General features: G+C 44.1%; 2 protein-coding genes and 1 non-coding gene across 5 annotated transcripts; 2 read left to right on the top strand and 1 right to left on the bottom strand.

The window, feature by feature from the left end:
• Positions 1-32,982: 32,982 nt before the first annotated feature.
• trnat-ugu (transfer RNA threonine (anticodon UGU)) lies at positions 32,983-33,056 on the bottom strand. Its single transcript has one exon. It is a non-coding gene; the product is annotated as a tRNA-Thr (tRNA).
• A 29,229-nt stretch (positions 33,057-62,285) lies between these two features.
• On the top strand, positions 62,286-98,808 carry LOC130378412 (NLR family CARD domain-containing protein 3-like). 3 transcript variants are annotated; one of them, XM_056585183.1, is made up of 11 exons: positions 62,286-62,388; positions 69,533-69,629; positions 70,038-70,102; positions 75,499-75,774; positions 81,226-83,026; positions 85,366-85,539; positions 94,415-94,588; positions 95,984-96,157; positions 96,319-96,492; positions 96,669-96,715; positions 98,193-98,808. In XM_056585183.1, exons 2-11 carry the CDS (start codon positions 69,547-69,549, stop codon positions 98,777-98,779), a joined length of 3,555 nt encoding a protein of 1,184 aa, XP_056441158.1. In that variant the 5' UTR covers positions 62,286-62,388; positions 69,533-69,546; the 3' UTR covers positions 98,780-98,808. The 3 variants fall into 3 exon arrangements, with proteins under 3 accessions (XP_056441158.1, XP_056441160.1, XP_056441159.1); XM_056585185.1 differs by having other exon boundaries at positions 62,292-62,393; positions 69,533-70,102; positions 98,193-98,807; XM_056585184.1 differs by having other exon boundaries at positions 62,318-62,393; positions 69,533-75,774; positions 98,193-98,807.
• A 12,246-nt stretch (positions 98,809-111,054) lies between these two features.
• Positions 111,055-142,958, top strand: LOC130378413 (uncharacterized). Its single transcript, XM_056585186.1, is given in 25 exon segments — positions 111,055-112,507; positions 112,702-112,803; positions 112,878-112,994; positions 114,004-114,120; positions 114,197-114,310; positions 114,588-114,688; positions 115,579-117,409; positions 117,821-117,994; positions 118,748-118,921; positions 119,684-119,857; positions 120,618-120,786; positions 121,544-121,683; positions 121,760-121,873; positions 122,146-122,246; positions 123,138-124,968; positions 125,380-125,553; positions 126,307-126,480; positions 127,243-127,416; positions 128,177-128,350; positions 129,668-129,841; positions 134,762-134,935; positions 137,661-137,834; positions 138,011-138,057; positions 140,197-140,556; positions 140,559-142,958. Coding segments are annotated over 25 exon segments (7,164 nt in total). The 5' UTR covers positions 111,055-112,424; the 3' UTR covers positions 140,756-142,958.
• The last annotated feature ends 1,221 nt before the right edge of the window (positions 142,959-144,179 follow it).

The following is a 144,179-nucleotide window of genomic DNA, read 5'->3' as shown; positions in this document are numbered from 1 at the left end:
CCAAAACAAGCCACCAGGTGGCCAAAATTTTGCACAAAGGTCGGCCTCATAAAATCCTACCACCCAACCCCAACCATGATCCCATGATCCACCCCCTTCCCCCGTGAGGTCGATTTTAAAAGTCGTCCAATGTTAAAACTTGGGGCTCCAAATTGCTCCAAATTTCTAGGGGATGTAGAAGGGACCAAGGGCTACCACTGGCACTATTCAGAATTCCCATGATCCAATAAAAAAAAAAAACGCTTCACTTTTAAACTTTAAAATCGAAATTGCAGTACCCAAAAAAAACGCCAGGGGCGCCACATTTTTTAAGCAAGTCCGCTGGGCCTAGACCTATCCTTGGGTGGTAAAAGAATTCCCATGATCCACTCGGTTCTCGAACTAGCTCAAAAATGCCGTTTTTCAAAAGTGGTAGATGGCTCTTAACCTAACCCTAACCCTAACCCTAACCCTAACCCTAACCCTAACCCTAACCCTAAAACCCCCTATCCTGGGCGCCTTGGCTACAGCCAGCACCATATGTGATGCCCGACTCGATATCTCGGCGGGTGAAGGTCGCACGGACTCGGGCTTGGCACCGTTGGAAAGCTGATCCTCCCTTTGGGGGGGGTGCGTCTGCCTCCCGTTTCTCTAGGACCTTGCTCTCAAAAGATATCCACCGAAAACGGCCTAACCATAACCATAACCCTAACCATAACCCAATCACCTAACCATAACCATAACCCTAACCCTCCCTAACCATAACCCCAAACTTACACTGCATATCTACAGACCTACACACCCCCGCCTGTAACTACACATATACAGTTGAATGATATATAATAAATAATAATAAACTAACACGTGATGACGGTTAGGGGCCGCTTCTGCCATCTGGTGGCTGCTGAGGGGACCTCTACGGAGCACACTTAGGATTTCGCTGTGCAAACATGCTACAGCCAGCACCATATGTGATGCCCGACTCGATATCTCGGCGGGTGAAGGTCGCACGGACTCGGGCTTGGCACCGTTGGAAAGCTGCTCCTCCCTTTGGGGGGGGTGCGTCTGCCTCCCGTTTCTCTAGCACCTTGCTGTCAAAAGATATCCACCGAAAACTGTCTGCACCCGGGTGCAGTGTGGTTAAAACCCCCTATCCTAACCCTAACCCTAACCCTAACCCTAACCCTAACCCTAACCCTAACCTCAACGGAGCACACTTAGGATTTCGCTGTGCAAACATGCTACAGCCAGCACCATATGTGATGCCCGACTCGATATCTCGGCGGGTGAAGGTCGCACGGACTCGGGCTTGGCACCGTTGGAAAGCTGATCCTCCCTTTGGGGGGGGTGCGTCTGCCTCCCGTTTCTCTAGCACCTTGCTGTCAAAAGATATCCACCGAAAACGGTCTGCACCCGGGTGCAGTGTGGTTAAAACCCCCTATCCTAACCCTAACCCTAACCCTAACCCTAACCCTAACCTAACCCTAACCCTAACCCTAACCCTAACCCTAACCCAAAAAAAACGCCAGGGGCGCCACATTTTTTAAGCAAGTCCGCTGGGCCTAGACCTATCCGTGGGTGGTAAAAGAATTCCCATGATCCACTCGGTTCTCGAACTAGCTCAAAAATGCCGTTTTTCAAAAGTGGTAGATGGCTCTTAACCTAACCCTAACCCTAACCCTAACCCTAACCCTAACCCTAACCCTTAATCTTAATCTTAATCTTAATCTTAATCTTAATCCTAACCTTAACCATTAGCCTTATTCCCTAACCCTAACCCTTGGAAAAAAAAAAAAAATAAAAAAAAATTGGTTTTAAGTTATTTTCTCGGCTTAGGAAGGGGCTAGAAACATAATTCCTGCAGATCCAGGATCGGACCGAGCCCAGCTAAAAAAGGGTTAAAAAAAAAAAAAAAAAAGATTAACTCTCTCGGCACTCTCCCATGTGCCGCTGCGCGGCACATGGTTGAGTGCCTTCTACTCAACCTAACCCTTAAAAAAAAAAAAATTTGGTTTTAAGTTATTTTCTCGGCCTAGGAAGGGGCTAGAAACATAATTCCTGCAGATTCAGGATCGGACCGAGCCCAGCTAAAAAAGGGTTAGAAAAAAAAAAAAAAAAAAAAAAACCATAACCCAAACAATTTGACCCAGTGAATGGGTCATGACATGACTTGAGCCAACACAGACTACCCGATCGACTACCAGACAACTTCACCAAACCAAGTAAGTGCAATAACAACTTCACCAAACCAAGTAAGTGCAATAACCGCCTCTCCATGCATTGTCAATGGGGGAAATCTGTTTTGGGGGAAATGCAGCCATGGGCGGCGCCATCTTGAAAAAAAAAAAAAAGAAAAAAAAAAAAAAATTGAATGAATTTTCAAAATTCGAATTAGAAAAACAAAAACAAACAAAATTTGAATTGAATTTTCAAATTAAAAAAAAATAAATAAAAATAAAAATTCTAATTAAAAAAAAAAAAAAAAAAAAAAAAATTGAATGAATTTTCACATTAAAAAAAAAAAAAAAAAAAGACTCGAAATGGCCTAAAACGTGCTCCTAGACACTTTCTGTGGGAACTTATTTTTTTACTAACAAATTTTCTTGACTCCACACTTAGAAAAAAAAAAAAAAAAAATGAAAATCCCATTTTCTATACCAAAACAAGCCACCAGGTGGCCAAAATTTTGCACAAAGGTCGGCCTCATAAAATCCTACCACCCAACCCCAACCATGATCCCATGATCCACCCCCTTCCCCCGTGAGGTCGATTTTAAAAGTCGTCCAATGTTAAAACTTGGGGCTCCAAATTGCTCCAAATTTCTAGGGGATGTAGAGGGGACCAAGGGCTACCACTGGCACTATTCAGAATTCCCATGATCCAATAAAAAAAAAAAACGCTTCACTTTTAAACTTTAAAATCGAAATTGCAGTACCCAAAAAAAACGCCAGGGGCGCCACATTTTTTAAGCAAGTCCGCTGGGCCTAGACCTATCCGTGGGTGGTAAAAGAATTCCCATGATCCACTCGGTTCTCGAACTAGCTCAAAAATGCCGTTTTTCAAAAGTGGTAGATGGCTCTTAACCTAACCCTAACCCTAACCCTAACCCTAACCCTAACCCTAACCCTAACCCTAACCCTATAACTATCCCTACCACTTATCTAAATCCTAACCTTAACCTTTAGCCTTATTCCCTAACCTTAACCCAAGTGATTATCCCCACCACTTATCTAAATCCTAACCTTAACCTTTAGCCTTATTCCCTAACCTTAACCCGAGTAACTATCCCTACCACTTATCTAAATCCTAACCTTAACCTTTAGCCTTATTCCCTAACCTTAACCCGAGTGATTATTCCCACCACTTATCTAAATCCTAACCTTAACCTTCAGCTTTATTCCCTTACCTTAAACCGAATGACTATCCTCACCACTTATCTAAATCCTAAACCTTGACCTTTAAACATATTCCCTAAACCATAAACCGAGTGTCTATCCTGACCCCTAAAACCTTTAATCTTATGAAGCACCGAACGTGTAACACTAACGATCTTGAAACAAACAAAAAAAACCTATCTTTTCTTAAAACCAACCGAGTAACACTAAAAGGAAAAATCGTTCCTGTTTTAACACCAACCGAACCAACAAGGACAAATCTATCCTATCTTAAAAACAAACCGTGCAACATTAACGGAAAATCTATCCGATCTTAAAACCAACCGAACAAACCTTATCATTTAAAGAAAAAGTTCTTGACGGATTATGGGACATTCTCGAGAGTTGATCGACCTCGAGGGGGCCACCCTCAGGTGAGAGTGTCTTGTGATAACGGCCGAAACACTCGATGATCCTGGGGACCACAACTGATGACATGTCCTGCAGTTCTTGAAGAGATTTTTCAAAAACAACATAAACCAAAACTTTAAAACAAAAAATAAAATCTATCCTTTCTTAAAACCAACCAAATAACACTAAAAAGGAAAAATCGTTCCTGTTTTAACACCAACCGAACAAACAAAGGGAAATCTATCCTACCTTCAAACCAACCGAGTAACACTAACGTAAAGTCTATCCCATCTTAACACCAACCGAACAAAATAAAAGGAAAAATCTATCCTCTCTCAAAAACCAAAACAAACGCATCGATCTGAAAAAATCCAAGACCGGAAAGACGAAAGCTCATTCTAAAGAACGGGTCAAAGCATATGAGGACATTAAGACCATGAATAACAAGCGCCGGCCAGTGCCTTGCCTTGGATCTCTATCCTAACTGCGAAGTCGTCGGACGACGTGGGGAGATCCATGAGTTGTTTCAATTTACCTAACCCTAACCCTAACCCTAACCCTAACCCTAACCCTAACCTAACCCCCTAACCCTAACCCTAACCCTAACCCTAACCCTAACCCTAACCCTTATTCCCTAACCCTAACCCTTAAAAAAAAAAAAAAATTGGTTTTAAGTTATTTTCTCGGCCTAGGAAGGGGCTAGAAACCTAATTCCTGCAGATTCAGGATCGGACCGAGCCCAGCTAAAATGGGTTAAAAAAAAAAAAAAAAAAAAAAGATTAACTCTCTCGGCACTCTCCCATGTGCCGCTGCGCGGCACATGGTTGAGTGCCCTCTACTCAACCTAACCCTTAAAAAAAAAAAAAAAAAAAAAATATTGGTTTTAAGTTATTTTCTCGGCCTAGGAAGGGGTTAGAAACATAATTCCTGCAGATTCAGGATCGGACCGAGCCCAGCTAAAAAAGGGTTAGAAAAAAAAAAAAAAAAAAAAAAAACCATAACCCAAACAATTTGACCCAGTGAATGGGTCATGACATGACTTGAGCCAACACAGACTACCCGATCGACTACCAGACAACTTCACCAAACCAAGTAAGTGCAATAACAACTTCACCAAACCAAGTAAGTGCAATAACCGCCTCTCCATGCATTGTCAATGGGGGAAATCTGTTTTGGGGGAAATGCAGCCATGGGCGGCGCCATCTTGAAAAAAAAAAAAAAAAAAATTGAATGAATTTTCAAAATTCGAATTAGAAAAACAACAACAAACAAAATTTGAATTTTCAAATTTAAAAAAAAAAAAAAAAAATTCTTATTAAAAAAAAAAAAAAAAAATTTTTTTTATGAATTTTCACATTAAAAAAAAAAAGACTCGAAATGGCCTAAAACGTGCTCCTAGACACTTTCTGTGGGAACTTATTTTTTTACTAACAAATTTTCTTGACTCCACACTTAGAAAAAAAAAAAAAAAAAATGAAAATCCCATTTTCTATACCAAAACAAGCCACCAGGTGGCCAAAATTTTGCACAAAGGTCGGCCTCATAAAATCCTACCACCCAACCCCAACCATGATCCCATGATCCACCCCCTTCCCCCGTGAGGTCGATTTTAAAAGTCGTCCAATGTTAAAACTTGGGGCTCCAAATTGCTCCAAATTTCTAGGGGATGTAGAAGGGACCAAGGGCTACCACTGGCACTATTCAGAATTCCCATGATCCAATAAAAAAAAAAAACGCTTCACTTTTAAACTTTAAAATCGAAATTGCAGTACCCAAAAAAAACGCCAGGGGCGCCACATTTTTTAAGCAAGTCCGCTGGGCCTAGACCTATCCTTGGGTGGTAAAAGAATTCCCATGATCCACTCGGTTCTCGAACTAGCTCAAAAATGCCGTTTTTCAAAAGTGGTAGATGGCTCTTAACCTAACCCTAACCCTAACCCTAACCCTAACCCTAACCCTAACCCTAACCCTAAAACCCCCTATCCTGGGCGCCTTGGCTACAGCCAGCACCATATGTGATGCCCGACTCGATATCTCGGCGGGTGAAGGTCGCACGGACTCGGGCTTGGCACCGTTGGAAAGCTGATCCTCCCTTTGGGGGGGGTGCGTCTGCCTCCCGTTTCTCTAGGACCTTGCTCTCAAAAGATATCCACCGAAAACGGCCTAACCATAACCATAACCCTAACCATAACCCAATCACCTAACCATAACCATAACCCTAACCCTCCCTAACCATAACCCCAAACTTACACTGCATATCTACAGACCTACACACCCCCGCCTGTAACTACACATATACAGTTGAATGATATATAATAAATAATAATAAACTAACACGTGATGACGGTTAGGGGCCGCTTCTGCCATCTGGTGGCTGCTGAGGGGACCTCTACGGAGCACACTTAGGATTTCGCTGTGCAAACATGCTACAGCCAGCACCATATGTGATGCCCGACTCGATATCTCGGCGGGTGAAGGTCGCACGGACTCGGGCTTGGCACCGTTGGAAAGCTGCTCCTCCCTTTGGGGGGGGTGCGTCTGCCTCCCGTTTCTCTAGCACCTTGCTGTCAAAAGATATCCACCGAAAACTGTCTGCACCCGGGTGCAGTGTGGTTAAAACCCCCTATCCTAACCCTAACCCTAACCCTAACCCTAACCCTAACCCTAACCCTAACCCTAACCTCAACGGAGCACACTTAGGATTTCGCTGTGCAAACATGCTACAGCCAGCACCATATGTGATGCCCGACTCGATATCTCGGCGGGTGAAGGTCGCACGGACTCGGGCTTGGCACCGTTGGAAAGCTGATCCTCCCTTTGGGGGGGGTGCGTCTGCCTCCCGTTTCTCTAGCACCTTGCTGTCAAAAGATATCCACCGAAAACGGTCTGCACCCGGGTGCAGTGTGGTTAAAACCCCCTATCCTAACCCTAACCCTAACCCTAACCCTAACCCTAACCTAACCCTAACCCTAACCCTAACCCTAACCCTAACCCAAAAAAAAACGCCAGGGGCGCCACATTTTTTAAGCAAGTCCGCTGGGCCTAGACCTATCCGTGGGTGGTAAAAGAATTCCCATGATCCACTCGGTTCTCGAACTAGCTCAAAAATGCCGTTTTTCAAAAGTGGTAGATGGCTCTTAACCTAACCCTAACCCTAACCCTAACCCTAACCCTAACCCTAACCCTTAATCTTAATCTTAATCTTAATCTTAATCTTAATCCTAACCTTAACCATTAGCCTTATTCCCTAACCCTAACCCTTGGAAAAAAAAAAAAAATAAAAAAAAATTGGTTTTAAGTTATTTTCTCGGCTTAGGAAGGGGCTAGAAACATAATTCCTGCAGATCCAGGATCGGACCGAGCCCAGCTAAAAAAGGGTTAAAAAAAAAAAAAAAAAAGATTAACTCTCTCGGCACTCTCCCATGTGCCGCTGCGCGGCACATGGTTGAGTGCCTTCTACTCAACCTAACCCTTAAAAAAAAAAAAATTTGGTTTTAAGTTATTTTCTCGGCCTAGGAAGGGGCTAGAAACATAATTCCTGCAGATTCAGGATCGGACCGAGCCCAGCTAAAAAAGGGTTAGAAAAAAAAAAAAAAAAAAAAAAACCATAACCCAAACAATTTGACCCAGTGAATGGGTCATGACATGACTTGAGCCAACACAGACTACCCGATCGACTACCAGACAACTTCACCAAACCAAGTAAGTGCAATAACAACTTCACCAAACCAAGTAAGTGCAATAACCGCCTCTCCATGCATTGTCAATGGGGGAAATCTGTTTTGGGGGAAATGCAGCCATGGGCGGCGCCATCTTGAAAAAAAAAAAAAAGAAAAAAAAAAAAAAATTGAATGAATTTTCAAAATTCGAATTAGAAAAACAAAAACAAACAAAATTTGAATTGAATTTTCAAATTAAAAAAAATAAATAAAAATAAAAATTCTAATTAAAAAAAAAAAAAAAAAAAAAAAAATTGAATGAATTTTCACATTAAAAAAAAAAAAAAAAAAAGACTCGAAATGGCCTAAAACGTGCTCCTAGACACTTTCTGTGGGAACTTATTTTTTTACTAACAAATTTTCTTGACTCCACACTTAGAAAAAAAAAAAAAAAAATGAAAATCCCATTTTCTATACCAAAACAAGCCACCAGGTGGCCAAAATTTTGCACAAAGGTCGGCCTCATAAAATCCTACCACCCAACCCCAACCATGATCCCATGATCCACCCCCTTCCCCCGTGAGGTCGATTTTAAAAGTCGTCCAATGTTAAAACTTGGGGCTCCAAATTGCTCCAAATTTCTAGGGGATGTAGAGGGGACCAAGGGCTACCACTGGCACTATTCAGAATTCCCATGATCCAATAAAAAAAAAAAAACGCTTCACTTTTAAACTTTAAAATCGAAATTGCAGTACCCAAAAAAAACGCCAGGGGCGCCACATTTTTTAAGCAAGTCCGCTGGGCCTAGACCTATCCGTGGGTGGTAAAAGAATTCCCATGATCCACTCGGTTCTCGAACTAGCTCAAAAATGCCGTTTTTCAAAAGTGGTAGATGGCTCTTAACCTAACCCTAACCCTAACCCTAACCCTAACCCTAACCCTAACCCATTTATTTTATTCCTTTTATGTATTTTATTTCATTGATTTTATGATTTTATGGTGATAAAAGTTTAATAACGTATTTTAATTGCTTGTGCCCGTGCCCTCCTCTCCTCTAGCCTCATGTAGTTTTGCATGGCGCTTGAGGGAGCGCCCTAACCCAAACCTAACCCTAACCCTAACCTTAACCCTAATCTTAATCCTAACCTTAACCATTAGCCTTGTTCCCTAACCCTAACCCTTAAAAAAAAAAAAAAAAAAAAAAAATTGGTTTTAAGTTATTTTCTCGGCCTAGGAAGGGGCTAGAAACACAATTCCTGCAGATTCAGGATCGGACCTAACTCGGGCTTGGCACCGTTGGAAAGCTGATCCTCCCTTTGGGGGGGGTGCATCTGCCTCCCGTTTCTCTAGCACCTTCCTGTCAAAAGATATTCACCGAAAACTGCTGTCCTGCTGTGCAAAGCTGCTACAGACAGCAGCATATGTGATGCCCGACTCGATATCTCGGCAGGTGAAGGTCGCACGGACTCGGGCTTGGCACCGTTGGAAAGCTGCTCCTCCCTTTGGGGGGGGTGCGTCTGCCTCCCGTTTCTCTAGCACCTTGCTGTCAAAAGATATCCACCGAAAACGGTCTGCACCCGGGTGCACTTTGGTTAAAACCCCCTATCCTAACCCTAACCCTAACCCAAATTAAATGTATTATTATTATTATTATTGGGTGTGGACCCCTGTCACTGCATACAAAAAAAGTCTGGAACTTTTAAAGCTGAGCCATTTTTGTGTGCATGTTTCAAGAGACTTTACTAAGTAGTCTGTTTAACAGCCCTCTACACTCTGACAGACGTGTGAACGACTGCAGGTCGTTCACACAATAGAGGAGTGTTTGAAGCGACGTGTGTGGATTGGTCGTTGAAAATCAAGCTCTGGCCAGCAGAGGCGCTATAGAGTATGGGCTAAACACTCACACACTTTCAGGTCCCCTCTTGGCAAAAGTTGTGAAAATGCGTAAAAATATTTTAGGAATGTTTTTAGGTTGATTTAAGGCATGACCAAAAGGGGACCTGAAAAATGTCCCCTCTTGGCTCGGAGGTCCCCTGTTGGTGAAGGTGTTACGACGCCGAAGTCCACTGTTGGATAGTTAGGCGAGTACAGACACACACACATACACACACACACACACACACACACACACACACACACACACACACACACACACACACACACACACACACACACACACTTACACAGGACCAGGATCGGGACCCGGACCGGGACCAGGACATGGTCTAGGACTAACATCAGATTAATATATATATGTATGCTGTACATACAGTATATGTGTTTATGTATCCACACAGTACCACTGCTGGGACTCACACCGCTACATACTACCAACACTCTGTTGACAGTCCGGGTTAAACCTTCACAGAGCGAGAAGCAGCGTCATGTGAGGACGTAATTCTTCACGCTCTGCAAGTGGAGAACTTTATTCACAAATGAATTGATGATGTAAACCCCCACCCCCTCCCCCTGATACTAATATTCCTTCACTAGTTATATTGAAGTCCTTAATAACGGTTAGACAGGGTTTAATGATATATGTGGTAATGGAACAGGTAGGGGTTAGACAGTGTTTAAGGATATATGTGGTAATGGATCAGGGAGGGGTTAGACAGTGTTTAAGGATATATGTGGTGATGGAACAGGGAGGGGTTAGACAGTGTTTAAGGATATATGTGGTAATGGAACAGGGAGGGGTTAGACAGTGTTTAAGGATATATGTGGTAATGGAACAGGGAGGGGGTAGACAGTGTTTAAGGATATATGTGGTAATGGAGCAGGGAGGGGTTAGAAAGTGTTTAAGGATATATGTGGTAATGGAACAGGTAGGGGTTAGACAGAGTTTAAGGATACATGTGGTAATGGAACAGGTAGGGGTTAGACAGTGTTTAAGGATACATGTGGTAAGGGAACAGGGAGGGGTTGGACAGTGTTTAAGGATATATGTGGTAATGGAACAGGTAGGGGTTAGACAGTGTTTAAGGATATATGTGGTAATGGAACAGGGAGGGGTTAGACAGTGTTTAAGGATATATGTGGTAATGGAACAGGGAGGGGTTAGACAGTGTTTAAGGATATATGTGGTAATGGAACAGGGAGGGGTTAGACAGTGTTTAAGGATATATGTGGTAATGGAGCAGGTAGGGGTTAGACAGTGTTTAAGGATATATGTGGTAAGGGAACAGGGAGGGGTTAGACAGTGTTTACGAATATATGTGGTAATGGAACAGGGAGGGGTTAGACAGTGTTTAAGGATATATGTGGTGATGGAGCAGGGAGGGGTTACACAGTGTTTAAGGATATATGTGGTAATGTAACAGGTAGGGGTTAGACAGAGTTTAAGGATATATGTGGTAATGGATCAGGTAGGGGTTAGACAGTGTTTAAGGATATATGTGGTAAAGGAACAGGTAGGGGTTAGACAGTGTTTAAGGATATATGTGGTAATGGAACAGGTAGGGGTTAGACAGTGTTTGGTTTTCGGGACTGAAGCCCAGAATCTCACCTCAAAAGCCCTGTATCTTTTTTTTTTGGTGAAAAATTACTTTGAAGTTGTTAAAGTACATTAGCTAACAATTGTCACCATTCTTGAGTTTTTTACCATCTAATGGAAAGGACATTCAACAGCATGGATAGTACTTTGATACAAAATCATGGGCCTATTTTTGGCCAAGCACACCAGCATAAAATGCAAAAAGGCCAACAAACAAACAAACAAAGAAATTCTTCTCCGCAATCCTACTTTGAATTTACTGAAAGTTGCTCTCAAATTTATAAGTCTCAATTGTAGTTTGCATAAAAATCTCTAGAGTTCACGAGTTAAGTGGTTATTGTTTCTTTCCATTGAACATAATTGTCTTGAGCGGGCCCTGCAACTGAAAATGTAGGCTAAGAACTAGAAGGGATTTAGGATTTGCCAATGTCCAGCAGGTCACCCTAAAATGGAGTGACCTAGAATATGAAATAGAATGCAGGAAAGAAATCTTAGAAATTTTAAAGTTTCTGGGGGAGGAGCCCCAGACCCCCCCCCCCCCCATACATCCAGGGCTAAGCCCCGGATGTACACAAAGCCTGGCTCCCCCCCTGATCATGACTCTCCTTGCGCCTTTATTTCTAAAAGGCGACTAACGACACACTTGGCGACTTATTCAGACCACCAGGGAGAAGGTGAAACCCATATCAACGTATAATCGCGGTCCACGGCTCTCGTGCCAACAGCGTCGGGGTCTCTCCCTCTCCTCGCGCCGTCCAGGCAGTCAGTGGGCGTGGCTTATGGGGAGGAGGACTCCGCACGAGCGGGAGCGTCACAGTCACCATAGTGATTCACTACAGCGGAACTCCCCCAGTGGGGGTTCAGCTGTACTACATCTATTTTAGATTCACACATCTAAATGGGGTGACCTTTGACATGTGGACCCACGTAGTGTTTCATGTACGACAATAATGAACACAATCCTAGATGGGCTAGAGAGGAGAGCAGATATAAGAGAGAGGAGGAGGAGAAGAAGGGAGGGGAGGAGAAGAGCGAGGAGAGGAGAGGAAAGGAGGGGAGAGGATGGAGAGGAGAGGAGAGGAGAGGATGGAGAGGAGAGAAGAGCTGACCAGACAAAGTCACAGTACTCACACACATGGGGGGAATCTTTAAATGTAGCCACTGTGAGCTTTGTTGAAGCAACACAGTCTCATTCCGTCAAATACCCACTGTTGGCAAGGGCACTTTGGTGTCGGTCGCTGACGGGAAAAGGACCCTTTGGCGTTGTCTGCAGACGGAGAGGGGGTTCCATTCTCTACAATGTAACGCCATCCCCGGTGATGTTTGACGTTCAGAGCGGGTGCTCCAGCAGCCCATTCACTCCTGTATTAACCCGACTACGGCTCCATCGCTGTTCCACCGGCGGGTACGCTCCGGACCCAGCACGCCTCAGCCCAGTGGTGAGGGCGCCGTATAGCCCAGCTCAGTTACGGCTCGTGTTTCCACCGCCAACAGTACCCTTATAGTAGGGCGGGGTTTAAGCCGGATGGCGATAGCCGTGGCAGCTACGTGAGCATCGTGAATTTATGGCATTATTATGGCGAATTGATCAACAGTGGCACATGGAACAAAATGTTACCCAAAACTGGTTGGAATCTGTTTGTAATACTGGAATCAGATTTATGAGAAGGAAAAATAAGAAGAAACGATTTGATAATCGACATGTGACCCCATTTATTTTGTATGTGTGGGAGAGAGAGGGAGAGAGACTACAGATGTTACTTCAATCAACGAAATGAAAACACTCTTGTGCAAATAAAATGTCAGTTGGTTTGGTGGCAAACCTAAAAATGTACATATCCGGTCGTTTAAACCTTATTTGACAAATCAAATAAATCCATAACCATTATATGGAATATTCTTTATTATTATGAACTAATAGCTGCATGACTATGATGTTCAGCTCTGTCTCATCAAAAGAGGGGCCCTTATTTTAACACCGGCTGTGATAAACCGCTCATCCATCACAGGCCATTTCATCACCAACACTTTTGCGACATCAGACGTCGATACGTGCCCCCCGTTTTTGTCGGTGCCTCAGGATGTAGTTCACACAGATGTAGGGTTGTGTGTATGTGTAAAACGTATGATTTCTAAGAGCTAGTCTGATGTTAATCTAAATGTAGTTTTAATGACACATGAAAGTTCAAAGAATGACTTGTATGCTTCCTTACTGCCCCCTAGGGTCACGTGTCGTCCACTACAGCTCGTAAAAACGAATATAAGGATTATTCCTTGATGACGAAGTTCCAAACACAATTAAACAAAAGACAGACAAATTGTTCGCCTTAAAGAAGAAAACAGAAAGAAAGGTTACCATCGGGAAAATTCAAGCAATATATTGTCAGGGATCTTAATTGAGCTGCAGTATGACCACCGACCAGCAGGGGGAGTAGATGGACTCGGAGTCCTCCATGGCGGTGGAGGGGGGATAACAGGACAGACCTGTGAAGGAGGAAGGAAGACGTCTGTTGACCGCCATGAAGGGGGGTCATCAATTCTGGATCTAATACATCATGGCTCTCACACACACACACACACACAGAAATACGGGTGTGTGTGTGTGTGTGTGTGTGTGTGTGCACGTGTTCGTGTGTGCTTTAATCTACAAGTTCAAGTAAAAAAACAACACCACTCAGTGTCATCCACCGCCGTCATTCCCTCGCTACGCAAATGACTCAACTGTCGTTCAGCTTCTCACCTGAACCCGCGGAACGGGGCGTGTCGCTTTAACAGAGCCTCGGGTAAAATGACACCGGGTGACACCCTGAAACAAAGCATAGCAACTTTACACCGTCCTGGCGCACTTCACTGGGACCGCGCACCGGGTCTGTCCCATAAAACACACACAGGCGGACGACAATAAGTAACCGATACCGGAGAAGTGATGCCCTCACAACAGGGGGAGACGACCAGCCGTCGTTGACCGACACCGGAAGGATCCGGGATGGGGGACGAGGGTTAATTCAAGTCCGTTCTCCCCCCTCAGGTCCTGGACGACAGCAGGCTGGCCCTGCCGGCCGAGCACAGCCTCCTGAGCCCGGCCAGGTTCCACTCCGTCGACCGGAGCGTCCGGGTCCAGCAGCAGGTCCAGCTCACCCTGGCCCGCAAGGGGAAGAAGTCCGCCTCCAACGGTAGGCCATTTAGTCAGCACTCTTCATAACACCTGCAGATCAAGGTATGGTTCAGGTTGGGAGACCTGCAATGGGGACCTCATAGAGAATGGAATAATACATTTATGTATTGAACTGTGCTGTAGACGAGCTGCCATGGCGTTTAACGTTGTTATGCCATTATCGGTTACATGCTGCCATTCCGACATGCCGCCATTCCGACATGCTGCCATTCCGAAACCTCTTACTACCACCATCCCGACAGTCTATCAATCAGTGGCGCCAACTTCAGTTCAACATGTTCAACCAAAAAGTAGCCAGTATCATGTCATTTATTTGATTAATTCCAATTTCTGGTTGTGAGGATGTATGAAATAGCCCATTCCATCAGTTGACGTTGTGTTACGAGTGGCCGGGCGTTGTTGAAGATTAACCGAGATATAAAACACTTAGACTAATTCAAGAGAGAGAGTAAAATGAAAACGAGGGGTCCGGAGCAAGAATTGACAAAAGACTTTATCGTGCAGCAAAACAACAACGACAACAGCCTGAGTGGGTTTGCAAAGTCACTGGCCCCACATCGGGCTGCAGCCTCACTTATACACGTATAGGAATTTCTTTGTTTACAATGGAGTCACAATGGGGTTTCCGCCCGTCAATCTTCGTCACAGCATGTTATCAACTGCCCAGTTCAGTGGTCTGCATGGATCAACCTCATTAGCCAAGATGACCCAAGGCTAAAAAGGCTGAGGTCAACTTTAGCTTGACCCAAGGCTGAAAGGCCTTAGACCAACTTAGCTTCCCCCCAGTTCCCTATACATTCCTGTGCACCATCTGTTCTGAATCCAGATTCTGCAAACACAATGCTTTCCACTATTTAAAATATAAAACCTATTAATAATCATGGTTTATCATAGAATATACTCACTAATTTCTACCACACATCCCCCCTTTGTGACTACTAAAGTCACAACAAAAACATAACAGTCGTTTGGGTCATATTTTGCACTACATTTGATCATCGTTAAAAAACCTTTAAACATGTTCAGGAGTCTCAACCTGATTTAAGGCAAAAAAGATCTATCAAATGTCTAACATGTCTAACTAGAATTCACACATAACACAGTATTTTCAGCATGCATTGAAAATTAGCATTTCAGAATATATGACATAAAAATATGAAACTCAAAAAATGACATTTCAAAAAATAAGTAAATAATAGAAATTAGAAACTAAAATTGTTAACAAGCTTGCATGGATTTGGATAGCTCTGATTTATCATCATGTACTGGTATACTATATAACGTGGGGGTTTAGGGCACCGTAGTTGCTTCTGTTCTCAGCCACCATGCCCTGGAACCCATTAGTCCAAATGTCCATTTGTTCACACTGTCTGAAATGGTTGTGACTCCCATAGAGAGGTCATCAGTTAAGAAAATAGGACCTCTTTTTGATGTCCGATTTTCACATTCCGATCTCCTTTCTAGTGTCACTCCAATCTATCTCTCCATAGAGCATCCTCTCCCACTCCCCCGACTCCTCTATGCCAGTCACCATGAGGGCCATCTCTTTAGAAAGCCTGGATGCTATTACGGATCTGACTATGGGAATGCAGCAGCAGAAGATCAGACCCATCACTGTTAGTACTATTAGGAGCACTACACCTATCTTTGCGAACATCATTCCCCACATACCAAACTTTGTTTCAAGCCATCCAAACATTCCCTGATCATGGCCTGCGTTTTCCTTTAATTATTTTCTTAAACGTTTTAAATTGTTCATCGCAAGTGTAAATGATTCATCTGGGGCAGTATTATTTGGAATGAAGGTACAACACATTTCACCTATAAGATCACAAACTCCCCCCCTTTCTGCTAAAAGCCAATCTAAAGCCTGTCTGTTCTGCCAAGCCACAGTTTTAAGAAGTATATATTCTCTCATATTTAATTTATACTTTCTGTTATAGCCACATGCATTCCTGACGTTACTGTTAAACACCATTTCATTGGATTAAATTGGATATGTAATTTACACCGATCTTTCCTATGTGCATGTTCATAATTTAATGCATGAGGGTTAATGCACATAGGTGTTGGTCATCCGACATAACAGTAAACACAAAGTCATTGACTTGGTCTTGCGGTGGTATGTGAGCAGACAAGACTGTTTTCCCTTTGTTGTCAATTAGTCCTGAATGATTTTGGGCCGGATTATCCTGTGTTCCTCTCTGGCTTTCTTCAGTAGGCCTATCACCCCCTAATTCCTGGCCCTTCCAGGTTTGTGTTGTCCCCGTGGTTTCATCCTTCCTCGGGGTCTGTGCTTGTGCCAGCGAAATCTGGCACAACCCGTAAAGGATCAGAAACAGGCTCCCCGTTTTCAGCATCATCATGCTGCTGTATCTCTTGGCTCGACTGGATCTGGTCCTGGGGCAGCTGGTCAGCCCCACGTGTGTCTGCGTCTGGCTCCTCCTCCTCACGGTCGTCTCTGGCTTTGGGTTGAGCAGCTTTTGTGCAGTGGTTGAGATGATACCACGTGGCACTTCCTTCCACTTGGTTGGCTGTTGGTGTTGCGTTGGTGACTTTGTATGGTCCTTCTCTCACATGGTCACCTGGCTCCACCCCCCTTGGTGGCTCCTTCTCCAACTCTGGAACTCTGCCTTTCTCTTGTTGAAAAATAAGCCTCTGTATGCCAGTTAGTTGTCCCATATAACGTCTTAATTCAGTTTCCAATTGTTCTAATGGAGGTCCTTTATGAGGCCCTCGAATGACAGGTGAAGGCATGGGTCGACCCGTAAACATTTCATGCGGGGTTAGATGCGTCGTTCTGTTAGTTTTCATGCGATAACTCATTAGTGTCAGTCGTAGTGCATTAGTCTTTTAATTTAGTACTCTAATTTAATTTTGTTAATCTTTGTCTTAAGTGTCCGATTCCTCTCTGCACCATACCTTGTGGTTTGAGGAATGTAGACACAGCCTAATCTTTGTTTGACATGCAGATGTTAAATCACTTGTTTGATCGTTTTCTGAATAAACGCAGCTCTATTGCCTGAGCTAATTTGTGACGGAATTCCAAACCTTGGCATGACTTCTCTAGTCAGAACCTTAATTACCGTAGCCGCACTTTGGTCTTCTGATGGGACTGCTTCTACCCATCTGTTGAACACTGTTTTTTCAAATATTTCACACTCATTTAGCTGGATGTTAATCATTATTTGCAAGTATGGTGAAGAAAAACCTTGTTTTCAATTTTTTTCCTAATTCTCCTCAATACCTCCCCCCTTGCGCAATGGTCAAAACCATACGCATTAAATGATAAACAAATCTAATAACGCCGTTGGTGCACCCAACGTCGAAAGTCTAACCTTAAGCATCAGTAAACTGAAACCAATCTTTTGGGAAGGGAAATCAAAACCAGTATGTCCAAATCCTAAGCCCAATATGGGTGGGTTTACCATCAGCCGCCCGAAACCACGCTGTTCCGAAGTCATGCACTAAACCGAAAAAACATACATGCATTAGTGGCCTTCTATGCCACAAAGGTAAAATAAAATGAAATAAAACGCGACATGCCCCGTTTCAAGACGACCTCTGCTGCCAGAGCTGACATATCTGACTCCTGTTCCCCCTCCACCTTTCATCAGCCGGCTTTTCCTATGATGGTTGCAGTCCGTCACTCCATGATCAGGTGAGCCAGTGCTCACAGTGACTCTGCCAAGTAATCGTGACTGTGCCTGAATTAGGTTGTCCCGGGCTTCAAGGTGGGATCTTACCCGTCGTTGGCTAACCAGCCTTCCATACTGGCTTATTGCAGGATGCCGTACCTGGGATACGATCAATCCCCACCTATATGGTGGTATAGATCGCAAAGTGGAGGGATGGAGACAGAGTCTTCAGCCGCATCTGCCTTATGCAGCCATATGTGTGCGTCATGAATGCACATCAGGGCGACTATAAAACAAAATATAATTTATCAGTTAAAATTATTAAAGTGTTGCAGCAGTATTAGTGGCATTTGAAGGTAAACCCACTACTTCCGAATCCAATTTGACAACATAGCATGTATGTCTCCTTCCCAGCAGATGTAGCGTCAATCCACCTATTGTCCTTAACTAGGGAGATGTGAAAGAAAACAAAAATCACAAGATTAAAACTTGCATCTTCAATATTGGGCGACTCACTTTTGTTTTAACCGTTACTCAAAATCACAATTCTCTTCATAATCCTACCCGATTGCCCTTCACTATCTATTCAAATTGGACGACCTAATTAAACCTTTTATTCTACCTATTGCTTGCATTTAGTGTTTTCCATATTTTGATTCACTACTATACCAAACCCAAATCCTCTATGTTGATCTTAACTAGTTTATTCAACACTGAATTGATACATTGTTTCTATTTAGTAATTAACCATATTGTTTTATCTAAAGTATGCTTGTGTATCCCCTTGTGTATTCCGTCACTTGGAGTAGGAGAGGATTCTCCCCTACCTCGGCAGCCCTGACACACACATGAGAACAGGCTCACACACACCCTGTCTCATTTTATTTTACTTATTTATTTTAAATTACATTTGTCATTGTGGATAACCTAAATTTAGAAATTTGGATAACGTTTTATCATACTTATTTGGTCTAAATTTTAAGTATTGCCGATTGTTTTTTCTAAATTATAAGATCACTTTTAATAAATTGTCTATTACTTATCATAATCTTGAAGGAAATATTTTATTTGTGTTGTTATCTTAGCACCTAGACCTCGTCAGGTCCAAGCACCAAAATAACATCCACCTATCCACGCAGAGTCCATGGGTTGGGTCCGCTCCTCGTTTGATGAGTCACTTTACCCTGGCGCCATTGAACCCATTGACTCCTGTGGAGTGTGGTGTGCAGACAATTTTTAACGCTAATTGCTCATGTTTGAGTCTAAATAATTATTCCTAATGTAACTTACTCAGGGACACATCAACACTCAGCTAGGAGGAGATGGGGATCGAACTAGCAACCATTCGGTTACAAGACACCCTCTACTTCCTGAGCTAAACCGTCCCCCAGCCTCCTCTCCGCTGATTTATTACCTCTGCGTTGGTCCGCATCCGCCCTTTTTGCTTTCTTTACATTCCTCTCCCTTCTCCAAACACCTTCTCCCTCTGATCCAACCTGTTGTCTCACCAGTGCTCTGTGTACCAAGATGTAATGATCTATACCACATGGTGTTCCGACGCGATGCAGAGTCTCCAAGAGCCACAGAATCACCAATCCCAGTGGTGGTTCTATGTTTTCTCTAAAACAGTGGACATAGGTTACATTCAGGGACCAAATACAGAGTACATCCAAACGCACAAATAATCTATTCAGTACAATGCAAATTCAGTCTCTTTCTCTCTGTTGTCTCTCTGTCCAGCCCCACCTGCGGGTTTTCCTTACTTACGTTCCTTCTCTCTAACTCTCTTTACCTCTCTTTATCTACTTCCTTTGCTTTCACAAATCTCCATAACCATTTTCATTTTCAGTAATCCTTTCCTTTCCTTTCTGGTTTGTTCGTTTTTTGGACACACTCCAAAACTAGATTATTAATCTTAAAAGGCCATCGAAAGATATGAATGTCCCCAAAGAAAATTCTAACCGGAAAGCCTTCCCCATTACCGCCACTTCTCGTTACCAATCTACACACTCTTCCTCTTCTCTGTCTCACTCTTCACAAATCACTTCATCTGTCCCCTCTAACTCAACTCAATGCTAACTCTTTCTCACTCACTCACTCACTCACTCACTCACTCACTCACTCACTCACTTATACAACTTAGAATAAGAATGGAGCTATACCTATGACTTGGAGCTGTCATAGGTATTAACTGCGTGTGTTCCGAGAATCCTAAAGTTTTGGTGAATTTTCCTGCCATGGGGAGGTGAGAGGCATATTTTGAACTTACGCAAGTGTAAGTGGCTCCAGTGTCAGCCATCATTGGCATGCCTCTATAATTTATCAGAACCTGCAGTATTGGTTCCTCATCAGCTTGTTTTGTGATCGCTACAAGCTGACCCTCCCCCTGTGGATTCTCTGAGCACCCCTAGTATCCCTGTCCCATAAAGGGACCCTGCTGTCCCCGGTTGTAGTTCCCTTGATCCTGCCTCCCCTGATTACCGTTGCCCTGTCCTTGCTGGGATGGAAAAGGGTTAGTAAAACAATTTCTCTTAGTATGTCCTTCCTGGTTGCACCCATAACATATTAAAGGACCTCTGCGTTGTCCTTGGTATCCCTGCTGTTGATTATTTCTATACTGTCCTTGGGACCCCTGTTGCTGATTCTGTCTATTTTTATTTGTGGGGTTCCCATAATTATGGATGTGCACATGTGTAACAGGTGGAGTAGGTGACAGTTGGCTCTGAGGCTGTTGTACTGGGAGAGAAAATGCCAATCGTGGATGTTGGTTTTGAAGTGCGCCCTGCTGGGCGGCTTGCGAATTTACTGCAGCTGGTTCTAAAACACCTGCCTGTCTCTTCTTATCTCTTTCCTTCCTTGTGAGATCTTCCAGCTGAAGCTGATATAGCTTCCTCTGGACCTCTTTGCTTTGTTCCTGTGTTCTTTGTTTATTCTGACGATATTCATCCACTGCATGAACTAAATGGTCATTAAAATTTCTATGAGATCCTGATGTAGACAGTCCAACCACATCCTCTAGCTTGGCTTTGATTGAGCTAGGTAGAATCTCTATCACAGAGTTTCTGAACATGACCGAAAACACAGGATGGATCTCAGGATTCTCATTCGTCTCCAAGCGCCATCTGTCCACTTGGGCCTGGAGGTAGGATGCAGGATTCTCTGTGTCGTTGATAGGGAGACCTCTCATGTTTTTATGATCGATATGGGTCGGAAACTCCCTTCTGAGTGTGGCCCACATCGCCACTCTGTAATGATCAAGTGTAGTCTTATCATATTTTCCATCCAGTATATTCAACCCTCCATTCCTCAGTACAAACTCCATTTTAGATAACCCCAATACTCTTGCTAACAGAGCTTTCAGGTCCCCCACTGCCATTAGCTTTCCCACTGTGAGTTCCTCAAATGTTCTAATCCATTTAGACGCCCCGTTATGTATGTTAGGGAGTTTAGCAATGACTCCCTCCAATTCCTGTGAACCCCACGGTTGATAATGGACCTGTTGTCCTTCGACTAGAATAGGATAGTTCCCTGGAGAAGTTTCGGGTGCCCTTTTCCCCCTTTGTGATTTTCTTAGTTTCTCATCTAACTCGAGTGGTGTGGGGCTTAGTACTGCTGTACTGCAGCCAGGCTCCTCTGCCCCTTGTGTCCCAGACCACTCCTCCTTTCTTTTGTTCCGCTTCTTTAATTTCCTTTTAGCATTCTTAGTAATGTGTTTTACACATGGTTGTGATGACCCTTCACCAACATGCTCAATGTCATCCTCCTCCTCTCCTTCATTCTCGTTTTCACCCTCACTACAACAAATGTCAGCATTGTTACACTCTTCCTTTGTGATTATTTTTCTGGCCACTCGTTGTAATGAGCGCCACCTCTCTCCCTCCTCTTCGAACAAAGCTAGCACTAAGCTTTCCCTGTCCTTCTTCGCTAAGGCTGTTTTTCCACTTCTGTTATCTATGTAACTCCTTATTACTACCTCCATGTCCCGATACATTGTTGGATCAAAAGTCCCTCCCATGGGCCATATAGTACCTGCTACTTCTGTCCTTTCTTCCCAATTCTCAGAGATCTTTTTCATCTCACCTTTGAGCAATAGACGGTCTCTACTCAAAATCTCTACCGCTGTTGGTGCCATTTTTAATTATTACTTTATTACTTTATTTATCTATTCTGAAGTACACTATTTATTAATACAATTTATTTGAGTTTATTCTGCTAGTTATTTTCTATACTTTACTATCTCTTAAGCTATAAACGTGAACTCCTCCCCGGCGCTCGTCTCCCTCCCTGCTTTGCAGGCTCCTGCTCGTCCCCTGTGTGATTGCTCGTGCACGTGCAGTTAGTCAGCGCGGTGATGTCAAAGAAGATTTACACGTTTATTCAATACTTCAACAAATTAACTATTCTCTATTCGTCTAATTTATTTATGATTATCAACTACTTTAAACAAATTAACTATTCTCTGTCCGCCTAATTTATTTATGACAGAATCAACAACAACAAAAATGAACCGGGTCGTAAAAACCTCCGAGGTAACTTAATCCTAACACGACTTAAATACAGACAATAAGGCGGTTCATACAATTTCTTTATCTTATATTGAAAAATGTCCGAATTGTTTGTAATTAATTACAAATAAAAAGTTGACCGAGCATAGAAACTGGCCTTTTGGTTAATCACATGTACGGTCGGATGTATAATGAATCAATCAGAACTTCAAACAAGAATGATTGCCACAAAGCACCAAGATCAGACAAACGATGCTTCGCACAACTAGTCTATTCCTTCAAAATAATGGCTAATCACATACACACTCGACCAGATCACGAACAAACAAGAGACTCCTCAAAATACCAACTCAAACGGTACTCCAACCAAGAACCTTATCTATTCAAAAGTGCGAGAATCTGCTTTCTCAAAAATGCCAACTTCGGAAATTCACCAGTCGACATCCCAAGCAAACCTCTAAAATAAAAATGAATTCATCAACGGCAATGAATTCCAACAGACAAGAAACTTATCTATTCAAAAGTGCGAGAATCTGCTTTCTCAAAAATGCCAATATCGGAACTAGAAATTCACCAGTCAACATCCCAAGCAGACCTCTAAAATAACAAAAGTGCGAGAATCTGCTTTCTCAAAAATGCCAACAATGGAAATTCACCAGTCAACATCCCAAGCAGACCTCTAAAATAAAAATGAATTCATCAACGGCAATGAATTCCAACTCAACTCTCTGTGATTCTCTCAAACATCCAACAGGCACTTCAATCGACCTGCGGACCTGTTACTGTCCTATTGGAACTTTCCCACTAATTCGATCCTCTAGAATACAGCTACAGGACTTTATAATAGGTCTACTTGACCAAAACCTCAAAACTTAAAATAACAACAACTCGTATCAAAAATAGGGAACCACACAGCGTCTTGGTCATTTAGAACCACAGCGCCTGGGGCTTATGTGCGCGCGCACGTCAATCTCTCCCGGAGCCCCCGTATCTCTCACTCGCTCATTAATCTATAATTTCGGTTCGTTTGATCGAAGAGACACTTTACCTGCTGCTCGGCGTTCAGACGGGGCAAGAACAGATCAAACGACTCTATCCTATATATGGCAAGACAACTTACCCTTGAGCTCTGGTCGTATGATCCGTTCGCGTCCCGTCCTCTGGCCCGGCAGCTGGCGAGTCCCTATTTCCTCCTGTTCGCGACGCCAAATATGTTGAAGATTAACCGAGATATAAAACACTTAGACTAATTCAAGAGAGAGAGTAAAATGAAAACGAGGGGTCCGGAGCAAGAATTGACAAAAGACTTTATCGTGCAGCAAAACAACAACGACAACAGCCTGAGTGGGTTTGCAAAGTCACTGGCCCCACATCGGGCTGCAGCCTCACTTATACACGTATAGGAATTTCTTTGTTTACAATGGAGTCACAATGGGGTTTCCGCCCGTCAATCTTCGTCACAGCATGTTATCAACTGCCCAGTTCAGTGGTCTGCATGGATCAACCTCATTAGCCAAGATGACCCAAGGCTAAAAAGGCTGAGGTCAACTTTAGCTTGACCCAAGGCTGAAAGGCCTTAGACCAACTTAGCTTCCCCCCAGTTCCCTATACATTCCTGTGCACCATCTGTTCTGAATCCAGATTCTGCAAACACAATGCTTTCCACTATTTAAAATATAAAACCTATTAATAATCATGGTTTATCATAGAATATACTCACTAATTTCTACCACAGCGTGCACTTATCTAACATGCCCTGGGAATGTATTAATATTCTATGAAACTTAAAACTGGACCATTTATTCGTTAGAGTTGGATTCAAACTCAATGCAGGACCACTATTGGAGTGGATTGGACGAATGTGGGAACGAAATTAATTGTTTGGAGTGCCGCGGCAAAACGAATGAGCGCAGTTAACTTCATATCGGCCCAAAGGCAATACAATGCGCTTTACAAAGGAGAAAGGTGAGAACATAGCCCGCCCTAGACCCACCGTTCCACACTAATTCCAAAGTCCAATCAGACCCAGACCAGGTGTGCAGCAGTGGCGAAGCTAGACATCGAGCTAGAAGCTCGAGGATGTATGAAATAGCCTCGAGCGCTAGACCTCGAGCTTCTAGCTCGCGTGGATGATGATGCTGATGCTGCGTGTTCCCTCCCTCCCTCCCTCCCTCCCTCCCTCCCTCCCTCCCGGTTAGCGTAATGCTCATCCCTAACCATGCTAGCCTGGCTCTGTGTCTCCACGAGGCTCAGTAGGAAGCTCGTCATCCTAGCGCTGATGCTGCGTGTGAACCTTTATGTTTACTGTTGTACAGAGTGTTGAAGTTACAATTAAAGCAGCACATTCTTTATTCTCCCCTCCCTCCCTCCCACACCTCCCTCCCATTAGGAGCCTTTCCCCAATACTTTTATGGCCTCTGAAGTGATACTTCCCAGGCAGGTTCTGCCTGACGCCTCCAAACACACACACACACACACACACACACACACACACACACACACACACACACACACACACACACACACACACACACACACACACACACACACACACACACACACCTGTCTCTGGACGTGGAGGAGCTGACGGGCGAGGTCACGACAGAGCCTCCGTCCGGAGGGACCGTGAAGAAGCATGACTTCTTCAGGTCCACCTTTTCTGAGAGGGACAGCCTGTGTGGGGGGTTGGGCGCACACGCACACACACACACACACACACACACACACACACACACACACACACACACACACACACACACACACACACACACAGTGTTCCTGTTGAGAAGTGCTAGCACTGCGTTGTACTTCCATTGAACCATTGCACAATATACAAACCACCAAGAGGCTTTTTGTTGGGGTGGTCTGCATTATGAGTATTAGCTGAGCTCATAGACACATTAATATTGTACACATTCAGCATTGATTATGTCATAACGATGTTTTCCTTTCAAAGTCCAGTCAGAGTAACTGCAGTGTAAATAATCCAACAAATGTGTGTGCTTCTTTGTGTGTGCGTGCATGCATGTACATTAGAGCATGTGTTTATGATTGTGTGTGTGCAAGACATTTAAAGAGTGTGCCTTTTAGTTTCCGGCTCCGTTCAGAGGCCACTTTAACATCCCATAAGGGGGGGGGGGGAATGTTTGAAATCAGCTTCTACACACACACACACACAGCATGTGTGTGCGTGTGTGGGTGTGTGTGTGTGCTCCCTTACCTTTAGTCGTTTCACGGCCGTTGAAGAAACAGGCCATACGAATACTGCCCCCGAGATCCGAGGCCGCCCCGATCACGGCCCGGCCCCCAGCGGGCTGCCTTCTGCCCCTGACGGGGGACACTCACCGTAGGGGAGGGCTGCTTCTTACTGGAGACTTCATCTCTGCTGCATGTAACAGTGGTCGAGTAGCGCCCAGGCTGCCTCCATCCCCGGGTCACGCATGAGCAGGATCCCTTTAGGGGGGTACGCTTTAGTGTGTGTGTGTGTGTCAAGAGTAGGCTTTAGAGTGTGTGTGTGTGTGTGTGTGTGTGTGTCAAGAGTAGGCTTTATTGTGTGTGTGTGTGTGTGTGTGTGTGTGTGTGTGTGTGTGTGTGTGTGTGTGTGTGTGTGTGTGTGTGTGTGTGTGTGTCAAGTAGGCTTTATAGTGGGTGTTTGTGTGGGTGTCCAGAGTAGGCTTTAGTGTGTGTCAAGACTAGGCTTTATTGTGTGTGTGTGTGTGTGTGTGTGTGTGTGTGTGTGTCAAGTAGGCTTTATAGTGGGTGTTTGTGTGGGTGTCCAGAGTAGGCTTTAGTGTGTGTCAAGACTAGGCTTTAGAGTGAGTGAGTGTGTGAGTGAGTGTGTGTATTTGTGTGTGTATCTGTGTCTGTTCAAGCATTTTTGTGTGTGTGCGCTAACATGTTGTAATGTGTGTGTGTGTGTGTGTGTGTGTGTGTGTGTGTGTGTGTGTGTGTGTGTGTGTGTGTGTGTGTGTGTGTGTGTGTGTGTGTGTGTGTGTGTGTGTGTGTGTGTGTGCATTCGTGTGCGTGCATGCAAACATGTTGTAATGCGTGTGTAGTGGCAGCTTTCCAGCGGCCACTTCTGGGAGCGGATGCAACCGTACAACGCGCGTCGTAAATTATAGGTCTATTTATTTGTTCCTTCTTAGTCAATAATAAACATATGTCCCTATCGCATTCACACGGTTGAAAAATTGTTTGCCACTTCCGCCCCACATGGTCATAGGTAATCCATCAATACATCAAGCCACTTCCGCCCCACATGGTCGTAGGTAACACATCAATACATCAAGTCACTTCCGCCCCACATGGTCATAGGTAACCCATCAATACATCAAGTCACTTCCGCCCCACATGGTCATAGGTAACCCATCAATACATCAAGTCACTTCCGCCCCACATGGTCACAGGTAACCCATCAATACATCAAGTCACTTCCGCCCCACATGGTCACAGGTAACCCATCAATACATCAAGTCACTTCCGCCCCCATGGTCATAGGTAACCCATCAATACATCAAGCCACTTCCGCCCCACATGGTCACAGGTAACCCATCAATACATCAAGTCACTTCCGCCCCACATGGTCACAGGTAACCCATCAATACATCACGCCACTTCCGCCCCACATGGTCATAGGTAACCCATCAATACATCAAACCACTTCCGCCCCACATGGTCGTAGGTAACCCATCAATACATCAAGTCACTTCCGCCCCACATGGTCACAGGTAACCCATCAATACATCAAGCCACTTCCGCCCCACATGGTCGTAGGTAACCCATCAATACATCAAGCCACTTCCGCCCCACATGGTCGTAGGTAACCCATCAATACATCAAGCCACTTCCGCCCCACATGGTCATAGGTAACCCATCTATACATCAAGCCACTTCCGCCCCACATGGTCACAGGTAACCCATCAATACATCAAGCCACTTCTGCCCCACATGGTCATAGGTAACCCATCAATACATCAAGTCACAACGTCAGACGTCCCACTCCATTGGGTTAGGGTTAGGGTTAGGAACCTAACTAACCCTAACCCACATGGTCATAGGTAACCCATCAATACATCAAGTCACAACGTCCAACGTCCCACTCCATTGGCCAGACAGATTGCAGCAGTCAATCCGTTTTCACACATAGAATTACCTTATTTCTACACCATAATTCACCATACTATTAAACCATATTTCATACACTTAAATATTATAATTATTTCAACAGTGTTATCAATCTTAATCACTTAATTTGCAACATAAATATCAAATGGCTCCAACACTCCGGCCCCTAATTGGCCATAATAAGGCAATTCATAACAAGATATTCATGGGAGCCACGCAGTTCAAAAGGCCATTGCAATATTATTCATGTTTCACATTTCTTTTTTTTCCACATATTTGATTCAAAAGTTCATGAAAAGTCCAGCCAGAAAAGGCTTTCTTCTTTCAAAAATATTAACCCTTATAAAAATCAAGTGGAATTCAGAGTCCTTTCTCAAATAATATTCCAATAGTCCTTTCGATAGTCCATTCAATAGTCCCTTCAATAGTCCATTCAATAGTCCTTTCGATAGTCCATTCAATAGTCCTTTCGATAGTCCATTCAATAGTCCTTTCGATAGTCCATTCAATAGTCCATTTCAAAATCATATAATTTCACATTAATACATTTCATTTAATCTTTCTTTTTTCCATAAACATCAACAGGTAAGTATCCAACAAATTCATATGTATTCTCTTGCTCATTCAAAAGTGAAATATACTAGAAAAGGATTTCAGTATTTTATCAAAATAAATGTTATGTTTGTTAGCAGTGTAGTGTGGTGTGTGTCAGTGTGTAAGTCAGTCAGTCGGGTCAGTAAGATGGTCAGTCAGGACATGTCTTTGAGAAGACACAGCTTGGTAATAGGTCTTTCCAAGATGTTTGCTTGCGTGTGCAAACATGTTGCAGTGTGTGTGTGTGCACTGACCTGAGCTGCCCCCCGGGACCCTCTCCAGGTGGTGGGGGTTCCGGGGGATGCCGTCCAGGTGGTGGTGGGAACGGACATGTGTATGTTAATGTGTGTGTATGTTAATGTGTGTGTGTGTGTGTGTGTGTGTGTGTGTGTGTGTTTATCGGTGTAACCAGAGCTGTAAAGAAAGAGCGTCTGAGAGAGAGAGAGAGAGAGAGAGAGAGAGAGAGAGAGAGAGAGAGAGAGAGAGAGAGAGAGAGACTTACACATGTCCTCTCTCGCTCTCCCTCTTGCTTCCTCAAGTACTTCCCCTTCCAACAGTTCGGTGTGTGTATGTGTGTGTGTGTGTGTGTGTGTCTTGTGCATGCACGCACAAGAATGCACACACACAGACACACACGGACACGAATGCATGCACACGAATGCATGCACACACACACACACACACACACACACACACACACACACACACACACACTAAAGCCTACTCTTGACACACACACACACACACACACACTCTAAAGCCTACTTGACAGACACACACACACACACACACACACACACACACACACACACACACACACACACACACACACACACACACACACACACACACACACACACTAAAGCGTACCCCCCTAAAGGGATCCTGCTCATGCGTGACCCAGGGAGGGAGGCAGCCTGGGCGCTACTCGACCACTGTTACATGCAGCAGAGATGAAGTCTCCAGTAAGAAGCAGCCCTCCCCTGCGGTGAGTGTCCCCCATCAGGGGCAGAAGGCAGAAGCTGATTTCATACATCCCCCCCCCCCCCTTATGGGATGTTAAAGTGGCCTTTTAACAGAGCCGGAAACTAAAAGGCAATCTCTTTAAATGTCTTGCACACACACAGTCATAAACACATGCTCTAACGTACATGCATGCATGCATGCACACACAAAGAAGCACACACATTTGTTGGATTATTTACACTGCAGTTTCTCTGACTGGACTTTTAAAGGATAACATGGTTATGACATAATCAATACTGAATGTGTACAATGTCAATGTGTCTAGTTAATACTCATAATGCAGATCCTAATCCCCTTTTTAAAGTGTACGAATATTAAGGTGGCACCAAACCAAAACATCTACCCACCCGACCTTTGACCCAAAATATCCACCATCATGCACCTTAATCAAGTAAAATAAGAATCTTTATAAATATATATATATATATATATATATATATATATATATATATATATATATATATATATATATACCGTATTTTCCGGACTATAAGCCGCGTTTTTTTTGTAGTTTGGCTTGCCCTGCGACTTATATTTCGAAGCGACTTATATGCCAAAATTGTGCGTACATAATCTTCGGCCGCAAGATGGCACCGTCATTCATTAGGCCTACAACTGAACGCTGCAAGCCTACTGCACCACCGAATAAATTATATTCTCGTCGTCATCGTCCTCAATGTCCTCCGGTTCAACCAAAGCTACCCCAGCCTTAGCTGCAATGTTGTGCAACATAGCTGTCACACATATCACAGCGCATGACTTGGCCGGCGAAAACTGGAGCCCTCCGCTGGACTACGCGTCCGGTGGAATCCCGGTGTCACTGAATTCGGTATACTCTCAGAACTACGAGTGGGACCGACACACCTATATTGCTATTGCAATTTTATTCAGTCTCTCCAGACTAAACGTTCTTGTTTAAATGTTTAAAAATAAATGCGACTTATACACCGATGCGACGTATATATGTTTTTTTCCTCGTCATGGAGCATTTTTTGACTGATGCGACTAATACTCGGGAGCGACGTATAGTCCGGAAAATACGGTATATATATATATATATATATATACCCACTAAAAGATGTCCACTTCTTACTTTTATTTTATTTTTATTGTATTTTATTTATTTATTTATTTATTTATTTATTTATTTATTTATTTATTTATTTATTTATAATCTTATCTTATCTTCTATGATTGTAGGGTTCGCTTGTAGGGTATTTATATTTATATTTCTATTGTATGGAGCACATATGCCCGTAGAGTTCAGGGCCTCCTCTCGGCGGACTGGACTCCGGGGTCGTGACCTCTGCCCCCCTGCCCCCCGCCCCGTCCAGGACTGGTGTCCAGTGACACCCAGCCCCCGCCCGTCTCGGGCCGCTTGGAGGAGGGCCTGAGCCTGGGGCCCGTGTGCCGCTGCGCCGGAGACCTGCTGCCCGTGCTCCAGGTCAGGGCCCGGCGCCCAGAGGTGAGATCCGCCCGGCGACGGCCTCCCATTGGACGGCTCCGCCTCTCACCCGCGGCCTCTGAGGCAGAACTCTGGTTGTCATGACGGACAGCGCCGTGGTTCTGAATGGTGCCGGAGGTCGTAGCGCGGCTTAATGGCGGCGGCGGTGGGAGCGCTTTGATTGGAAGCATGACCGGCTCATTCGGGTTACGACACACCACAACAAAAAGCCTCGGGGGGGGTTTGTATATTGTGCAAAGTTTAAATGGAAGTACACCGCAGTGCCAGCAACACTGTGTGTGTGTGTGTGTGTGTGTGTGTGTGTGTGTGTGTGTGTGTGTGTGTGTGTGTGTGTGTGTGTGTGTGTGTGGAGGAGGGGGGGGGGGGGGGGGGAGGGAGGCTCCAGTAATGAGTTGATCAATCAGCAGTGGAGAGATGGTCTCTGGGTAGGTCTGCGCTCTCTCGCTTGTCGCTCTGTCCCTGTCCCTGTCCCTCTCCCTCTCTGTCTCTTTCTCTCTCTCTCTCTCTCTCTCTCTCTCTCTCTCTCTGTCTCTCTCTCTCTTTCTCTCTCTCTCTCTCTCTCTCTCTCTCTCTCTCTCCGTCTCTCTCTCTGTCTCTGTCTCTGTGTTTACGTGTGTGTGTGTGTGTGTGTGAATCAAGAAGAGTTCTAGGAAAGCAGAACCACTGCGCTAGCTTGTGGGGGAGAACAGGAAGTCTCGTTCAGGAAGCAAAAGTTAAGCGTTAAACCCAAACCACAGTCACTTGGAGGCACTTCTCTCTTTATGGAGACAAAGAACAACACTTTATGAACCAGTCTGATAAAAACCATTATAAAGGGAGTCCAAAGAATATAAAAAAGAAAGTGATTACTTGAAAAGACGAAGGTTTTCTCACAATGGCCTCTGATATCACTTCCTGGTTCTGAAGTATGTTTGGGTGGTATCCCCTAGTGACTATATGTTTGGGTGGTGTCCCCTAGTGACTGTATGTTTGGGTGGTGTCTCCTAGTGACTGTATGTTTGGGTGGTGTCTCCTAGTGACTGTATGTTTGGGTGGTGTCTCCTTGTGACTGTATGTTTGGGTGGTGTCCCCTAGTGAGTGTATGTTTGGGTGGTGTCTCCTGGTGACTGTATGTTTGGGTGGTGTCTCCTAGTGACTTCATGTTTGGGTGGTGTCCCCTAGTGACTGTATGTTTGGGTGGTGTCTCCTGGTGACTGTATGTTTGGGTGGTGTCCCCTAGTGACTGTATGTTTGGGTGGTGTCCCCTAGTGACTGTATGTTTGGGTGGTGTCTCCTAGTAACTGTATGTTTGGGTGGTGTCTCCTGGTGACTGTCTGTTTGGGTGGTGTCTCCTGGTGACTGTATGTTTGGGTGGTGTCCCCTAGTGACTGTATGTTTGGGTGGTGTCCCCTAGTGACGGTATGTTTGGGTGGTGTCTCCTAGTAACTGTATGTTTGGGTGGTGTCTCCTGGTGACTGTCGGTTTGGGTGGTGTCTCCTGGTGACTGTATGTTTGGGTGGTGTCCCCTAGTGACTGTATGCTTGGGTGGTGTCTCCTGGTGACTGTATGTTTGGGTGGTGTCTCCTAGTAACTGTATGTTTGGGTGGTGTCCCCTAGTGACTGTATGTTTGGGTGGTGTCTCCTGTGGCCGGTTGCACCAACTGGGCGTAAGCCTGGTCGTAACTACGCCTGGTCGTAACTTGGCGTTCTAAGTCCAACCTAACCGTTACGCCGGTTGCACCAACTGGGCTTAGCGTTCTTTTCACTAAGACCAGGCGTAAATCCTACGCCTGGTCAGGGGCAGGCGTAGAGTTGAAATTCCAGGCTGTTTCTATAGCAATTACATCCAATCCAATGAAGCGCTACCACCATCCTTTCAACTGCTCAGTACGCTTCGCTAAACTGCATTTCAAAGCACAGCCGGCGATATGATCAGTGTTCACAGATCGACTGCCTGTCGGGAAGATATCGCTGGCCGATTAGTCCGTTCTCAACTTATAATCAGTTGTGAATGTTGTTTTAACTATGTTTATATGTTTTATATAGGCCGACACATTAAACAAATCTCTCCTACAGTCTCAAAACAACTCAATTTAGCTCCTTGTCATTTGATGATGTTCAATGCATTGCTTCTGTCAAAAAGAACCATTCCCGTCTAAATGCCTGCTCGTCGTAAACCAGACATTACAAATACATATTTTAATGATATTTGTTTGCAGTGTTTTATTGTTAGGCATTAACACAATTGATGAATGACAATGAGTGAACGAATGAATTATTTATTTTGGTGTCCAACAGCATGTCAAGTAAAATAGTAAACAGCTGTTGTCACGAGGTATCCTAGCAACGCGGTGATATGCGCATTCCATGGAGCATTCACATGGCCGCGCATGGCTAAGACCGGGCGTAGTTAAGACCAGGCGTACGTCCCGTTGGTGCAACCGGCGTTAGTTCCATTCTAACGCCAGGTCGTAACTAAGACCTACTTAGCAGTTACGACCAGGCTTAGTTACGCCCAGTTGGTGTAACCGGCCCCTGATGATGCTGTTGCAAAAAGTGTAGGTACTGCTGGGAGTTGAACCCAGGGTCTCCTGTTTACAAGACAGGCGCTTTCACCAGCTAAGCCACAGTACCCCTATTGTATTGTTTTCTTGAGACACCAATGAAAAAGGTCTCATGTAGCGTGACCCGATCATGTGTTAAGCTATCAGAACTGGCGGCTAAAGGAATTCCAATTGAGTAGGTTACTTACATTATACAACTTACTGATGTGATTAGAACACTGCCTCTTCTGTGAACTAGACGGTCACTATGACAGTCCCAGCCACAGCACCCCTCTCAGTTCAGGAGAAATGCTTCAGCAAAAACACGGAATGTCCAGACATAGGTAAGTTATTACTTCTGACTTTATCCAGGAGCTCTCGGGTTCATGTTTACAGCATACCGGATGAAGACTCACGTGAAAGGCCCTCCCACGGCCGTAACACCCACTAGAGTAAACATCAACAGCTACGTTACGACAGCCGTAAAGCAGAGTACCGTAAACACTCTAATACTCTGACATCTCCCCTTTTTAGTTCTACTTTCCTCAATAAAGTAAACAGATAAACATTCTGTAAAGAACAATGCTATTCTGTAGCAATAAGCAGGACCACATTAAACATCCTGTGAAATGTAAACAATGTCATTCTTCATTAAATATCAATAAACGACATTCAACCCTTGGTCTGTCTTCTGTAGTACTTATATTCAATAAACCTTTAGATTATCAAACGATTATCAAATTACTTTTCACTATAAGATAACAGTTTGCATTCCTGAACTCTTTTGATATTAAAACACATCAGTTTATAACATTCTATGGAACTCTTTTTCTTTTTATTTGGCTTTACCACCTGGAACTCTTTTATGTGGTTTAAAGGTTACCACACCTGGAACTCTTTTCCCTTCTTCCCCCCCAAAGGCCATGAGTGCGAGGACATGTTAACTCACAAGTCCAGTCTGATGACTGGCTTAGAGATCCGTCCAGACCTGGTCTGTGACAGATTTTCAGCACCAGCATGCATGCTGACACTGGAGTCCCCCTGCTGTCGATTGATGTCCGGATTGTCCGTGCAAACAGGTAAGACAGGTGCTTTGCCTCCAGGCGGCTGTGGAGCAGGCATCTCCTGCAGGTGGCGCCGGTTGCGCCTGAGTCTTGCCCCCTGCTGCGTCTGGATGATGTAAGAGCGTGGCGTGACACTCTCAGCGGTCACAACTGCAGGAGCTGTCCAGGATTTCTGGTGGTCCAGCTTGGTGAGGACGTTACCACCAGGCTGAAGTGGGGGTAGGGGTCTGGCCCCATGGCGTCTGTTGTAGTAGAAGGCTTGCTTCTTCTTCTCTGCCTCGTCCTTCTGCCTGATGCGCTGCCCGTCGGGCCATGAGGGCTGCAGGTTTCTCTCGAGGGTAGGCAGTGTCGTTCGAATCTTCCGGCCCATTAGTAGTTCAGCTGGGCTGGCTCCAGTTGTGCTGCATGGTGTTGACCTGTAGCACATGAGTGCGATGAGAGGGTCGTTCTGTTTCAATATTCGCTTTGCGGTCTGCACCGCCCTCTCTGCGTGACCGTTGCCTTGTGCGTTGTGTGGGCTTGAGGTGACGTGTTCAAAGTCAAGCTCACGGGCGAGGTCTTGAAACTCTGTGCTTGTGAACTGCGGCCCGTTGTCGCTGACGACCACATCTGGAATGCCGTAACGGGCGCATATAGCTTTCAGCTTCAGAGAGACATGAGCACTTGTTGTTGTTTTCATGTGCAATATCTCGATGTATCAAGAGTAGTAGTCTGAGATGATTAAGTAGTTCTGTTTATTATGTTCGCATAGGTCCAGAGCTATGCACTGCCATGGTCTGTCGGGGAGCGGGGTAGAGATCAACGGCTCCTTCTGCTGTGCTCTTCTCAATTCACAGCAGGACTGACATGACAACACCTTGTGTTTCAGTTGTGAGGAGATGCCGGGCCACCAGACAGCGGCGTTTGCCCTGTCCCGACACTTTGAGAGCCCTTGATGTCCGTCGTGGATTCTCTCAAGGATGTCTGCCCTCAGCGTCCCTGGTATCACGATGCGGCTTCCTCTCACGACCATCCCGCCATACTCTGAAAGTTCATCTCTCATAGAGAAGTACTCACGTATGTTGCTTGGTACTTGGCATGCGTGTTCCGGCCAGCCGGACCCAATGTACCTGATCACTGTCTGCAGCTTCTCATCAGCTGCAGTAGCTGCTCTGATGTTGTTCATCTTCTGTGGGGTAGCTGGCACGCTGTCCATGACTGCTGCAATGAGGCACTCAACCTCAGAGTGTGTGTCTCTCCCGTCCTCCGCGTTGCTCAGAGGGCTCCGTGACAGTGTGTCTGCCACAACAAGGGTCTTCCCCGGCGCATACGCAGCCACTGGCTTAAAGCGCATGAGCCGCATAAGAAGTCTCTGGCACCTTAATGGAACGTTGTCTAAGTCCTTACTGTTCATTGGTGGGACCAGGGGCTTGTGGTCTGTCACAAGTTCAAAACTCTCCAGGCCGTAGAGGTATTTTTCAAACCGTTCACAGGCCCAGACACTCGCCAGGCACTCTTTCTCAATCTGAGCGTATCTGGTCTCTGCGTCTGTCAGCCTCCTTGAGCAGTATGCGACTGGTTTCCAGTTTTGTCCATGGAGCTGCAACAGCACGCCACCGAGCCCATAGCTGCTTGCATCAGCTGAGACAGCGGTGGGTCTGTTGACGTCATAAAACACTGACACTGGCGATGTCATCAGTAGCTCTTTTAGCTTCTCAAAAGCTGTGTGTTGTGCGGGAACCCAGGTTCAAGCTGTCTTGGACCGGAGCAGCTCGTACAGTGGCTGGCCCACTGTGGACAGGTTCGGCACATATTTACCGAGATAGTTCACCATGCCCAGGATACGTTTGAGCTCGTGGACGTTCTCTGGTGCAGCGAGCTCCCGGATTGCTCGCACCTTTGCTGGATCCGGCCGCACGCCTGTGGCATCGACCACCTGGCCCAGGAAGTTGAGCTGCTCTTGTCTGAGCTTACACTTTTCCTTATTGAGCTTGAGCCCAGCAGACTTGACTCTCTCCAGGACCTTCTGGAGATGGAGGTCGTGCTCTTCCATGTCCTTTCCATACACAACAATGTCATCCATGTAAACTGAGACGCCCTGTAGGCCTTGAAGTGTCTCCAACATTTTCCTTTGGAAAATTTCTGGGGCGCTCGTTATCCCGAATGGTAAGCGCCGGAAACAGTACCTGCCAAATGGCGTAATGAATGTGGTGAGTAGGCTACTCTCACTGTGCAGAGGAATCTGGAAGAACCCAGAGGCTGCATCAAGGCTGGAGAACACCGTTGCTCCACACAGCTCCGCTGTAATCTCCTCTGGTGTAGGTAAGATGAATCTCTCTCTCTTTACCTGTTCATTTAGTTTCTTAAGATCCACACATATACGAACCTTTCCGTTCTTTTTGAGCACGGGCACCATGGGGGCGCACCAATCGGTTGGCTGGGTTACCTCCTCTATGATGCCGTACTCCTCCATGCGGCGCAGCTCCTCCCTGACCTTGGACGTCAGCGGTATTGGGACCCTGCGCGCAGTCTGCACCGCGTACGGGGTGGCGTGGTCCTTGAGCTGTATCCTCACAGGCTCCGTCTTGAGCGTGCCATGCTCTCCAAAGGCACCATGGACCTCCTCGATCCATTTCACGAGGCCCATCTCAGCTGCAGTGGATCTACTGAGTAAGTTGTTGACAGACTTTCCCCTAATAATATACACTGGGAATGAGAATGAGTTCTTCTTGTATGTGGTGTTAACTTGAAATTGTCCTTTACAGTCTAATTGACCCCCTGGGCTGGTCAAAAATACACTAGTCTGCTTCAGTTCTCTCTCTGGAATGAGCATATTGAAAGTCTCTTCACACATTACACTAGCATCAGCCCCAGTATCGATCTTAAACTTAACAGGAGTTGCACCCAGCAGAAGTTGCACTGTCCACTCATCACTCGCGTTTGCATTCACTGATCCCAGGAAGTATTCACTCTGCTCATCTGCCTCTGTTACTTCCCTCACCGCTTTGGTTTTGCACTGGCTCTGCCAATGTCCGTTCCTGCCGCATTTGTTGCAAGCTGAATTGCGAGCGGGGCATCTCTCTGGATCCTTGTGCTCTGTTTTCCCACACCGGCTGCAATTCCTCCCGTGCTCCGTCTTTCCCGCTCTCTCGGCGTTGCGCTGCCATTTTATATTCGTCTTCCGCGCATCCCGCACCTCTTGTACGGATGCCGTGGCTGCCATGGCCTCTGCTGCCTGCGCACTGATCTGCATGTTCACTGTCTCTGACTGGCGAACAGACTGTATAGTCTGCGCCAGTGTAAGATCCGCCATGAGCTGCAATTTACGAGACTGCTCTTTATCTTGAATCCCCACCACGATTCGGTCCCGAATGTTTTCATCTCTACCCTCCCCGAACTCGCAGTGTTCTGATAAATCATAGAGAGCCCTGATGAAAGTCTCTGCCGGCTCGCCAGGCCACTGCACGCGCTGGTGGAAAACAGCACGCTCATGGATTACATTCCGCCGCGGGAAAAAGTACTCGTCGAACTTCTCCATCACTATATTGTAATTATTCTGGTGTCCTGGGTCAGTAAAAGTAAACGACTTGAAAATATTTTCCGCTTCACTCCCCATTACGTACACCAGGGAACACACTTGTACTTCACCCGACTTCTTGTTGAGCTCCGTAGCCGTCCGATATCTCTCGAACCGCCTTTTCCAGTCGGTCCACTCCGTCGGTCAAAAGCTAAAACTCTCCGGTGGGTTGAACTTCGCCATGATTTACACTCTTTGCAAAACCACTGGCCACTTCTGACACCATGTAATAAAACACGGCATGTCCAGACATAGGTAAATTGTTACTTCTGACTTTATCCACAAGCTCTCGGGTTCATGTTCACAGCATACCGGATGAAGACTCACGTGAAAGCCCCTCCCACTGCCGTAACACCAGTGGCGGCTGCTGGTCTTTTAAAGAGGGGAAGCTCATTTTTGGCCTACATCAAAATAGTTGTCAAACTGCCATCGTGTGCACCTTACTAGCTGGCTAGTTCACTCCGACCTAGCCAACAGTATAAATGAACGAACTAACGAAACGATATTAATCTCGGAACAAGGAAATGCGGAAAGTATGTTAAACTGAAACAAGGAAATACAATAAATGTGTTAAATTAATAATGGAAGCAATTTCGCCAAGCAAATACCAATAAATGTGTTGCAGTTTGTCATGAGACTTCACTTGCAAAATCCGCGATGGGACTGAACTCAGATAGTGAAGTGACTGTGTATATCTCAAAATAGCTGTCAATCAAAAAGTGATTCAGACTTTCGACTGATCCTCCAATCATAACGCGGAAGCCCAGCGTCCAGGCTAGCCCAGGCCAGCCCACTGCTCCATCCACCCCCAGAGACGCTGAGCGTCCGGGGGCGGGACAAATCTGGGCATTTATCCAATGACCGTCGAGTTTCGAGGCAATGAAAAAAACTGTTCCATGCAGTCTCATTGAAGTGAATGGACGCTCGGCTTCTACGGTCTAATGCATTGACATTACGGGAATGTATGAGAAGTTAACAAAATCGAGTCAGTCTTGGATAAGATTCTCATCGAACTCGTCTTCGACATGAACATATTTTAACGAATTTGTAGTCAATGAAATGTTAACACAACAATACATATTTGACAATTTAATGTTCGAAATTTTAGGGGAAGCTGAGCTTCCCTTGCAGTCTTAGAGAAATCGCCACTGCGTAACACCCACTAGAGTAAACATCAACAGCTACGTTACGACAGCCGTAAAGCAGAGTATCGTAAACACTCTAATACTCTGACAGACACTAACGCTGCCAATCAACGATGACGTTTAATTGAAGCTACACCATTAGTGTAGATAGTACAACAGTTATCACTGCGACGTCGTTAATTTGTCAAAACGCCGGAAATATAACACCCATGAATTTGCTGTGTGGCTTTACGGTTCGTAGGGGGGTGTATGCAGGGCTGGTGGTAAAAAGTACTGAGCATAGAGGAGGAGAAAAGGGAAGGAGAAGTCGGGGTTTGGCGACTCGGATCTTTCCCCACTGGGACAAGGGCAACAACAGCAGGAGTGGTCAGAGGGGGCGTGAGAGGGCCAGGGTGAATCTTTGATAAAAGGGGTTCTCAAATGTTGAGCCTCAGTCACCTATTGCATCATTTCCTTTAGGGCTTCGGCCTACTAATTGATCATTATAGTATAATTGAATGCCCTCTTATATATGATACCTCCACCACTGGGACGTGGCAACAGTTCTCCAAATCCATATGGGGAGGGGGGGGGGATGCTTGTGGACAGTAGGGGTACTCGACATAAATAGGAAGCAAACTCAGGAGAAGTAATGACATCTCACAAATATTTATTTAATCAATTGTTTCAAATGACCCTGCCTCGTTAAATCAATGAGCTTGGTGTTTTGCTTTCCAAAATAGGTTATAGTAGAAGTCTAAACTGCAGAAAATAAAAACATCCAAGCTGCCTTTTAAGGATACCTTGGAATATCTGCCTATTTTCTAACCATCGGACCCTAGTTTACGACAAAAACAACACAATGGACTGCAGCTCCTTTGCCGCGTGGTTTTTAGAGCCATGTAAGGATTAGAGGGGGCGGTCGATAGCAACCACCATAGGAACCATAACGGTCAAGTGACTGGATGCAGCCCCGTTGAAAGAAATTGAATACCACCCTACACACTCAGGATATTAATGATATTTAAATTATTATGACCATGAAGTCTTTATTTGCATTGGTTTACATTTCGTTCTTTGGAGCACGGTTATTTTTATACATTTATTTATTTTCAGTTTTTGAGGAGGTGCTTCAAAGATGCAAATGTTTCAGAAATAATCCAAAATCCAATGGCAAAACCCTTTGGCTTTTTGTTGAGGGAATCCAGGGCGACGCTCACTTCCGGGTTGGCCAACATACGTCATCCCTCCACCACTCTACTGTAAAAACACATGTTCAAGTTGAATGAGAATAATAATAATAATAATAATAATAATTCTGCCATAGTATTTATTTAAGGGGGGGGGGATACAAGTCTTTTGGCCATTCGTAGTGTTGATCAGCAGGGAAATAATTTGTCCGCAAAGACGGTGATGTCGCTTAGCAACGGAAGACGCTGGAATAGACAAGTCACCGGACTACTACCCATGAACGGAGCGTTCCACGGCATTGAGAAGACCCGTGTAATAAAGGCCTATAATATTTCTGTTTATGGCATAGATTTCTCCTCAGATTAGGCCAATAAACCAATGGTAAAATAAAAATAAAAACGCTCGATCAAAGGCCCGGCCCGAGTATAGTGGTGGGAAATATCGGCCCGACCCGGCCCGCGTCGGGCTCGGGCTCGGGCATAGAATCTAAACACTGACTGGAACTACTTAGCAGGTGTCTGTAGGGCTATATCAGGAGTTAATGCACGCACTGCAGCCAATCAGAATCAGAGTATTCCCCCAGACCGTGGTCTAAACAATATTATTCACGAGTTATAAACAACCCCTACACATCAATATTAATGATAACCCTGTGGAAATTGCCATAAGTGAGAGATACAATTTCGCACGTTGAGCACACAGTTGTGTGACTCGTTTATTTAGTAAGAGAGAAACAGGAAATCAAAACGTGCTGAAGGTAAACAAATCCCGCATGGGCTCTGACGTCATGAGACGCTCGTAATCCTTAAAAGGGACAGCGATCCCTGAACCACCAAGATAGTAAACGACATGCCTAACACAATTGAAAGAACAACACATAACAAAATACTGTAGGTGAATTATGTTACACTCACTACAACCCATTAAATACGGTATGATTTCTAGATTTCATGGCAACGTCCGCTCGCGACACTGGACTTGCGATCGAGGCATCGACACGGACGTTCATTCACATAGCCAAAAACAAGAGAATAGATGGCTAGATAAAATAAACATCAAGACATACAATTCTAAAAAGAACAGATGAAGCAGCTACCCTTTTTTCCTTCGCGGTTTGCCTACAGAGCAGCGCACCTGCATTTAATATATCTGTGTATTGTCACAATTTCTCAGTATCAAAGGTGAAAGTAGAAACGGGTGGCCAAAAGCTGTCGTATGGTTAGTTATCACAGACAATTTTAAGTAGTAACGGGTGGCCAAAAGCTGTCATTTGTTAGTTATCACAGACAATTTTCAACAATGAATGATCTGTACGGAGCTCCATAAGGGACATTAGGGAGAAACTTAGTTTGGAAGTCATGCTTAGTGACACGACAAATAGCCTACTTCCAATTGAAATACAACATTTACAAAATAGGCCTACGTGTCCCTGATCACGTTTCAATAGATTAAATAACGTGACAGTGTCACGTATTTTCATGAGACCATACCCGTACTTCCATGAGTATACTTAAAGGAAGTATACTATCAGCACTGTCTACTACGTTAATTTTTCAGATGTGAGTGCTGTTCCAAATCGAGTACTCCGTGGTGCACTAACCGGAAATTACGATCACGTTTGCCGCCTTGGCTCCTCCCCCGCAATAAACATCCCGCTTTGAACGGTGAATTCTTTGCGCCTAGCAGCTATAAAAAGCTATAAAAACTATAAAAACTACAAAATCTACAAAATGACTATTAATGCAGACTATGTGGGAAATGCGCCGTCTTTGGCTCAGCCTGGCTCCGCCTCTTTCGCTACGTAGCTAAGATGTCTGCCGTTGAGTACGGGGAGTGTCCTTCGATCCAGCCCGTTTTGAGTACGGCATCCGGGTCCTTGAAGTATACTTCTTTTCGCCGGATCTGAATTGGAACGTACTGCGTACTCAAATTTTGGCTAGTAAGTACGGACAGTACGGGTATTGGAACACGGCACTGTACTTACGTGACACAAACCAGCGCCGCAAACGTTCTCTCCCGCTTGAGATTACGTCTTTCTTTATAGGTTCATGGGTCTGATTCGCCGATTTCCCATGCTGATATCCCCGGAGATTCTCGGGCATCTTCGACAATCTGGCTATAGATTGTCTCATTACACGCTAAATAATATAATTATAGCCTAATTATATGTATAGGCAATATATATAATTAGGCAATATATATATATATACATATAGCATTTGTGGTTTTGGCATAAACATAACTAGGGTGCACTGTACTATCTGCGCACACCCTTTCTGAAGCCTCTCTCGCTCTCTCTCTCTCTCTGTCCCTCCCTCTCTCTCTTTCTCTCTCTCTCGTACCGTTTTGTGGAGCACGTTCATTTTCTGACAACACTCCCATTCAGAAAGCATTGGTTTACATTTCGTTCTGTGTAGCACGCAAAAAGTCGGACTATCGTACTCTGGAACACGCTTCAATAGATTAACGTTCGTGCGCATGAGCACGCAATCGCGTGATACCGGGTTGATGTATTAGTTTAGTTTAGTTTAGATAGTTTATTTCGAACATGTGCGGGTAACACAACAAAGTGAACTGAAAAAACAAAAACAAAAAAAAACAAATCCAATGAGAATAGTGAAAACAACAATAACAAAAGTCAGTATAAAAAGTAATAATGTGAACCCAACATGTCCGAAAAGGAGTAGGATATGCTTATTTAAACCTACCCCTTCTCGACTACTCAAGTAATAATCTAACTCCCCAAATATACATATCTAATAATACATATTTACAAACATAGAAAATAGAAAAAAAAAATAGAAAATAAATAGATTAAATAAACAAATACATAAGTCATTTATAATTCATGAAAACACCCGTTGTTAAAGCCCTTCTTCCTCCCTGTACCTTGTGAAAACTATATGTTTGAACCGCTTTTTAAACTGGATCATGCTTGGACATTGCTTGAGTCCCACACCCAGTCTGTTCCACAACCTCACTCCACAAACTGAAAGACAAAAACTTTTTAATGTTGTTCGTGCCCGCTGATGTTTTAAATTGAACTCCCCCCTCAGATTATAACCCCCAACTCTGTAAAAAAACAATTTTTGAATGTTGCTGGGAAGTAGATTGTTTTTTGCTTTGTACATGATTTGTGCTGTTTGGAAATGAACCAGATCAGTGAATTTTAATGTTTTTGATTTTAAGAATAGTGAATTTGTGTGGTCTCTATACCCAGTATTATGAATTATTCGTATGGCTCTTTTCTGTAGTATGGATAGAGATTGTATTGTACATTTATAAGTATTGCCCCAAACCTCTGCACAGTATTGTAGATATGGTGAAATCAGTGAACAGTAGAGAATGTGGAGTGATTTGTGGTCCAGAATTTGTTTAGCTTTGCTCAGAACTGAAATGCTTCTTGACAGTTTGCTTTGTACATGTTTTATATGAGACTTCCAGTTTATTTTATCATCAATTGTTACCCCAAGAAACTTGATTTCATAAACCCTTTCAACGTCCACCCCATCTATTTGTGTATTCTTATTGTAATTGCCAAATAACATGAATTTTGTTTTACTTAAGTTTAACGATAATTTGTTTCTGTCAAACCACATTTTCAGTTTGCACATTTCAGTGTTGATCCTCCCCAGTAGTTCATGTAAATCCCCCCAGAACAAAAAATACTAGTGTCATCTGCAAATAATACTAATTTTAATGTTTCTGAAACTTTGCATATGTCATTTATGTAAAGTATAAATAGTTTTGGACCTAATACTGACCCCTGTGGGACACCACAAGCAATGTCCAAGCATGAAGATGAATGTTCCCCCAACTTCACAAATTGCTTTCTGTTACTTAAATAACTTCTCACCCAGTGCAATACTAACCCCCTGATCCCGTACCGTTCAAGTTTATTGATTAATATGTTATGATTAATTGTATCAAAAGCTTTTTTGAGATCTATGAATATTCCAACTGAATGCAGTTTGTGATCTATAGCGTTTGTGATCTCCTCAATTGATTCTGTTAATGCCAGTGATGTAGAGCTGTTTGCTCTAAATCCGTATTGACTGTCAGAAAGTAATTTATGTTTGTTTATGAATTTGTCTAATCTGTTATTGAATAGTTTTTCTAGAATTTTGGAGAATTGTGGAAGTAAAGAAACTGGCCTGTAATTTGTGAAGTGGTGTCTATCCCCAGTTTTATACAGCGGCACAACTTTAGCTATTTTCATGTTGTTAGGAAATTTTCCGGTTTGGAATGATAAGTTACAGATGTATGTAAGTGGTTCAGAAATCCCCTCAATGACCTTTTTTACAACTTTCATATCAATTTCATTTGAATCAGTAGATGTTTTGTATTTACATTTATTTACAATATCTATGATTTCTTTTTCTTCCACTGCTGTGAGGAACATTGAACTGGGATTTCTCACTATAAGGTTATCATTCCAATCCTCAGGTAACAATGGATCTGGAATTTTTCTTGCCAGGTTTGGTCCAACATTTACAAAAAAATTATTGAAGCTGTTGACCACATCGTCCATATTGTCCTTTTTAATGTTTTTATCAATAAAATATTGAGGGTAACTCTGTTGATTAGCATTATTTTTAATAATACTATTTAATATGTCCCATATTCCTTTAATATTGCTTTTGTTATGATATAATATTTTACTATAGTATTCTTTCCTACATACCCTTATAATTTTGGTTAACTTGTTTTTATAGTTTTTATATTTCTTTTCTGCCTCTTTAGTCCTTTGTTTTATGAATTCTCTATATAGTGTATTTTTCTTTTTACAGGCATTTTGTAATCCCTTCGTGAACCATGGTCGATCTTTGTATTTTTGTTTTCTGTAGTATCGTTTTATTGGACAATTTTTATCATATATTGATGTGAATATTCTTAAAAAGGTTTCATATGCATTATCAATATCACTTTCATTATATACCTTTTCCCAATTTTGTGCCAGTAAATCATTTTTTAATGAGCTCATAGTTTCCTCTGTCCTCACACGTCTGTATTTTAGTTTTTCCTCTGACTGATTTCTCTGGTAGTTGCTGTTATAAACTGTAAACACTGGTAGGTGGTCACTGATGTCATTAATTAATAGTCCGCTCATTGTATTATTTTCAATATCATTGGTAAATATGTTATCAATTAAAGTGGCACAATAGGATGTGATTCTACTAGGTCTGGTGATTTTTGGATATAAACTCATGCTGTACATAGTGTTGATAAATTCATCGGTCATTTTGTGCTTATTTGGATTGAGCAGATCAATATTGAAGTCACCACAGATGAAAACAACTTTTTGATTAGTTTTTGAAAACATTTCCCCTATCCAGTCCTTGAATGCTTCAGTACTAGATCCCGGTGCTCTGTATATACAGCTGATTATTACATTTTTGTTTTTTTCTTCACATATTTCAATTGTTATACATTCTAATAAGTTATTTTCTACTACTATATAATTCAAGTTATTATCCACATACATAGCCACTCCTCCTCCACTCTTGTTCTTTCTGTTTACACAGTTAATTTCATATCCCTCAAGTTCAAAGTCCATTCCTTTATCTGCATTGATCCACGTTTCTGATATTGCAATTATTTTAAATGTTTTTTTGAATTGACTTAAATATTCCTTGATGTTATTGAAATTTGCATACAGACTTCTGCTATTGAAATGAATTATAGACAATTTGCTGTCCATTTTAATGGTCTGATTGTACTGTTCAGCTGTGTAGTAGCAGCAGTTGTCGTTGATGTTAGAGAAGAAGTTATTGTCCGGGGGCCGTATTCACAAAGCATTTTATCTTACCGCTAGGAGTGCTCCTAACTCGCGCTAAAACATTTTACGTAGGAGTTTTTTCTTAAAAGTTATTCACAAAGCCGCTGAGACCTACTCTTACTAAGGATAAATCACAAAGAGTGAACTAAGAGTGACGCGCCGTTGCTATGGATTACGTCAATTCTCGTGCACGAGTTTAGAAGCTGTCAGTTCGGTGATTGGTTGTTCAGACGAGCCCACTGAATCACCGAAAAACAAGGAAATAGCCTAGGCTAGAAATGAATTCCTATTAAGTAGTTATAGTGCAGTTAGCAGAATACACGCATGATGACAATTTTGTGCAGACCACGATAATGACGTTGTAGCCTGCACGTTCAAGAGAGAGAGAAAGCAAACAATAAAAATACGTAAAATCTAAAAGAAAATAAATGTTACGAACTACCCAAGTGTTGACTGATTTGTGCCAAGGTGTTTACCTAAAATGTGTTTTCAAAGTGATCCCTAAATGCCTGTCCACTCGGTTCCACACGGCCAATTTCCTTGTAATGTTGATCGCCATCATCATCATCATCATCATCATCGTCTGGCTGTGGAATGTTCCTCCGCTTGCAGAGGTTGTGTAGAGTGGCACATACAGCGATTACAGTGCTTGCCCTTTCTGGGGTGAGGCGTATTTCGCCGTGGAGGACATGAAACCGACGTTTCATCTGCCCAATTCCTCTCTCCACAACATTTCGTGTATGTTTGTGTGCTCGCAAAGAGCCAATACGATGTGTTTTACGCATAGGACTAAGCGTAATCTGCGTAATCACTTACATTTAACTGTGCTCCCGGTTGTGGATTGAGGTAGGGTGTCTAGAGCCACGTCTTGCATGGATAGTCACTGTCACCCAGCAAGTGACACCCAACTGGTACATCTCAAAAAGCTGCCTCAGACCGCTCACCATTAAAATGCGCGAATCATGGGTAGCTGAAGATCCAGGCCACTTTGCAACAACATCCAGTAGGCTATGTTAAAATTTGCATCAAAAACAACCTGCGTGTTGATGGAATGCACTTTCTTCCTATTGACGAACACGTCCTCGTCTTTTGATTATTTTTATTTTCTATAAGTTATATATATTTTTTTATAACTTATAATTTTTAGAACATTTTATTTCGGGACTAATCGGATTATTCCTGTTAGTCGGGGATGTTATTGCATCGCGCATTAACTCCACAATAAGTTGAATACCCTAACATTTCGTCTCGCAGGCATTTTAAGATTCTTTGTGAATAGGAGTTACTTACTGAGTTAGGAGTCTTCTTGAGGACTTTTAAGCTCTCCTAGACTTAGGTGCTACTTTTAGTCCTAAAATACTTTGTGAATTGCTCTTAGTGAAAAAAGTTAGGAGTCCTAAATTTAAGAGTGACACGCCCATTATTTTTAGGAGTTACTCCTAAATTCGCCAGTTAGGACCTACTTTTAGCCCTAAGATCCTTTGTGAATACGGCCCCGGGTCTATATCGTGCTCCAAGTCCAGTAAATTATGGTCAGTGTATTGAAATGTTCTCAGTTCCAGTTTTTCATGATCAGCAATCCTTTGAATTATATCCCTGTTATCTCCAGTTGTAGATGAATGAGTTCTTTCAGACTGTGTCATGGTGGTGTGTTGTGTATGAGTCATCATACCTTAGTCTGGATTGTGATAATCATTCGTGGTTGTCCATTTCCTCGATGTTCCTGATGACCATTACTTTGGCTTGTTCTGGCGTTCCGTTTAGTTTAATGAATACTTTACAGTTAGATGTCCATGTGTGTTGAATTTTTCCCTGTTTTTTCATGAAGCGTGCTTTTCTGGCGATATCTGCGTTTCGTTTGGTCAGATTCTCATTGATAAATACGTTTGTTCCTTTCAGTTTCCTTCCTTGTTTTAACAGTGCGGTTTTGTGTTTTCTGTTGACAAATTTCATGATCACGGCTCGTTTGTCGCTGTCATCTCTCCGGGGCAGAGGGTGGCATGCCTCCACGCTGTTCCAGTCCATGTCAATCCCTTTGGACTGTAGGAAGGCAGCCACCTGTTGCTCCACAGAGTGGACATCCTGCCCACCGGGCTCCCCCCCGTTGTCAACGGTCACCGCCCGGGCGTATGACCAGGGTTTGATATTGAGCCCGGTCACAATCACGTCATTGACCCTGGTGTACTGCTCCAGCTCCGCCACTCGATTCTCCAGGTGCACCAGACGCCGGTCCTTCTCGGCGTTCTGGATCCGGAGAGCCTTCACTTCCTCCACCAAGTCCAGGATGGATTTCTGCTGCTTGCTCACAACTGAAATCTCCTCGGACAAGAAGTCCAGAGACTTCTTGATGTCCTCGCCCTCTTCGGCTGTCAGAGCCTTCTTCGGACCCATGTTGCTAGGTAACGCGATTATACTCATTCATTCATATAAATTAATATTTAGTATACATTTTAGATAATGGTTGAACCAATATTGATTCAGTAACATTATTTCAACATAAAATCAACTGAAATCTAAATGTAGATTCTCATTTAGATGATGGTTGACTCAACATTGATTAAGTAACATTATTTCAACATAAAATCAACTGAAATTTAAATTTAGATTCTCATTTAGATGATGGTTGATTCACCATTGATTGAGTAACATTATTTCAACATAAAATCAACTGAAATTTAAATTTAGATGGTCATTTAGATGATGGTTGATTCACTATTGATTAAGTGACATTATTTCAACATTAAATCCACTGAAATTTAAACGTTGATTCTCATTTAGATGATGGTTGAATCACCATTGATTCAATAACGATATGGTTGAAGATCCAATGTTGATTCAACGAAAAGTAGAGGGGACACTTTCAACATCGTTTCAATGTCAGGCTTCAATGTAGTTTCAACATTTCTGCCAAACTATATTTAAACATTGATTCAACTGAATTTTGCTATCTGGGATGCTCAACGGCTGCCCTTTTAAGGACGCTACGTCATAGAACGCCGACAAGCACTGTTCCAATGTTGAGGACACTCGAAAGCCGCGCCATTTTTGCGTCCTTTGTTTTTGAGAATTCCGAGATTTTTCAAGGATGCATCGCTGCATCCTAGACGAGCCAAAACTACCCACAATCCTCTGCGTTCACTGGGCGGGTTCTTGAAAATGGCAGAGCAGTACACGTTCAAACGAAGTGAAGTTATATTAGTTTTCAGAAATATTTTGTGCCGTATTGCTTTTTATAGATTCATCGTGTTAATGCAAATAATCAAGCCTAAAGACCCCTAACCACTTTTCAAACGTTTTTGCAACTTAATGATACGTTGCTATATTTTGCATGGACGTAGCTGGTGTTAAACACCACTGTCACCAATGTCTATTTACTCGCTCACAAGATTACATTATTTATGTATACCTATTTATGTTTGTGTTGAATCGGTTTTTTTGGGGTCAGCCCAGCAAACGGAGGCTTTTGTGCGACTTAGGGTGGCGCACAAACATTTGTTTACCGGTGGAAGGGATAGTGCCACTATCCGATGTTGTAAAATTAATGCACAACCGATCCATTGCAATGTTTGTAATTTTTAATGAACGTATATAATTGTATTTTATATGATATACTTATGTGTTCAAAGCACTGGTAGATTGTAGTCATAGATGAATGAATGAAAATCAGTTAAATAATCTATCCAAATAAATACATGTTTATCGTCTCTTTCTTTGTCTTTTTTCCCCTGCATAATAGTAATCAACCGTACTGTAAATGTGATGCATGAATTAACTTCTCAGACAATTTCACTTAGTTTTATAAAAATTGAATGGATTTTCCTTTTAATAAAGACGATTCGATCAACCGCAACAAAGCTGTTGTGACTTCCCCAAAGAGGCTCCATGCGAAGGAGACATGACGGCATTCATAACAGACAAAAGTCAAGTAAATATCGATCAGCTTGATTGCTGCCATGTTTTATTCATAAGCGCACATGTGTTTACAAGCGGACCCGCAGTATTAAAAAGCGGAAGCGGAAGCGCTTCCACACTAGCAAGTTGTTCCAAAGTCCGAACGTTACAAACGCTAGGAAGCACTCGAGCTAGCACTCTAGTCTCATCTCCATAGGACGCGACTAGCAAGGACGCGTCCTAGCAAGGCTGCAGCCTTCACTTTGGGAAACAGCCGCTGTCCTTCTGACAGTCTGCTGTATGCTGTTGCCGGAAGACGGTGTCTGTGTTGAGCAGGGTGCTCAGCTCTCCCCGGGATGCGAAATATCTACTGAGGTGATTATTACAGTATGTTGTAAATTATGGTTAAATGCACTCAGTGATTGAGTTTAATTTGCATTTATTTTGCTAATGGATTATGTGAATTATTGACATTGATTATTTGAAGTACCGGTATTTGATTTTGAATATGCTTGATTTATTATAGAGAATATTTATTATTGATCATTTGAATATTTGAATTGATTGAATTAATTGATTTTGGAATTGGTTTTGAATATGTTTTTATTTTACTATTTTCAGATATTCGGAGGGTTAGAAAAGCCCTAGAGGGTTATGTGACACTTTGGGGGAATAAATGTTAAAAACCTATTTGCAACTGTGTGCCTTGCCATCCTTTGGGTTTGAAAGTCCGGTGTAATAAGGTTACATTATCTTCACCCGAGGCGGGGTGTGTGACACACACACACACACACACACACACACACACACACACACACACACACACACACACTGTTCCGTTTTCTCCCCACGGAAGGGGTAACCCGGTGTACAAAGAATATTACTCGGTATTCCACTTTTGTTTGTTTATTCTTTAACAAAGGGAAAGCAGGTAATAAATCTGAAAGGTAAGGAATGCAATGTTACACTTCTCACGTGCATTACACAAACATCACCTGCATTCATCAAAATACCAATATACAACAATAATAATAATTCACAATCATTTATGTACACGTTTCAAACGTCACCCATGCGCCATATTCAAATCCTATTCAAATCTCCGCAATAGGAAACTACAACTCCCAGAATGCCCCGCGGCAACCCAGGAAGTACAGCACAAATGCCGGTCCCTGCGATTAATTTAATCGACGTTCACAAAACAAAACAAATACAAACATGGATGGACACGGATAGGACAGCGACGTTACAATTCCAAATGGATTTATGTATTTGAAATGTTTATATAGTTTTAACTTTGGCTATTAGCAACGTACTGGGATCTACCGGAGCATAGAGATAAATCATTAGACGACATAGCAGGCAACATCATTTGACATCAAGAAAGCGGACAAGAAGACAAGAATTCAAAGGAGCTTACCAAGTGGCTGCACACCGGGTCAAAGTTATGTGCCAATAATACAACTCTTGCGCCACCTTCTTATTGGGCGAACACCGGTCACATGGACCCACAGAACACCGTTCTCTTACAGAGGCACTACACCATTGGGCTGCCGAGCCTCAGACGTTCATCAACAACTCAACTAAGTAAATAAGAAACAACAAAACTACACAAACGGCAGACCTCCACAGAAAACACAACACCTCCCACTTAAGTTGCTGATCTTATGATCCAGGCAACTTACCAAAATCAATGAAAGGACCCCTTAGTGACACCCTTATTATTTTTATTTATTTTTTATGCCCATGTGGAAGTGTAAGTGTCCAATGTCCAAGTCAATCACATCCCTTTGGCAGTTGTGTGGTGCACTGCCTGGGGATATGCATGCTCTTACCTCTTCATGCGTGAGCAATGTGATGGGCATGGTGGCAGCGCTAGGCTTGCACCAACCAGCCAACAAGGGGTAAGGGTGGTGACTGGGGTTTGGGCAGGTGTGTGACAAGGGGATTGGGCGGTCTGCAGAATGAGAGGGGTTCAGGAAGAGGCGGGTGTCATGGCAGCTGGGGTGGATGAGTTTGGTCCTCCACCGGGAGCAGGACCACCAGCCTTCTCACGTCTCTTCTGATAACTGCCATAGGCAGTGAAGAACTCTTCTTTCGGCCACCCGCCACGGAAACAGGAAGGCCAGCACAAGTTGCGATGTCGGCATCCCTGACGATCCCTTTACTATCAGGGTAGACTCTCAGAATCCGGCCCAGACGAAACTGACCTCTCAAAGCGTTTGGGTCAGCAATCCAGACGAGGTCGCCGACTTTGACGTTCCTCTCTGTCCGGTGCCACTTGTGTCGACCAAACAGATTCGGGCCAGCTAGTTCTCTCCACTATGCCCAGAACCGGCCCACTCCGATTTGAATAGCCCTTAGCCGACGCCAGGGATGGGTCTCTAGGTCAAGCCCGCTGCTGTCTCCTCCAAGCGATGCTCGACCCAGTATTAGGGAGTTGGGTGTTAGATACTCGACCGAGTCTTCCTGTTCTTGAGCTCTGGCATCGATTGGATGCTCGTTTGTCAGGTTGGCTGCCCGATAGAACAGAGTCTGGAGTTCTCCCCATGTGAAAGACTCTGTAGCTCCTCCAAGGCTCGTGAGCGCCCTCTTCAAAAGCTTTACAGCAGCCTTTTCCATTTCTGTGGGGTACATCTGCGGGGTGGAACTCCCACTTCCACTCGGTCCCGTTCTTGGCGGCTACATCTTCCATTGGCGCAGCCTGCAGGCAAGCCAGGTGTTTATGCAGTTCACGCAGAGACGCCTTGGCGCCAACAAAGTTGGTGCCTCTATCGGACCATTGTTTCTTTGGATGCCCCCGCAGAGCAACAAAGCGGGAGTCCTCTTGGAGGAAGCTTTCTGCCGACTGGTCATCTGTGAGGTCCGCATGGACGGCTCTCGAGGCCATACAACAGTAAACAATGCCCCAGACCTTCTTGCTTGTCCTTCTTTTAACAGCGTCTTTTACTTGTAAGGGGCCAAAAAGATCGAGGGTTGTGTACTCGAATGGGCTTGCTCTTTTGGTTCGCTCTTGAGGGAGATCACTCATTATTTGCCTGCACATCTCGGCTCTTTGCTTTCTGCAGGTGACACAGTTGTTCAGCACCATCTTAACTGTCCTTCGTCCCTGCATGATCCAGGCTTTCCTTCTTGTCCGTAGAAGGGTAGAGGTGACACCTTCGTGGTTTTCCTCATGTGATCCGTAGCCAGCAGGGTTGCTAGCCACGACTGGCATGGGATTAGCGGTACAGCCACTCTGTCCTCATCCCAAAGTTGGATTCTCTCTCCACAGAGAAAGAGTCCCGTCTTTTCCTCCTTCTGAACCACCAGGCGATCCAGGGTTGTGTCGCGGAACTTGACACCGTCTTGAGCTTCGAGAGCTACATCTTTGAAAGCTGTTGCTCTTTCTTCCACAGACAGGCATGGTCTTGCCTCCCACTTTGACTGAACTGGGGCCTGGCAGTTGCCACCCAGCCAGATTTCCACTGCTCGTCCACAAGGCGCACAAGCGCAACGCTGGTCGGGCCCGACCATTTCCTGGGCTGGGCTCTTGCTGTGACAAGGGCCGAGAACGCCTTCCTCCGAAGTTCCCCGATCTCTTCAGTGACAGAGGGGTTGATGTCTCCGGCGGTTTTCACGGGCCAATTTGACTCAGGCAGCTTAAAAAAACCTGGGCCTTCCTGCCAGACTGATACCTCGGCAAGCTCCTCAGGAGATGCTCCCCTTGTGATGGGGTCGGCGATATTGTCTTTTCCTTCGACCCACCTCCAGTTGTCCACTGGTCCAGCCTTTTGGATTTCTCCAATCTGGTTCGCAAAAAATGTCTGAGAGCCATAGCTATCCTTCTGGATGGCTCCCAGGATTGTCTGACTATCGACAAAATGGATCCACTGTTCGACCTTGATGTAGCAGTGCTTCTTGAAGTATGTCTTCAGGCGGGTTGCAAAGACAGCCCCACAAAGCTCTGCTTTAATGACATCACCTTTCTGGTCTAGAGGGGTGAGCTTGGCCTTTGATTCGACCAGCTTCACTACGACTCCATCTTGTTCCGTCTCCCACCGAAGGTAAAGAACGGCTCCGTAGGAAGTTTCGCTCCCGTCGGAAAACGTGATCCCCATCGGGCGGCCTATGGCTCCATGGGGTGTGAGGCTCCTATCAAATCTGACTTGGCCAAGCCTTACATACTGCTCAAAGAGCTTTATTGCAGCCTCTCGAAGACGTGTCGAGAGAGGATCATCCCAGGTGTCCTTGGAGGGACGGTCTCTTCCTGCTTCCTGAAAGGACTCTCTTATGAGCATCACTCCTCGTTGCTTGGCAGGTGAGGCCAGGCCGATGGGGTCATAGAACCCTGCGACCTGACTCAGCAGCATGCGCCTGGTGAGAGGGTCGGGGGTGCCGTCTCTGATCTCATCCTCCCGTAGATCCAGCCCGGTTCTCATCTTTCCTCGCCTCTATGAAAAGTTCACAGACGTTAGCACACGGAGTTTGTCAGATTCGGGTTTGTATCCCACTCCCAATGCCTTATTCTCTTCGTCCCACATCTGGTTGGGGAGTATCAGGGTCTTTGGCTCCGTCGACCCGACGTTGTTCGGGTCAGTGGGTTTTTCACTCCTCCCACTTTGGCCTGTCAGGACCCAGGGCTTGAGGGAGAAACCCCCTGCTTTTAGGATCTCCTCCACTCCTTTGGTCATTTTAATCAGGGTTTGGAGGTCATTATGTGACGTCAATATGTCGTCCACGTAGCAGTCCTCTGTCAGGATCCGGCGTTCTGCAACCATGGATGCAAACTGGGGCAGGTTTGCCGTCTCTCTCATGGCAACCTGAGCGATGCAACCGGCAGGCTTGTCGCCGATGTTGACCCTGACGACGGCAAACACACCGATTTCATCATCGGGGTTATCCCTCCAGAGGAATTGATGGAGGTGTACCTCCTCGTCCTTCAGCCACACTGAATTATACATTTTTTTAACATCACCAAGAGCAGCGTACAATCGGCTCCTGAACCTCAGGAGGACGCCTCGGATTTGGTTGAGGACATCAGGGCCTTTGTGCAGAAGGTTGTTCAGGCTCATCCCTTTAAACTCCTGGCTACTGTTCCAGACTATCCTCACTGGCGTTGAGCTAGAATGAGGATTCGGGGCGACCAGATGGCTGATGTACCAGATCGGCCCCTTCCAGCCCTCAATCTCTTTCTTTGTGAGCTTGATGGCTGCTCCTCTTGATACCATCTCGCGGATCTGCTCTCCATATGTCGCTTTCCATACAGGTTCCCTTGCCAGTCGAGCCTCGGTGTTCCGGAAGGTTGCTTCCACTGCTCGGCGGTTATCGGGCAGAATCGCTGGGTCGGCCTTCCATGGGTAGGCCGCATCCCAGTGTGGGGCGTCACTGTGCTTGTCTACTAGCACATAAGAGAGGCAGTCCTTTATTTTCTCTAACTCCCTTTCTTCTCCAAGGGTCATCTCTTTGCCTCCGGGGGACACTTGCTGCACTTGCAGCTCCCGCATTTCGGGTCACATGCTGCTCCAATACTGTCCCACTTGAACCACTCAAACACCTCTTTATTCGTGGCAGTGGTGCTGCTGAGTGTCACTTTTTCCATCCTCTTTGGGTCCTCGTCACTCAGGTCTATGGTGTCCACCAGGACCTCCTTGTACACCCCTGAGGATGTTCTCATGGACCTTGCAAAGTGGGTTTCGGACTGGTGCAGCGTTAGGTCGACCATCTCGAAGAGATCAGGGTGAGTACCGCCAACAGTTTTGCCCAGTGGGCCGTCCCAGAGGACTAGATCGCCCTCCATCTTGAACGGCTGTGGAACTAGGCGACCTTCCCTGTGGCTGATCAAAAGATCTATGTTCTCAGGGCGGACCAGCTCTTCTGCAGCGACGTCGGGAAAGATCTTTTGCAGTTGGTGCGGAGTGACAGGCTGGCTTATCTCCGCGATACTCTCCAGGCCATAGCAGAGCAGTTTGTGTTCCGTTACCGTCCCCTTGGTGGTCTTCACTCTTAGACGCAGGGAGTATCTCTTGGTTGTGACAGTCTTTCTCAACCCTCCTACTCCATGGACGATTAACTTAATGCTCTCACCAATCAGTCCAAGGCGTTGGGCAGCGTTGTTTGTTATATAGTTGGTGTCAGAGGCAAGGTCAATAAGAGCACCGATTAGCTGGCCCGAGTTAGTGGTTACGTCCAGCAACATCATTACCACCGGGTATTCTTTCAGTCCACCTCCAGCAGTGCAGATCATTGTTGAGACTTTGTTAGAGAATGCCTTCCTGAATTCTGCTCTCTGTTCCGGAGTGACTTTCGCCAGGAGCTCTACCTGCTGGGTGGTCATCCCGAGGCCTTTTCGTTCCACCCTCTTGGTACCTTGCTCCTCGCTACCAGTGTCTTTTTCTTGAGCGATGAACTTGGGGCAGAGCAGATAATGGTGAGACTCTTCTCTGCGGCAGTCTATTTTACTGCAGAGAAACTTTGGGTTGCAACGGCCATCCTTTAGGTTGAAGCACAGGCACCGATTGCATCCCCCATGGGACTTTAGATGGGCCTTTCTCCTCTGGAGATCCATCTCCCTGAAGGCTTTGCAGGCAAACAGCCTGCCAGCGTGTGTCTCATCGGCACAGGCAGTGCATGAGCCCAAGCATGAGCCCGTTGACTGAGACCCTCTTTGGCCTGAGGTGGCTTTGGAGAACGCTTTCTTGGCTCCTCTTTCTTGCTTGTCTGCCGGGCCTCTCACTGAGGGGCTCCACTCTCCAGGGCTTGCCTCCAGCAGATCCAGCTCCTCCAGGATTGCCTCCGGTTTCTTCAGGAAGCGCAGCAAGCAGTCGAAGTGGTTAGGTGGAGCAAAACCATTCGCAGCCTCAAACTTGTGTGCAATCCATTTCTCCTTCAGAGAGCTTGGGAGCTTGCTTTCAAGGGACTGTGCTACCCAACGTTTTTTTATAACATCCTCTTCTCCCAGGATCATAAAGGTTGCTAAGGGCCCGCTCCACAGTTTGGATCAGTTAAATTGCTTTCCTGGGGTTGTTTCCTTTTACAGGGAGTAGGGCCTGAACCTCCTCGGATATCCTCAGGACGATTTTCGCCTTGTTCCCGAAGCGGTTGTCGAGGCGCCTGAACATTTCATCCGCCGACGCACAGCTGGACAGAACCAGGTATTTTTTCACTGTCGCTGAGACTTGCTAGGAGATGGAACCTTGTAACCCCAGCCGTCCTCTGTGTGTTTCCCAGCTGTTCCAGCTCTTCCCACTCAGCCTTCCACCGGTAGTAGTCGGTCATGTCTCCTGAGAACGTGGGCAGGCGTGTTCTTTCAAGGCTGATCTGTGGTCTGAAGCCGTACACCCCGGGATTCATGCCAGGGATGCTTTGTGGTGGTGCATGTGGGAAGTTCGGAACCGCAGGTGCCTCCTCTTCTCCCCCGTCAAGCTCTTCAGTCCGCATCAACTTTTTCCAGCTCTGCACCCAGTCATGCAGTCTGTTTCCCAGGTTGTATAGCTGCTGCTTGTACACTGTTGTCTTGGCTTCAGAGACAATGGTTACCCATTCAAGCACCTTCCGCTCGAGCATGCTGATCCTCTCCTCCAGGCTCTCTCTCAGGACTTGACAGTCTTCCTCCGGCAACTCCTTCACGTCAGTGTACTCAACCTCGGCACATTTCTCCTCTGCACCGTCGGCGTACAGTTTTATTTCGACATATGCGAATTTGAACCATAATGTCTCCTTAGCGAGCCGGAGCGTGTCTGTGTATGTGTCAAGGCACTTCGCCGTTTTCTCCTCTGCATGAGCTGCTTCTTCTTCTGCCTTTTCCACTTCTCCCAGAGCATCGATATATTCGAGACCAGTATTGTGCACCTTTTCAAAGTCCACACCAAGTGTTCTGATCTCGTCAATGAGTGCTCTTTTTCCTAGGAGATCTCCAGTGAGGGACAGCTTCTTCGCTCTTTTGCTGAAGAGGGCCTGTGCTGTTGAGCGCTTTCCTTTCAGGGCCGCTAATTCTGCCAAATCCATCTTCCTTTTCTCGCACTGACCAAGGCGCTGTTCCACAGAGGGGTCTATTCGGCCTATTCCTCTTCCTTTGGTGCTCCTTCACTGGTCAATGCTGATAGGGCGGTGACAGACTTGGCTCTTGGCTTGATGTGCTCAGGCCGTTGATTTATTACTGTTCCGTTTTCTCCCCACGGCAGGGGTAACCCGGTGTACAAAGAATATTACTCGGTATTCCACTTTTGTTTGTTTATTCTTTAACAAAGGGAAAGCAGGTAATAAATCTGAAAGGTAAGGAATGCAATGTTACACTTCTCACCTGCATTCATCAAAATACCAATATACAACAATAATAATAATTCACAATCATTTATGTACACGTTTCAAACGTCACCCATGCGCCATATTCAAATCCTATTCAAATCTCCGCAATAGGAAACTACAACTCCCAGAATGCCCCGCGGCAACCCAGGAAGTACAGCACAAATGCCGGTCCCTGCGATTCATTTAATCGACGTTCACAAAACAAAACAAATACAAACATGGATGGACACGGATGGGACAGCGACGTTACAATTCCAAATGGATTTATGTATTTGAAATGTTTATATAGTTTTAACTTTGGCTATTAGCAACGTACTGGGATCTACCGGAGCATAGAGATAAATCATTAGACGACATAGCAGGCAACATCATTTGACATCAAGAAAGCGGACAAGAATTCAAAGGAGCTTACCAAGTGGCTGCACACCGGGTCAAAGTTATGTGCCAATAATACAACTCTTGCGCCACCTTCTTATTGGGCAAACACCGGTCACATGGACCCACAGAACACCGTTCTCTTAAAGAGGCACTACACCATTGGGCTGCCGAGCTTCAGACGTTCATCAACAACTCAACTAAGTAAATAAGAAACAACAAAACTACACAAACGGCAGACCTCCACAGAAAACACAACACACACACACACCAACAAGCGAGGAGAAGACCCAACGCAACTAAATGAAGAGCAGACTGTATAGCTATAATGAAAGGTTCCTTCAAGGTGGGTTTGTTAAAGCGTGTTCATCCCTTCACCACCGAGTGTTGGAGAATCCGTTGTGACATCAGCTCCATGGACCAGAATGGCCTTTTAAGACGGGGACCGGGATTCAGAAGGTGGAACTCCAGGGGGAGATGAGAGGACTCCTCGTCTCAACGACCAGAACACGACTTCAGTCTGTCACCAGAGAACCACGGAGCACACCCCAACGTTCCCCTCCAGGCATGGTGACGCCTCAGCCACAGCCAGGGATGGACTAGCCCAAAAATTTGGCCCGGGACTTTGGGATGGAGAGGCCTTTTATGAGACCGCGGGAATAGCGCTCGTAGAATTTTGCCACGGTGTAAAATAATAAAAACTAGTCCTTATCCGTGGATATGTGCATTGCAACGGCATGTCAATGTTGGGATGTGCATGTGTTTAGAATATTGTGAAGATCATTGGGAAATATTTTATAACTAATCTTGTCCATGTACAAAATATTAGAAATTGCATGTGCCTAGAAAGGTAAATCAAGGCTGAAAATGATCTAAATAGTGCAAGATACAATTATTTTAGTGGAAAAAAATTGTCATACACATACACAGGGTTTGTGAGAAAGGGGAGCGGGCCGGGGTTTGTTGTGCGTTGCTGTGGTTACCGGTGTTGAAGTGTTCCAATGGTTTATTAGCGGTGGTATCTAATAAATCGCTCTCTAATCAATACTTCATTCACTGCCTCTTCCGTGGGCATTACAATATTATGAATAGTTCTCCGACGTCTGGTACTTCCATAATTAGTTTAAGTCATTATTATATTGCCAAACATGCTCGCTAGTGCACCTGTCATAGCTATACTGCTGTGTCCTGTTCCCGCCTCACCATTGGTCTCGCTGACAGGTTCATTTAGCACATTTGGCTGCGTCTTGCTCTAACATTTTTTTCCTTTTCAACCTCAACTTCTGAGCGCCACCCAATTCTTTTTCCTCTCCACCACCTTTTTTCCTTTTTGACTTTTTCGTATTTCTGTGTAACTTCAGTGAGATCAAAGAGAAGTACCGGGTAAGTGACCCGGCCATGTGTCAGGCTGAGCCAATCAGAAATGACAGACCGCGGAGCAGTCCAAGTTGGGAGGGGCCGTTCGGCCGCTCGCTTTGGCCGCTCGCTTTGCCCCCATAGACTGTGGGGGTGCTCCCCCCTCTAAATTGAAAGTAATACATCGGCCCCGTTTCACCGTCAGGCAAGAGCTCCGTTTCGCACTGTAAGTAAATATCCGGCAGCAGGCCACCCCAAATCACGGCTTACTTAACTTTTTATTTATTTTTTTACATCTTTAACAACAAAAATATATATATAAATATATAATAAAAAAAGAAATAAAAAAAAAAAGAAAAGAATTACGGCCAGCCGGCTCGGCCTGAAATCGTCCGGCCGTTCGGGAAATCTCCCGAACCTCCCGATGGCCAGTCCGCCCCTGGCCACAGCCCCTCCACCCCCTCAGCTGGAGGGGCACAGCTCCAGGTCATAAAGGGTCTTCGTCTGGGCCAGTCCAAGATGGTTATGATCTGAGGGAGCCATCTCCCAGGTCCAGCTGGCCCCGCCCATCACTGTTCAGCCTGAGAGAGGCTTCCATCTCGGGGGTTGGAGTGAACACCGTCCACAGAGAGCTTCACCTGGTCCAGCCGAGTCCTGGTCAGCCTGTTGCTGATGGAGGGTCCTGCTCCTCAAGAGCCTCCACCCTCCACTGGGGGGTCTCCTGAACCCATGACCTCCTCCTCACCTCCTCCCCAGAGTCCTCAGGCTAAAGCGGCGCGCTCTGTGAAGGCTTCTCCTTCAGGAGACCACTGGACTACAAAGACATGACCTCAGAGACGTTGAATAACCCGGGGACCCCTTCTGGAGACCCCCTGCATAACCCCTCCCCAGTGTGGGGTCCCACTGAAGAACGTTGTTCATCATTGACCTCTCTGGAGGCCCTGAAGGTCGTGCTCTGTTCTGGGTGTCCTGGAGGAGAGCTGGGCATGGCTGGTGGGATGCTATTGGCATGAGGACGTGTGTGTGTGTGTGTGTGTGTGTGTGTGTGTGTGTGTGTGTGTTCCACCTGTCATGGGTTAAACAGCTACAATAATAATAATAAGAGAGAGTTATAATAAGAGTCCTATCAGTTGCTCGTCTGTACTAATACATAAACCTGTCATGTTGTCCAGTCATGCAGCAGCTGGATGGAGAGGCTGGGTTCTGAGGCTTGCAGCCTCAGGATGGAGCAGAGACCGAGGCTGGAGACCAGAGGCCTGCAGCACCGGACCAGAGGGTAACATCACCTCGTTGACTCAAACACTAGAAACCCTCAGGTTCTTTATAGGTCTGCTGACCAGTTGTTGTAGAAAGGTTTCTATCTTCAGATTTGAGCTGTGTGCTTAAGCTGGGACCTGACGTCATTCATACTGGGGTTATGGAGGAGTCCTATGAGCCATTTGTTACTAGTGCTGCTACGACCGTAATGGACGCATTGAAAACGTCACTTTGTAGACTCATTGACAAATTAACCTCATATGAAGGAGCCGATGGGGGGAGCTGATGAAGGAGCCGATGAAGGAGCTGATGAAGGAGCCGATGAGGGGAGCCGATGAAGGAGCTGATGAAGTAGCCGATGAAGGAGCCGATGAAGGAGCCGGTGGGGGGAGCTGATGAAGGAGATGATGAAGGAGATGATGAAGGAGCCGATGAAGGAGCCGATGAAGGAGCCGATGAAAGAGCCGATGAAGGAGCCGATGGAGGAGCCGATGAAGGAGCCGATGGAGGAGCCGATGGAGGAGCCGATGGAGGAGCCGATGGAGGAGCCGATGGAGGAGCTGATGGAGGAGCTGATGATGGAGCTGATGAAGGAGCCGATGGAGGAGCCGATGAAGGAGCTGAGGGAAGGAGCCGATGTAGGAGCTGAGGGAAGGAGCTGATGAAGGAGCCGATGAAGGAGCCGATGAAGGAGCTGATGGAGGAGCTGATGGAGGCCCTGCCTGGTGGAGGGTTTCCGTCGTGGGGCAGATGGAGCCACACTCTGAGGTGATCATCACTCTCACTGCCACCTCCAGTAGAGTAGTGCTACTGTGACCACCAACTACCGCAGTTGATTACACCAGACAAACTCTGTCTGTTTTTAACCGGTTGGAGCCAGATCTCTGCTGTTTGTTACAGAACAGGACTCTGTGGCTGAGGAGAGCTGACGGAGGACACACACACACACACACACACACACACACACACACACACACACACACACACACACACACATTCTCTTACGCAATAACTTAAAAAATAAATAAAGAAGGCTGTTTCTCAACAGCAGTCAAGTGACAGTTGGCCCATTATTCAATCCTTTCCAGGGGTGGTTTTACTTATGCTGTGTGTGTGTGCAAGCTTGCGCGTGTGTGTCTGTGTGTGTGTGTGTGTGTGTGATGTAATGAGAGGCAACTTCCTCTGCCAGTACCCAGGCAGTGAGTTGTGTGCTATTGAAGTCCCTCCCCCCTCGTCTTAAAATTCATAAAACAATCAAGAGATAAACCACAATTCATCAAAGTATGCGTAGATGGTATTTGCTGATGAGACATATTGATGAGGATAATTCAATAGTTCATGTATTATTAGGCTATTGAAAACACACTGTGCGCGTGCGCGCAAAGCTTAATTTTCCCCGAAGACACGTGACACTGAGAGGCACGGCTCCTTGAACTTCCTCATCTAAAAGTTTTATAAATACTCTAACCACCGTTTCTTTCCTTACATTTATATTTTTACAACTTTATATCGTATGGACGCATTTTAATCCCGGAGTAGATAAGGTAAGGTAGGTCGACAGTTGACTAGCGTTTATATTGTCTGTGGGTTGCTGGAATATAATGATCAACCAGTGTATTACCGTTTATATTGTCTTTAGGTTACTGGTATATAATAATGAACAACCAGTTTACTACCGTTTATATTGTCTTTAGGTTACTGGTATATAATAATGATCAACCAGTTTACTACCGGTAATATTGTCTTTAGGTTCCTGGTATATAATAATGATCAACCAGTTTACTACTGGTTATATTGTCTTTAGGTTGCTGGTATATAATAATGATCAACCTGTGTACCGTTTATATTGTCTTTAGGTTACTGTTATATAATAATGATCAACCAGTTTACTACCGTTTATATTGTCTTAGTTTACTGGTATATTAATGATCAACCAGTGTACTACCGTTCTTATTGTCTTTAGGTTACTGTTATATAATAATGTACAACCAGTTTACTCCTGTTTATGAGCAAGGTACGTTTTATTACTCTGTTTTCTGGGAATAATTGACACAAGCAGAAACCAGAAAACAAGCCGTTTTTTCGTATTTTCGTTTGTCAAAAAAACAAAAATCAAAATTTCAGTTCGTTTATTCGTTTTTTCGTTCTTACTTGACAAAACGAATTTACCACTCAATATCTGGTTTCCGTCGGTGGGCGGGTCCTAGTGTGCTTCGTTGCCCTGTGCTCTTCAAAATAAAAGTTCAAGTCAACAAAAATATTACTGTATTACAGACACTAGCAGACACAGAGGACCACACCACCCACAGTCAAGACTGACACGGCTTCAAATAACAATAATAGCAATCATTTAAAAATTACAACTTATGAAGTTATGATGACTTCAGTCCAGTTGATGTTTAGCCACAGTTAATCCATGCAGAGTAGACCTGAGGGCTTTACTACGACATCATTGTCCGGCTCTGAGCTTTGCGCTCTCTGCGCGTTCACATCAAAGGAGCTGCAATAGCGGGCTGCTGATTTCCTCACAGCCTGAGAGCTATGAGGAATACAAGTGATTACAACACATTTCTGACAGCTGAACATTGCGCAGGGCTCTCCGTGAGACACACGCAATTCAAGCCATGCACACGCTCACACGCCACACTTCGTATTTCTCACGCAGAGAAATTACCAGGATAGCGCCCAACAACTTGCGCCGCTATTTAACAGAAGGGTAGGAATCAAATGCGTCTGGGTGAAATTTCAAAAGCGTCCGGGATTTTATTAAAGCCTCATACATGTTCACATTAAATTTGCGTTGCGTTCCTCTGGGTCGGTCACAAACTAGTTAGGCTACGCCCTCCCCTACTCAGTTCTATTCGCTTTGTATTGGTGGAAGTGAGTAGGGGGAGTGGTTAAGAGGAGCCTTCAGATTGGACGGTTTGACTTTAGAGTTACTGTCATGTTTTGTATTAATTTTTTTACCATTATTGTTTTATGGGGACAAACATTAACACATTTCTCCTACAGGGGATTGATAAAGTTATATCTATGTAACAGAAAGAAACACTTACTCATACTCCATCAAATATTCATACTCATACTTCGCACACTTTACCACAGCATTGGCCTACTTAATGCCGCAGATATATTTTTAAGCATTGGACTGAATGCCACATGAATATATAATTATGTTTTGCACGTTTGCAACGTTTAAAAGTTCAGGGAAAGGTATATGCCTCTACTGGTGTTGCTTAGGCCAATATCCTTTTGAGGCAGTGTTGTTTCTGAATATTGGTGTTAAGGGCCAATAATGCCTACTATCATACATTAGTCACCATGTCTGTGGACAAATTTGTATGCAGTCACATATTAATAAGAAATCACAGTAAATGTAAGTACAGCCCCCCCCCCCCTCACCTTTCAGGTTTAAGGGAAGAGGATGTTGTTATGATGCTCATGCTAAAGCCCTTTGAGACAAACTGTTTGTAAAAACGGGCTATAAAAATAAAATTGCCTTGCCTTGCCTAACCCGCTTGGACTGTAATTCATATTCATGCTACTAGTTTGATAATTGACTGACTACATGAATAGATGCACAGAGGAGATTCTTATAGTCAAACGGCTCAGGCTGTGAGGAAATCTGCAGCCCGCGATCGCAGCTCCTTTGATGTGAACGTGCACAGAGCGCAAAGCTCAAAGCCGGACAATGATGTCGTAGTAAAGCCCTCAGGTCTACTCTGCATGTATTAACTGTGGCTGAACATCAACTGCACTGAAGTCATCATAATTTCATAAGTTCTCATTGTCAAATGATTATGAATACTATTATTGTTATTTGAAGCCGTGTCAGTCTTGACTGTGGGTGGTGTGGTCCTCTGTGTCTGCTAGTGTCTATAATACAGTAATATTTTTGTCGACATTATCAAACTGAATAACTTTTATTATGGAGAGCACAGGTCAACGAAGCACACTAGCCAATAAGAGGACCCGCCCACCGGCGGAAACCAGATATTGAGTGATAAATTCGTTTCGCTCAGTAAGAACCAAAAAACGAATAAACGACTGAAATATTGATTTTCGTTTTTTTGACAAAACATAGAAACGAATAAACAAACTGAAATTTTGATTTTCGTTTTCTTATCAAAACGAAAAAACGAAAAAACGGCTTGTGTTCTGTTTTCTGCTTGCGCCAATTATTCCCAGAAAACAGAGTAATAAAACGTACCTTGCTCGTTAGTTCATGTTTCACTGCTTTTCTGACCCGTGTGGTAAATTGAACACTGCTTTCAATATTCAAGTGATTAATTTGTCTTGATGCTACTCCAAATTAAAAGAAGGAGATAAGTCATTTGAATGTGCTGATATTTAAGTTGAATATGTGTGCATAGCGACTGTAGCCTGGTCCTACCAGACTCTCGTACACATTTCGTTTGTAGCACTGAAGGGAAATTCAAATTGAGCGGGAGTACTTAGGCGGGCGGAGCCAGGCTAGCCACTGGGGATCTACAGTTTAATAGATGTGGGTCTAGACTCGACTCCTATGTCTTAAACCACACTTGGAGACTAAGGGCCCTATCTTGCATCCGGCGCAAGTGACTTAGTCACTGGCGCATGTGTCGTTGCTAGTTTACAACTGGCGCAGAGCGTTCTTTTCCCACCAGCGCCACTCGCCGGTAAATTAGGGATTGATCATGCGCCCCAAGGGGCGGTTCGGCGGAAGGAGGAGGCGTGTTCTGACGCAAACGGTATTTTGCCGTCTCTGAATACCATTGCGCTACTGACCAGGAAATACCTGGTTTAAAGTCGGTGGAGCGTTGTTCAGATGCTATTTTAAGGGCGCAAGCATACATGCGCATGCGATGCATACGGATTGCTTGTGCACCTCGCGCATACACTTTGCTTCTCTCATCTACCTAGCCGCACATTCTTGGTAAATTATTTGGGAAAGAACAGCTGATGCAGCGGTAATAAGTTGTACTTTTAAATCAATGCATCTGCAAACACCGTACAGCAAACACATATTTTCTTGACACAGACATCGTGTAGGCCTACATGCCCATAACTTTTAGGATTGATGAGTAGGCCTATTTGATCGTGAAAAACATTGTTTTACCGCGAGTGAGAATGAATGAATGCGGGAGCGCGTGTGTGCTCTGTTTAAACACGCGCAAACTAAACACTCATCATCATCTCATCTTCGTCCGCTTATCCGGGGTCGGGTCGCGGGGGGAGCAGCTCAAGCAGGGGGCCCCAGACTTCCCTTTCCCGGGCCACATTGACCAGCTCTGACGGGGGGATCCCAAGGCGTTCCCAGGCCAGTGTTGAGATATAATCTCTCCACCTAGTCCTGGGTCTTCCCCGAGGTCTCCTCCCCACTGGACGTGCCTGAAACACCTCCCAAGGGAGGCGCCCAGTGGGCATCGTTACCAGATGCCCGAACCACCTCAGCTGACTCCTTTCTAAGTAAAGGAGCAGCGGCTCTAATCCGAGTTCCTCACGGATGGCTGAGCTTCTCACCCTATCCCTAAGGGAGACGCCAGCCACCCTTCTGAGAAAACTCATCTCGGCCGCTTGTACCCGCGATCTCGTCATTTCGGTCACCACCCAACCCTCATGACCATAGGTGAGGATAGGAACGAAGATCGACCGGTAGATCGAGAGCTTTGCCTTGCGGCTCAGCTCTCTTTTCGTAACAACGGTGCGGTAAAGCGAACGCAATACCGCCCCCACTGCTCCGATTCTCCGGCCAATCTCACGCTCCATAGTTCCCTCACTCGCGAACAAGACCCCGAGGTACTTGAACTCCTTCACTTGGGCAAACTAAACACGTAACGCATAATACAATCAATGGCAATGTCTATTACCGCGGGGACACATGCATATTAGGATAGCATACAATACTGATAAGAAACAATGTTTATAATGTATTGCGTATATCATTAAATAGAACCACAGTTACCGCATATCATATGTTATAGCCTATCATACGTTTTCTTTGCCGACATTTATTTGAGGACTCAGTATTTCTGAAGTTGTGGAAGAAAACCCCTTATTCCATGTGTGAATTAGGCCATATTATTTGGCAATAAACTAAGCCATTTGCAAATTCATGTGCATCTATGTGTATCACCTGTGTCCTGCCTCAACGACTACCGCCCCATAGCACTCACTTCTACCATCATGAAGTGCTTTGAGAGGCTGATCCTGAGGCACATAAAGAGCCTCCTGCCTCCCACCCTAGACCCCCTGCAGTTTGCGTATCGAGCAAACCGCTCTACCGATGATGCCATCTCAACCACCCTCCACCTAGCACTCATCCACCTGGAAAAAAAGGACACATATGTTAGAATGCTGTTCATAGACTTCAGTTCAGCATTCAACACAATCCTCCCCCAGCACCTGATCACGAAGCTGGACTTGCTGGGCCTGAACATCTCCCTCTGCAACTGGATCTTGGACTTTCTGACGGGGAGACCCCAGACAGTCCGGATCGGGAAAAACACCTCCAACACCACCACTCTGAGCACAGGGGCCCCTCAAGGCTGTGTGCTCAGTCCACTGCTGTTCACACTACTGACGCACGACTGCACGGCGCTCCACGGCTCGAATCACATCATCAAGTTCGCCGACGATACGACCGTGGTGGGTCTGATAGAAAAGAACGACGAGTCAGCTTACAGAGAGGAGGTGAAACAACTGCTAACCTGGTGCAAAGTCAACAACCTGTCCCTGAACGTAGACAAAACCAAAGAGATTGTTGTTGACTTCAGGAGAGCACAGAGGGACCACGAGCCGCTGGACGTTGATGGCTCCCCGGTGGAGATCGTGAAGAACACCAAATTCCTTGGTGTCCACCTGGCCGAGAGCTTAACCTGGTCCCTCAACACCGGCTCCATGGTTAAGAAAGCCCAGCAGCGCCTCCACTTCCTGAGAAGGCTGAAGAGAGCCCACCTCCCACCCCCCATTCTCACCACTTTTTACAGAGGGACCATAGAGAGCATCCTGGGTAGCTGCATCACTGCCTGGTTCGGAAACTGCACCAAACTTGACCGCAAGAACCTGCAGCGAGTAGTGAGGACAGCTGAGAAGATCATCGGCGTCTCTCTCCCCTCCATCTCAGACATTTACACCACTCGCTGCATCCGCAAGGCAACCAGCATTGTGGATGACCCCTCCCACCCCTCACACAAATTCTTCTCCCCCCTTCCGTCTTGCAGAAGGTACCGGAGCATCCGGTCCGCCACAACCAGACTACAGTACAGCTTCTTCCCCCAGGCCATCCGACTCCTCAACTCTATGGGACAGATCTGATCATCTCTGTTACCCGTGGTTTATGCACTATTGCACTATTGCTTTATATTCATATTTATTATATTCATATTTATATTCCCGCACTACTCAGACACAGTCATATTTATATTTATATTCCCGCACTACAAATTCCACACAGTCACTTTACTGGTTTGCAGTTATATGTAGCATGTTGTTGTTGTTGTTGTTGTTGTTGATTTTTTGTTATTATTGTCGCTCTATGTTGCACCTTATGTTCTTGGGAAACGCTATTTCATTTCACTGTATACTGTGTATATGGCTGAAATGACAATAAATTATCTTGAATCTTGAATCTGTCTCATCGGAGACTGCAGACGCGCTGTAAAAATATCAACTCGTCTGATTCAAATGCGCTCATGGCTCTTAAAGGGGATGGGAGCTGGCACTCTCATTGGTTCGTTGCACGTTACGCCCAAACCACACCTACGGGTAATTAGGCTGCTTCAGACCAACCCTTTTGACACTTGCACCGCCCACAAAGCTACTTGCGCTTTGCGCTTCCCACTTGCGTTTCAGACCGTTAAAATAGGGCCCATAGAGCGAGAGAGAGACTCGTTGGTCATACGAGGATACCATATCGATGTGTTGCGCTTCACCAGTAGATTTACTCTATGGGATCTGTGAAGTGTGAAGTGACAGAACTCAGACTTTGTTCCAGTGGAGAAATTGTTCAAAAGTTCTCTACTTTTTAGGGCTGAACGTTTTGGGGAAATAATCTAATTCCAATATTGTTGACCAATATTTCGATTGCGATTTAATGTGCTATTTTCATAATTGATTAGGTCCCAATGTTGTGTATTATTCAATAATAAATAAATAAATCATTCGTTAGTATGACCAACACAACATTGGAAGCAGTCAACATAAAGACTACTCTTTCCTTTAGGCCAGGCCGATGTGTTGAGATTAATTTATATAATAAACTTCTTTATTTAACTATTGAATTGTAAAATAAAAATAAAATGAACGAATCGTACTGATTTCCTGTCAGTAACGGTAACAAATCAGATTTATTTATTTTTGATCGCAGCCTTTGCGATTTGCATACCGCGTTCTATTACATTGTGATTTCGTTTTGAATTCGATTAATCGTTCAGCCCCAAATTATACCACGATCAATTTTTCAAGGCTATTGCATCTATTTTTTTGCGTTGTAGTTTAAGAACTGTTACAGTCTCCAAGGTGTTTAATTCTCATCCCTCAGTTTGCATCTGTTGTACACATCTGTACTGTGGTGAGGGCAGAGTGGTTATATCATGGGGTTCATATTTATGTTCTATGACGTCCATAATGCTTTAGTGTGACGCAGTCGCAATGATCTTCTCTCTCAATAAACAGCTAAAGTTTAGAAGGAGTTGTGTTTGTGTCCAGGTCTCCAGTCTTCTATGGATGAGGAGAGAGAGGATGGGGGTCCTACCTCTAAGACCACTCTGTCTGGGGAACATGGCCGCCAGAGCAAAGCTAAGAGGTTTTATGTTTAAAGGTTCAATGTCTTTCAAACTGCCGATTAATTGAATCAGTTAGAATTTATCTTTGGGGGTGAAGTGATTTGTTGAAACAAATGATCCATGAATAATAACACAGGTCTGTGTAGAAATGTAGAAACTGCCTGCTTTATTTTCTATATTAGCTAAACCTATTGTGAATAAACACTATGCACAGTATGTATACTATGCACTTTTATGTCAACATGTAAGTGCTTGAATGCCATAATAACTTTTTCTGCCCCCCCCCTTTAGATTTCCATTTCAATAAACTGAGAAAGATTATTGAAATGAAAAGTCATGAGAAAGTAGTTGAGTAGCCCTGCAATAAATGATCAAATGAAATGACATGCACTAATCCTAACTTCCAGATGGTTCTTGTTTTTCTGAAGGAGGCAGGAGAGAGCAGACTCCCCTGGACCCAGCTGTGTCTCCATGAAGAGTGACCACTATATGGGTATACCCCCTGAGCTTAAAGATGGACGCCCCTCCAGAGAGGAGGGGCGTATCGGCTATTCTTATCCGTGTTTGTATTCGTGTTTGTATTCGTGTTCGTGTTCTTGTTTGTATTCTTGTTTGCATTCGTGGTCAAAAAGCGATATCGCTCATGCGGCCCCCTAATGGGCCTCACATCCTGTTTACCCATATTGAGTTCCAGGAGGCATCTCCAACCAGCATAAAAGTGCCAGCAGGGGGAGGTCATTTTCAATAAAATAAAACTAAGAATAAATTGGCCCTAACAACAACAGGAGAATTTCTAATTTTAAGAACAGTATGAGACTATTATTTGTTCTGTTCAGACTAAATTTTAACTTTTTAACTTCAATGTGGAGATATCTTTCCTCTTGGGGGTTAAATGGTTTGATCCCGATACAGTATGTAGGGTTATTGCGTTGGTATTGATCCAGATATGTAGGGTTGTTGTGGGGGTATCAGATTAAATTGTTTGATCCAGATATGAAGGGTTATTATGGGGTATCAAGGTTAAAAGGTTTGATCCAGATTGTGTGGGGGTATCAGGTTTAATGGTTTAGTCCAGATATGTAGTGATATGTGGGGCTATAAGGTTAAATGGTTTGATCCAGATATGGAGGGTTATGTTGGGGTATCAGGTTAAATGGTTTGATCCAGATATGAAGGGTTATTTTGGGGGTATCAGGTTAAATGGTTTGATCCAGATATGGAGGGTCATGTTGGAGGTATCAGGTTAAATGGTTTAACTATCTGACCCACTTGATTTATACCTCTGTTGCCATTTGTTTGTTAATGTTTTCCACCCGCTTTTAATAGGGGTTACTCCAAATAGGGCATGAAGTTAAGTATGCTCCATTGAAAGGGAGACGCTTCTGTATAACTATTACCTCACAGGAAAATGTAATAAGAGGATTGACTATTTTCAAATTGGTTTTGGGGTAATACCATAAAGCGGTGAGGGAGAAAGTTTTGTCTTGGTTGGTTAAAATTGTTTCCTCAAGCCATTCCTAACTCACTCTGGCCTGTATAGGCCCACAACAAAGGAAACCTAGCATTATAAGCAAGATAGTAAGAATAAACATCAGCGACTACCAATCCACCTATTTTCCTCGATCTGGATAGTCGTTTGTAGCTGATTCTTGTTTTTTATTACTCCTCAAGAAATCAGAGAATAATTTTATAATTTCTTTGAACCAGTAAAGAGGGAATTTAAGAGGAATTGCTGATATAAGAATTAATTTTTACAATTTTCACTTCTGCACTACCCCATAATGAAATGGGAAGAACTGTCCATCTCTTTGCCGCTCCCTAATTGTTTTAAGGGGGAGAGGGCCATTTAAATCAAATATGTCCCCTATGGGAGTCTTAATGTTGATTCCTAGATATCTCATACCTTGTGGCTTCCATTGAATGGGGGCTGGACCAAGGTGTGAAGAGTAGGTCATAGGAATTAATGGGATGGCTTCCCTCTTATTAAAATTCACCTTATACCCTGAAAACTTCCCAAAAACCTAAATTAATTTCATCACTTGCGGGATTGACTTATGTGGTTGTGATAAAGTTAATAACAAATCATCAGCAAATAGATTAGCGTTGAAATCATGACCCCCAATCTGGATACCAGTGATTTTCCTCTCTGCTCGGATAGCACATACTAGAGGTTCTAAGGCCAAAATAAAGAGTGATGGCGAGGCGGGACAACCCTGCCTGTTAGATCTTAGGAGTTGGAAAGGTTTGGATATTGTTCCATTAGTTTTAATTGAAGCACTAGGGTTATTATAGAGGGCCTTCACCCAGCTAATAATTGGTCCAAAACCAAATTTTGACATAACGTAAAACAAAAATGCCACTCTACCCTGTCCAAGGCTTTCACAGCGTCCAGTGATATGGCTATGGCTGGATGCTGTAGAGTACTGGCTGTCGCCATTACCTGGAAGAGTCTTCTCATATTGTTGGAAGCAAGTCAACCTTTAATAAATCTTACTTGATCAAGATGGATCAATGAGGAAAGGGCGGTCTCCACAGGCATAGCAAGAATTTTAGCAAACAGCTAGGAAATTGGTCATTTGAGAGTGATCCTTACCGGGCTAAGGTAACAGCAAGATAGCTGCTTGGCACATAGTCGGTGGCATTGAGTGGTTAGTTAATATATTGTTGAATAGTAAAGTAAGAAGTTGAGATAAGTTATGTTGGAGGCATTTATAAAGCTCTATGGTAAAGCCATCATTGCCTGGTGCTTTCCCAGATGGGAAAGCTTTCAATGCTGAGAATATTTCCTTTCTGTAAGGGGAGCCTCTAAACTTTCTCTCTCCTCTTCTTTTAAAGTTGGAAGGGAGATATGGTGAAAGAAAGATTCCATCTCTTTCTCGTCTATGGAACCTCTGATACATTTTTGAATAATATTCTCTGAACGTTGTATAGATATGTGTTTGTTCATAAATTACCTTACCAGTGCTTTTACATGTATTTGAAATTGAATGCCGATTTCGTAATGGTTTTAATCTTAAGGCTAGCATTTTGCCTGCTTTGTCACCACTTTCAAAGTATTTACGACGAACCCTAAACAGTGCAAATGCTGTCTCCTCATGTATGATTGATTGTAATTCTGCCTTACAGATCATCATTTTATTTTAATTGTATATTCTTAGGATCCCGCATATGCTGTGATTCTAAAGTCTTAGTCTCTAAAATTAAACAGTTTTTCTTCATCACCATTCTCTTCTTTTTGGCTGTGGCGTAGTTAATAATCCATCCTAACAGGTAGCCTTAAATACTGCCCATACTATTTGTAATGAGGGCACTGAAGTTAGATTGATCTGAATTAACTCTTTTGTTTTCTCTTTTAACATGGACACAAATTCTTCATCCTTGAGTAAAGAGTTGTTAAATCTCCACTGTTTATTTGTATGGTTGATTTGGGAAAGAGAGAGGAGGACAGACAGAGGGGCGTGGTCTGAAATACTAATATTGTGTATTTTGCTATTTTGTCAATCACATATTCTGAGATAAAAGTAAGTAATCATGGTGCGTTCGAGTATTCTCTGCGAGCCGACTCGGATCTCGGATCGGACGCCACGCCCACACTAAAATCGTTTTATTATGTTTTGAGCATAGGTCGTCGGAGAAAAACATGGACGCCACCCGGAAAGCTATTGTTGCGGTAGCATTGGCCGACTACTACTACTATTTTCATTTATATTATTTCAGGACTACGAAATAATATAAATGAAACGGTGCGTTTTCACCGTACGAAAACGCAGCCATTTGAACTTCTACAATTTTCACTTCATTTCATGTTTCAATGTATCTTCTGCATATGTAAGTTATTACAGCAATACGAGTGATTGAAATTGCGATTTAAACCACCAAAGCGATCCAAACACAATGAAAACAGTTCACTGAATGTCACACTGGGCGCATCCATCTTCAATTCTATCTCGGAAAACTCGCTCGGTCACCGCTGAGTTCAAACGAGATGGCGAGATCGACTTCCGAGGAAAAGGGGCGTGTTTGTGCGTGTCGCTAGGCAACGTCCTCGGAGCTCCGAGACGGATGGATATTAAAACGCACCATCAATCCTTGAGTTTGGCATCAGCGGAGCGTAGGAGGCGAGTGGGGGAGTGGCGATGGAGGAGATCTGTTATGTACGAGGGTGCAAAGTTGTTGTAGCGCTTTGTAGGTGGTGAGGAGAATCGTGTTCTCTTGAGGGGGAGGTAGTAAGCAGTCGGGCAGCAGAGTTTTGAACATATTGCAATTTTTGAAGAATAGTGGAGGGGAGGCCAGACAGAATGCTATTGCTATAGTCAAGTCTGCAAGTGATGAAGGCGTGGATTAGTGTTTCGGCAGCTGAGGAGAAAACGGTGGGTCGAAGGCGTGCAATGTTACGGAGGTGGAAGAAGGATGTTTTACTGACGCTGTTTATATATGACTTGAAGGAGAGCGTGGGGTCCATGATGATGCCGAGGTTTTTGACCAGGGGGGAGGGAGTGACAGAGTGACCATCTGCAAAGTGAGAAGTTCTGGGAGGTGGGGATGATTGTTTTTGGGCTGAAGATGATAACTTCAGTTTTATTGCCGTTGAGTTTGAGGAGGTTGTGGTCCATCCAGGTTTTGATGTCCGTGAAACAGTTGGTGAGAGTTGATAGGAAGGCAGGAGTAATGGCTCTGGTGATGATGTATGGTTGAGTATCGTCGGCCTAACAGAATAGAATGTATATTCCCGCACACAAGGGTTCAAAACACGGCATATGTCAGACATTGCCAAAGATTTGTTTAATTCTTTAAATGCTACAGAGAGAGACCTATCAGTAGGGAGTGTGGGGATAGATCTATCTACTGCAGGATCGCTAACCAGGTTAAAGTGTCCCCCAATAACAATTGGATCAGCAGAAAAGTCTAGAAAGAAATTTTGCCTAGGAAGAAATTTGGTCTGGCCTATGTTAGGACCATTAACATTCACCAAAGTGCACTTTATGTTGTGTAAGAAACCCGATATAATAATATATCGACCATTTTTGTCCACTATTTCTTGCGTTAACTTAAAAGATGAGCGTTTAGCTATTAAAGCTATCTTTCTTAACTTAACAGCTTCTGTATTCTTTAAATTTGTCTCCTGTAACATTGCCACATCACTTTCCAGGGATTTCAAATGTGTTATTATTTTATATCTCTTTGTTTTATTGGAAATCCCTTTTACATTCCAACACAGTAGTTCAATAGTGGTCATAATATCCTCTTCTACATTGAAAAACTTTACCCCTTAATTTGCTGACAGGAGCAGATAATAATAAACAAAAATTTGCCCTGGAATTATAAAGGGTCTGCACGCACATGGATGGGGGATAAGCAACTAACATACAAAGAGATGCCAAATGGCAGATACACACATAACAAAAAGGAGAACGAATCTTAGTCCATTCCCTGTCCGTGAACTAATATTAAGGCACAGCTGGGTGTGTCTTTGTCTGCCAAGATTTGTTTGGTAGCTCACCAACTGGTATCACGCTGCTTTACAGTTTGCCTAGTCTCTTTGCGATTTCCAACACCTGACATTAACGCGTCCTTATCTTAGGCACCTTTTCCGTTACTTTTAAGTTTGTTTGCAAATATTTAGAGCAACAATAAAGGTGTTAAGGTTACCTTGCAGAGGAAGTTACCGTGCCACGCCTCGTAGTCACGTGACCTCAAGTTGAATTATTGATCTGAATTAGAAACAATGAACTATCACAGTTGTTCGTTTTAAGGATTTTTTTTATGTTGTGAGTGAACAAGTTGGTGCAACAAACGGTTTTATCTTTACCCCAATAAAGATAAGTTTGATGAATCAACTATCGTGTTTGCTCATTGTCATTTCATATTGCCTTTTGATTTCTCTTCCAGGGGAACTTGAAAGGATCCGTTCTGAATTTGTGAAGGGAGTTTCAGAACCAGCTATCAAAGGTCTCCTGGATGACCTTTGGCAGCAGAATGTGTTCAGTTCTGAGGAAAAGGACTACGTGATGGCCGAGAGGACCAACGCAGACCAAGCACGTCGTCTGATCGACATGGTGATCGGTAAAGGGGAGAGAGCAAGTCAAGCGATGATTGATAGTATGAAGAAGAGGGACCATCACTTATGCTCCACCCTGGGTCTGATGTCTTCTCCTGCTGGTGTGGGTGAGTTGTTACCATTCATCTACTTTTTGTAGATGAATGGTACTGTCTCTGCCAGCCAGTGTTCACGTTAGCCGGCTATAGCCGGACATTGGCCGATTGCACGCACGCACGCATGTCCGGTATAAACAAATGTAAACGGCCCAGATGTCCGTGAAAAAAAAGAAAGAAGTTTGCACATATGTATGAATTAATCAGTAGCATATGAAAACCAGTAGCGATTCCTGGCCGAGCTCACCAGGGAGGCAAACACGAACGTGCATTCATGAACACGCGCAGTGCACCTGCACATGCATATACATGTCACTCAGTTGCCACGCTATTGAACGCTGATTGGCTGTCGTCACACGAAATTCAAGTCAAAGTTGAAATATTTCAACTCGAGCGAGTTTGTCGCTGCACAAATCCTCGTGAACGCGCTCGCCTGTGCACAGCGAAAGTGTGGCGCGACAAATCAAAACTTGTCGCCGGTTTTCTCTCGCGAAAAATTCGCCCGATACGCGTCTCTACGTTCACTTTGTATGGGATCTTGTCGCCCCGTCGTGTTGGTGTGAACGCACAAATCTTTCCCGACTGGGCAAAGCTGGCCAAAATCGGCAGTACAATCCCTGTGTCCAGTGTTCCTGCGGAACGAGGCTTTTCTCTCCAAAACAGGATTAAAACATCTATCAGAAACCGCCTAGCTGAGGAAAAGGTGACGAGGTATGATGCGCATATCGAGCCTTGGGCCGGGGTTGAAAGACTTCCACTTTTCGCGAGCAGCGGAGCACTTCCATGCCATGAAGTTGCGCCGAAAGTAGCCTGCAAGAATTGAAATTATCGAATTAATTTTTTTATACCCGTTTACCATTTTTGCCGAGAATGGCTGTTTTTTTGCCTAGGCTTATTTAATAAATGGCATTTATTGAAGCAACTTAGTTTGTTTAGTTTAAATGCGGACTTTTGGTGATTATTTAATTATTAGTAAATAACGTCCGGAAGATATTCCAAATGTCCGATATTCTGGAATAGTGTCGGACATTTGCCCGCCCAAGAAGAAGTCTAGCGTGAACCCTGCTGCCAGCTTTGTTTTAACCAGAGGGGAGCTTCTTTATCCTTTAATCCACTGGGATCAAGTGATTCATTATCATCCACTCGCGATTGCATTTGTATGGAATACGACTTACTTTTTTTGAGAGATAGGAGTTTTACTTAGTGCTGCTGTATTCCTTGGCTCAATGGTGTTATTGCTAGTTTGACAGGATACCTTTTATAGTTTGGTAACCCTCACCTTAACCCCTCACACCCTTTTCTAAAGGGGTAAAACTAAATCTTTATTCTTGTTGAGTGGTACATCGTCAGAAGGTGGAACTTGACCTGCCTGTGTGTGGATGGTCTTTGTCTCTTTATAAAACCCGCTCTGCAGGGCAGGATCTGTCTGATGATCGAGGGAATAAATATTACACTGATCGGCCCAAAGGTGGCGCTATAGCAACATTCCAAAAATGCAAAGTTTGGACAATAACCGCTTTGACTTAGAGTCATGATAGTGTGTTTACACATGCATATCCTCATGGTGAACAAATATGCCTCAAGAACCTATGACTAAATTCCTTAAGGATCCTAGGTTTTTTCACTTAGACAAAAATCCTTTAGCACCTATCATCTATGGACCAATGTCTTCAATCTGACATTAAGCAAAGTCTGTACAATAAAAAAAAGAATGCGCCCAGGAGCCATTGACTTCGAAAAAGGGTGTCGTTTAAAACGCGTAAAGACTTAAAGGCTTATATCTACATCAAAATGGACTCCTACCATCTTGAGTCAAACACAAAAGTTGTTCAGAATCAAATTCTGAACCAGACAGAGTCAACATATTTTCAATTAGGGCGTGGCATCGAAATGGGCGTGGCCTGTGACTAAAAATCACCTAATTTCATAGAAGGAATGTTTGTTTTGAGTGGGACCAACCTAGTGGCTGTTGGGGACCTAAGTTCCAACTGTTCGAGTAAATTAAAGTTGATAGACAAAACAACATGGTCGCCAGAGGCTGATAAATCGTCCAGAATTAACTCAATGCCAAAAGGCAAGGTTAACTTAAACCAATGCTCATCAAACTTGGTGTACTCAAAGGCACATGGGTCAAGATGAACCCCTCGGAATTGTATCCATGTCGGGCATTTGGGAGCGGTAAAACAATTAACTGAAAATGCACACAACTCTCCAAATTGTACCCAGAACGGGCGATAGGGGGAGCTATATCAATTAACTGAATATGCAGACTTCGGACTGACATATTATCTGACCTTTTTCTTCTAACGTCATGAAATCCTGTAGACATTTGTATCTCTTTGTGTTCAGCAAATGATCCAAGGAAACCAATAACCTGTATCAAAATGTCGGCTGGACGTCCAAATTAGCCCAATGAAAGATAGGTGACTAAAGGCGGGGTTAACTTGAGTCAATCATCACCAAACTTGGTGTATTTAAAGAAGCACAGGTCAAGGTTAACCAGGCTAAAGTTCATCGAAATAGGACTATAGGGGGTGCTAAAGCAATCAATTGAAAACTTTAATGAAGAATAACTACTCAGCCTTTTGACGTACGGTCATGACATTTTGTTTGCCCATCAACAGATCCAAGCTGATGCTATTCCAGCGTTGTCAACCGTATCCAAACAAAACAGGTCTTACGAGTCTTTGGCAGGGTCTTAATGGTCTGCATCACAGTCTTAATGGTCTGACAGGGTCTTCATGGTCTGCGTCAGAGTCTTAATGGTCTTAATGGTCTGATGGGTCTTATTGGTCGGCTTTAGGCTTGGCCCCCGTAAAATGCTAGCCTGGCTCCGCCCGCCTAAGTACTTCCGCTCAATTTGAATTTCCCTTCAGTACTAGGTCTGGACCTGCTGTATGTAATTTGGTTTTCTGGTGCCGCCACAGCGGCCACCAATCAGCGAACAGAGGGCGTGTCTGAGAACAATGACGATAAAGTCGTACGCCAGTTTGAGTTGTTGTTGTAGGTCGGTAGTTGATTAACAATGTGCAATTTTTCCCTGATAAATTAAATTCGACGAACAAAACCTGCAGCTGTCATTGACGGACATTTTCGTGCAGACGCGCAAGGTGTTTGCTTTGTGTACAACCTGCGCGTGATTCCCGGCGCATGACATACGTCACAACCAAACGTTAGCGATTGGTTATGCCAGATCCAGAGTGGCACTGGGCAGATCCAATCATTTTAAACTTCAACAGACACCCGCCTTCAAGTGAGTTAACGTTTGTCAATTGATTAGGTCCAGACTCTCTGTACAAATTAAATGAAATGAAGTGAAGTACGAGAGTCTGGTAGAACCAGGCTAGTAAAATGCTGCTTGCAGCTTTAATTGTTATTATTATTATTATTTTTATTATTATTTCAATACATGGCATAGCCTACTACAGTATTCATTCATGAAGCCCCTATGGATTTATTTATTTTCAAAATCGACTTGCTGTTGCTGTTTCACACATAAACAATCTTCATTATATCATAATCATAATATTTAAATTAGGCTAATTGTTTGCATGTTTGTGGTGTATAGCCTACGTGTGTGTAAGCTTATGTTACAGTTCCGACCTGCCTAGGCACGTCAAAATAGCAACACCAACTGCGCTATCCGCTAGGGCACTTAAACCAGGATTTTTTTGGTCAGTTGCACAACTGCTTTATTGATCTGTAAGATAGCACCATGTATAATTTCCGTCAGAAAACGCCTCTTCTTTTCGCTGACAAGCCTTTTAGGGCGTTAGTATAGTGGCGAGAGTCTGCTGCGGGGGAAATCAGCTTTGCGCCGGGTGAAAACTAGCAACGATACATGCGTCGTGTAGAAAGTAAATTGCGCTGGGTGCAAGATAGGGCCCAATGTGAGACTTATGCATTTCAAACTTAAATTTGGAATTAAATTAGTCTTAAATTAATTTGATCCAGATATGTAGGGTTATAGTTGGGGTATTAGGTTTAATGGTTTGATACAGATATGTAGGGTTATAGTGGGGGTATAAGGTTTAATGGTTTGATCCAGATATGCAGGGTTATTGTGGGGGTATCAGGTTAAATGGTTTGATCCAGATATGTAGGGTTATTGTGGTGTATCAGGTTAAAGAATGTTAAACATCATCATTACCAGCCACAAATCACCCGACCACATCACCCCCGTTCGCGTCCAACTACACTGGCTCCCTGTCCAACACTGGATTGACCTTAAAACCCTTCTGCTCACGGACAAAGCCCTCCACAACGTGGCCCCCACCTATCTCCCCAACCTCCTCCAGGAGGACAGGCCCTGCCGCTCCCTTCGTCATCCTCAGCTGGTCTTCACCGTCCCGACATCCCGCCTCAGCACTGTGGGTGCAAGGGCTCTCAGCACTGTGGGTGCTAGGGCTCTCAGCACCGTGGGTGCTAGGGCTCTCAGCACTGTGGGTGCTAGGGCTCTCAGAACCGTGGGTGCTAGGGCTCTGAGCTGAACTGAAAGAGACACCCTGAGAACATTCAAATCTCTTTTCAAAACACATGTGTTACCACTGGCCTGCTCGCTGTAATGACCCCCTACCGTGGGTTCCCCTTGTATCCCCATTGTGCTGCTGTTCTTACCCCCTCCTACCTGGGTCTCCTCACTGTTCTTACCCCCTCCTACCTGGGTCTCCTCACTGTTCTTACCCCCTCCTACATGGCTCTCCTCACTGTTCTTACCCCCTCCTACCTGGGTCTCCTCACTGTTCTTACCCCCACCTACCTGGGTCTTCTGACAGCTCTTAACCCCTCCTACCTGGGTCTCCTAACTGCTGTTCTTACCCCCTCCTACCTGGGTCTCCTCACTGTTCTTACCCCCTCCTAGCTGGGTCCCCTCACTGTTCTTACCCTCTCCTACGTGGGTCTCCTCACTGCTGTTCTTACCCCCTCCTACCTGGGTCTGCTCACTGCTGTTCTTACCCCCTCCTACCTGGGTCTCCTCCCTGTTCTTACCCCCTCCTACCTGGGTCTCCTCACTGCTGATATTACCCCCTCCTACCTGGGTCTCCTCACTGTTCTTACCCCCACCTACTTGGATCTTATATCTTGTTTTGATCATGCTGTTGGTGATGCAGCTCTTCAGGTTTTTGACTCTAGAATTTAGGCGTTTTATGAATTGCAAGGGGACCTTGGATCCTAACTCAGTGGAAGAGATGCAACACTATCTTGTTGTATCAGAATGTAATTTCAGACCAATTCACTATCATTATTACTACCATTAGACCAATCATATTGCTGTGGAAGAAAGGAAATAGTCATGAACATTTTGAATCTGTGACATGCAGTATTTGACAGGAACAGCTTCTCCAACCACAAGTTATGAAGCCACTAAATATCATGAAGTTGATCATTCAACAGGAAATATTGACATGTTCCCACTGATGCCACCATCCACTAACTGATGTCTTCTGTTGTTTTCTCATTTAGGATCTGCTGCTGTCGAGTGCCAACAAAAAATCAAGTCTATTTTAAAGAAGAAGTTATTTCGTGTGCTTGAGGGAATCGCTAAAGCAGAACATTCAACACCTCTGAATGACATCTACACAGAGATCTTCATCACAGAGAAAGGCAGTGGAGAGGTTAACCAGGAACATGAGGTCAGACAGATTGAAACAGCTTCCAGGAAACCAGTCAAGGAGGAAACACAAATCAAATGTGGAGACATCTTTAAACCCTTACCTGGACAAGATCAACCAATCAGAACAATAATGACAACTGGAGTGGCCGGCATTGGTAAAACCATCTTAACACACAAGTTCACTCTGGACTGGGCTGAAGGCAAATCCAACCAAGAGATAGACTTCACGTTTCTCCTAACTTTCAGAAAGTTGAATTTACTAAAAGGGGAAGAGGTTAGCCTAGTGAAACTTCTTAATCACTTCTTTATTGAGACCAAAGAAGCAGGAATCTGCAGATACGACAGGTTCAACGTTGTCTTCATCTTGGATGGTCTGGATGAGTGTCGACTTCCTCTGGACTTCCAGAACAACCCGATCTTTACTGATGTCACAAAGTCCACCTCGGTGGACGTGCTGCTGACAAACCTCATCAGGGGCAACCTGCTTCCCTCTGCTCGCATCTGGATAACCACACGCCCTGCGGCAGCCAATCAGATCCCTGATGAGTGTGTTGACATGGTGACAGAGGTGAGAGGGTTCACCAACCAACAGAAGGAGAAGTACTTCAGGAAGAGATTCACAGAGGAGACAGTGGCCAACGCAATCATCTCCCACATCAAGAAATCACGAAGCATCCACATCATGTGTCACATCCCGGTCTTCTGTTGGATCACTGCTACTGTTCTGGAGGACTTATTCAAAAAATCCCAGATAGGAGAAGAGACACCCAAGACCTTGACTCAGATGTACAGCCACTTCCTGAGGGTTCAGTCGATACAGGAGGACAGGAAGCATCATGGGAGAACTGAGACAGATCAACAGTGGAGTCCAGAGAGCAGGGAGATCATTGTTTCTCTGGGAAAACTGGCTTTTAACCAGCTGGAGAAAGGCCAATTGATCTTCTACGAGGCAGACCTGGCAGAGTGTGACATCAATATCAGAGCAGCCGCAGCGCACTCAGGAGTGTTTACACAGATCTTTAAAGAGGAGTGTGGGCTGTACCAGGACAAAGTGTTCTGCTTTGTCCACCTGAGCATCCAGGAGTTTCTGGCTGCCATTTATGTCTTTATGTCCTTCATCAACGATGGTGTCAATCTGCTCTCAGGACCACTAAAATCCCTGCGTGCTATTTTTCTTAGAGAGAAAGGAAATGTCATACTCTACCAGAGTGCTGTGGACAAGGCCTTAAAGAGTGAGAACGGACACCTGGACTTGTTCCTCCGCTTCCTCCTGGGCCTCTCTCTGGAGACCAATCAGATTGTCCTACGAGGTCTGCTGGGACAGACAGGAACTAGCTCACTGACCAATACAAAAACAGTTGCTTACATCAAGGAGAAGATAAAAGGAGATCTTTCTTCAGAGAGAAGCATCAATCTGTTCCACTGTCTGAATGAGCTGAACGACCGTTCTCTAGTGGAGGAGATCCAACAGTACCTGACATCAGGAAAACTCTCCAAAGAATATCTCTCTCCTGCTCAGTGGTCAACTCTGGTCTTCATCTTACTGTCGTCAGAAGAGGAGCTGGACGTGTTTGACCTGAAGAAATACTCTGCTTCAGAGGAGGGTCTTCTGAGGCTGCTGCCAGTGGTCAAAGCCTCTAAAACATCTCTGTAGGTTCACTAATAACATGAATTACAATACAAACAACACAATATATGTAATACTAGAATATACAAATTATAATAATATAGAAAACGTCTCTGTAGGTTTGCTAATATCATTTATTATAATACAAACAACCCAATATACCTCATAGTAGGATATTCAAATTATAATAACACTTTTTTTTGTATCACAATACACACATAAAATGCACCGTATGTTAATGAAAGACTTTGAATCACTCATCTGCTATAATTTACTTGAATACAATTATTTTGAAATACTTTCTCGGAAAAAATTTAAGCATGCGATTAATTTAGATTAATTAATCACAGAGCCTGTAAATAATTAGATAATTTTTTAGATAATCTACTTATTAGTTGTAACCAATAGCAGTGCCAAAGAATTATGATAGCGGGAGCTACGGGGGGCTAGATTGTTTATAGCAGGGGATGATACATTTTGACGCAACACACACTTCAATATGATACGAATCAACCATTCAAATCACACAACAAGCAGCAACGGTCATGATCCCTTACGCAAATGAAAAATGTGATTTCATAGTACAATTTTGTTCCACATAAATCAGTTTGATGTCTCCATATAATAATATCTATATATTATTGCGCCGATCACGGCCGTGGTCGCTAAGTACCGCAACGGATCCTGGGAGGGTTGGCGGCACCGAGGCAGTCGTGGTTGTGGGCGATAGGATGCGTGTTTCAGGTGTGTCTCTCTCAAGGTCGAGCGGAGTATGGGCCACGAGAGTTACAAACTCTAATAATTTAGGCTTCTGGCTGGTCGTTTCTGTGCTGCTCGCCACATTATGATTGAAAATATATTTTGACCATAAATATTTGTCATAACCAAATTGACCGGGAGTTGTTTGGAGGAGGCTCTGTCTTTTCAGGGGAAGCTTAAGCCCCCGCTAGCCCCCCCCCCCCCCCCCCCCCTGCGCCGCCGCTGGTTGTAACCCCAATATACAAAAAATCTCTGTATATGTACTATTACATGTATCACAATACATAAAATACATAACACTAGAATAAAAAGTCAAATTAATTTACAAAATGAGAACTACAAAAAAATCTTCAATATCATACATTTTACAGCCAATATTGAATAAATATAAGGATCTAATGTTTTGAATAGTATATATTAGTTAAATTAATAAAACATCTCTTATTAAAGATTTCAACGTAAGTCCTGCATTCTGTTAAAAGTAAAAGACCTAAGTTGCTTCAGGGCGCACTAACACTAGGCCATCTGTACCGTGCCCAAGTCCGTTTCACATCTGTACCGTGCTCCAGTACGATTCCCCCCCCCCCCCTCCCCTCTGTGCGCTGGACTGTGCTCACACTAGGCAATCTCAACTGGGCCTGAGTATGGTTGGCACTTGTACATACGTCATCATGTCGTAATACGTCACCACCAAGCGTCAGCTGCTTAGTAGAACAACACAGAGAACACAGTTGACACTTTACTGACTTTGTTGCTTATTTGGAGCCGTTCTACTCAGATACAGCCCTCTCTCACTGAGCGTTTTTACTGCCAAATAGGCCGTTTTGTGTACGCCTTTTTCGCGGCATGGTCCGCGCATTTAGACTCCCTGAGGTAAATTGCCTGCTGGAGCTAGAACCTGAATTACCCTCCCGGACCCTGCACACATTAGTGGTTTATTGGGTTTAATTCTGTTGTATATGCGACGGCTCAACGGTTCCAGAAGGGTGGGGGGGTGGGGGGGTGGGGGGGCTTGGGTAGTGGTATTGCTGCGCTGTCTCCACAGAGACAAGCCTCATAAGGAAATGTCCTTACGAGGCTTTTGTCGCCATAAAAAAACATTGGTCAGCAAAATAAAGAATATGTTGGCGCTTTTGCACTTGTAAATTGTTAGTCGCATTTCCAGCCTACACTCAGTCGTGAACTTATTATTGCATGCGGGTGTCTTCATTCCTAAAAAAATAAAAGAATTCGGGAGTGTGCAAATTATTCGAAAGAGGTCTAGACTCCGCAGCCCCGCCTTCTCCAGTGAACAAAGAAAGCCTGCGCCGTGCCGAACGGGGTATTTTTGATCAAAAACTAAACTTCACTATCGCACATACGTGAACCGCTATCCGCCATTTTTAAATGGGAAAGAAGGGTTGCATGGACTATACATCATCAAGCTCAGGTTGCGTAGCATCTGTACCGTGGCCTGAGCACACCTCTCCCAAGCGTGCTCAGGCCAAAGAATTGAAGTGGAGTACGGTTAGTACGGTTGGCTAGCTCACACTAGCCAAACGATCAAGACTTGAGCACGGTGAGAGTGCGCCCTTAATCACAGTTCTTAACGTGTTTTGTTTAGGCTGAATGGCTGTCGTCTGTCAAAGAGATGCTGTGAAGCTCTTGCCTCAGTACTCAGCTCCAAGTCCTCTCGTCTGAGAGAGCTGGACCTGAGTACCAATGATCTGCAGGATTCAGGAGTGAAGCTGCTCTCTGCTGGACTGGGGAGTCCACACTGTACACTGGAAACTCTAAGGTCAGTTTTACTCAATGGTCAAACATTTACACCACACGTTCCACATCAGAGGACATTGAACAGATTTGCCTCCAGAAAGTTAACTGGTCTAAATAAATAAATAAAAGTAAATTATATCGTCTCGGTAATCAAGACACATTTTCTACTGGCTACTATCTTACTACTATAATAGAAGGCCTATCGCACCAGTTACTCAAAGTTACTCATGTGCACATGTGCCAAGCAGCATGCAGCATGCAGCGCACACACACACACACGCACACACCGCAGCGACACTCGCCCTTAAACGTAACGGCTCCGCCATCGACACACACGCCCAGGTAAGACTTTCTGTCTATAAACTGTAGAAATTGCGAAGGTTAGAGACAATTTATCACCTCCACAAGCAATGGCAGGTCATTCATTCGTTGGATGCTTTTTTTCCTCGTTGGCGCATGCTCAGTGCGGCGACACGGTCGAGTGCGTTTGTCTTGTCTTGCTTTGTTTGTTTTGCCGTTTAAAGTTATTTGTTTGCCGTTTCTATGTGTCTTAAATGTGCTGCACTTTTGACCACACAAATTTCCCAACTCTGGGATAATAAAGTATACTTTGACCTTGACTTTGACTTTTGTCATATAAAAACCGTTAAATTCAAACATCGCGCAGAACTGCATATCAACGCACAAGTGACGTGATCTTAAAGAGACATTGTCCCTATAATGCAACGAAAACAAGTCAATAACACAGTATGGGGAATTATGTCTATAGAGTCCACCACAAGACTACACTTTGTCGCTCGAATGTAATATTACTCTCTTCTTTGAGCCTCCCGAAATGTTCTGCGATATTGATATCCCCCTTCCCCCCTACGGCCCGTTTTATTTTTCTTATTTTTTGTGTGAATGTAGGCTAATGCTGCCTGTCTTGGCCAGGACAGATGTTTAATCTCAATGATGATTATTATTTTCAACTAACCAATAGTAGTTGCCTTGCATTTTAAAAAGTTAATGCACTTTTCAGCCCTGAATAACAGTAAAAGCTATTCAATAAATTGATTTGCAGGCATAGTATACTACACTTTCCATTGAACAATTACCCCTGTTACCATAAATTGACAAATTTTATGATGTAATCAAATGCTCACACACTAGCTGCTTTCAGACACACGTGTAAGTCCTGATGTTCTCCTGATGAGTCGTATGCGTGAACAAAATATCCTGACATTTGAACCCTGAAAATCTCCTGAATAATACTACCCCTGATCAGTGATGACACTAACGCGTTACGTAGTAGCGCGTTACTGGCCTCGGATATGGCGACACATTAGTGCCATAATTCACTAATGTGATAAAAGATGCATTCGGGCGTATTATATAATTCCACACTGTCACGAACGCCTTGGCTCAAAGGCGTCGAACATAGGGAGACAGACACCGTCGGGTAACGCTCAATACAATAATGATATTTATTGACAGGCAGTTTCCATAAATACACACGGGCTCAGAGAATACATTGCGACCGCTGCATCCAGCCGTCAAACCGCGTCTAGAGAGAGAGCACATTGGGCCACAGGACGCTGCCTTTATCCCCGGTAGCCAGAACACGGCTGCGTGCAATTCTCTCGTTACGCCGGGAACACTCAAGCTCCTCCTACAGGCCAAAGAGAGCAGTACAATACATAAACAGCATACAAGCCTATTCCTATACCCTACAGGCAGAGGGAGGAATAGGCCTAGCGCTCAATGAACAGAGCGGGGCGTCACAACACGCGTAGATATTAACTGCGAGCACGCAAATGATCTCTGCGCGCGCAAAACAGCCTCTCGCGTGCGCAAATTACCTCAGCGCGCGCAAAACAGCCTCTCGCGTGCGCAAATTACCTCAGCGCACGCAAAACCTCTCGCGAAAGATGTTTTTACGCTCTCGCTTGAATTTAATTTTGGCACTATGGGGGAGGGAACCAAGGCAGGGCGGGCTTTCCGATGATTGGCCGTTTCTGATGCGCGATATTTGATTGACAGCCCTCCTATGAGTATAGGCTGTGCCTATACTCATAGGAGGGCTGAGGTCTACACTACACTGACGCGGCAGTCATACAGCGCTACAGATTGCCCAGGGAGGCAAACAGACAGCTGCTTGGGGCGATCAGGCAAGACCTCAGACGTGCTACAAGGAGGAGCTTTGCGCTCACACCGCAAGTGCAGCTCTTGGCCGCCCTCCGATTCTACGCCACAGGGAGCTTCCTGCAGGTGGTAGGAGATGGCCAGGGCCTGTGCAAGGCTTTAGTGTGCAGGCAGTGACATACAGCCTCCTTCGTCTCTTACCGCGACACGTCCGTTTCCACAGCAGAGATGAGATGGGTGCGACCCAAGAGAACTTGGGCAATGTTGCACAACATTGCAGCCAAGGCTGGGGTGGCGTTGGGTGAACCGGACGAGGACGAGGACGAGGAAGATCCCTTTCGGGACGGCCTCCCGGATTACGCTGCTGGTTTGGAATCACGCCGAAGGGTGATCGCGGCTTTTTTTTAACCCCCCCCCCCCCATGTCACTAAAAATCCCCGTCAACGTGACCAATCCCCACCATATCCCAGCCTTTTGCCTGCTCCTTTTGCCTTTAATTTTTTTTCATTTCTTTCATTCATTATTTTGTTGAATTTTTGGGGTTATTTAAGGCTATGTTTTATGAGTAGCCTATGTCACAGTCTGCACAAATCCCCCCACTTTCTCTCACACATTTTGAGTGCCCTGCCTGCGCAAAAAACTTCTGGACTGTCCCGTTTTATTTTGGCCATTTTAACTTTATTAATAAATTAATTAATGAACTTTATTAATCACCAAACTAAGAACATAAAGGCGCAATGCGTTTTAATAAAACGCATCCAATACACAGAATGTCCTATGGTGACGCCACTGAGGCTATAGGAGGCTAACGATGCTCTTAGCGTCCTACGAGTACCTACGAGTACCCCTGGAGTACTCGTTAGTTACGAGTGTTTTCACGACGTTCGTTACCAATGATGCTTTTGGGAAACGCGGTGAAAATTCTACGATGCCCTTACGACGCACTTCACGATCCACTTAGGCTAACGACGCTTTCGGGAAACGAGGCCCTGGCCTGCTGTTCACCAGAATTCATACGTGAATGAATGGCTCCTTGTGTGAGCCGGACGCCTCCCTAGGTTCCTGACATACATGGCCTGTTAGTATGAATGTGTGAATGTATATCACAATTCCCTCCTTGGTCATCACTGATGACCATTCTACAAGCAATATAAAAGTATAAAATATATGAAAGTATAAAATATAAGGCAAGGCAAGGCAACTTTATTTATATAGCACTTTTCATACACAAGGCAGACTCAAAGTGCTTCACATATAAACATTGTTATACATTAAAATAAAATAATAGATAAGTAAAAGAAAACATATGCAAAGAAATGAGTAAAATAGAAAGTTAAAAAGGCTTTATAGTAAGTAAAATTGAAAGTGCAATGTATTTAAGAAAGTGAGAAAATTAAATTGAAAATAAAGGGAAAGTTAAAAAGGCATTTTAGTAAAATAAAGCTAAAGTATTTAAGATTTAGCAGAAAGCTAAAGCAAACATAAAAGTCTTCAATCTTGTTTTGAAGGTGCTCAGAGTTGGGGCAAGTCTTAAATCCTCAGGGAGTTGCAGCATTCTGAACAAACTGAAGCTTCCTTAGAGTTTGTTTTGGGAGACCTGTAAGGAGACCATTGCAGTAATCAAGCTTACTAGTGATAAAGGCATGTACAAGTTTTTGTAAGTCTTCTGTGGACATGAGCCCTCTAAGTCTTGCTACATTTTTAAGGTGATAATATGCAGATTTTGTAACTGATTTGATGTGACTTTCGAAATGTAAATCAGAATCCATGATAACCCCTAGGTTTCTGGCTTTGATTGAGGTTTTCAGGGACAGAGAGTGAAGGTGTTGGGTTACTTTAAGCCTTTCCGTTTTAGCACCAAATACAATTATCTCTGTTTTATCCTCATTTAGCTGAAGGAAATTTCGGCACATCCAGTCTTTCACTTGCTCAATGCACTGGCACAGCAGATCTATGGGCCGATAGTCATTTGGTGATAGCGATACATAGATTTGCGTGTCATCAGCATAGCAATGATGGTCAATATTGTTATTATGCATGATTTGCCCTAGTGGGAGCATGTAGATGTTGAATAAAGAGGGTCCTAAGATCGAACCTTGTGGGACTCCACACATCACGTTGGTTGATTCTGATACAAAGTCGCCGATGGAAACAAAGTAGTTCCTATTTTGTAGGTAGGATCTGAACCAATTTAAGACTGTGCCTGAAAGCCCCACCGAGTTTTCTAACCTGTCCAAAAGTATTGTATGGTCTACAGTGTCGAATGCAGCACTGAGGTCTAGTAGCATTAGTATTGAGGTTTTGCCAGAGTCTGTGTTAAGACGGATGTCGTTTACAACGTTAATGAGGGCGGTCTCAGTGCTGTGCAGGGGTCGAAATCCTGATTGGAAGGTGTCATAACAACCAGTTGATGCCAGGAAGTGATTAAGTTGCTGGAGGACAACTTTCTCAATGATTTTACTTATGAAGGGCAGATTTGATATTGGTCTGTAGTTGTTAATAATAGAGGTATCTAGGCTCCGCTTTTTTAAAAGGGGTTTCATAACTGCAGTTTTCAGGGCTTTTGGGAAGTTGCCTGACTGGAGAGAGTTGTTAACTATCTGCAATATGTCTATTGCTAGGCAGTCAAAAACATTCTTAAAGAGGTTGGTAGGTAAAGAATCAAGGCAACAGGTGGATGGCTTTAGTTGTGTAACAGTTTCCACAAGAGTTTTAGAGTCAATAACATTAAAGCATGCCATCCCTGCCACGTTACTTTTGCCTGAACAGGGTGGTAGTCCAACATTTTTGTTTGAAGTGGAGATATTGATGGCGCGTCTGATGCCTTCAATTTTATCAGTATAAAAAGCTGCAAACTCATTGCATTTCTGCGTGGAATGGAGATCAGGTGGAATTTGTGTTGGGGGGTTGGTCAGTCTGTCAACAGTTGCAAATAGGGTTTTTGCATTATTATTATTGGATTTAATGATATTGGAGAAAAATGTTTCTCTAGCACTTTTTAAGTCTGAATTGTAGGCACGGAGGCTCTCTTTGTAGATATCATGGTGAATTTGAAGTTTTGTTTTACGCCAGATGCGTTCAACCTTCCTGCATTCTTTTTTCTGTGCTGTTACAGAGGCAGCTTTTCTCCAGGGTGCCTTTTGCTTTCCAGAAATCGTTTTCACCTTATGAGGTGCAATGACATCCATGACTTTCAAAATGTTCAAATTAAAGTTTTCTACAAGATCATCAGCAGAACATGGGTTGAGAGGTGGTAGTAAGGAGATGGCCTTTCTAAAAAGTACATACGATTCTTCATTGATATACCGTTTTTTGACAGTATTTGATTTTGTCTGTATGTCGGGAATAAAAGATATATTAAAGAAAACACAAAAGTGGTCAGACAAGGAAGGATCAGTCACAGAGAGATCAGAAACATTGAGGCCCTTTGTGATAACCAGGTCTAGAGTGTGGCCCTTACAATGAGTAGTCTCTTTCACATGTTGGGACAGTTCAAATGTGTCCAAAATGGTAAAAAGTTTTTTTGCACACTTGTCATTCAAATCATCAGTATGAAAATTGAAGTCACCAGTTATAACTAGACAGTCAAAGTCTGTGGAGATGCTAGACAATAATTCTGTGAATTCATCGAAAAAATTTGCAGAGTATTTGGGTGGCCTGTAAATAATTATTAGGAGAACTCTGGGGGAGCATTTCAATACAGCACAAAGGTATTCGAATGATGGAAAATCACCAAATAACATCTGTTTCCCCCGAAAATCATTTTTAAATATAACAGCAACCCCATAAAGCGAAAGAAAAGAAAAATCTGAGTGATTGATGTGTCCCTGAACAAGAAACTTAACCCTAACTGCTCCTGATGAGCCTGCTGTTGCATGGTTGACTCTGCCGTCGGTGTGTCAATGTGTGTATTAACCGATGTAAGTCGCTTTGGATAAAAGCGTCTTCTAAATGCCCTAATTGTTATTGTCTAATGGTAATTGTACACAAAGTGTTAGACCTTCAGCATGCAAAAATAATTGACATTAGAATACTTTTTTAGATTCAAAATTCCCTGCAGACATGCACAGATTTGTGGAGATCTTCATCTATTTGTGTGTTGTATTTATTTGGGGGGTTTTGGACATGTTGTAGTCATTGATCCTGTTTGCTATCATCAGGTCCTGTAGTCCATAAGGCCATTCGTCCCTTTTTGTCAAGTGCGCCGCTCACATGGAGAGGTTACTTGCACATCATGTGAGCCAGCCGCCCGTATGAGAAGTAAGGAACATGGTCCCAACTAGGCATGGGTATCGTGGCCAGTTTCCTAAATCGATTCGATTTCGACTCATAAGGTTCTGAATCGATTATTCACGATTTGATTCGATTCAATCTGCTCTTAAATAATGAAAAAAGTCTCAAAAGGGCAATTTTGAAATTAAGCGAAAGTGTACTCACACTACAACATTCCTTCACTGCAAATTGCATTAGGCATTGTTTATTAAAGTGCAAAAATAATATTAATGGTAACAAAAAAGATTATCTCATGCCCTATGAATCAATTATGCAAAATTGTAATTTAATGAAATCAATCCAAAATCGATTTTTACCAATTTTTTTTACCCAGCCCTCGTCCCAACCGCTTCAAAGAACTCAACAATCCCATTACAATGTAGTGATACAGAAACAACACGTTATACTCGCAACCAAACAATACAATGCAATAACTAACATGACCCTCTTTGGTTGTTTAATAATTTGTCACTCAAGTAGACCAGGAATATTGATTATCTTAGATACAGGTGGTGCACATAACGGGGCCCCGGGGACTATTCTACATACTGCAGCTGGATCAGGCCAGGCCCCTCAGGTGATATCTCGTCCAAGTACACCGGGTCATACCTGCTCCCCATGTGAGCCCGGATGGCACCTGGCGCTCCTGGAGTACTCACTGCTAAGGTGATCAGCCGATTCAGTAGCCCTCGTACGCAAGGAATACAACAGCAACCGACCACAACTAAAACAGTTACTGCCACTATTCCCGCGATGGGTACTGACTGGATCAGGCCCTTCCACCTATCAAACAGGTTCTCCATCCATCCTGTGAAGGTTTCATTAATGCCGGAGTTCTCGGAGCCAACTGTAATTTGAGTGACTGTAACCCTGCCAGTGGCCTGGCCACCGACCATTACATGCGGGTTAGATGAGTCATTCTGTTAGGTTGCATGTGATAACTCATTAGTGTTAGTGGTAGTGCATCTACCAAATTAAATTGAGTGTTTGCAAAGATTTTGTTGATTTTTGTTTTGACCGTCCCATTCCATATTCTGAGCTAATTTCAAACCTTGGCATGACCTCTCTAGTGAAAATTTTGATCACAGTATCCACTTTGATTAAATTTCTCACTACTCACTACTCTCCCACCTATCATTTAATGCGCATGGCCAATGTCATGCGCATTAAATGATAAGCAAACCTAACAACGCCGTTGGTAAAACCAACTTTGAAGTCCATAACCTCAACTATCATTGAATGAAATCAAACTATTGGGAAGGGAAATTTAAGCCAGTATATCCAAAACCAAAGGTCGATATCGTTGGGTTTACCATCAGCCGCCATGAAACCACGCTGTCCCCGAGGTTTAACAAAGCCATGTACTAAACCGAAAAAATTACATGAGTCAGTATATACACCGTGAAGGTTTAAGAAACGAAAACCTGACATGCCCTGTTCAACACTTCACTTCTATCTCACCGCGTGAACCCGTGATCGCCCACTCTCCTGGAGTCCCCCTGTCAACTCTCACACCCGCAGGAATGATCAGTCAGTTCACGTCCCACATCCCACTTCTGACACCAAGTTTGTGGTGGTAATTTTAAGCCACGTCAATGAAAACTGGGTAGAATAAAGAGCCATCCAAACTTTTTGAGCAATTATGGTCATACAATTATGTTCATACATCCAGCACCTCCTTTGTCAATATGAAAAATTAATCGCATAAATGAAAAAATAACGATTAATGCTTGTGTAGTGTTCAATGTTATAATCTGTCTTGTTAGTCTTTATTCCCCATTGAAGTTCCACAAACATCTTGTGTTTTCATTTTCGTTTTGAGGTGAATTTTCAGGGTAAGACAGGGGGGGGGGGGCAGAGGGGGGAGAGGAACAGAGGGGGGGGGGCAGAGGGGGGAGAGGGACAGAAGGGGGAGAGGGACAGAGGGACAGAGAGACCGAGGGGGGAGAGGGACAGAGGGAGGGGAGGTCAAGTGACACATGCACTTGTGCTGGTTTTCAAATACGCTGGCCAGTCAGATTCCAGACAAGCAAAAATCTTTTGTGCCGATCAAGAATGTGGAGACCACAGTGGACACAGCAGTAGTACGCGTGGGGGAGAGGCTCTTCCCAGATTAACTTAATCTGTAATCTGTACAGCTGACAGGGCGCCTCTTCTCCCCTCTACCATCTCCTCCCTCCTCTAACCCTTGCCTTGGATTCAGTTTGTTAATGATGGTATAAGGTGTTTGTTTTATTATATTCCTATTATAGTCATAATCATGTAGTCAGGCAGTAAGGTGGACTTTAGAGTAAAGTTAAATCACCTTTTCTTGGAACTGTTTATTTTTTGGACATTTTCTGGAGTTTTCTGAATCTTTAGTTATCTGAATTCTAAATTAGTCATATTTTGAAGATCTACTGTATTGACATTTAGGTACACTAATAAAACATTTCTAATAACACATTTCAAATGCAAAATTAATCACAGATCGTAACGTGTTTTATTTATTGTGTGTGCAGCCTCAATGGCTGTCATCTTTCAAAGGGATGCTTTGAAGCTCTGGCCTCAGTTCTCTGCTCAGACTCATCTAGTCTGAAAAAGCTGGACCTGAGTGCCAATGATCTGCAGGATTCAGGAGTGAAGCTGCTCTCTGCTGGACTGGGGAGTCCACACTGTACACTGGAAACTCTCAGGTCAGTTTCACTCAATGGTCAAACAGTTCCACCACAATTTCCATATCAGAGGACCAGTATTGATCTGCTGTGCCCCAGTATTGATCTGCTGTGCCCCAGTAAAATCTCACGTCTGAGTTTTAACAAGATCCATATTTGGCAGTGGATTAATTTAGATTGATATTAACGGTAAACCAATGGATTATTTTCTAATCCACAACGTCAAAGCAACACTGTTTAATCCAAAATACAAGCTGAGGCGCGCACCTTGCGGTCAGGGTCCGTACACTGCGGCGTGCACATTACAGTCGGTGCACGGCAGGGTGCATGTCTTAGCCGGTGCATCGCGGCGCACAGGCAGCAATCCATTGATCCTGGTTCATTAAATAGTCTGATGGATAAATGCTGCTTGTGAAAACGATTGTTGCCATGTATTCGTTTATTTTACATTTCCAACCCATGCATGTTCTGTAATAAAAATAAACATTTCCCTGATGTTCACACAGCGTTGTTTAGGTTTTTTTAGTGAGAGAAGCTACATAGGCACTCTATTCCGTTATCAACCCCCGTTTTGAGTCACTGGATCCCCCTCCCCTCTGCGCTCCGGGACGTCCCACTGTACAATTAACGTAAGCACTGATAGGGGGTCTGTTTCTGTTTTTACCAGCAGCGCCGTGACATCTCTTTCCTCACCCACCAACTCTTCATCCTCCTCCTCCTCCTCAATCAATTACCTACTTACAATAACCGGCTGCTGATTGGATAAAATACTCCATTTAGGATTTATTTTCTTCTCTTGGTCATCCTGAATAGTGCATTTATTTACATGCTCTTGAATAACGCTAGTGCTGCGGTGACATTTAAATGAAACTTTGCACAAAGTACAAACCAGTGTTTAAGTTTTCTGATTAAAGCAGAGTGTCTACAGGGGAACTTAAGTGGGTCCTCTTTCCCAATAGAGCGGTCACACCGGCGCTGCAATACAGCCGCTATTTAACCCAGCACTGAACTAAACCTTGGCAGTCTGCGTGCATCACAGCGTCATTACCACTCATCTTATCAAACACAAGACCTCAATCTCACTCTATTTGTGTTGCCATGAGAGTAAAAGGTGTACCTTGGATTCAGTTTGTTAATGATGGTATAAGGTGTTTGTTTTATTCTATTCCTATTCTATTCATAATCATGTAGTCGGACAGTAAAGTGGACTTTAGAGTAGAGTTCTTATTAGAACTGGCTCTTTTTATGGACATTTTCTGGAGTTTGCTGAATCTTTAGTTATCTGAATTCGAAGTTTTTCATATTTTCAAGATCTACTGTATTGACATTTAGTTGAACTAAAGAAACGTCTAATAACAAATTTGAAATTCAACATTAATCACAGTTTCTAAAGTGTTCTGTTTATTGTGTGTGAAGTTTGAAAGGCTGTCATCTGTCAGAGAGATGCTGTAAAGCTCTGGCCTCAGTTCTCAGCTCAGAAACTTCTATTCTGAGATCGCTGGACCTGAGTAACAATGATCTGCAGGATCCAGGAGTGAAGCTGCTCTCTGCTGGACTGGGGAGTCCACACTGTAAACTGGACACTCTCAGGTCAGTTTCACTCAATGGTCAAACAGTTCCACCACAAGTTCCAAATCAGAGCATATTTACCTCCAGAAAAGTAATAATTCTCACTGTGTGTGTGTGTGTGTGTGTGTGTGTGTGTGTGTGTGTGTGTGTGTGTGTGTGTGTGTGTGTGTGTGTGTGTGTAGATTGTCTTGCTGCCTGGTCACACAGGATGGCTGTGCTTCTCTGGCCTCAGCTCTGAGCTCCAACCCCTCCCATCTGAGAGAGCTGGACCTGAGCTACAATCACCCAGGAGACTCTGGAGCTGCGCTGCTCTCTGCTGGACTGGAGGATCCACGCTGGAGACTGGACACTCTCAGGTATGGAGAGGACAGCTCACCACTCAGGGACAAAGTCTCCTACAAGGATTCATGCCGCTGCTAGATGAAGTGGTTTGAAGAGGCAGCTGTCACTCATGTTGTGCAGAACGTTATGAGACAGCAGATGATGAAGGTGAATGTTTCAACATGCTGCTCTCACTTTGTTTCCCCCCCAGTGTGGAGCACGGTGGAGTGTGGAGGCTGAAACCAGCTCCACAGAGATGTGAGTGTCTGTTTGATTCATCCCATGACACACACACTATTGAGATGGAAAGTCCATCCACACAGCAGGAAGTGAGGTCACATCCTACTGGGAATGAAGATGATGGCTGACATCATGTATCTTACGTATATTAATACTGTCCACCATCACAGTTAAACCTGCTTGCATAAAACCCAGCAGGTATTACATTGTTACATTGAGGGGGGGTGACGGGTCTGAGGGGGGTCTGAGGGGGAGGACTAGGGGTGAGGGGGGGGGGGGGACCGGGCTGAGGGGGGAGGAGTGTGGGGGTGGGGGGATGAAGGGGCTGAGGGGGGGGGGCTGACGGGGGAGGACTACGGGGGAGGGGGAGGGGGGATGACCGGGCTGACGGGAGGCTGAGGGGGAAGAGGAGGGGGGGTGAAGGGGCTGAGGGGTGAGGGGGAGGGGGGTGACTGGGCTGAGGGAGGGGTGAGGGTGAGGGGGAGGGAGGTGACGGGGCTGAGGGGGAGGACTAGGGGGGAGGGTGAGGGACCGGGCTGAGGGGGGAGGAGTGTGGGGGTGGGGGGGTGAAGGGGCTGAGGGGGAGGACTAGGGGTGAGGAGGGGGGGGGGGACCGGGCTGAGGGGGGGGGAGTGTGGGGGTGAAGGGCCTGAGGGGGAGGGGGGGTGACCGGGTTAGGGGCCGGTGAGGGGGAGGTGAAGGGGTGAGAGAGAGGGGGCTGAGGGGGGGGGGGGGGGAGGACTAGGGGTGAGGGTGAGGGGGAGGGAGGTGACGGGGCTGAGGGGGAGGACTAGGGGTGAGGGGGAGGGGGAGGGGGGGTGACGGGGCTGAGGGGGGGCTGAGTGTGAGGACTAGGGGTGATGGGGAGGGGGGGGTGAAGGGGGAGGGGGGGCTGAGGGGGAGGACTTGGGGTGAGGAGGAGGGGGGGAGGGGGAGTGACCGGCTGAGGGGGAGGACTAGGAGTGAGGGGGAGGGGGGGTGAGGGGGAGGGGGGTGAAGGGGCTGAGGGAGGAGGGGGAGGGTTGTGACCGGGCAGTGAGGGGAAGGGGAAAGGGGGGTGACGGGGCTGAGGGGGGGGATGAGAGGGAGGGGGATGAGGGGGGGGGGCTGAGGGGGAGGGGGGGGCTGAGGGGGAGGACTAGGGGGGAAGGGGGGGGGGTGAGGGGGAGGGGGCTGAGGAGGGGGGGGGGGGGCTGATGGGGAGGGGGCTGAAGAAGAAGAGAGAGCGATCACAAAAAGAAAGAGAATAAAAAGAAGAAGAGCAGCCTGGATCCAAGGAGAGATGTTTGTTGTTGATGTTTTCATAATATTGTTGTTGATGTTTTCATAACGTCATTGTTGAGGGGTGTGTATCTATGAATGTGTACATATGTATATGTATGTATCTGTTCATATCTATGTATATGTACACAGAGCGCAGGAGAACAGTACTAGTGATGATGATGATGAGGATGAAGAGCGCTTCAGCAGCTCATCATGTCTGGTTCTCCCCCAGATGCCTGTGACCTCACACTGGACCCCAACACGGCCCACAGGCGACTCTCTCTGTCTGAGGACAACAGGAAGGTGACGCGGGTTGATGAGGACCAGTCGTATCCGGATCACCCAGACAGATTTGACTCCTGGTCCCAGGTGTTGGGTAGAGAGGCTCTGACTGGCCGCTGTTACTGGGAGGTAGAGAGGGAAGGATTGGTTGATATAGGATTGACATACAGAGGAATCACAAGGAGAGGAGGGGGTTATGACAGCCTGCTTGGATGGAACAACAAGTCCTGGAGTCTTCTTTGTTCTGATGGTCGTTACTCTGCCTGGTACAACGGTACAGAGACAGACCTCCCTCTCCGCCCCGCTGGCTCCACCAGAGTAGGAGTGTATCTGGACCGGCCTGCTGGCTCTCTGTCCTTCTACAGAGTGTCCCCTGGCTCTCTGTCCTTCTACAGAGTGTCCCCAGGTGGAGGAGGGTCCTCAGACACACTGACACACCTCCACACCTTCTGGTCCTCCTTCACCCAGGAGGACCTCCTCCCGGGGGTGAGGGTATGGTGGGTCGGGGGGTCCTCAGCCTCTCTGTGTCGGTTGTAGAAAACAAAACAGGCGCGGGACACCTCGTTTGGTGCCGGACAAAGGACGGGCTGCGTGCCCGTAAACACACACACACCTCCCAGAGCCGGGGCTCTGGGTTAGCGGCGGACCCCAGGGGGGGGGTGGGGGGGGGTCCTCAGCGTCTCTGTGTCGGGTGTAGAAAACAAAACGGGACACCTCGTTTTGTACGTTGTTTGTGTGTGTGTGTGTGTGTGTGTGTGTATGTGTGCCGGTGTATGTATGGTGTGTGCCGCCCCGGCACACACCATACATACACCGGCACACATACACACACACACACATAAAAAAACCACATACGCACACACATAGTCTCTCTCTCTCTCTCTCTCTCTCTCTCTCTCTCTCTCTCTCTCTCTCTCTCTCTCTCTCTCTCTCTCTCTCTCTCTCTCTCTCTCTCTCTCTCTCTCTCTCTCTCTCTCTTCTGGTATAGCATGATAAAACATGAAAAGACTTCTAAGATCTCCCATAGTTAGAGAAGCCTGTTTATTATTTGAAATGTATATAAAATACCTATTGATGGTTAATCTTTGTGTAATTTCAGACGTCACCAGTTTTGGTCTTAAGGGCTCTGATATCATTTGTCATAATCCTGATTTAAAGCAGATGTTTTTTATTCATAATTAGAGAGAAGAGGTCTATGGGATAATGTTGCATGTTGTAAATTACTTTAAACTGAATCTTGACTTTTTGTATTCTGATGGGAACCAAACGGCTGCAGAACATGTTCAGTTATTAATCAGAATCAGAATCAGAATCAGAAAGGATTTAATTGCCAAGAAGGGTTTTACACCAACCAGGAATTTGGCTTGGTGATTAAGGTGCATACATTAAGACAATAACAATGAACAATGAAGAAGAGATATATGTAACACCATATAGACAAGCAGGAACATAAGCGATCAATTAAAAAAAGGATAAAATAGAATAAATAAAATTAAAAACTAAAGTAAAAGATACAAGAATTTAAGAATTTAAGATACAAGAATATAAGAATTTACAAATTGGTGATGGGTATGAGTGCCAGAGTCAGTGTCAGTCAGTGGGGGTGGTGGTCCTGGGACTTGTTAAGGAACCCAACTGAAGAGGGGAAGAAACTGTTCAAGTGGCGGGAGGTTTTTTTTTTTTTTTTTTTAAAGATATGTGCACTCCTGTTGATGATTTGTAAAGTCTGCTGCTTCTATTGTTTTAGGTGTTTCCCACAGACCAAGGACCAATGTGTGGTGCGCGGGGCATCAGCGCACGAGTTTAGTTTTTACCTGAACTTTTGATTCTGTGACATTCAAGGAATGAATTGCAACAGACAACTAAAGCTGGAGGTTTTTATTTCAAATACAAATAAACTCAAGACCTACCTGAACCATATTTAACTTTTTTAGGAAAAATAAAATAAATAGTAACAATATACTACTAGGTACAACAAGGCAACTAACTAAAATAATGAATGCAATGCACATATTGTCAGGGAGGGCAGCCGACTGAGATCTAAGGACATGGAAGGCTCCTAGGATGTCCAGCTCCTGGAACCTCCTTTTCAGTTCTGTCTCCAGGCCAGTAATGTAGGGTTGGATGACCTACAATGAACAGATCAGCACATTTTCTCTACCAGAAACAGAAGGATCGAAATTACTTTCCCTACTCTTATTTTTTTTAAGTTAAAATCTACACTAATCTGTTTCCACCACACCTGTTGTTTCAGCAACATTTTGTCCGCTGTCCTCCTGGCCTATATTAATCAGTATCTCTCCTGAACAGCCCGGCCCCTGAGAAGCACTGGGTTGTTCAGCACTGTTTGATGCCTAGGAACATTCAAAATAAATTGATTATATATTTAATAAACATTTACTAGCCACAGCCATTTGACTGTTCAACATAATTTCAGACTAAGCTAACTACCTCCTCAAGCTGCTCCACGTCGTCTGGACGAGGCCTTTTTTGGTGCAGAAAACACTTCTCAATACTCATCTGGATTAAAGCAACAAACATTCAGAGTCAGAATAAAATAATATTAAGAATAGAATGTTATACATTTTTTCTATTATTTTTGATATGGGCACCGTATAGGCCTATCTAAACTATAACCGCATTTCATTTTAATCACAGTGTTCGCTGCGTTACCAACGACGTTGTCTATGATGACGGGTGCGGGATGTTCAATATCAATAACGTTGAGTTCATAAAGCTAATATTACCTTTTCTGAGTTAACAAAAAATTTGGGCAGGTGTGTTAGACCACAGTATATCATACTAACCTTTGGTAAACTGCAAATGTCGCAGACCGTCTTCTCTGTGCCAAATATATTTTTCCATTGACCTCAAGCATTGCGCGTGGACAGGAGGAGCGGGCGAATCAGCCGTCAGTGAGTGTGCATGTAACTCCGCGTTTACATGCAGACACATCTGATCCGCATAGATGTGGAAGAACAGCTCAATCGGAATAGAAAAGTATAATATATATACGCCTCAATCGGTTCGGAATAGAATTCTATGCGGAATAGAATAGGTGGTGTAGTCCGCTATAAATACTTATTCCGATTAGTTTGGGGTTTAACTTAGAGCAGCTGCAGTAGTTCGCAATTGGTCCACTCCGTCTGTACTTTAATGCACACCGAACTTTACCGCTGTCAAGGAAAGTGGATTTATTGCCTGATTCACGTCTTTGTTATTATCACTCCGTAGTAGTTACAGTAGTCCGGTAACTTATCAACCCCAGCGTGTCCGGTTGCTAAGTGACGGGTGACATCGGTGGGTTCATGTGTTAGCATCGTTGCTCCGTGTGTGTGTGTGTGTGTGTGTGTGTGTGTGTGTGTGTGTGTGTGTGTGTGTGTGTGTGTGTCCGAGAATGACAGGGAGAACGATTGCTATGCGGAGATGAATGGACAGAACATTTTTTAGATTTCCAAATCACGTTATAAAAAAATAAATAAAAAAGAATTAATAAAAAATAAAATAAAAGCCAGAATCAATTCGTGGCGCTCGATGTTGATTCTGTGGCGCCGCGCCACACAATGGTCTATGTATGGGAAACACTAACATGTAAGGGACTATTTTTCTGTCTTTTTTGTTAATGAAGCATAATTCCAATAAACAACTCAGTGGATCCAACTGAATGTTCTCGTGTGTTCAGCCGATGATTTCTTGTTTTATTAGTGAATGATTCTTCCATAATAGATTAATAAGAAATTATAAACAGAACAAGAAATGTTTTTCCGATATTATTCTCGGACCTCCTCCCTGGGTTTTGGTTTTTTGGGGGGGGGGGGCTCATATCTATGGATAACTCTCCATGTGGACGTCTCTGTGTGTGTGGGGAGGGACCAGACTCAGGGTTGAGTCACCGATGATCACTACGGGCTGGATGGATCAAATAGTCCAATCCCTAACTTTATGCCCCGTGGGATCGTGTCTGGTCATTTTGAACATCGTCTTGTTCGGTCGAGGCTTCGGGTCGGTGGTTCCACTCGGCCGTCGGCGCTCGGGAGTGATGGTGAGGGGACTTAACGAGGCCGAATTAAGGACGCGGTGGAGTCTAAGCTGCACAGTGCGATGTGAGGGTGTGCTCGTGGACTGGACGGACAGCAGAGGAGACTTGGTGTTATTAGAGGGGGCTTCAGATTGGGATTGCATGATGTAGTCAGGGTCCACATCCTGGGAGCTTACAGTCCCAGGATGTGTTGTGCTGTGTTTGGTGTCTAGTGTATGCTGTCAGGTTGAGTGGTGAAGGTGTCGTGGGGAGTTTCTCAGGGCACTGAGATCAGTAACTATGTAGCTGTTGAGTGGCGTAGGTTCTGCTGTTGTTTCGGTGAGTGGTTGATGACTGGGAAGTGGATGGTGGCGTTGGGGAATGTGGTAAGTGCCTGTTTATTAAGGGCCGATATTTGTTTGATGGACGTAAGTTCGGGGTTGTGATTCATGTTGTTTATGCCAACTGAAAGGATGACTGTTTGTGTGTGAGTGTGTGTTTTCTGTAGGATGTGTAAGATATGTCCTAAGGTGGCCCCGGGATAACTGTCTATTTGTATGTGTGCGTGTGTTTGTGGGAGAATTCTATCGAGATTGGAGTCGCCGATGATGAGTGTGGGTGTGTGTCCTAGGTGCGACCAATCCTGCAGCTTGTGGCCCCCCCTAACCTTATGGTAGGTGGGTCGATAGTATTTTAAGACTGCAGGATTGGTCGGGGAGGGGATAGACTGTGGTATGATATCTGGAGGGGGTAGTGTAGGGGGGGGCAGTGGGGGCCGGAGGGTTGGTGTCTACAGTGACCTGGTCAGAAGGTTGTGGGGGGAGGGGGGATGAGTTTTGGTCAGTTGGGTTCATGTGGTCGTGTTGACCTTAGTCGGCCCCTTCAGCATTGCTCTTAGATTTTTCGCCAGGCCACTGGTGAGACCTATGGGGGAGAGGGGGGGGGGGGGGGATGGATTTTAGTGAGATGGAGTCAACAAGGTCCACAATGAGGTTGGTGCGTGTGTGTGATCTAAGGAGGGGTCTGCTGGGTGTTGGTGTGTGGGGTGTGGTGGAATCTGGTGGGGAGTTATGGGTATGAATGACCTGTGCGTCTATGTGGAGGATTGTCTCCTTGCGGGGGTTGGGAGTGGGAGAGGTTGGATGCAAGTGTGTGGATGGAGTGAGGGGGAACTCTGGAGAGAGGGTGGTGTATGGTGGTGTGTTGGTTGTTGCTCGGTCCTCTGAGACGGAGGTTCATCTGGTGAGAGGATTTCTGACTGGGGGGAGCGGGGGAGAGGGTGGGGATGGGTGGGTGGGGGGTTGGTTGAGTTGGGGGGGGGGTAATTGATCTGAGGTGGTGTGGAGGGTGTGTGGTGCGACTCTGTGGGTGTCCTGGCTCCTGCTGCAGGTAGGGAAGGTGCGGGCCCTACCCCTACCCCTTATCCTTGAGGGAGGGGGGAGGGGGAGGGCCGGTTGTGTGAGGGGGGGGTCTGTTGTGTTTCTGGTTGCGTGTATAGTTGTGAGCTCCGTCAGTGTGGGGCGTGGGGCTAAATAGAGTGATCTAGGGTGTGCGTGGGTGCTGGTTGGGGAGGCCGAGGGAGGGGGGAGGGGGGGGGATCTGTGTGGCTGAGTGTGGGCTGTGGAGGTGTCGGTGAGGGGAAGGTCCAGGCTCGAGGTGGGGTGGTATGGGGACTGGTCGGTATGGGGGAGGGGGGGAGTAGGTCGAGGGGGTGTGGGTTGGTAATGAGTGGTGAGTGAGGGGCGGACGGTGTATGGAGTAGTGTGTGTTCCCTGGGGAGTTCCCGGGAGGACACCGCTCTCTCTGGAGTATTTTTAAATATACTTCGTCTTTTCCACGGGTTGGGCCGTCTGGTGCAATGTACCGGGTGTGTGTTGGTGGTGGTGGGAGGAGTGGACGGGTGGATGGTGGAGGTGGTCTTTGTGGTCTGAGTGGTTGTGTATGTGGGTGTGTTGGTGTGGGTCTGGTGTGTTCTGTGGTTTGATATGTGTGTGTGGGTCTATTGGGGTAATGGTGGGTGTATGGGGGTCTATACGGAAGGCTGGGGGGTCTATGATGGGATGTAGGTGTGGGAGGTAGCGTGCGTCTGTTGTGTGCGTGGTAGTGTGGCTGTGTGGTGTCGGTGCGATTGGTGTAGGTAAGCCTCCAGGGTGAAGACAATTCAAAAAGATAGATCAATTTCTAAAGGGTGAAGCTGTGAGGGGGCTCTGACCTGCTGACGGTGACGGTGGTGGTCCCGTGGAGGGTAGCCGGAGAGGGTGGTGGTCCCGTGGTGGGTAGAGGCGAGGGTGGTGGTCCCGTGGTGGGTAGCCGGAGAGGGTGGTGGTCCCGTGGTGGGTAGAGGCGAGGGTGGTGGTCCCGTGGTGGGTAGAGGAGAGGGTGGTGGTCCCGAGGTGGGTAGAGGAGAGGGTGGTGGTCCCGTGGTGGGTAGCCTGAGAGGGTGGTGGTTCCGTGGTGGGTAGAGGCGATGGCAGGACGGTCCCTGGTAACTGCTGACGATGACACAGCCAACGGGCCCATAGATTTAATAGGTGACCTTTTAAGAGCATTTAAAATAAATGAACCACTCAAATAAATATTTCAATCTATTATATTTATGTATTACTGTATAACTGTGTGATTGAATGTCTTACTGTGTAACTGTATGTGTGTGTACATGTTAATAATCAGTGAATAATAACAAGTATGCTAGAGACCAGGGCCCCGTTTCCCGATAACGATGGATCTTCGCTCGTAAGATCATTCTCCCGATGGATCTTTCGAACCATCGATAATTTCTTTGGAGCGTTTCCCGAAACTCCTCTTAACGTGAACGCGCTTTCACTGCACTCACGTTGATCGCAGGATTGTAACTGTCCACTGACACGTGCTGAAACGGGCTATGTAGATGGGGGAGACGCAGGAATGTCGCAGGAAAATGGGGTTAAAATGGGTTAAAATATCCCCCCCCATCAACGCCAACAGCAGATTAGCCTACGAAAATAATAGACTGCAATAATATGAATGCTAAAGTTATTAAAACACAATTGATTAGGCCTAGGCCGACATATATATCAGTCCTAATCCCGAACGCACTGCATACATTTATTCACGGCATTTCCCCCCCTGAAATAATTCCATATTACAAAAGTCCAAAATAGGTTGTGTGACAACTACATTTATCTTAATGTGCTGGTTTCTGAAACATACTTTGCGCAGCAAGAGAGCCGACTTAAGGTTTCATTGATTGGCTCTCTAGCATTGAATATTTAAATGCAACGTTCCATTCATTCATTATCATTCAAACACGGCTATTGCTGACCCGATTAGGAGAGCTTGGTCTAGATCCTGCCCATATTGTTGGGCAGGATGAAGTATAGGCAGGGTTTGAGTTATGATTCCATTGCGCTGAATTTTGACAGGGGAGGGGGGAGATATAGGAGGTATGGGCTATTATGACACGGCTCTTCTCAATGCCGTGGTGGAACGCTCCGTTCACTTGCATGGGCCCTTCACATCAACGCCAGCTTCTTCGGTTGCTAAGCGACGTCAACGTCTTTGGCTAACTATTTCTCTGCTAATCAACACTACGTATGGTAACAAATAAATTGTAAAAAGACACCTTGTGTCAGGCTATTTTTTCGTTTGGCAAGTAGCCGCTCATAATCGAAAATAAGCCCCTTCAGGTCTTAAGCACCTCCGTTTTGCGTCGGTGTCCGGTTCGCCCTGTCTGGGCTTATTTTCCCGATAATGACCGGCGTTCTATTATCACACTTAACGTCAATATTACTCTGCATGTGGAAGGGAAAATAGCTTTATTTGTAATTACAATATTATGCGGCTGTATTTTCCGAGACCCCCAAAGATATTTGAGTTTACTGCTTTCATGGGAGCCAGACCTCTCTCTATGGGAGCTCAGCTCCCACTGGCTCCCACCTAACTCGAACCCTGGCTATAGGTCTTCCTACACTGCCGAGCCGGTTCGGTCACAGCTTATTGGCACGCCCGGCGATTTCACCTTCTTATCTCAAGTTTCCTGTGTAAAACCCAGGAGGTAAAATCCCCCGTTCGTCACGGCGCAGGGTTTCTTGGTTCACTGGGGAAGGCGGGGCTGTGCACGGAGTCTCTGACCTCTTTAGAATAATTTGTATTCTTGCATACTCCCGAATGTTTTAATTTTTTTATGAATGAAGTCACCCTCATGCAAAAATGAGTTCACTCTATAGTAGGCTAACGATGCTCTTAGCGTCCTACGAGTACCCTGGAGCACTCGTTAGCTACGAGCGTTTTCAAGACGTTCGTTACCAACGATTCTTTCGGGAAAACGGTGTGAAAACTGTACGATGTTCGTACGACCCACTCTGCGATCCACTTAGGCTAACGATGCTTTCGGGAAACTGGGCCCTGGTATCTCCCCTGATCCCTGATTGTTTCCACCTGTGTCTCCCCTCCTCATGTGTATATAGGCTTTGTCTTCCCTTGTCGTTGTCGCCAGAGTATTTCGTTCGTCACTGTCCGTGTACCTCCAGCTCCTGACTCACAGCCTTGTCTTTGCCACGACCTGAACCAAGAATCAGAGTTGAGTTGAGTTTCTCATTATTATTGTTTCTAGTGTTTTGTTAAGTTTTTTGATCACTTGTTTCGACGGGAGGACAGGCAGTCCGAAAAAAAGTTTGTTTGGCCCGTTCGCCTTTCTGCATCTGAGTCCTCTTTCAAGAGCCCGCCTGACACTTATAGTAAAATTATAATGCCATCCAGTCCCTTCCGGCCACCATTGTATGTTGTACGTCCTGGCACTTAATGTACGCACTTATTGTACGCTTTTAATCTACATTGCACATATTCATAGTACTTAATTGTGTAGCATCTGCAGTAGCTGCTATCACTGTGTACACAGGGAATGGGTTAGCCTAGCGATTGTTAGTACTTGCACTTGGTGCTATGAACATCTTTACTGTGATTTGTTGCTTCACTTCTTATGAAAAATGTACTTATTGTTAGTCGCTTTGGATAACATCGTCTGCTAAATGCCCTAAATGTAAATGTAAATAATCATAATAATTGTTATTGTTATAAGAATTAGTATTAATATTAATAGTTAACGCATGTTTTCTTTTTTTTTTCTTTTTTACACTGAGGGCTGAACCTCACCTGATCGTGTTTGGTCGGGGGCAGACTCACCTGAGCTGAGTCCCACCTGATCCTGACATCCTGCTGGTCCCGTCTCCTCAGTTCACCTGAGCCTCGTCCTTCAGAAGACCTTCTAAGCTCAGTGGTTTTAGGCTGATGGATCACTGACCTCCAGTGGGAGTGATCTTCTTGACCCCACATGAACCCGTGTGCTTCCACACACCTTTCCTTCACGTCTGTCACTAACCGCACTACTTCACTAATCTCAACTCCTTCCCCTTCTTCTTCCTTCTCCGTGGTTCAAGCTTTACTCTGAAGGAGTGCCTTCTTGAACCTTTACACTGAAGGAACGTCTTCCTGCCCTCAGAGGGTTCAGCGTCAGGGTTGAGAGTCAGGGTTTTGAGTCAGGGACAGAGCTGGTCAGGGAGGACTGCTTTTACACAAACCTCTTCATTTGCTTTCTGAATGGTGCTGACATTTTGAAATGATTAATTTGGGAAAATGTTTTCCTCTGCTTTCTTTTACAAAAATATGTATTCAACTTCTGTCAAGCATTTTTGTTAATATATTAAAATCCTACATTGACTTTTGAATGTTTGTTGCGGTTCATTAATTGTCCTTTAAATTTGTTAATTTCAAGCTAAACTCCTGCAATACATTTAATATACATAATTAATATTATTCAGCAATGTTCACATAATCCATTTAGTAAAAACATAAAACATCCATATTACTACTAAATTCAAGCCTATTCATGTATTTAACAATGTACATAGTGCCCCCGCAGGCTATTCTCTGCTACTACAACACGTTCAAACCACCAACCCGGTCTTGCATCAATGTACTATAGCTACGTTGGTTCAAACGGAAAATGTAGTTTGGTGTGAGACTGTTGTCCAAACTGTCCAGCAGATGGAGCTGTCATACACCTCAATTTATTATACAGGAATTTGTGTGTATTTACATTTTAAAATGTTCAAGGGTTGGTCTAGTTTGTCTGCAAAAAACTCTGCCTCCAGCAACAGGATTGTTCGAAACGTATGAAGTGAAAGAAATAAAAGCACAGTTCAATAGATCTGAGGTCAGCTGCCGTCAGATTTTGGATCATGAATGTATTGAGTGAATGAGGTCTGAGCTAAATATGAACCACCTGGAACTTGGTGCGTTTCCTGGAGCTCAGAGGACGGCAGGACGCGTGTTTACCTGGTTGATGAGGCCCTGGACGCAGACCCTGAACCCAGGACCTAAACCCAGACATCCAAAACACAGATCCTGAACCCAGAACCCAGGGGCGTCACTATGCTGTTTTATTGGGGGCTAAAGCCCCGGATATTATTTAATTAGCCCCGAATATAATTTTTGGGTATTTTATTTTTAATAAAAGTAAAAATATTCATAAATATTTATAAGTAGCCTATTCTAGATAGTCCATCTGGCAAGAGAATAAACAGCTTAAAAACATTACCTGTTTACCACCTCAAGTGAATTAACCTCTACTATCCCCAGTCAGATCTGTGTGTGCGTGTGTGTGTGTGTGTGTGTAGGTGTGTAGGTGTATGTGTGTGTGTGTGTGTAGGTGTGTGTGAGCTTGGCTGACAATCCTTTTCTCCTCCATGTCGCGGTTCATGGACTTCAGAGAGTCAAGGCCAAAGTTCCTTTCCCCCAATTATTCTCAACCATGGCCGAGATATCCCCCACTACGAGTCTTTACTTGTTGTGGAAGTACCAGAGACGTCAGTCGCAGTCTTTATAATTCATATCATCCAAGGTGCACATAGCCTTTGGCCTTGATATTAGATATAATATTATCTAAATACCCATGGATAATATAATTATTATTATATTATATTATATTATATTATATTATATAGATATAGACCTCCAGGAGTCCGCAAACGGCAACAATCCCTCCTCCATGTTGTGGTTCAGTCTGACAGCTCATTGGTCAATGGGCAGCAGGTCATTTGCATTAAAGCTACAGACACCAGAAACAGCGCATTCTGAAGGGACTGAAACAGAGGTGAACAGCGTTAGGCAAATTCTTTTTTTCCTAAAAGCTATTTCCAGCTAACAGCTTCAAAAACATGTTTTCTGGAAGTCAAACTTTGTTTACTTGTTGGGAAAACACCATAATATGTCTCGTTTAACATCATGAAAACAGAGATATAATCTTTCTGCAGATCAAATAATAGAATGTATAAATCCTCATTCAGTTCCCCACCCAGCTTGCGTGTAGAACCAAGATGGCTGCTTGCCCAGGACTGATCTGACTGGTTTCGAGACAGGCTGCCTGGGCGACCTGATTGGCTGCCTGGGTCACATGGTGTGCTGAGTGTTGGCTGTGGAATGCCCCGGTAGCTGCAGCCTGCGTTACCGCCAGAGACCGAGCACCACAACACCAACTGTACGAAGTGTAACAACACAGGCCTCCATCTTGTCTCCTGACGTCAAAAGAGTGTACTAAAGTGAGATCATCGTTGTGTTGTATTATGTACTAAAGTGTGATCATCGTTGTGTTGTATTATGTACTAAAGTGTGATCATCATTGTGTTGTGTTGTTTTCCCTACTTGGAGCAGGGTAAAGAAATAACACCGTCACCAGTGTCATAACACCTAAACTGCCAATACATAAAATGTCGTCCAGTGAAGTAAGACCTGTAATGGTGTCGGGAGATTCCAGAGGTACGAGAGCCCCACCGCCCACGGTGGCGTCTGTGTGTGTGTGTGTGTGTGTTAGTGTGTGTGTGTGTGTGTGTTCATTCTGAGTACTCTGTACGCTGAGTACTCAGAATGAACACGCTGAGTACTCCGTGTACTCTCTGTACGCTGAATACTCTGTCCACACTGAGTATTCTGTACTCAGAGTGGACAGAGCTCAGAGCTTTCTGTCCATGCTTCAATAAGCTGATTATTATTATCACTGTGAGGTCATGGATCAGCCGCCTATTCGAGGTTAGTCTGGGGGGAGTTTGAACTGGGAGGGGAACTGGTCCACCAGGAAGAAGACTAAGATACTGTAGTCCACTCTTATCTGTGATAGATCATAAACATGAATAACTTTGAATCCTATCAGTAAGTTGATCATTTTTAAGATTCCTGCTCTACAGGATGCTACGTGTTAGACTGTGGGTATTGGGGATCGAACCCAGAACCTTCCAGCCTGGAGTCAGCTGTCAGGTTGACGTTAATAATTACTTTTTCTTCTTGTGCCTTCTTGCGTCCTTGAGTGACTCAAAGGTATTTTGGACAGAATGAACTGTTGTTATATTTGCAGTCCGGTATTATGATGACATTATTTAGACAGGAATCTTGGTTAGTGAAGACATTTAAACGTCATCTTGTACCGGGTCTTGTACTCTGTGGGCCCGCATCACAGATCTGGTTGTGATGTCATACCACACGAGGAAGTCCATATATAGTCCTGCCCTCCTTGAGAATGAGAGGGTCTATGAATCTGCGTCTTGGAGGGACCCTGCCTCTTGTCCAATGTTAACAGAGACAACAGCCCCCTGTGAGCGGAATACACAGCTCATATAAAAGCAGAGTCTGGGAGGAGTATGAACTGGGAGGTGAACTGGTCCAACTGGTTGTACATCATTTCCTTGATATGAGTCAGACGGTTTGGTGTGGCTCACTTCATCACAGCACGAAGACGACTGAGGTACTGTAGTGATAGTTTGTTTCCTGTAAAACCACTTGGTTAAAAAAGTTAGTCAATGTATGGATGCATGGCTATTTGTCAAAATTACTATTGAATAATTTTGAAGATTCCTGCTCTGTATAATGCTACTACGTGTTAGACTGTGGGCTTTGGGGATCAAACCCAGAACCTTTCAGCCTTGAGTCAAGCGTCACGTTGAGGTTAATAATGACTGTTTCGTCTGATTCAGTATTGGTTCTTAATCACAGGTCCTGTGGTGACTTTAAAGGTACTGAGGATAGAATGGACAGTGGTTATATTTGTAGTGGGGTATTATGATTACATTATTTCAACAGGAAGACGGCCATCTTGGTTAGTGAAGGTGTCTAAACGTCATCTTGTACTGGGTCTTGTTCTCTGTGGGCCTGCATCATTCTGAAGTGGTGAAGGCCAACTCTATATCTGAGAGCATCACTCGTAGGAGAGGGACATGACCTTCGAGGTGAATTAACACTGCCGCAACCGCCTCAACACAGAAGTCACTGGTGACGACTGGTTTGTGTTCTTCAGCTCAGCCCATCCCACTGACATCCTCTCACCAGCAGGTGGTGCTGCAGTGCACCTTTTCAAGGGATTCAAAACGGACCTAGCATTATGATCCACTTTACTACCGCTGGAGTTGATTGTATCACAGACTGCAGAAGAGTAGACCGTTTGTGACTTTTTTTCTTTTATGTGTGTGTGTTTGTGTGAACCCTGAACCTTCCAGCCTGGAGTCAAGTGTCAGGATGACGTTAATAATGACTTTTTCTTCTTGTGTCTCCTTGTGTCCTTGGTTGACTTTAAAGGTAGGTACTTAGGACAGAATGAACTGTTGTTATATTTCTAGTGCAGTATTATGATAACATTATTTAGACAGGAAGACGGCCATCTTGCTTTGCGAAGGTGTTTAAACGTCTCTTACCGGGTCTTGTTCTCTGTGGGCCTGCCTCACCGATCTGGTTGTGATGTCATATCACACGAGGAAGTCCATGTATGGTCCTGCCTCCAGAGCGGTTTAACCAGCACAGAGAGCAGTTGGTATGATATCCGCACGGTGAACTGGATCTAATCAGACACATTTTGTAGCCTTTTGAGACCTTCTGTTTTGAATGATGTTACGTTATTAAATGTATATTAGAAACCTCTGGGAATGAGAGGGTCTACGAATCTGCGTCTAGGAGAGACGCTGCCTCAACAGCCCCCTGTGAGCAGAATACACAGCTCATATAAAAGCAGAGTCTGGGAGGAGTATGAACTGGGAGGGGAAGAGGTCCAACTGGTTGGACATCATTTAAAAAAACAGAGAGTGAACCAATGCCGAGTGGCAGTAGAAACAATATGATTTGTGTTTGTGTCCAGGTCTCCAGTCTACTATGGATGAGGAGAGAGGGGAGGGGGGTCCTACCTCTAAGACCACTCTGTCTGGGGAACATGGCCGCCGGAGCAATGCTAAAAGGTAAGAAGAGGATCTCTCTGTCTGTGACTGTCCATCTCAGAGCTCACGAGTGATACATCATGACTCCATCATTAGTCTGAGTAAAAGGTGTGTGTGTGTGTGTGTGTGTGTGTGTGTGTGTGTGTGTGTGTGTGTGTGTGTGTGTGTGTGTGTGTGTGTGTGTGTGTGTGTGTGTGTGTGTGTGTGTGTTGAAGCCCAGAGAAACAGGATAGAGCAGATAGCGTCTCCATGAAGAGTGACCACTCTATGGATGATCCTGTTGGGTTTAAAGATGGAAATCAGTCCATTGAAAAGAGGTGAGGATTTATCAGAGATTATAAAAATACAGCATCTATCGAACGACCATGAATCCTGGTTCTTGTTTTTCTAGAAGAGTCCAGCAGGAGAGAGCAGACTCCCCTGGACCCAGCTGTGTCTCCATGAAGAGTGACCGCTCTATGGATCAACCTCATAACTTTAAAGACGGAAATCCGTCTATTGAAAAAAGGTAAGCATTGATTAGAGATGATGATTTGGGCTGTCCATCGATTGGTCGATGGTGAAAAGATTATTATAAAACAAAGTGCACGTTATCTCTGGATCAACATAATCTACCACAGTGCGTTGTACTCTACCTGCTAGCCTCAATAACACATAAGGGCTGTTTGGAGAAGGGCAGTGGGTTTCAGACCCCCTCTCGGCCCGAGTCGACTCGGTTAGAGCAGAGCTTCAATATGAAGCAGACAGCGGACGAGCCATGGAGTGTCGGGCAGCGTCCTTTATAGACGGCATGTATAAAGATTTGAGTGTTTATCTGTATGTAATATAATGGGGCCCACTGGATGCTGCTGGGATTCGTGCCAAGAAGCCAATTCTGATGTGTTCCCACTCAAAGCCTAGCGAGCGTGAAACACGAAGGGAGATGAAGAATCACAGAAATATTAAGAAAAAAGTACCCATGCCTTACCATTTTAGCAGATCTGCCCACAAACTTCCTCTACACTTTGCATTCTTTTTTGTCGTCCTTTTTAACCAAATGCTGCCAGATCGATGACTTTGTTGCAATCAATGAGTTAGTAGCGGAGTAAAGGTTCAGTAAGTTAGGACTACCGGTCTTCCTTATGGGCCAGTTCAACGTTGAGAAACCCGGGGGTTTGACCTCATGTCTTATAAGTCTTATAGTTTATTAAACCATATGATTATTAAAACAGAAACTACAGAGCCTTCAACCTTATTTTTATTAATAATTAATGTTATTTCTTACACACATTATAGCCCTTCTCTCAAATATAAAACACATCAGTCTGCATTTGTCCCTCCCGGCCCTAAAATAATGGATTAAGAACCTCTTTGTTCTTATTAAAGGAACACCAGCTATTGTCCGACCAATGAGAATTTGGTCCAACAAGTGCATATCAATTAACCAGTCAACCAACCGACCAGAACTTGACAGCCCTAGAGATTATATAGGTACAGCTTTTATCAAACTTCCAGAAATCCTGTTTCTTGTTTTCTAGAAGAGTCCAGCAGCAGAGAGCAGACTCCCCTGGACCCAGATGTGTCTCCATGAAGAGTGACAGCTCTATGGATCCTCCTGTTGGGTTTAAAGATGGAAATCAGTCTATTGAGAAGAGGTGAGGATTCATCATATATTATAAAGGTACAGCTTCGATCAAACATCCATTAATCATGGTTCTTGTTTTCTTGAAGAGTCCAGAAGGAGAGAGCAGACTACCCTGGACCCATTTGTGTCTCCATGAAGAGTGACCACTCTATGGATCATCCTGGCCAGTTTAAAGATGGAAATCAGTCTATTGAGAAGATGTGAGGAATATCAAAGATCATAAAGATACAGCTTCTATTAAACGTCCATAAATCCTGGTTCTTGTTTTTCTCGAAGAGTCCAGCAGGAGAGAGCAGGCTCTTGTTATCAGACTTTACTGGTACTGATGTCTCCAAGTCAGGGAAAATTAAATTGTGTGTGTGTGTGTGTGTGTGTGTGTGTGTGTGGTGTGTGTGTGTGTGTGTGTGTGTGTGTGTGTGTGTGTGTGTGTGTGTGTGTGTGTGTGTGTGTGTGTGTGTGTGTGTGTGTTCTCCAAAGAGACCAAGAGAGGTCAAAGGTCACCAGTGCTCAGTCTGTACAGCAGCATCAAACAGAGCTGGAGATGAACCAGGAGGAACTGGCTGACACACTAGGGGGCGGTAAGAGACTCTTACTTTGAAGACAGAGGAGACTATTATTTTGAAGGACAAAAGATATACTATCTTAAAAATTGAGAAAAAATTATATTTTTAAGGAGCAGTATTTTTCCTCTTTGGGGTTAGAGGGTGTCGGGTTAATGGGTATCAGGTTAATGGTTCGTCCATATATGTAGAGTTATGGTGGGGGTATCAGGTTAAATGGTTTGATCCAGATAGGTAGGGTTATTGTGGGGTGTCAGATTGAATGGTTTGATCCAGATATTTAGGGTTATTGTGGGGTATCAGGTTTGACCAAGATCTGTAGGGTTATTGTGGGTCTATCAGATATAATAACATTAAACATAAATTGCAGTTCAACAGAATAAATCTGTGGAAGAGATGCAACACTATCTTGTTATATCAGCATGTCATTTTACACCAATTCATCACCATTCATCATTATTATTATTGTCATTAGACCAATCATATCGCTGTGGTAAAAACGAAAAGTCCTGAACATTTTGAATCTGTAACATGCAGTCTTTTTCACAACCAGCTTCTCCGACCACAAGTTATGAAGCCACATTAACATTAAACATTATACTGCAGTGCAGACCAACAGCAGAACAACTCAGTGGAAGTGATGAAACCCTGTCTTGTTGTATCAGCATAGCAAATCACTTTACACTGATTCACTATCATTATTACTATAATTAGACCAATCATATTGCTGTGGAAATAATAGTCCTTAACATTTTGAATCTCTAACATCGTCCTTCACAACCAGCTTTTCCGATCACAAGTAATGACACCACTAAATACCATGAAGATGATAACTTAACAGGAAATATTGACATGGTTCCACTGATCACCATCCAATAACTGATGTCATCTGTTCTTTTCTCATTTAGGATCTGCTGCTGTCGATTGCCAACGTAGAATCAAGTCTAATTTGAAGAAGAAGTTCAGGTGTGTGTTTGAGGGAATTGCTAAAGCAGGACAGCGAACAGATCTGAATGACTTCTACACAGAGATCTTCATCACAGAGAGAGGCAGTGGAGAGGTCAACAAGGAACATGAGGTCAGACTGATTGAAACAGCTTCCAGGAAACCAGCCAAGGAAGAAACACCAATCAGATGTGAGGACATCTTTAAACCCTTACCTGGAAACGATCAATCAATAAGAACAATGATGACAACTGGAGTGGCCGGCATTGGTAAAACCGTGTTAACACACAAGTTCACTCTGGACTGGGCTGAAGGCAAAACCAACCGGGACATACACTTCACATTTCCCCTAACTTTCAGAGAGCTGAATTTACTGAAAGGGAAAGAGTTTAGCTTGGTGGAACTGCTTCATCACCTCTATATTGACACCAAAAAAGCAGGAATCTGCAGATTCGACCATTTCCAAGTTGTCTTCATCTTGGATGGTCTGGATGAGTGTCGACTTCCTCTGGACTTCCAGAGAAACCCGATCTGGACGGATGTCACAAAGTCCACCTCGGTGGACGTGCTGCTGACCAACCTCATCAGGGGCGTCCTGCTTCCCTCCGCTCGCATTTGGATAACCACACGCCCTGCGGCAGCCAATCAGATACCTGCTGAGTGTGTTGACATGGTGACAGAGGTGAGGGGGTTCACCGACCAACAGAAAGAGGAGTACTTCAGGAAGAGATTCAGAGAGGAGAAGCTGGCCAGCACAATCATCTCCCACGTCAAGAAATCACGAAGCCTCCACATCATGTGTCACATCCCAGTCTTCTGTTGGATCACTGCTTCAGTTCTGGAGGACATCTTCAAAAAATCCCAGATCGAAGAGATGCCCAAGACCGTGACTCAGATGTACAGCCACTTCCTGAGGGTTCAGTCCCTACAGGGGGACAGGAAGTACCATGGGAGATCTGAAACAGATCCAGAATGGAGTTCAGAGAGCAGGGATATCATTGTTTCTCTTGGAAAACTTGCTTTTAACCAGCTGGAGAAAGGCAACCTGATCTTCTACGAGGCAGTTATGGCAGAGTGTGACATCAATATCAGAGCAGCCTCAGTCTACTCAGGAGTGTTCACCCAGATCTTTAAAGAGGAGTGTGGGCTGTACCAGACCAGGGTGTTCTGCTTTGTACATCTGAGCATCCAGGAGTTTCTGGCTGCCCTTTATGCCTTTCTGTCCTTCATCGATACTGGTGTCAATCTGCTCTCAGAAGAACCACCGACCTCCAGGAAAGATAAAAACCTCCTCCTCTACCAGAATGGTGTGGACAAGGCCTTACAGAGTGAGAACGGACACCTGGACCTGTTCCTCCGCTTCCTCCTGGGCCTCTCTCTGGAGACCAATCAGATTGTCCTACGAGGTCTGCTGGGACAGAAAAAAAGATCACTGACCACTCAGATCAAAACAGGTCTGCTGCGAATGACAGGAAGTAGGTCACAGACCAATAAGGGAACAGTCTCTTACATCAAGAAGAAGATAAAGGGAGATCTATCTCCAGAGAGAAGCATCAATCTGTTCCACTGTCTGAATGAGCTGAACGACTGTTCTCTAGTGAAGTATATACAACAGTACCTGACATCAGAAAGTCTCTCCGGAGAATCTCTCTCCCCTTCTCAGTGGTCAGCTCTGGTCTTCATCTTACTGACATCAGAAGAGGAGCTGGACGTGTTTGACCTGAAAAAATACTCTGCTTCAGAGGAGGGTCTTCTGAGGCTGCTGCCAGTGATCAAAGCCTCCAAAACATCTCTGTGGGTTCACTAATAACATGTATTACAATACACACTACACAATATAATTACAACTGGAATATAAGGTTAAATAATATGAAAAAGATCTCTGTAGGTTCATAAGAACATGTATTACTATTCTTCTCATAACAGAATAAAGTTGTAATAATATACAAAACATCTCTGTAGGTGTCCTTTTAACGTGTAATGTATTACAGTACACATAAGAGAATATTCACAACAATAGAATATAGAAGGAGTATTCATTTAAAAAACATTTTCAATCTCAACTAAACAAAAATGTAACATTTATACATCTAATTATTTAGTATTTTTTGTTAAACCAATAACATTCCTTCATTATTTAATAACTTAAAGATGTATGTTATTTTAATCACAGTTCCTGACCTGTTCTCTTTATTTTGTGTGAAGGCTGAATGGCTGTCATCTGTCAGAGAGATGCTGTGAAGCTCTGGCCTCAGTTCTCAGCTCCAACTCCTCTAGTCTGAGAGAGCTGGACCTGAGTACCAATGATCTGCAGGATTCAGGAGTGAAGCTGCTCTCTGCTGGACTGGGGAGTCCACACTGTACACTGGAAACTCTCAGGTTAGTTTTACCCAATGGTCAAACAGTTACAGCACAAGGCTCAATATCAGAAGATATTTAACAGATATACATCCATAAAAGTGCTCACGTAAAGTGAAGCAGCACGCAACTGACACCCCTAAGCTTAAAAATGCTGTCTTAGTTCTCGTGCTCGCAAAGTGTTTTCCTATTCGCTATGATATTTATTTTCCTCAAAACATAATATACATAATATTGGACTAAAAATTCAAATTATATGCAAAACATCGCTTTAGGTAAACTAATAACATGTATTAAAATACAATACATTACATACATAATACTGCCACAAAAAGTTATATTAATATACAAAAAGATTATGAAACACTGTAAATGGACTGCATTTATATCGTGCTTTTCTAACCCTTAGCCACCCGAAGGGCTTCACAATATTGCCTCACATTCACCATTCACGCACACATTCACACACCGACGGTGGAGTCAACCATGCAAGGCGACAGCCAGCTCGTCAGGAGCAGTTAGGGTTAGGTACCTTGCTCAAGCACACCTCAACACTCAACTAGGAGGAGCCGGCGATTGAACCGGCAACTTTCAGCTTACCAGCCAACCCGCTCTACCTCCTGAGCTACTGCCGCCCCTGCACAACAACTTTGATATAGTTATACATTTTACACCCAATATTGAATAACCAAATTTTCTTCATTATGTATTAAGTTGAAGATGTATGTCATTTTAATCACAGTCCCTAACCTGTCCTCTTCATTTTGTTTGAAGGTTGAAGCGTTGTGATCTGTCAGAGAGATGCTGTGAAGCTCTGGCCTCAGTTCTCAGCTCCAACTCCTCTAGTCTGAGAGAGCTGGACCTGAGTACTAATCGGCTGAAGGATTCAGGAGTGAAGCTGCTCTCTGCTGGACTGGGGAGTCCACACTGTACACTGGAAACTCTCAGGTCAGTTTTACCCAATGGTCAAACAGTTACACCACAAGGTTCAATATCAGAAGACATTTAACAGATTTACAAACATAAAAGTGCACACGTAAAGTGAAGCAGCACGCAACTGACACCCCAAAGCGGACAAATGCTGTCTTTGTTTTCGTGCTCGCAAAGTGTTTTCCTGATCGCTATGATATTAATCTCCTCCAAACACAATATACACAATATACATAATATTGTGTGTATTTTTCTAATATTATTCTAATTGTATACAAAACATTGCTTTATATTAACTAATAACATGTATTACAATACACTTCATAATACTGCAACAAAAAGTAATACTAACATACAAAACGATTTTGAAACACTGCAAAACAAATATAAATGGCCTGTATTTATCTAGCGCTTTTCTAACCATTGGCCACCAAATGCGCTTTACAATATTGCATCACATTCACCATTAACACACCGACGGCGGAGTCAACCATGCAAGGTGACAGCCAGCTCGTCAGGAGTAGTTAGGGTTAGGTGCCTTGCTCAAGGACACCTCAACACTCAGCTAGGAGGATCCGGGGATTGAACCAGCAACCTTCAGGTTACCAGCCAACCCGCTCTACCTCCTGAGCTACTGCCGCCCCTTCACAACAACTTTCATATAGTTATACATTTTACACCCAATATTGAATAACCACATTTTCTTCATTATGTATTAAGTTGAATATGTATGTTTTTTTATTCACAGTTCCTAACCTGTTCTCTTTATTTTGTTTGAAGGTTGAAGGGCTGTCATCTGTCAGAGAGATCCTGTGAAGCTCTGGCCTCAGTTCTCAGCTCCAACTCCTCTAGTCTGAGAGAGCTGGACCTGAGCACCAATGATCTGCAGGATTCAGGAGTGAAGCTGCTCTCTGCTGGACTGGGGAGTCCACACTGTACACTGGAAACTCTCAGGTCAGTTTTACTCAATGGTCAAACAGTTACACCACAACGTTCAATATCAGAACACATTTAACAGATTAACATCCATGAAGTGCGCACGTAAAGTGAAGCAGCACGCAACTGACATCCCCAAGCGCACAAATGCTGTCTTAGTTCTCGTGCTCGCAAAGTGTTTTCCTAATCGCTATGATATTTATTCTACTCAAAACATAATATACATAATATTGGAATAAAAATTCAAACTATACACAAAACATTGCTTTAGATAAACTGATAACAAGTATTACAATACAATACATAATGTATATAATACTGCAACAAAAAGTAATACTAATATACAAAACGAATTTCAAACAATGCAAAACAAATGGGCTGCATTTATATAGCACTTTTCTAACCATTGGCAACCCATAGCGCTTTACAATATTGCCTCACATTCACCATTCACGCACACATTCACACACCGACGGCGGAGTCAACCATGCAAGGCGACAGCCAGCTCGTCGGGAGCAGTTAGGGTTAGGTGCCTCCTTGCTGAAGCACACCTCAACACTCTAGCTAGGAGGAGCCGGGGATTGAACCGGCAACCTTCAGGTTACCGGCTAACTCGCCCTAACTCCTGAGCTACTGACACCCCATCACGACAACTTTGATATAGTTATACATTTTACACCCAATATTGAATAACCACATTTCTTCATTGTGTAATAAGTTGAAGATGTAATTTATTTTAATCACAGTTCCTAACCTGTTCTCTTTATTGTGTTTGCAGGCTGCAGGGCTGTGATCTGTCAGAGAGATGCTGTGAAGCTCTGGCCTCAGTTCTCAGCTCCAACTCCTCTAGTCTGAGAGAGCTGGACCTGAGTAACAATGATCTGCAGGATTCAGGAGTGAAGCTGCTCTCTGCTGGACTGGGGAGTCCACACTGTACACTGGAAACTCTCAGGTCCATTTTACTCAATGGTCAGACAGTGCCGTGTTCTTTTTGGAAAAAGTCTTCCGAGTCAGGATCGCTTTAACACAATTTTTTTAGCGAAGGTTTGGACTAGCATACATGAAACAAAAGGAGGGGGATTTTACTTGCACATGTGGAGATACACATAGTAGGGCATTCAAAAGGATGCTTTTGAAGAATCACAGAAATATTAAGAAAAAAGTACCCATGCCTTACCATTTTAGCAGATCTGCCCACAAACTTCCTCTACACTTTGCATTCTTTTTTGTCGTCCTTTTTAACCAAATGCTGCCAGATCGATGACTTTGTTGCAATCAATGAGTTAGTAGCGGAGTAAAGGTTCAGTAAGTTAGGACTACCGGTCTTCCTTATGGGCCAGTTCAACGTTGAGAAACCCGGGGGTTTGACCTCATGTCTTATAAGTCTTATAGTTTATTAAACCATATGATTATTAAAACAGAAACTACAGAGCCTTCAACCTTATTTTTATTAATAATTAATGTTATTTCTTACACACATTATAGCCCTTCTCTCAAATATAAAACACATCAGTCTGCATTTGTCCCTCCCGGCCCTAAAATAATGGATTAAGAACCTCTTTGTTCTTATTAAAGGAACACCAGCTATTGTCCGACCAATGAGAATTTGGTCCAACAAGTGCATATCAATTAACCAGTCAACCAACCGACCAGAACTTGACAGCCCTAGAGATTATATAGGTACAGCTTTTATCAAACTTCCAGAAATCCTGTTTCTTGTTTTCTAGAAGAGTCCAGCAGCAGAGAGCAGACTCCCCTGGACCCAGATGTGTCTCCATGAAGAGTGACAGCTCTATGGATCCTCCTGTTGGGTTTAAAGATGGAAATCAGTCTATTGAGAAGAGGTGAGGATTCATCATATATTATAAAGGTACAGCTTCGATCAAACATCCATTAATCATGGTTCTTGTTTTCTTGAAGAGTCCAGAAGGAGAGAGCAGACTACCCTGGACCCATTTGTGTCTCCATGAAGAGTGACCACTCTATGGATCATCCTGGCCAGTTTAAAGATGGAAATCAGTCTATTGAGAAGATGTGAGGAATATCAAAGATCATAAAGATACAGCTTCTATTAAACGTCCATAAATCCTGGTTCTTGTTTTTCTCGAAGAGTCCAGCAGGAGAGAGCAGGCTCTTGTTATCAGACTTTACTGGTACTGATGTCTCCAAGTCAGGGAAAATTAAATTGTGTGTGTGTGTGTGTGTGTGTGTGTGTGTGTGTGTGTGTGTGTGTGTGTGTGTGTGTGTGTGTGTGTGTGTGTGTGTGTGTGTGTGTGTGTGTGTGTGTGTGTGTGTGTTCTCCAAAGAGACCAAGAGAGGTCAAAGGTCACCAGTGCTCAGTCTGTACAGCAGCATCAAACAGAGCTGGAGATGAACCAGGAGGAACTGGCTGACACACTAGGGGGCGGTAAGAGACTCTTACTTTGAAGACAGAGGAGACTATTATTTTGAAGGACAAAAGATATACTATCTTAAAAATTGAGAAAAAATTATATTTTTAAGGAGCAGTATTTTTCCTCTTTGGGGTTAGAGGGTGTCGGGTTAATGGGTATCAGGTTAATGGTTTCGTCCATATATGTAGAGTTATGGTGGGGGTATCAGGTTAAATGGTTTGATCCAGATAGGTAGGGTTATTGTGGGGTGTCAGATTGAATGGTTTGATCCAGATATTTAGGGTTATTGTGGGGTATCAGGTTTGACCAAGATCTGTAGGGTTATTGTGGGTCTATCAGATATAATAACATTAAACATAAATTGCAGTTCAACAGAATAAATCTGTGGAAGAGATGCAACACTATCTTGTTATATCAGCATGTCATTTTACACCAATTCATCACCATTCATCATTATTATTATTGTCATTAGACCAATCATATCGCTGTGGTAAAAACGAAAAGTCCTGAACATTTTGAATCTGTAACATGCAGTCTTTTTCACGACCAGCTTCTCCGACCACAAGTTATGAAGCCACATTAACATTAAACATTATACTGCAGTGCAGACCAACAGCAGAACAACTCAGTGGAAGTGATGAAACCCTGTCTTGTTGTATCAGCATAGCAAATCACTTTACACTGATTCACTATCATTATTACTATAATTAGACCAATCATATTGCTGTGGAAATAATAGTCCTTAACATTTTGAATCTCTAACATCGTCCTTCACAACCAGCTTTTCCGATCACAAGTAATGACACCACTAAATACCATGAAGATGATAACTTAACAGGAAATATTGACATGGTTCCACTGATCACCATCCAATAACTGATGTCATCTGTTCTTTTCTCATTTAGGATCTGCTGCTGTCGATTGCCAACGTAGAATCAAGTCTAATTTGAAGAAGAAGTTCAGGTGTGTGTTTGAGGGAATTGCTAAAGCAGGACAGCGAACAGATCTGAATGACTTCTACACAGAGATCTTCATCACAGAGAGAGGCAGTGGAGAGGTCAACAAGGAACATGAGGTCAGACTGATTGAAACAGCTTCCAGGAAACCAGCCAAGGAAGAAACACCAATCAGATGTGAGGACATCTTTAAACCCTTACCTGGAAACGATCAATCAATAAGAACAATGATGACAACTGGAGTGGCCGGCATTGGTAAAACCGTGTTAACACACAAGTTCACTCTGGACTGGGCTGAAGGCAAAACCAACCGGGACATACACTTCACATTTCCCCTAACTTTCAGAGAGCTGAATTTACTGAAAGGGAAAGAGTTTAGCTTGGTGGAACTGCTTCATCACCTCTATATTGACACCAAAAAAGCAGGAATCTGCAGATTCGACCATTTCCAAGTTGTCTTCATCTTGGATGGTCTGGATGAGTGTCGACTTCCTCTGGACTTCCAGAGAAACCCGATCTGGACGGATGTCACAAAGTCCACCTCGGTGGACGTGCTGCTGACCAACCTCATCAGGGGCGTCCTGCTTCCCTCCGCTCGCATTTGGATAACCACACGCCCTGCGGCAGCCAATCAGATACCTGCTGAGTGTGTTGACATGGTGACAGAGGTGAGGGGGTTCACCGACCAACAGAAAGAGGAGTACTTCAGGAAGAGATTCAGAGAGGAGAAGCTGGCCAGCACAATCATCTCCCACGTCAAGAAATCACGAAGCCTCCACATCATGTGTCACATCCCAGTCTTCTGTTGGATCACTGCTTCAGTTCTGGAGGACATCTTCAAAAAATCCCAGATCGAAGAGATGCCCAAGACCGTGACTCAGATGTACAGCCACTTCCTGAGGGTTCAGTCCCTACAGGGGGACAGGAAGTACCATGGGAGATCTGAAACAGATCCAGAATGGAGTTCAGAGAGCAGGGATATCATTGTTTCTCTTGGAAAACTTGCTTTTAACCAGCTGGAGAAAGGCAACCTGATCTTCTACGAGGCAGTTATGGCAGAGTGTGACATCAATATCAGAGCAGCCTCAGTCTACTCAGGAGTGTTCACCCAGATCTTTAAAGAGGAGTGTGGGCTGTACCAGACCAGGGTGTTCTGCTTTGTACATCTGAGCATCCAGGAGTTTCTGGCTGCCCTTTATGCCTTTCTGTCCTTCATCGATACTGGTGTCAATCTGCTCTCAGAAGAACCACCGACCTCCAGGAAAGATAAAAACCTCCTCCTCTACCAGAATGGTGTGGACAAGGCCTTACAGAGTGAGAACGGACACCTGGACCTGTTCCTCCGCTTCCTCCTGGGCCTCTCTCTGGAGACCAATCAGATTGTCCTACGAGGTCTGCTGGGACAGAAAAAAAGATCACTGACCACTCAGATCAAAACAGGTCTGCTGCGACTGACAGGAAGTAGGTCACAGACCAATAAGGGAACAGTCTCTTACATCAAGAAGAAGATAAAGGGAGATCTATCTCCAGAGAGAAGCATCAATCTGTTCCACTGTCTGAATGAGCTGAACGACTGTTCTCTAGTGAAGTATATACAACAGTACCTGACATCAGAAAGTCTCTCCGGAGAATCTCTCTCCCCTTCTCAGTGGTCAGCTCTGGTCTTCATCTTACTGACATCAGAAGAGGAGCTGGACGTGTTTGACCTGAAAAAATACTCTGCTTCAGAGGAGGGTCTTCTGAGGCTGCTGCCAGTGATCAAAGCCTCCAAAACATCTCTGTGGGTTCACTAATAACATGTATTACAATACACACTACACAATATAATTACAACTGGAATATAAGGTTAAATAATATGAAAAAGATCTCTGTAGGTTCATAAGAACATGTATTACTATTCTTCTCATAACAGAATAAAGTTGTAATAATATACAAAACATCTCTGTAGGTGTCCTTTTAACGTGTAATGTATTACAGTACACATAAGAGAATATTCACAACAATAGAATATAGAAGGAGTATTCATTTAAAAAACATTTTCAATCTCAACTAAACAAAAATGTAACATTTATACATCTAATTATTTAGTATTTTTTGTTAAACCAATAACATTCCTTCATTATTTAATAACTTAAAGATGTATGTTATTTTAATCACAGTTCCTGACCTGTTCTCTTTATTTTGTGTGAAGGCTGAATGGCTGTCATCTGTCAGAGAGATGCTGTGAAGCTCTGGCCTCAGTTCTCAGCTCCAACTCCTCTAGTCTGAGAGAGCTGGACCTGAGTACCAATGATCTGCAGGATTCAGGAGTGAAGCTGCTCTCTGCTGGACTGGGGAGTCCACACTGTACACTGGAAACTCTCAGGTTAGTTTTACCCAATGGTCAAACAGTTACAGCACAAGGCTCAATATCAGAAGATATTTAACAGATATACATCCATAAAAGTGCTCACGTAAAGTGAAGCAGCACGCAACTGACACCCCTAAGCTTAAAAATGCTGTCTTAGTTCTCGTGCTCGCAAAGTGTTTTCCTATTCGCTATGATATTTATTTTCCTCAAAACATAATATACATAATATTGGACTAAAAATTCAAATTATATGCAAAACATCGCTTTAGGTAAACTAATAACATGTATTAAAATACAATACATTACATACATAATACTGCCACAAAAAGTTATATTAATATACAAAAAGATTATGAAACACTGTAAATGGACTGCATTTATATCGTGCTTTTCTAACCCTTAGCCACCCGAAGGGCTTCACAATATTGCCTCACATTCACCATTCACGCACACATTCACACACCGACGGTGGAGTCAACCATGCAAGGCGACAGCCAGCTCGTCAGGAGCAGTTAGGGTTAGGTACCTTGCTCAAGCACACCTCAACACTCAACTAGGAGGAGCCGGCGATTGAACCGGCAACTTTCAGCTTACCAGCCAACCCGCTCTACCTCCTGAGCTACTGCCGCCCCTGCACAACAACTTTGATATAGTTATACATTTTACACCCAATATTGAATAACCAAATTTTCTTCATTATGTATTAAGTTGAAGATGTATGTCATTTTAATCACAGTCCCTAACCTGTCCTCTTCATTTTGTTTGAAGGTTGAAGCGTTGTGATCTGTCAGAGAGATGCTGTGAAGCTCTGGCCTCAGTTCTCAGCTCCAACTCCTCTAGTCTGAGAGAGCTGGACCTGAGTACTAATCGGCTGAAGGATTCAGGAGTGAAGCTGCTCTCTGCTGGACTGGGGAGTCCACACTGTACACTGGAAACTCTCAGGTCAGTTTTACCCAATGGTCAAACAGTTACACCACAAGGTTCAATATCAGAAGACATTTAACAGATTTACAAACATAAAAGTGCACACGTAAAGTGAAGCAGCACGCAACTGACACCCCAAAGCGGACAAATGCTGTCTTTGTTTTCGTGCTCGCAAAGTGTTTTCCTGATCGCTATGATATTAATCTCCTCCAAACACAATATACACAATATACATAATATTGTGTGTATTTTTCTAATATTATTCTAATTGTATACAAAACATTGCTTTATATTAACTAATAACATGTATTACAATACACTTCATAATACTGCAACAAAAAGTAATACTAACATACAAAACGATTTTGAAACACTGCAAAACAAATATAAATGGCCTGTATTTATCTAGCGCTTTTCTAACCATTGGCCACCAAATGCGCTTTACAATATTGCATCACATTCACCATTAACACACCGACGGCGGAGTCAACCATGCAAGGTGACAGCCAGCTCGTCAGGAGTAGTTAGGGTTAGGTGCCTTGCTCAAGGACACCTCAACACTCAGCTAGGAGGAGCCGGGGATTGAACCAGCAACCTTCAGGTTACCAGCCAACCCGCTCTACCTCCTGAGCTACTGCCGCCCCTTCACAACAACTTTCATATAGTTATACATTTTACACCCAATATTGAATAACCACATTTTCTTCATTATGTATTAAGTTGAATATGTATGTTTTTTTATTCACAGTTCCTAACCTGTTCTCTTTATTTTGTTTGAAGGTTGAAGGGCTGTCATCTGTCAGAGAGATCCTGTGAAGCTCTGGCCTCAGTTCTCAGCTCCAACTCCTCTAGTCTGAGAGAGCTGGACCTGAGCACCAATGATCTGCAGGATTCAGGAGTGAAGCTGCTCTCTGCTGGACTGGGGAGTCCACACTGTACACTGGAAACTCTCAGGTCAGTTTTACTCAATGGTCAAACAGTTACACCACAACGTTCAATATCAGAACACATTTAACAGATTAACATCCATGAAGTGCGCACGTAAAGTGAAGCAGCACGCAACTGACATCCCCAAGCGCACAAATGCTGTCTTAGTTCTCGTGCTCGCAAAGTGTTTTCCTAATCGCTATGATATTTATTCTACTCAAAACATAATATACATAATATTGGAATAAAAATTCAAACTATACACAAAACATTGCTTTAGATAAACTGATAACAAGTATTACAATACAATACATAATGTATATAATACTGCAACAAAAAGTAATACTAATATACAAAACGAATTTCAAACAATGCAAAACAAATGGGCTGCATTTATATAGCACTTTTCTAACCATTGGCAACCCATAGCGCTTTACAATATTGCCTCACATTCACCATTCACGCACACATTCACACACCGACGGCGGAGTCAACCATGCAAGGCGACAGCCAGCTCGTCGGGAGCAGTTAGGGTTAGGTGCCTCCTTGCTGAAGCACACCTCAACACTCTAGCTAGGAGGAGCCGGGGATTGAACCGGCAACCTTCAGGTTACCGGCTAACTCGCCCTAACTCCTGAGCTACTGACACCCCATCACGACAACTTTGATATAGTTATACATTTTACACCCAATATTGAATAACCACATTTCTTCATTGTGTAATAAGTTGAAGATGTAATTTATTTTAATCACAGTTCCTAACCTGTTCTCTTTATTGTGTTTGCAGGCTGCAGGGCTGTGATCTGTCAGAGAGATGCTGTGAAGCTCTGGCCTCAGTTCTCAGCTCCAACTCCTCTAGTCTGAGAGAGCTGGACCTGAGTAACAATGATCTGCAGGATTCAGGAGTGAAGCTGCTCTCTGCTGGACTGGGGAGTCCACACTGTACACTGGAAACTCTCAGGTCCGTTTTACTCAATGGTCAGACAGTGCCGTGTTCTTTTTGGAAAAAGTCTTCCGAGTCAGGATCGCTTTAACACAATTTTTTTAGCGAAGGTTTGGACTAGCATACATGAAACAAAAGGAGGGGGATTTTACTTGCACATGTGGAGATACACATAGTAGGGCATTCAAAAGGATGCTTTACCTGGAGTGTTCTAGCCCTCTGGGCTATGGGTTGTAACTTTAATACTGGGCAGGCGTGGACTTAGTTATGTGCTCTGATTGGCTAAGCATGGTGCTGAACTCCCGCATCTCTGGATGTTGGATGTGTCTCTATGCTGCTCCCTTGTGGCTATGTGTTGGCATTACAACTTGCTTTGTGGTATGGTGCTGACCCCTAGTGGCTATGTGTTGGCATTGCAATTTGTTATGTGGCCCTGAACTTCTGAGTTCGCCGAACACCTGGGCCGCTCGTATCTGTAGAAATGATACGTGAATGAATGGCTTCTTGTATGGGCCGGACTCCTCCCTAGGAGCCGGAGGACATATGTGGCCTGTTGGTATGAATGTGTGAATTACGTAACAACAGTTACACCACAAGGTTCAATATCAGAAGACATTTTACAGATTTACATCCATTAAAGTGTGCACGTAAAGTGAAGCAGCACGCAACTGACACCCCCAAGCGCACAAATGCTGTCTTAGTTCTTGTGCTCGCAAAGTGTTTTCCTATTCGCTATGATATTTACTTTCCTCAAAACACAATATATGTACTATTTAAATTAACCTTCTAATTATATGCAAAACATTGCTTTAGATAAACTAACAACATGTATTACAATACAATACATAATATACATAATACTGCAACAAAAAGTAATATTAATATACAAAATGATTTCCAAACACTGCAAAATAATTGTTAATGGACCGCATTTATATCGTGCTTTTCTAACCATTGGCCACCCAATGGGCTTTACAATATTGCCTCACATTCACCATTCACACACACACACACATTCACGTTCACACACCGACGGCGGAGTCAACCATGCAGGGCGACAGCCAGCTCGTCGGGAGCAGTTAGGGTTAGATGCCTTGCTCAAGCACACCTCAACACTCAGCTAGGAGGAGCCGTGGATTGAACCAGCAACCCTCAGGTTACCAGCCAACCCGCTCTACCTCCTGAGCTACTGCCTCCTCTTCAGGACAACTTTGATATAGTTATACATTTTACACCCAATATTGAATAAGCACAATTTCTTCATTATGTAATAAGTTAAAGATGTAAGCTATTTTAATAACAGTTCCTAACCTGTTCTATTTATTTTGTGTGAAGGCTGAAGGGCTGTGATCTGTCAGAGAGATGCTGTGAAGCTCTGACTTCAGTTCTTAGCTCCAACTCCTCTAGTCTGAGAGAGCTGGACCTGAGTACCAATGATCTGCAGGATTCAGGAGTGAAGCTGCTCTCTGCTGGACTGGGGAGTCCACACTGTACACTGGAAACTCTCAGGTCAGTTTTACTCAATGGTCAAACAGTTACACCACAAGTTCCACATCAGAGGATGGTTATATAACTCAACTTATAACTCAGTACCTGTGATGGCTGCATCCATGATTTTGTATCATTGCAGATGTAACACCTTTTGTTTAGGTGGATATTCTAATACATCCATATGCCTGCAACCTTTCAGTTATAAATATAAAAATGAGCTCAAAATATAATAATATTGCCCCCCCACTGTCCCCCGTATACGTGATAGTTTAGAGCAGGGTGAAGTATAGGGGGTCTTTGGAGGGTCTTACCCCTAGCTGGACACCTCAGACCCCCTGAAAGCCTCAACAGAAACATTTTGGAGGGTCTCTGGAAAGATATAAAAAAAATGATTTGAAACTTGCAATTGTCACACAAAACGTGTTTTAAAGCTTAATATATCCAGTACTTATTATCTTAATTGCTAATTCTTTACTCACAAATATGAATAGGATACAGAATAACATTGTTATATTGTGTACTCAGTGATTAGACAAACTCATTAAAGCTCTATTCATTATGAACTAATAAATAAGGAAAGCCAAGGATTAATACTTGTTAATTTATAGTTAAGTCAAGCTGTATTTCAACAGCTGTAAGCTAGGGATGGGAATTGAAAATAATTTCACGATTCCGATTCTCCTTATCGATTCGATTCCTTCTCGATTCTCGATTCTTATTGGGTGAGAAAATAAATACAAATTTGTTTGTTGCTATTAACTCTCTTTAATATCTGATCTGAAGTGCGTCTAGTATTAGGAAATTGTAAATTTTCACATTAATTGGTCTAGACAAAAAAAGTGATATGTTTGGCTTTTTAAGCCCAAATGCCATCATTGTGTGTAATTAAACTACAAATAAAGACTGAAAACAGTGAAGTAAGAGCTTGTGCCTTTTGGAATATTAACAGTGCTCATTTGCATTCAACTTGTAACAAAATTCATTTGACATAAAAAAAAAACAAAGACGTCTTCTGTAAAGAGACGGTGGATCGGTAATATAAGGTAATAAAATTACTAATTTTTAATACATATGAATTCAGTTAGGTATTCATTCCAGATTACGTATTCATACCCTTTATACTACTCCAATTACTATATAGCACTGTTATAATACATATATATATGTATATATACATATGTATATATACATATATATATATATATATATATATATATATATATATATATATATATATATATATATTAGTGCTGTCAGTTAAACGCGTTATTAACGGCGTTAACGCAAACCAATTTTAACGGCGTTAATTTTTTTATCACGCGATTAACGCAATTAATTAATTAATTTAAATTATTATTATCATTATTTTTTTTTTCTTTTGGTTCAAAACAAAGAAGCAGTAGCCTGACTTCTCTGTTCAAGGCACTATGTTTGTATGTTCATCGTTTAATTGCACTATAGGCTTTTTTTTGTATCGTCCTGTTTTGATCAGTATATGCAAATGTTGTTATCAGTAAAATAAATAATTGCACAAGGCAAGCCGATGCACCTCTCCATGTTGATAAGAGAATTAAAATGAGAAAAATTAATGGGACAAAGAATTCAAGGGATATTTAGCAGAGAAAAAAATGTGATTAATCGCGATTAATCATGAGTTATTTGCGGTATTAATGCGATTAAATATTTTAATCGCTTGACAGCACTTATATATATATATATATATATATACACACACACACACACACATTTAGCATTAATAACATATGGCCTCCCGATAGCTCCGCTGCTGTTTGACTAAATTGCGTCGCTAGTTAGTAGTGTATAAAACACACGACTTTCCTGCAAAGGAATTGCATGCTGTGTAGCCAAATGTTTCTGCATATTGGAGGTATTTACCCCCTTTGACGAAATGGAAACTATACAATTGTTGCAAATGGACATATTGTCATCTTTTCGCGTGAAATACAACCAAGCTTTAGAGCGCTTCTGCCTCGGCGCCTGCTTGCTGCGTTCTGAACGAAAACAAGGCGGCACATGTGTGACGTCGTGACGCATTTGGAATGACCGGAACCGATAAGTGGAATCGTTAAGCAGGCATGCTAACGATTCCGAGGAATTGCTTCACTGGGTACCGGTTCTGAATAAGGACTGGTTCTCGATTACCATCCCTACTGTCAGCAGTGGTGTAGTGGTGCTGGGATAAGTGGGGATACTCTAAATGTCTTAAAGGGATACTTCACCGGTGGAGATAAGAAGGTTATATGAAGTAAATAATTCTTTGTAGCCTATTATAAATGTGCAAAAAAAATCGAAATCGGTTCATCCTAGCCTGAGAAAAGGCAGAAAGTGTCTCTCTGGCTCAAAAGTAAGAAATCCTCCAACTACAACAGTGCATTGCGCTCGCTGCACCGCCCGCCTGTTTCCATTTGGAGGGGGAAGGACCCATGGTCCTAGTGCAAGTCGTAGCGCGACTGGTTTTGGTGTTAATGCCCTGTGTGCCCTTTGAATACCCAATTCAATATCCTCCGACATTCCCAGCTCCTTGGGAATTAATTTATCCACATAATCAGCAATTCACGTGTCTCCCTCAACCCCTTCCTTTAGTCCCCAGATTTGAATATTGCTTCTCCTTGAAATCCCGTCCTAGTCGGTTAATTTCACTTGTAGCCTATTTTGTTGTTCGAGTGAAGTAGTGGAATGTCCTGTACCCATAGGCATCGATTACGGGGGGGACGGAGGGCACCTGTTCAAACTCGCACACAACGTATAACTGATCACTGTTTTGATTGTTTTTTTGTTTTGTTTTGTCTTGTTTTTGTTTTATTTATTTCTTATTGCTTATGTTTATTTATTTATTTATTTTTTCCACAATGTCTTGTTTTTTTTTAAAAAATGTATGATGACTATATGCTCTGTAAGGTGACCTTGGGTGTTTTGAAAGGCGCCTCTAAATTAAATGTATTATTATTATTATTATGTCCCCCCCATTATTTGAAATACGAATTTTGTCCCCACCACTTTAAAAAATGTGCAAACCAATTGCGACTGAAAAAATCCCCACATACTCAACCGAAGAGTCTAAAATCATCCGATAGGCGCGCACGAAGAAATCATTTAGTAGATAGACCTACCTAATAAACCGTTGGAACACACAAGACCGGAACCCATAGCAACGCCGGTAAACAAACCCCGACTCCCGAGAAGCCCAATCCCTATGAGCTCCCCGCGCTACGACCATCCGGAGCCACACAGAGCTTTTGGCCGTGATATTATCTATACAATTATATTATATTATATACTATCATATATAGAGCTCTGCGAGTCGCAAACGGCAACAATCACTTTCTCCTCCATGCTGCAGTTCACCCCGGACTGCACTGCACTGAGTTTGACGGTTGAACGCTGATTGCTGTTACGTTACACATGTCACTCAGTGGCCACGCTGTTGAACGCTGATTGGCTGTCATCACGCGAAATTCGTGTCAAAGTTGAAATATTTCAACTCGAGCGAATTTGTTGAGCCACAAATCCTCGTGAACGCGCTCGCCTGTGCACGGCGAAAGTGTGTCGCGACAAATCAAAGCAAATCAAAAAAATTCCCCCAATACGCGTCTATACGTTCACTTTGTATGGGATCTTGTTGCCCCGTCGCAGCTAGTAATGCATTGTATAGATTGCAGCTAGTATCAGCTACACACGGTGCGATTGCTATGCCAATGTGGGTTATAGTTGTTTTGTCTGATTGAGATATTTGACGACTTGGAGCCTGGTAGGCCTATCCGGACATAAATATGTTCTCGCATAACCTGTGTGATTATCCTAAACTGTAGGGGATTTTATTTGCGGGCAATTTGCTTATGTTGTTGCAACGAGTGAAGTCTACATTGGTCCTTCACAAGTGTATACTGGTGGTCAGGATTTGGCAGATGCAATTCTCCTCTGGGCGCTTGTTTTTTTTCTTTTGTTTTTTAATGCAGCATCACATATGCTACCAGCAGCCCTTGCTCGTCTTCAAAAGGCTGATGCTCAGTACCTCGTTTCCTCGTACCCCCTTTACAGTCTGGCATTGTTTGTCTGGTAAACTTTTTTGATGTCAAGATAATTGTTAAATTGCCAACACTGTTCTTTGTCCTGTGTGTATTAGTATTACATATCCCGAGCCAATACCCTGGTGTTTCCAACACCGTTTTGAAAAACAAGCCGAAACACAAACTGTTTTCAACTTATTGTTCGAATAGGATTTTCAACACCTGACAATACACTGTAGAGCAGGGGTTAGACTTTCTTCTAGGATCTCAATTTCATTATTTTGTGCCCGCATGTAAACGTCCACGTTTCCTCTCGGAGGCTTCCATCCCCTGCTTCATCTCCTCCATTTGCTTGCCAATTTTGTCCAATTTGGATCCATTCTGTGCTCGGCAATATCCATTTTAGCCTGTTTCTTGTCCAGACCAGCCTGTAAGCTAGCCTGTAACTCAGACACCCAGCTTGGTTGGTTGGCATTGCTAGCTACCTCTGCGCTAGCCCGGAGCACCTGTTCGCCTTCTACCTCGTTGTGCATATCTCCCGTCTGTTTCCCTGCTTTCTTCTTTTTCTCTTTTACCTTTCCACTTTGAGAAGTACTCATGACCTATATTATTCAAAGTTCAAGTTGTAGCTTTAGTTTTCTTTTTAGTTTTTTTGCTCAATTGGTCGAGAGTGCCTCTCGTTTGATACCTATCGTCTCATTACCATACCGGAAGTCAGAACTGGCTCTTTTTATGGACATTTCCTGGAGTTATTTTAAATCTTTAGTTATCTGACCTCTAAGTAAGTCATATTTTAAAGATCTAGTGTATTGACATTTAATTAAACTAATAAAACATGTCTTATGAAAAATTTCAAATAAGAAATGTATCACTGTTCCTTACATGTTGTTTTTTTATTGTTTGTGTGAAGGATGAATGGCTGTCATCTGTCAGAGAGATGCTGTGAAGCTCTGGCCTCAGTTCTCAGCTCCAACTCCTCTAGTCTGAGAGAGCTTGACCTGGGTACCAATGATCTGCAGGATTCAGGAGTGAAGCTGCTCTCTGCTGGACTGGGGAGTCCACACTGTACACTGGAAACTCTCAGGTCAGTTTTACTCAATGGTAAAACAGTTACACCACAAGTTCCACAACAGAGGACGGTTATGTAACTCAGCTTATAACTCAGTACCTGTGATGACCACGTCCATGATTTTTTATCATTGGAGATGTAGCACCTTTTGTTTAGGTGGATATTCTAATACATCCATATGCCTGCCACCTTTCAATTATAAATAGAAAAATGAGCTCAAAGTATAATAAAATTGTCCCCCATATACGGACGGTGATAGTTTAGAGCAGGGTGAAGTACAGGGGGTCTTTGGAGGGTCTTAACCCCCAGTTGGACACCTCAGACCCCCTGAAACCCTCAACAGAACGGTCCTCTGTAAAAATACAAAATAAATGATTCAAAACTTGCAATTGTCGCTCAAACTGTGTTTTATATCATAATATATCCAGTAGAGGTGTGCACGGATACACGTGTACACGTTTAACCGGTTAGTAAATCATAACCGCTTAGGAAAAATGAGTAAAAGAAAAAACGTAAAAAAAATAAATAATCACTGCACCATTCGTTTAAATGGGAATAGCGACGGTCTATACTTTCAACATAAAGTGTACATATTTATAATTTAACATTCGTCCCAGCCTTTATACCACGGATACTATAGGGTCTATAGCAGGTGTGTCAAACTCAAATACCCAGTGGGCCGAAATAAAAAAATGGGTCCAAGTCGAGGGCCGGACATGTTCAATATTTATTATGAACTTAAGTTTTACCCATATTGAATCTGAAAGTGTCCTAAAGCTTAGGCTTATTAGCTATTGCAATAAGATCGATTCATTTTTAGGCCTATACATGAACTCAGCCTTAGTTTTACACACACACATATATATATATATATATGTGATTTGATCTAACTCAGATCAAATTTCAAAATAAAATAAAGAAGACACTTCTCATGCCTCTCAAATTGAAAATCCAAGCAATAAGATTTATTTATTTGTAGGCCTAAACATGAAATCAGCCTTAGTTGTAAACATATGTTATCTGAAACAAGGAGTCTCAGATCAATTTTCAAAATAAAATAAAGAAGACACTAATTGTCATGCCTCTCTCATTGAAAATCCAAACATTAAGATTTATTTATTTGTAGGCCTAAACATGAACTCAGCCTTAGTTTTACACATAGAAATAGATATGTAATCTGAAACAAGGAATCTAACTCAAATCAAATTTCAAAATACAATAAAAAAGACACTAATTTCCCATTACTCAATTAAAATCCAAACATATACAAAAGTGCAAAAATGAAACCTATGCTACATTAAAGCTCAGTTTACTGCACTGTGATTTGCCCTGGTGCCTGAACCAGACACTTGACATCTCTTCTTCGACGCAAGTTCCTCAAAGTTTGGGGTCAGGCTCTGAGCTGAGGAAATCCTCAGGATTGAGTGAAGGTGTTCATCAGTGAGACAACTCCTGTGTGATGTTTGTTCAACTTCATTACAGAGAAAAGTTGTTCACATAGGTATGTGCTACCAAACATAGAGAGCATTTGAGCAACTTGAGCACGCAGCTGGGGCATTGTGTCAGGGATGAAACCTGGAAACTGTGCAGCACTAACAGCGTCATACTTCGACCTGAGTGTGTCGCTACATTGGAGCTCGATCAGCTCCATTTGGAGGTTGGTTGGTGCGCTTTCCACGTCAACTGCAAACGGATTACTGAGCAGTTCAAACCTACTCTATTGGGCTTCAAAGTCGGCAAATCGGCGTGTGAAGTCGACGCAAGTCGTAAAGTCTCACAAGTCGGCGCTAGTCGTAATGTCTCACAGAAACGCCCATTCACACCAAAACCCTTGGTCCCGGAGCTCTGTTGTGTCTTTCCCTTTGCTTTCCATGAACTGAAATATTTCCTCACGCATGGCTAGGCTACTAGGCTACTTCAGGTGATAAACAGTATCATGCTGCAGCAGTAAACATTCTAGACTAGAGGGCTGCAGGTAGTGGGGGATGGGCTCGCGCTTGCGGGCCTCGATTGACGTATACCAGCGCGGCGGGAGTGCATTGTGGGACTTGCAGTTTTAATGCTGAAATGCGATAAACCGGCGGGCCAGTTCTGATAGACATTAGATATTATCTGGCGGGCCAAATTAAATTACACCGCGGGCCGGATTAGGCCCGCGGGCCTTGAGATTGACAGCTATGGTCTATAGCATATAACCGCGTTTTCTGATTACAGTTTAATGTAACAGTAAGCTGACAACATCCTATTTAACGCCGCAACTGCAAATGAACCACACATAGATAACCATGGCAACCGGTCAAACAAATGTTCTTTTTGCGATCATTCTGCTAGCGCATCCGCCGTGTTGATAAACAAATAATCCTCCTGTGGCGCAACTGCGGTCCACTTTAAAAAAAATAATAATAATTAATTAAGAAACGGTTAACCGTGTACACGAAAAAGTAGGGGTCGTGTAAACGTTTACAATCTTTTGTAACCGTTCACACCCCTGATATCCAGTACTCATTATCTTAATTGCTAATTCCTCATCCAAAAATATGGTCCCTTCAATGGACCAGGAAGTGCTTCATAGAAGGACCTTCTACGTCATCAAGGCAACGCCACTTGTGTTTGGAGGAGGACGTTCACTAAGTGGTTGGCAGACTGGAAAAACACAAGATTTTACACGCGTATGTGTGTGTGTGTGTGTGTGTGTGTGTGTGTGTGTGTGGTGTGTGTGTGTGTGTGTGTGTATGTGTAGCTTGTCTGGCTGCCTGGTCACACAGGAAGGCTGTGCTTCTCTGGCCTCAGCTCTGAGCTCCAACCCCTCCCATCTGAGAGAGCTGGACCTGAGCTACAATCCCCCAGGAGACTCTGGAGCTGCACTGCTCTCTGCTGGACTGGAGGATCCACGCTGGAGACTGGACACTCTCAGGTATGGAGAGGACAGCTCACCACTCAGGGACAAAGTCTCATACAAGGATTCATGCTGCTGCTAGATGAAGTGGTTTGAAAAGGCAGCTGTCACTCATGTTGTGTAGAACGTGATGAGACAGCAGATGATGAAGGTGAATGTTTCAACATGCTGCTCTCACTTTGTTTCCCCCCCAGTGTGGAGCATGGTGCAGTGTGGAGGCTGAAACCAGCTCTAAAGAAGTGTAAGTGTCTGTTTGATTCATCACATCACACACTCACTATTGAGATGGAAAGTCCATCCACACAGCAGGAAGTGAGATCACATCCTACTGGGAATGAAGACTGACATCATGTATCTTACGTGTATTAATTAGGGGTGTAAATCTCTGGTTTCATCACGATACGATATTATATCGATTCATTGGACAACGATACGATATTTGCCGATATCAAAAGTCTGCCGCGATACGATTTCGATTCAGGGGCATGCGATCGATATGAGACGATATCATATGCCCATTTAACACAACCTCTTACAATCACATCAACTCAAATCAACTTAATTATATTTTCATCATTTTATTTCTTTGCTCTTCCGGATATTTAAAACAAAAAAATCAATTTTTAATACAAATAATAAAGTGCCACATAATTGCATTTAAGCGCCAAAGGTTTTTTATGGCTTAAATTAAAGAGCCTGTAATGATCTTTCATTTTGAACGTAGACCATTCCCAACCTATCTGTGTGGATAGTTTTCTTCTAAAAACAAAACATCCCTCGGAATCATCTTGGCTGTTAAAATAAGCCGTCCGTGTTGCCAGATTGGGCACATTTTTCAGCCCGATTTGGCTACTTTTTATCACGTTAGGCTGGAAAAACGGGACATATGCGAAACTAGACATCCTCGCGCTCACACATGTGCTCGCTGTTGCCTCGTTTAACCGGTGAATGGATACGAGCGGCTTGGCGCTTTGCGCAGAAATAGTTTCACAAACACCCGCGAAAGGAGATATATAATAATAAAAGGGTGTAATACTGCGATATGCATCGATGTTTGGCCGTTGCATCGATGCAGTTGGATCGTTCGCCTATCAATCGATGTATCGATCTACATCGATGTATCGTTACACCCCTAGTATTAATACTGTCCACCATCACAGTGGACCTGCTTGTATAAAACCCAGCAGGTATTACATTGATATATTATGTATTGGATAGTGTAGTGATTAATTTCATACATAATCATGATAATCATCATGAAGCTAACGTCTGGGCTCGGGGGAGGGGGGGGGCGGTGGGTGAGAGGGGGGGTGACGGGGCTGGGGGGGGCGGTGATGGGGCGGTGGGGGTGCTGAGTGGGGGCTGAGGTCCCGTCCCGGATCCCGGACTATAATGAAACTAATGTAACAATAGAGTAACTATAACATCACATGACCCCGCCTCCCCCCCTCCTCACATTACTGAGGTGGGGGGAGGGGGGGGTGCTGGGGGGGTGCTGAGGGTCCCGGTCCTGGGTGAGGGGGGGCTGATGGGGAGGAGGCTGAGGAGGGGGAGGGGGGCTACGGGGGGCGTTGAGGGGAGTGGGCTGAGGAGGGGGGGGGGGCTACGGGGGGCGGTGGGGGGAGGGGGCTGAGGTGCGGTGAAGGCGGGGTCTGAAGCAATAGTGTATCTATCATCACATGATACATAGATCCCCTCCCCCCCACAAGTCATGTTCAGGAGAACAGTACTAGTGATGAATGAGTGTATTCATAACACTGTTGTTGAACTTTTCATAACGTTGTTGTTGATGTATTCATAAGATTGTTGTTGATGTTTTCATAACGTTATTGTTGAGGTGTGTGTATCTATGAATGTGTACATATGTGTATGTATGTGTTCATATCTATGTATTGTGGTAACCCGGTGCTCGGTTGGGCCGGGTTCCACGGGTAAACAACACTTTGGTGTGCGGGATACGCCATTGCAGGCATTTATTTACAATCAACTTAAATCAAACAACGAAGGAGACGCGGTCTCTAGGGCCTCCGTGGGCCTCTAGGCTCTCTCGCACCAGAGCGCTACCTTCTTCCTTGCTCTCCCGTGCCGTGCTGTGCCGTCCTGGACCTCCTTTTAAGATGGCTCCTCTGCCACCGGCCAGGTGTCCACCAATCACCCTGATTGGGGAGGCGAAAGGGATGCTCTCCGTCGCCGGCTGGTGGGGGGGGTGGTATACCCCGTCCTTCACGGACCCTCGGGCCCGTCCAGGCCGAGGTTTACGTGGCGGGATGCCACAGTATATGTACACAGAGCGCAGAAGAACAGTACTAGTGATGATGATGATGATGATGATGAGGATGAAGAATGGTTCCGCAGCTCATCATGTCTGGTTCTCCCTCAGATGCCTGTGACCTCACACTGGACCCCAACACGGCCGGCAGATACCTCTCTCTGTCCGAGGACAACAGAAAGGTGACGTGGGTTAGAGAGGACCAGTCGTATCCGGATCACCCAGACAGATTTGACTCCTGGCCCCAGGTGTTGGGTAGAGAGGCTCTGACTGGCCGCTGTTACTGGGAGGTAGAGTGGGAAGGATGGGTTTTTATAGGAGTGACATACAGAGGAATCACAAGGAGAGGAGGGGGTGTTGACAGCCAGCTTGGACTGAACAACAAGTCCTGGGGTCTTTATTGTTCTGATGGTGGTTACTCTGCCCGGTACAACGGTAGAAGAAAGCCCTCCCTCTCCCCCCCGCTGGCTCCACCAGAGTAGGAGTTTATCTGGACCGGCCTGCTGGCTCTCTGTCCTTCTACAGAGTGTCCCCAGGTGGAGGAGGGTCCTCAGACACACTGACACACCTCCACACCTTCTGGTCCTCCTTCACCGAGGAGGACCTCCTCCCGGGGGTGGCGGTACGGGGGGCCCTAGGGGGGTCCTCAGCCTCTCTGTGTCGGTTCTAGAAAAACAAAACAGCCGCGGTGCCCCGGGGCCCCGCAGCCCCCTCTGCCCCGGCGCGCACACAAACGAACACGCACAGGCACGCACGCACACACACACACCTACACATACACACGTACACGTTCACACACACATAAAAAAAACACATACGCACACACACACACACACATAGGGCCCTATCTTGCATCCGGCGCAAGTGACTTAGTCACTGGCGCAGAGCGTTCTTTTCCCACCACCGCCACTCGCCGGTAAATTAGGGATTGATCATGCGCCCCAAGGGGCGGTTCGGCGGAAGGAGGAGGCGTGTTCTGGCGCAAACGGTATTTTGCCGTTTCTGAATACCATTGTGCTACTGACCAGGAAATACCTGGTTTAAAGTCAGTGGCGCGTTGTTCAGATGCTATTTTAAGGGTGCATGCATACATGCGCATGCGATGCATACGGATTGCTTGTGAACCTCGCGCATACACTTTGCTTCTCCGATCTACCTAGCCGCACATTCTTGGTAAATTATTTGGGAAAGAACAGCTGATGCAGCGGTAATAAGTTGTACTTTTAAATCAATGCATCTGCAAACCAGGGATTAAAATTAACGACGTCCCGTCGTCCCGGGGACGTAATTAATTGTCATCGGGAGGATTTTTATTCTCTCTCGGGTCGACTTCGGGACGAAGAGAATTTTGCGGGCAGTGACTTCATTTTTCTGTTTAAGTTTTCAACACTTTCTGTGATGTTCGCGATCGGTGGAAAATACTTATTTAATGGAAAGGGCTTCGTTCAATTGGTTGGCGCGCTCGCGTTTGTGTTGTTCAGTGAGACAGCGGGTGTAAAATCCCCCGTTCGTCAGGCTTTCTTGGTTCACTGGAGAAGGCGGGGCTGCGCACGGAGTCAAAAAGAGACTTCCCGATCTCCAGCCTATGCTGCAGAGCGAATTTAAATCGCCGGCAGAACGGCCTGGGGGTCTTACTCTAACACCGTCATTTATCTCAATTTAATTTATCTAAATTTCATATAGGCTACATAGCAGCTGCATTTCACATTAATCGCAATTATTACATGGGTCTTCTCAATGACATGGAACGCTCCGTTCGCTTGCAATGGGACCTTCACAACTTCCGGCGGTGAATTATATTTGATAATTCACCGTTGCTAAGTATAATCATGAATATGATTGACCGCTGTCAAGGAAAACAACAGATTTTTCGCCTCTAATGAAGTCTCACTCCGCAAGTACCGGTAACTTGTCAACCCCAGCGTCTTCGGTTGCTAAGCGACGTCAACGTCTTTGGCGGACTATTTCTCTGCTGATCAACACTATGAATGCTGGTGGTATCAAATAAATTGTAAAAAGACACACCATGTGAAGTTATTGTTTCGTTTTGGCAAGTAGCCGTGTAATAAGCGGGATATGTAGAGAACATCGCCGGTCATGATTGAAAATAAGCCCCTTCAGGGCGAAGCAAGTTCGCCCTGTCGGGGCTTATTTTCCCGATAATTACCGGCGTTCTATACACTATCCCTTTTTACATTCCTGCTGCTTCGGGTTTGCCTTTGTAGGTGCATTGAGAGGATGAGCGGGCGAATCCGCTGTCAGTGCGTGTGCATGATACGCAGGTTTATCCAATAAGTGGTAGTGTACCCGCGCACCATTGGCATGTAGGCCTATGCGCGCTTGTCTCTGTGTGCGTCTGTGAACGAGAATGACAGGGAGAAAGATTGCTACGCGGAGATGTACGAACGGAACGATATTTATATTTCAAAATCGCTAAAACGCAGAATCAATTTGTGGCGCTCAGTGTTGATTCTGTGGCGCTGCGTCACACATTGTTCTATGTAACGCTCACACACACACACACACACACACACTGTGGTCACGTAGATAGACCACAGTTCTGCGAGGGTGTTGCTTGTCATCTGGAAATAAATATATTATTTCATCAACAAAATGTGTTTTATTATATTATCAGTAGGCCTAAGTAACGACTCAAAATGTAAAACATATTTATGGGAAAAATTCGGGACGTTTGGGGACAGTTCAAAATGTTTTTCGGGACGTTTCCGGGACGGTGGTGAAAAAAAGTTAATTTTAACCCCTGCTGCAAACACCGTACAGCAAACACATATTTTCTTGACAGAGACATCGTGTAGGCCTACATGCCCATAACTTTTAGGATGAGTATTTGATCGTGAAAAACATTGTTTTACCGCGAGAGTGAGTGTTAAATAGAACGAACGAATGAATGCGGCGCGCGCGTGTGTGCTCTGTTTAAACACACGCAAACTAAACACGTAACGCATAATACAATCAATGGCAATGTCTATTACCGCGGGGACACATGCATATTAGGATAGCATACAATACTGATAAGAAACAATGTTTATAATGTATTGCGTATATCATTAAATAGAACCACAGTTACCGCATATCATATTATTTATACATTTTCTTTGCCGAAATGTATTTGAGGACTCAGTATTTCTGAAGTTGGGAAGAAAACCCCTTATTCCATGTGTGAATTAGGCCATATTATTTGGCAATAAACTGAGCCATTTGCAGTTTGAAATTCATGTGCTTCTGTCTCATCGGAGACTGCAGACGCGCTGTCAAAATATCAACTCGTCCGATTCAAATGCGCTCATGGCTCTTAAAGGGGATGGGAGCTGGCACTCTCATTGGTTTGTTGGACGTTACGCCCAAACCACACCTACGGGTAACTAGGCTGCTTCAGACCAACCCTTTTGACACTTGCGCCGCGACGCAAGTGTCCTTTATCCGCCTGTAAAATAGCGATAGCGCCGTAGAACCGCCCACAAAGCTACTTGCGCTTTGCGCTTCCCACTTGCGTTTCAGACCGTTAAATTAGGGCCCATAGTCTCTCTCTCTCTCTCCCCCCCCCTCTCTCTCTCTGTCTCTGTCTGTCTCTGTCTCTGTCTCTCTCTCTCTCTCTCTCTCTCTCTCTCTCCTCTCTCTCTCTCTCTTCTGGTATAGCATGATAAACCATGAAAAGGCTTTTAAGATCTCCCATAGTTAGATAAGCACATTTATTATTTGAAATGTATATAAAATACCTATATGTTTGTATATTTTAGACTTCACCAGTTTTGGTCTTAAGGGCTCTGATATCATCATTTTGTCATAATCCTGATTTATGACCTGATTTAAAGCAGATTTTATATTTATTCATAATAACGAAGATGGGATAATTTGTAAATTACTTAAGACTGAATCTTGATTTTTTTTGTGCTCTGTGGGAACCAAGCGGTCGCAGAACATGTTCAGTTATTAATGATACGTGCTCACCTGTTGATGATTTGTAAAGTCTTCTGCTTCTATTGTTTTAGTCCTCGTGTTAATTGTGTACATGTAAGGGACTATTTTTCTGTCTTATTTGTTAATGAAGCATAATTGCAATAAACAACTCAATG

The sequence above is a fragment of the Gadus chalcogrammus genome, unplaced genomic scaffold, assembly GCF_026213295.1.
Source record: "Gadus chalcogrammus isolate NIFS_2021 unplaced genomic scaffold, NIFS_Gcha_1.0 GACHA076, whole genome shotgun sequence".
Lineage (NCBI taxonomy): Eukaryota > Metazoa > Chordata > Actinopteri > Gadiformes > Gadidae > Gadus > Gadus chalcogrammus.
This window is presented reverse-complemented; position numbering and strand designations above follow the sequence as displayed.

Coding starts and splice junctions, on each gene's coding strand:
- LOC130378412 (XM_056585183.1), top strand. CDS start 69,547: ATGGATGAGGAGAGAGAGGATGGGGGTCCTACCTCTAAGACCACTCTG. Junction 83,027..85,365: donor AAAGCCTCTAAAACATCTCT/GTAGGTTCACTA, acceptor TGTTTTGTTTAG/GCTGAATGGCTGTCGTCTGT. Junction 96,158..96,318: donor TGTAAACTGGACACTCTCAG/GTCAGTTTCACT, acceptor GTGTGTGTGTAG/ATTGTCTTGCTGCCTGGTCA.